The 144,179-nt window shown below is 43.6% G+C and overlaps 1 protein-coding gene across 1 annotated transcript; it reads left to right on the top strand.

The window, feature by feature from the left end:
* The first annotated feature begins 33,260 nt into the window (after positions 1-33,260).
* On the top strand, positions 33,261-104,182 carry LOC309360738 (heparan sulfate glucosamine 3-O-sulfotransferase 3A1-like). Its single transcript, XM_081895550.1, has 2 exons — positions 33,261-34,977; positions 101,177-104,182. Exons 1-2 carry the CDS (start codon positions 34,580-34,582, stop codon positions 101,793-101,795), a joined length of 1,017 nt encoding a protein of 338 aa, XP_081751676.1. The 5' UTR covers positions 33,261-34,579; the 3' UTR covers positions 101,796-104,182.
* The last annotated feature ends 39,997 nt before the right edge of the window (positions 104,183-144,179 follow it).

Genomic DNA, 144,179 nt, shown 5'->3' with positions numbered 1-144,179 from the left:
TACCACACATTTAAAGCACTATGATACCTCTTTAAACAGCCATGGCTTCCCCAAAAGAATTCTGGGAGCTGTAGGTTGTTAAGAGATCCCTATTCCCCTCCTGGTGGGACGCGGGTGGCGCTGTGGTATAAACCACAGAGCCTAGGGCTTGCCAGTCAGAAGGTTGGCGGTTCAAATCCCCACAACAGGGTGAGCTCCCATTGTTTGGTCCCAGCTCCTGCCAACTTAGCAGTTTGAAAGCACGTCAAAGTGCAAGTAGATAAATAGGTACCGCTCCAGCAGGAAGGTAAATGGCGTTTCCGTGCACTGCTCTGGTTCACCACTCATGCTTTCCACATGTCTCGGAAGCTCTTTGCAAACAAACGCCGGCTCCCTCGGCCTATAGAGCAAGATGAGCGCCGCAACCCCAGAGTCGTCCGTGACTGATCCTAACAGTCATGGGTACCTTTACTTTTTTATTCCCCTCCCAGAGCTACAATTCCAAGAGTGGTTTAAAAATAAATCCCTCTTGCCAGAGAACTCTGGGAGTTGTTGCTCTGTGAAGGAAACAGGACTCTCCTAACAACTCTCTGCACCCTTAACAAACTATAGCTCCCATAATTATTTGGGTGGGGAGCCATGACTGTTTAAAGCAGTATCACAGCGCTTTAAATGTATGATGTGGATATCACCTTGATTATAGTCCCACAGTTTATAGGCCTGGGCAGATCTCTTTCTTTTTTCCATTCCTCATGGAAACATCTCTTCATACTGTCTAGTCCATCATGAAAACCTAGCCATGTTCTGATCCTGCACAGGAAGAGCTAAAATAGCAGCAAGGATTTGCCCAAGAACAGCAAGCAAGTCTATGACTATGCTGAGACTTGAACCTGCAACCTTTAAAAATATTGATGTCGCTGGTGTGCTGCATTTGCATAGGGCAAGCCTTGCTTCAAGCTCCATTTCAGCCGCACGTCTGCCTTAATGCCAACCACCTTAATTGTTTGACTGCTAGAGTTTCAGCCTTTCTGCTCTAGTGCTAGACCTAAGAATCTGACTAGTTTATAATGGCTTTTAAAATACAGGAGGCTATAGTATTCACATCAGTTCATTTGTGCCTTCCCTCTCTAAAATTAATGATGCACATAGCACCACAAGTTGACAAAACAACTACAAGCAGGGGTGGAATTTTCCTGAAAGCTCAATGCTGTTGTTGTTGTTGTTTTAATTCCCATCTCACTCCTTGGTTTTGATGATCCTCTGCAAGTGATTTCCCTGCAGGGAAGGTGGTTGTGAAGGAAAAGCACAAGGCAGGATGGGATTCTCTGCTTACTAGCTGGTAAGTGGGGGATTCCACCCTGCATGTTGCCAATCCTTCACAAGCACCTTCCCTGAAAGAAAAAATCATTTTGGAGCAGCACTCTGCCCTCCCCCAGGATCAAATTTGCCACTTACCAGCTGTCGTGTGGAGGATTGCATCCTGTGGGGTGCTGTTTGAGGGGGTGGGACAGAAGCAGAGGCCCTGTTGAAAGGAGAGTTGAACAGGAAAGCCTGCATTCCACATCCAAGGGCATCCATCCCCCACAGACCTACCTTCTCCTGGGGAGACACAGGTAGGTCAAGTCAGGTAGGTCCCCTTTTTCATTTCACGGTTTTTCCTTCTTCCTTTCTGATGCCCCAGGCCCTGACAGCCCAAGATAGCTCTGAGCTATCCAACCCATCCAACCCAGGGATTTCTCAACCAGATCCCACTGAATCAACCCAATTTGGTTTAGGTCTTGTCCAAATCCAGTGCACAGCCCAATTATATGCATACGCACTCCAGACTTCCTAAAGTAACCAGCACCCAAACCAATATATACAACCATCTACATAACTGTATGGGACATGGGTGGTGCTATGGTGTAAACCACAGAGCCTAGGGCTTGCCGATCAGAAGGTCGGCGGTTAGAATCCCCATGACAGGGTGAGCTCCCGTTGCTCAGTCCCAGCTCCTGCCCACCTAGCATTTCGGAAGTGCATGTAGATAAATAGGTACCACTCCGGCGGAAAGGTAAACGGTGTTTCCATGTGGTTCGCCAGAAGTGGCTTAGTCATGCTGGCCACATGACCTGGAAGCTGTCTGCGGACAAACACCAGCTCCCTCAGCCTATAGAGCGAGATGAGCGCGCAACCCCAGAGTCGTCCGTGACAGGACCTAATGGTCAAGGGTACCTTTACCTTTATATAACTGTATAAAAAATATACGTTAATATATTTAATTAATAAATTAAAACTATGCTGCATAAAGATAGTATCGCATGATGTGTGACATAGGTATAATTACATATTTTTGTATATAGTTTATTCATATAGTGTGGCTTAGATGCAAGCAGGCAGTGACTTCAAGAGGCAGTCCGGATGTGGGCAATGGGCAGTCTGATTGGAAGTGCCAAATTCAATGTAATTTGATTCTTCCTCCATTCCTAACTCCGAATCCCCATTTACCGGTATGGCTGGACAATGAAGGATCTGGCTACTTCATGAATGCATCATGGTTCTTGCTCTGCCTGGGGAACAATCAGCTGGCCTGGCTGGCCTAAACAGTCCAAGGCCTCACAGGGACCAGAGGGGGAACCTCTCACTTCTGTTTTTCCCCCTAGGCTATAAACTGGGAGGCCTGTTCGGACCCCAGCCAGGGCTTTCTTCAGGCAAGCTGGGTAATTGGTTTGACAGCAGTCAGGCAGTTAGAAAGCTGGATTCTTGCCCCATGTAATAATTTAACAGAATTATATACTGCTTAATCATTAAAAAAAAAAAATCTAAGAGGTGCACATAAAACACTCATAAAAGCAACATAAATTTAATAGAATAATTTGAAATGGTTCATAATATACACATCATGCATGGGTGAAACATGTCAGGAAAAACCCAAGTGAATCAAAAAAATTCTCACTCCCATGCCAAACTCTGTGTGACTTGCAGACCATAAAGTTGGGGCCAAATTTAATCTACCTGCTGCCATGCTGCTCTGCTCTACACTGTGGGTACAAATAAGCAATCTTCGTGTGACTTTTCATATGATTGTGCCCGTATTCCTTTTGTGTGGAAACGTAATGCTGCGCATGTGGAGCTGTGCATTTTCATAAAACACTGCCAAAAAACAAGGACGATCTTGTCTGGTTGTGCCATTGGTTGCATGATTCTTTATATACGGTTTACCACTGTGCATGTGTACCCCAGTGAAGCACCCCACAAAAAGAACTTCTATGCAGTCATAGTAAAATCACATCCAGATTGCTTATTTTATTTTATTTTATTTATTTTATTTTATTATTATTTTATTATTATTTTATTTTATTTATTGTATTTATTTTATTTTATTTTATTATTTTGATGCTGTGTTTTATGAATGAGGGTGTGCAGATCAGTAACACAAACTGGAGGACAAGACATACACAAACTGAAGGAATAGGGAGAGTCTGTAAACTCGGAATTTATTTCAGGATTACTCTTAGAAATTTTAATTAAGTCAGAACACAGGAGGAGCAGAACCCAGAGATAGAATGGAAAGACAAAGAAATGGAACAGGGAAACCCAAGTTCAATTCTCCCACTGGAACCATTTTTTTCTGAGAAAATATCAAAATCTTTTCTTTACCTCATGCCACTCCCACTCCAATGTGCTGGAGTGATGCTATTTCCAGGGTACTGTGGAGGGTGCAAAATGGTGGCCATGCTGCCAACACAGTTGCTGCTGCTGTAAACTATTGGAGAATCTATATCCTCTCTGGAGAAATGTGTTCAACTGGTCCCCGCACCCCACCTAAATAGCTTAGGGAATTTTGAGAGACCATTTGCACCCAGCTCTAATTTTGAGGAACTAGGTTACAGTGGTAGGGCATCTCCTACCCTCCCACTGTTGCCAAAACCTCCCCTGTTCATTTCCTGCCTGCAGTTTACAACAATAGATTTACTGGTTACACAAGGCCAGGAACTCCACTGCACATTCTGGAGCACCATCTACTGGTGTGTGGGTTTACTTGCTTCTCATAGGTTGGGCTAGAGAGCATCCCTGTGACAGGTGGTGATACATAAACCACATGTTTATTATCTCTCCGGGGATGTATTCCAGCCAGATGTGTCTAGTGAGGTCTGCCCAATATTGGACTTCCGTGTCCCTGAAGAACATGATAGTCTGAAGGCAGGTCAAGGAAGCCAGATGCTAATCCATGGCAGAAGGTTTTGGGCTCTTCAGAGTTGTGTTATGATAATGGTTTTTATTTATTTTTAAAATACTTTAACACTCAAGCATGGTTGCAGAGTAAACCCATGCTTCTTTACTAAGAAGTAAGTCTTATTGTACTGGTATTCAGTGGAACTTACTTCCAAATAAGTACGCATAGCATCACACAGGCTAACTAATCATGATAGCTAAATAACCCAAAGAACTCTATAAACAGATGCAAACGAGAATGATGATCAACAGATGCAAGCACAGCCGTGCCAAATGTTCATTAATATCAAATTTGGGGAAGTCAAACTAGTGATTTTACTGGGTAGACTACCCCCCCATGAGAAGCAGCTTCTGTATGTGAATATTCACCTTCTCGAAACCCTCACTCTGGACCTGGTGCTATTGTTTCCCATCTAGATGATAGTTCCTTCTCCTTCTCAAGTTAGGCACATTGGTGATTCCATTATCAAGGATTATGGAGTGAATCAAGTTGTAGCATGATGGTGCTACTGTACATATATGTCAGGGATAACAAAACCATCAGATGTGGTGAGATGTTGATATCATTTAGGGTAAATGAGGACAATGGGAAGCAGTTTTTAAACCATTGAGGGCAAATAAGGGCAATTGGTAGCAAGACAATTTAAAGGAACAGAATGGGAACACACACACACACACACGGGGCAATTGGCAGTGAGGACAGTTTACACAAGGGGAAAGAGGGAAGCATTTTTTTTTTGTTCTGTGGAAAGCCTTTGCAAAAATGGTGCATAGTTCCTTTCAAGGCATTGTGAAACCACTGACATGAAAATGGGCTCTTGGGGGGAGAGGGATTTATTCCTGATTGGTAAAAGGTGTTTTTTTCTGTTTATAACCATATTGTTTACTTCAATCAGCCATGCTAGTCCCACTATTCTGCTGCTGAGCTATTCAAGCTCATTTCTGCTTGGGACTATGTGGGAGGGGGAGGCTGCCTTTATCCCTGCTTAGTGCTTAGTTCAACGAAGCATGGAGGTAGCTTTTTCATGCTGCCTCCTGCTTTCTAATTTTTTGAGGCTTGATTATGAACCGCAGTTGAAAAGGGGTGATGGCAAAGACAAGGGATCAACTCTGCTGAAGCAGGCATCCATTGCATCTGCAGTAGCTTCACTTTGGAACAACTTCCAGTCTCTGCAGAACAGACTTAGGCTGTCTTTAGGCAGAGCAACCCCACCACCTTCAGAAAGCAGGGGAAATTGAAGATGTCTCTAGGTCTTCAACACCTCTCATAGGATTCCCATGGACTGGTAGTCTGGAAGTTAGTTCTGCTATCACCTGAATATTTAAATCAGTTATTTATATATAAAAATTTGGATGGCATGATACATCCTGCAGCCCCCACCCCACTCACATTTATCCCCATGCATGACCCAGATTCTCTTAATGGCAGCTGCACTCACTTGTAATCCCCTTCCCTATACAACAGCTCTGCAGTGTAATCCCTTACAGCAATGCTTCCACCCAGATGCCCTGGCTTGTTATCCTTTTCTCTGCCCCAGGATGCTCCCTTCTTCTTCAAGTTCCCCTTTTGCAAGCCGGAGGAAGCCAATTTTGGTACTTCCCGTTGCAGACATGTGCAAAATCTTCAGTGAATATTCAACACCTTTGAGCTATCCTTTTTTAAAAAAAGAAGTCATCTAATAAATCTAACATGTACAGTGGTACCTCGGGTTAAGAACTTAATTCATTCTGGAGGTCTGTTCTTAACCTGAAACTGTTCTTAATCTGAAGCACCACTTTAGCTATTGGGGCCTCCCACTGCTGCCGCCACACGATTTCTGTTCTCATCCTGAAGCAAAGTTCTTAACCCGAGGTACTATTTCTGGGTTAGCAGAGTCTGTAACCTGAAGCATCTGTAACCCGGTACCACTGTAATGCAATCCTAGAGGTGGGGTGGGGAGCTCAGTCTGGTCTAGTTACATTTCCAAAAACAATATGCAAAGCAAAGCACAATAATCCTTTGAAATTTGCACTTTCGTGAATTTTGCAGTGCAGTTCTCCAACTGGAAAGTGATAGGAAAACATGTGTACTGGGGAAAGAAAGGCGAAAAACACATACATAAGGCACAACAACATACAAAATGGATTATATAAGGAGAAATCACAAAAAGGAGTGAATTAGGAGGAACGTACACTGCTAAAGCTGCTGGATCTTTGTGAGAACTTTTTTTAAGATTTAAAATTCTGCAAACTTCTGCACCTGTGTGGCAAATTGAAATTAAATCAGAAAAATGAGAAGCCAAGAGCAACCAATATCGGCACATTCATCCATCTCAATGCAATTTTAAACAAGTTTACTCAGAAGTAAACCTCCCTCAATTCAATAGGATTTACTGTTTGGTAAGCATGTATTGGAATGCAGCTATGCAGTGCAAGCTTATGCGTTTGGATTGGCAAATCATCACACTGCGTTCCATGAGGCTTTCTCCTTAGTAATGGTGTATATGCCTTACAGCACAATCCTATACACGTCTACTCAGAAGTAAATCCCAGGTAAGCAGGTATAGATAGGATTGTCATCTTAGCTGGCTTCATTGTGATGCAGCAATTGTTTTTGCCTGCATCCCTTTGATGCAAAACAGCTTGCAACATTCCTGTTCATATATTGTACTGATTGGCAGGAAGAAGTGCAACTTGCTTGCGCTTCCTGCAGCCTGCTGTGCGGTAACATGCAAAGCCTACAGAATAAGGCCCTTAACTCTATGCTCCTCAGGGGACTTATATATGCATTCCATTCTATAAGTGGAAAACAACATAAATCCCAAACCGAATATACTGCCTAGACAAGAAGTAAGGTGGATTGTAAAGATTTATGTTTTATTGCACAGATGTTGAGAGTGAGACACTAAATGGATGGGCAAAATGGAGCTGCTTTGCTGTATACATGTGTGAAAGCACAGCCTTTCAGGAAAAGTGAGAGGGGGTGTTCTGAGAGGTTCCCACAGAATGTGGAAGAAGAGAATGGGGGGGCTGTATAACATTTCCGCATGTTTTACATGGATATAGGATCTGACATATTAAAATGAAATGTTAATAAATTCTGAAAGGAAGAGTATAAAAATATGTCTTGTGATGCGTGATGGGCCCTGACAACTTGAAAGCTGATTCCATGTTTCCATTCTTGAAGTAGAAAGAGCATAAGAGAAAAACCACAGAGTCTGTCCTAGGAAGAGACAAAAGAGATGGGGAATGCATTCTCGGCTAATCATATCTTATTTATCAATAGAAAAGATATTCAGCATTTATTTCTGTTTCACTTTATAAAGTAATGTTCATTCTGTGATGCTGGCAACTATTGGAAGTGCTGTAGCAGGGATCATTCAGTTTCTAATTTAAGGGTTAATAATGTTAGCAGCAAGTCACCTAACCAAGGGTGGGTGAGGGAGGTGTTGCTTTGCAACCAGGCAGAGTGACATGATCTTTGCTGAGGTAGCGTGTGCCCTGATTGGCTGTGTAATTCTGAGGGAGTTATTTCCTGTGAGTCTTAGACTGAATGTCTCCTTGCTATGTACAAAATCTAGACTAAGAAAAACAAAACTCTCTGTTCCTTTCTCCTCAAAGTAGACACTGTTTTTATTCTGTTTCGGTCAGTAAATTGTTATCAGGATTCATTTTCTCTCTGAACTCCATCTGTGTTATTTGCTAACAGCCTCTTCCAGATGAAACATTTACTGACCAATCATCCCAATTTGTTTTGACAAAATTTGTGCAGGTATTTTATGGCATTGCTTATTATCCCGTACTTTCCACTGTTCTTTCCCATGAAAAAAAATCCACCACCCCCCTTAGGGGCAGGGAGGAGATTTGCTGCACAGATGCTCTGTTATTGCACAAAGGACATCTACTGCCATTTACCTAAATGTGTAAAGAGATCCATGCAAAACTGAAGCATGCTGGAAACACCCCATGATGCTACTTTTATAACAGTATTAATAACTATTCATCACAATAGACAAAACAGGCACAGGATTCAAAAAGCAAGCAAGTATGTACTCATAATACTATACCTAAAGCGGGGGGGGGGACTAATAATAATCTACTGTTCTACTACACTTGTTTTCTAGGCACTGTATGGAGAATACAGTGCAATGTTACTATTGAGCAGAAAGCAGATATGCTAATACTGGGTGTTTTACTCAGAAAAAAAACTATATTATAAATGTTCATTAATTTCATTGGGTCAACTCTGAGTAACATTTAGTTGACTACCAGCTACTACTTTTACTACTACCGATAGTAACAGCAACACTTAAAAATTATTCTATGGAAAGAATATAATAGACAGATCTCTGCTGGAGTAGTATACAACCTAACAGAAGATGCAAAAGGAAAAGGGGATGGGAAAGGATGAAGGAGAACAAGCAAATTCACAATTCAAATATGTTACATTCTGGTGGAAATGTCACTGATATGTAAATGAACAATGATGATGATGATGATAGTAATAATAATATATATATTTTCTTTATATCCCACCCTCCCGGGCCAAACCAGGCTCAGGGTGGCTAACATCAAAGTATATAATACATTAAAACATAAAGTCCAGTAATTGACTGAAATACAGATTAAAATCAGAATAAATCAGATGGCACCCACAGTTTATAACTATAACTATCAGGGTTATAGTTATACATTATTTCAGGTCTAGATTTTCACTGGCCAAATCGGTGGCATCCTTCTGTTTTCACTTCATGTTTGAACTGTGTTCAAATGGCGTCCTGATTTCGCAGAGTTCCCCAGGAGCACCTCCTTTCCATTTCCCCTGCACGTAATTTCCCAGAGTCCTAAAGTGCAGGTGCTCCACAGCCTCCACCTCGTAACTCCCCTCCCCTCCCTTCCACACACACATACAACATACTCCCGGCAGCACAAGGAGCTATTCTCAATGATGTGGCTTTAATAGAGCCGAGGCTCTAGGTGATGGAAACATGTAGGAAATGCTGTTGAGCTCAGGGACAGCTGGATAAACATGCAGGACTCTTGGGAAACAGGGTGGGTGGTAAGGGAAGAGGAGCAGAGAGGGGAAGAATTCCCTGGGGAACAAGGGGAGAGCTTTTTTTCCCCTGAATGATTCTTCAGCTTCCCCGACCCTCTTGGTGCTTTGTGGGCTTGTGAACACCGGGGCCTCCCAAAGCCCTGGGTGTTGGAGAAAAGCAGGATTTGCAAATCACTCTTAGAAAGGATGGAAAATATAAAGTGACTGTGTCCACCAGTCTTTGCTCATTAGAATAAAGGGACTCCTCAGCGGGTTGCTCTTTAATCTCATTTATCCTCATATTGTGAGCAAACCCGTCTGCTAATCCATCTGTCTGCCTCCCCATTTATCCCCATCGATGGCTGTCTCATGGAGGTATTTGTTAGGGGTGTGTACAGGCCCCAAGATTCAGCTTGTATCTGTATCTGTGCATTAAAAATGATCTGTGTTTTTTCCACTTCAACCGATGTTTCAGGTTCTGATGTGCTCTGTATAAAATGAAGCTCTGTGTGCCCCATTCATAGAATCATAGAATCATTCACTAGAATGGAGAAGCTAAAAACTATAACTTTGCCCTTTTTGACCAAAGTGGATAAAATTTAGAGGCCCAGGAGCCCCTCCAGAGGAGATTAAGCCTGCAAAATTGCAGGCAAAGAGGTCCAAAAGGGTTTTTGTGTGTGTGTGTGTTGGGGGGAAGCAAAAGGGATCCACTTTCCTCCACAATCATTTATTAGGAGAAAGGGGGGGGATTTTGTTGTTAATCTGTACCTTAAAATAATTAAGAGGTGGGTGAGTGGTGTGCATTCTTGCTTGTACATTAAAACAAAGAAGTCTGCTATGCACCAGTCTTTCCTTTGGAGAATTCCAGCAAAAACAGAAAGAGGACAGAAATTGCTGATGTTCACTTATTCGTCTTACTTTTGAAACAGAAATCAACCCAGTGAGTACAATTGGTAACTGCTGTTGTTGCTTTCAGTCTGCAAACAATATGTGATTGACTACACTACCTGCACGCGCGCACACACACACTTTGCATTGCGTTTGCTTTGCATTGAAATGAATGGGGTGGAATAACGTAATGACAATGAGTTGAATTCAACGCTGGGTTATTACAAATGTTCCATCTGTGCAAGCATTGCAGCTTGCCAGATTGAATGATCTCCTTCTCCTCCCCTTGCACACTGTTCTGGGGGTTCTCTTGATCTCTCTTGAGCCAATTTTGGAGAGACCACGGGGAGGGAAAAGAGGGCGGCAACCCTCCATTGTGCAAGAGGATGCCATTGAGCAGGGCTTACACTGATGGAGCTGATTAGGTGAATACTGCCCAAAGTAACTATGTAATTTACGTCCTTGATTATGTAAGTCACATACTTTCATCCCAGTGAACAGCAATATTGCTGACATAGTTTTGAGTGGAAGGGAAACTGTAGTGGAACAGAAACACTGCTGCTCAGTTGGTTAGAGGGTGGTGCTGAGAATGACAAGGTGGCAGGTTCAATCCCCATATGGGACAGCTGCATATTCCTGCATTGCAAGGGGTTGGACTAGATGATCCTCAGGGTCCCTTCCAACTCAACAATTCTATGAAATACAGGTCAGAATGGGAAATGATGTATTCTTCCATGCCTAGTCACAAGCCACACCTCTAAGCCAGGAGAGACAGTACCATGTCAGCTCACGTCCGAATGGACACTACTGCAATTGCAGTGAAGGCTGCAGAGATTGCTGCAAAACTCAGCATATAAAACCACCAGGATGCTGTCTGGGATAAAACGGGAATGGAATTATTCTGATGAATTATTGCCTAGATTCTCAAGAATGAATAAGTAACAACACAGTCCTATGCATTTCGGGGGTAAATCTCACTGTGTGCAAAAAGGGGCTTACTCCCAGGTAAGTGTGCAGAGTTTTCTGGCCTGAATGGCATCACAATACAGGAGAAAATGTCACCTTTAAACATGATGTGGCAGTTGTCATGTGTGTGAGAGAGATTATTGGTACTTTCCCTTAGGCTCAAGCTCCACTGAAAGCACTGCTAGTCCTTACGTCTCTTTCCTCCTCTCAGAAATAACTTTGCCCTCACAAATACCATAAGAAAATAATTTTATGTGCAAACAGCATCTCTCTTTCTCTCTCTCTCTCTCTCTCACACACACACCATTCAAGCCAGCTGCTGTCAGTGGCAACAGGACGTGGATAACATCAATTCTATTGACATTGCCCAGTTGAAACTCTGCATCCCAAGGGATGCCCAGTTTAACCGAGTGTGGTTATTAATATTGTATCATCAGCATCCAGATGGGGGGGAGAGAGAGAGAGAGAGAGAGAGGCAGTTTTCCTGTACTTCATTGAAGTCCTTCAGAGGTAAATTGTTTCAATTTTGTTCCTTTTGTTTCCTGTGGGGGAAGCAATGCATTAACTACAGTATGTTCTTCGGTTGGACAAATAAGTGTTTGTCCTTTGTGGGAGAATTTGGGGAACTGAGGGTGACGAGTGCATCTGCACCAGCTCAGAACATGCAAAAGAAGGGCCTGCCCTCAGAAGGGCACAATCCACTCTCTTGCAATAACGTACACAACTTTCCCAACATCACACTGATGTTCTGTCCATGACAGAAGATACACAATGCAAGAATTTGCTTTCGATTCTTGCAAATGTTCACCAGAAGTTGCATATAGCCCCAAGGCAATTAATTATTAAGAATATAAGAACAGCCATACTGGAGCAGCAAACGACTAATTTAGAAAAGCAGCCATCCTTAACTTGATGCCCTCCAAATGTTTTGGATTGCAACTCCCATTAGTCCCAGTCAGAAAGTCCAATGGCCTAGGATGATGGAGGCTGCAGTGGGGCTTGTAAAAACCAATGATTTGTCAGACGTTTACATTTTCTTGCAAAACTTCCCCCTACCCACCCACATAGGCAAAAATATTTTATTGCCCCATTTATACCAGTGTTTAGCCATAATGGCATCTCATCAGACTTGTAATAACATTTCTCATCCATACTATGCATTTTATTGGAGCTCCTGGTTATAGATGATGTGCTGTTCCTCCCTTTTTAAGCTCCCAGAGTGCAAGCCACAGGTTCTCTGTAGAAAGTATAGGTCAAGGGGTCCCCTACTCCATACAACTTTCCTGCTCCTTCTACTGCTACCAGATAGCTGTGTTTACCAGGAAAAGGCTACTGGATTTCTGGCTCAACATTGAGTTTACCTCATATAGGCAAACAAGCCTTGTCCTGATTATGTTTCAGCTTGTTGTCTCTGCTCCGCTATCATCTGTGCTTTAAATAATGGCTTGGGGGATGTGGGAATGTTCTATTTTTCTAGAAAAAGAGGTGCCACAACTCACCACAAACACCCCCCTTGTTCTCCTAGAATAGCACCCACCTGAAAGTTGCCAGAACTGAGTTCTGGTAAGTTCTGGCTGGGGGAAAAACCCTGCCAGCCACCACTATCCTAAACCACTTCAGGTATACCTGGTAAGCCTGAGCGAGACATGGAGAGGATTCATCTAACACCCTGCAGAATATAACAGTAGCAGCACTTTCTTTATACACTTTCCTATTCAGTATACGTGGTCTAACACTCTGCATTCTTAATCAGTAAATCCCACTGAGTTCAGTGATGCTTAGTTGATGATTGCAGCCTAAGGCTCACAGAGGACTGGTGCCAATCCAGGGGGGTTTAACCCCATGTTAAATCACAACCTGTTGCAGCTCATTTGGGCTCACAAACCACTTTCCATAAGCATCTTCATCGTCTTTGTTTAAGGGCCTTCAGCCAGCCCAGAACTGCCTCCAGACATTGGTCCAGCACCTGCAGAACTTCTGATTCTGCATCAGCCTTGTCCCGACGTGCTGTTTCAGCAAATCCATGGACCAGGCACTGGTGATCTTGCCACATCCAGTGCATACTTGCCTTGGTAGAAGTCTCAATGAGCACAGTGGGGCACCGCGTCCAAATAAAAAGGCATAGGATTTGCTTTCTGATTTGGTTTTGCTACAAGAGGACAAGAAGGACAGTGCTCTCAGCTAAGTGCCCAGATCTCAGCGGGGCACTGCGAAGCAGGTCTTTAAGTCATGTAAACAACATTGCACAACAAGTATCTGCAATAAAAGATGCCAATGCTGCAAGTGATTACAAAGAGAGAACCTCCCCTCCCAATTACAAATTGCAAATGGTAAACTAAGTGAATTAATCAGAGGGTTTGTACACACATTATGGTAAGAAATACAACACCCTACGGTAAGAAAATCATTGTACTGCACCCTGCGGTATCAATAAATGTGCCAAGAGTGTGTGATTAGCTTCCCCACATTCTTTATCCGCAGTGTGGTGTGTGTGTGTTCCCTTGGAGAGATCAGTTAGTGAAGAGTAATGGATCCGTGAGTGGTTGCTGCTTCCACCTGGGAGCCTTCAATTACATTGCAGACTCCAAAGAGAGCATCAGTGCAGCTGTGAGAACACTTTGCAGATGGGCAAGCTGAGGCCAAGTGAATGTCTGGATCATGAGATGAGCCAGTCAAAGACCTGGGCAGAAGGATGAAGATGAAATGGGGAAACGCTTGTCTAAAATAGAAATTAAACTAAATTGGTGGCTATGTTTTTTAAACATTTCAGCTCTTTTGCAAGATATTCAGATGTTCCATATTGCACGCCAATCATTAAATACTGTGGCACAGGATATTTTGGTTTGTTTTTGCAAACTGTCTCCCAAGAAACCCTGGTTTCTTTGCAAGCTCCCTTACTCACTCCATCCAGCAGCCTTCAGGTTTGGGGATGGTAGAGTGCCAAGACCTGCTTTTCTTTGCCAGTGCAAAATTAGGAGTGCATTTCAAGGTTCCTAGTCATGCATTAGCAGCTGTGTCTCTACCTGATTGGCAGCTGTGTCTCTACCTGCCCCACATCTGTGGGCATGGTTTGGGGAAACCAGCCTTACAGGCCAAATTTAAACCTCTGGCAGGCAAATTTGACATGCAGGTCAGAGATTCCTACCCCAAGCCTATATAGTCCACTATCTGTTCCTACACAGACAAAGCAGATACCTACAGGAAGTCCACAAGCAGTATTACAAGAATAACCATCCCTCATTTCCGCCCCCAACTGATATTCTGAATGATCTCACCTCATTGACTCACTGGATATATATATGGAGGGAGCATGTAATATCTCAGGCCACCTTGACTAGATAAGCCATAGATGTAGTGAGGATTCCAGCGCTCCAGGGTATCTCCCCTGCCCCAGTGCTTTGTGCTGGTGGGCTGTGAGAAGTAGGTAAGATATCTAGGTAGAGGCATCACTATAACCATGCCTTAGGGTTAACTCCATCTGCTTTGCTCATTCCCTACCCACCCTGAACTGTCTTGTATCAGCTCTGTCAATAATTAGCAGCTGTCAGACATTGGAATCCGGTCAAGGCAACCTTGCCTTCTATCAAGGTAACCAGATGGTAAAGGTAAGAGGCCTTTTCAAACCCAGGGGCCAGATTCCCTTCTGGGCAACCTTTCAAGCCACTCAGAGTGGCTGGGGCAACGCTGCCAGATGGGTGGGGTAGGATTAGCATTAGTCTTAGTATTTTAGTATTAGGGACACGGGTGGCACTGTGGGTTAAACCACAGAGCCTAGGACTTGCCGATCAGAAGGTCGGTGGTTTGAATCCCCACGATGGGGTGAGCTCCCGTTTTTGGTCCCTGCTCCTGCCAACCTAGCAGTTCGAAAGCACATCAAAGCACAAGTAGATAAATAGGTAACGCTCCGCCAGGAAGATAAACGGCATTTCCGTTCACTGCTCTGGTTCACCAGAAGCAGCTTGGTCATGCTGGCCACATGACCCGGAAGCTGTACGCAGGCTCCCTCGGCCAATAAAGCGAGAGTTGGTCACGACTGGACCTAATGGTCAGGGGTCCCTTTACCTATTTTAGTATTACATGCTAATGGTGGGCAGAGTCCTAGGCAAAAGTGGGTGGTGTAGCAGATGTCAAGATTACCTCTGTACATCCACAATTTGCTGGCACACCCCCCCTCCTCCATCCCTGCAAGCCAGATGCATACTGGGAACTCAAGGACATTTTTCAGCCTGCAGAAACCCTCACAGAAGATGCAAAGCAGAGCAAGGAAGGGGTGTGGCCTGTGTAGAGTTTTGGGGCCAGAGAGAGGGGCCAGGGCAGCCATATTCAGCCTGAGGTGCCCCACCCCTGTGCTACTGAGATCTCAGTCACAGGCTTCTCTCCCTCTTCTCCATTGTAAAGGGAAGAGAAAGGAGTACATGGCTGCTTGCAAATGGCTGAGCGGCGCCTTCCACTCTCACTTGCCCGAAACCTGCTTATGCTTTGAAGGGTGCCAGGAACACTGCGCAGCAGCCCAAATGTGTCGCAGCGGCAGCTGCTTCCTCCAGGTATCCTTCGGCTGCAGGGCGTTTGTTTGCTTTCTTTCGTCACCCTGAGAGCCGTGCGGCCTGAGCTGACGATAGCATTGAAAGGGACAGTGTGTGCTCCACAGAGCATGTCGCTATTGCAAATAGCACAAGCAAAACAGCAAACAGATGTCGTCCAAGGGAGTTCATAAATTTTTGATGGTGAGCCGTGAGCCATGCAGGGAAAGGAAGGGCCCCGCCATTGCCCACCAGAGATGCGCGCACTGGAGCTAATTGACTTGCTAGAAAATGTAACAGCATTACCGACAGTGGGAGCGAGCAGAGTTCATAACGCTGCAGTTAGTGAGTTCTAATCTGGGGTTTAAACAACATTAAGATGGGCAGAGGAAACGGAAGGGTAATTGCCCTGCCTTCCCTTATTTGTGGGAAGCATTTGTCTTGAAATGTTGACACTCAGCCTTTTCACATAGGTGCAGGGGGTGGGTGTTGCACATTGGCAAGATGCAATTGCCCATGTATTAAAATATATTTAAAAAATAAGACAGGATCTGTGATGGGGTAAGATTGTGCCTTAAGTTGCTGTAATGCAACTGAGTGCTATACACCTCCCTCACAGTAGCATCTCACCTCGTAGCAGAACGTCCTGTGATATAGCACATACACACAAGAAGGAATCATTCCATTCATATGTGTGATTCTTACTGTAAGAACTTCTGCGCTCTATCTCTGTCTCATATGTTAGGGAGATACTTTGAGTCAGTCACACCAGTCTCATCATAATGGAACAAGGGTGGGCATGCTTTAGGGAGATACTTAGGCTACAAGCAAATTCTTTTTCTCAAAGAATGTTGGGCACTGACATTTGTTAGGGGTTGCTGAGAATTATAACTCTGTGAGGGGTAAACTCCAGGAAAAGAACATGATTTGAATGTGCTTTAAATGTGTGGTGTGTACACAGCCTTAGAATCAGCCACAGTTCCAGAGAATAATACCTTGCCGCAGGAAGCTATGTAGGTTGACAGAAGCACCTCGGAAAGTGGATGCAGTTTACTGTGATTTCCCAATGAACTAGCTAAGGCTTTGCCACTAAATTCTCTTTCCAGTTTGCCCTAGATGTTCTGCAGTGTGAACATGCCAATCTTGCCAAAAGCCTCCGCTCCCTTCGATAGAATTATAGAGCGAAGTGGATGTGAGGTTTAATTCATCTGTGTTTGCTCACTGCTTGGCTTAAAGGAGCTTTTGTACATTAGCATATATACCCTCTAAGAATGGTGCAACTAATAATCCTGCTCTATTAGCACTGGATCATGTAGTGTAATACGGGCTGTTTGCAGAGATCCCAAGAGGCACTTGTTCCGCTTAAGGAGGAGGGAGCTCCACTCTCCCATCCATTAAGTGATTGGGCATTGCTGTATTTAAATGATTTTCTTTGGGGGCGGGGTTAAACTATTCTTAAATTCCAATTTAATAAGCTACATTTCTATCCTCAACCCCCATCCCTTTCTGTAGCTTGATTTTTCTTTTTTGGTGACAGACATCATTATCCTTCTGGTGGAGCCGATTAGCGGATTGCTATTGGGCTGCAATTTGAGTGTAATTAATTCTGCTTTGGGTCCCAGTTCAATAGCATGAAACAGCTCTCAGGTCCCTCTTTCAGGATTCCACAGAGCCTGTTGGCAGTGCAGCCTATAGCAAAATGCTGCAGGCAGCAGATGCCCTAACAACAGGCCTTGCTCCTATCCTTCCCCAGCCCCTTTGTTCAGGGTCACATTCTTTGCAGAAGGAAGGGCTCCAGTTTGCGAGGGATGCTGTCATGTATTTCTGCCTTCTTTCGTCAAAGATGTGCCTCACTGGATTTTGTGAGGTTTTATATCTCTTGCAAAAATCCATTTGTTTCATCACCATTCTCTCTAATAGAAAACTCAGGCGCTGAGTGTAAATGATTATGTAGCCAAAATAAGAGAGATATGCAGAGAAATAACAGGGTGGTGTCAGGATGCTCTGGAGAAACACCAAAGCCTATAGATCTACAAAACAACTGAAGTGGCACCCTTCCTTCTCAGAAAGCTGCCTGATGAGGACCGAGTATACCCAGGGCACATGGAATGCTGAGTGTCTATTCCAGGGGGTGGGAAAACAGGGTAGGGAGAATTGAATGGAACAGTGGAGGAGAAGGCACGGCAGATTGGCTGGAACAGGAGCACTTCACACTGCAACGTTTTCTTATGGCTCCCACTTGTTTCATTTCTGTATTGACTTTCATAGAATCCTAGGTAGCATACTTAGTTCACACATAGCCACTGGCGGAGGAAAAGGAGTGCGGGGGGAGCGCACCACCCTCGGCAGCATGATCCTGGTGGGGTGCCATTGCAGCTGCCCCCCCCCCCCCGCACTGGGTGCCATGCCCCCACAGGCAGTGCACCACAACCCCAGGACACACGTCATGCCCTCCTGCTGCTGGAGCATGAAACTCCGCCACTGCACATAGCCTTCCACTGACGAGACCTACTACTGACATCTTGTGTGATTTGGATCATGCATCTGATTGGGTGCATCCTAGCAAAACTAATATAGTATAGATGGGTGGTATTAAGATGCACATTCAAAGGCAGGTATCATGCATTTGTACTGTGCTTCTTTCAGTTGAATGGAAATCCAGATGTATATCTCAATGCACATCCTGCCCCAATTAGTCACCTTTCCAGAACTGTATGCAGCAGTCCACCATCCCATTCTCCAAGGCTAGCAGTCTAGGTCAGTAGAGCCAGATTCCCTACTTTCTTACTGACTTTCCCAACCTGGTACCTTGCAAATGTGGTTGTTGGACTCCAACTCCCATCAGCCCCCTTGGGCAATAGTCAGGGATGATGGGGGTTGTAATCCAATAACATCTGGAGGTCACCAGGAAGTGATAAGGAGGCTGGTTTAGGTTAATGGACCCCTATGCAATCACCGCAGGCTACTCAAGGCTTTTCATCTATGGTAACTTGTTCAGTCTCATAAGTCTTAAGTGGCACAGCATAAAACAGTCCTTGCACTGAAGCCACTTTAAATTGCATCCCATGATGGCATGGCTTTCTTTTTCTCCATGAAGTAGCTCCCCATACAGGAGTGTTTCGGAATACTTGGAAGAAAATGCCAGATTTTGAGATCACAAATGGGCAATCCTACGCACATCTGAATTGCATCAGTTAGAAGATTCCAGAATTCCAATAATTAAGTAAAGCTCTGACATGATAGGGAGTGAAACACAGATGCAAACAGCAGATTAGAGCCGCAAATTAATGTCTGCGTCATCCAGCCAAAAGACTGAAAGGGAGTTTACCAGCTCTTGCCAATACTAACCCTTTGATCAGCTACTGTGCCAGTCAAATAACACTCATAAAGACCAGACATGGTGGGGGGAGATGGGAGTAGGAGACGAAGAAGAACAGAGCAAAACATCTTCAGGGGGGGGGAGCCACAAAAAACCCTTCTTGTGGTAGCTTTGAATTCTTAAAACATGCTGGATCAGTGGGAATAGGGTTTGGTTTTTTTTTGTTTTTAGGTTTTTTTAAAAAAGACTGCTCCATTAAATGTGCCTACACAAGTAGAAAAAGCTTCATGGCTGAGGGAAGGGGCAGAGCCAGTGCATTAATTCCCACCCTCCCCCATTATATAGGGCCGCCATACGCCCAGATTTTCCTGGACATTGCCGAGATTTCAAAGGTGAAATTGATGACTGGGGGGATTTCCAAAAGTTGACGCTTTGTTTTGTACCTTAGGCAAGTTAATCAGAGAAAAAAGCTCAACAATTTTGATGGTTTCCTAGAGAAAGTTCAACAACTTTTGGGGTGTCCTGGTTTATACTTTTTGAAATATGGCAACCCTACATTATATGAGGATCCAGAATGCCCAAATAGGGCTTTACTTTGGAGTAAATGTGTTCCGAACTGGGCTGCTGCATCTTTGACTAGATGGTCTCCACCAACTGCTTTTCCTTCCAATGCTTCATCAGAAAGCATCAGTCTTAATCAGTCACAGGCAGCTGGACTCCCTGGCATTGTAATTCCTCCACACCACTGTAGTGTATGTGCAGCTTTGCATTTTGGGGAACTTTTAAATGGAGGTATCAGGGACTCTAGCTGCAGGGACCCTGTGCTGACAGCACTGGCAAAAGAAAAGAAAAGAAAAGGCGCAGGAATCTAGACGGCAGCTCATGTCAGTGGCAGTGGGCCCTGCTAGGCTCCTGCCATTTGCCCAAGGATGCCAAGTGGTGGCACTGAACATGTAGAAACTCCCTTGGTTTGATTCTGTGAGCTGACTTGGGCATGGCGCTTTTTCTCTGCCTCTCTTCTACCATCTGGGGAAGATAACGCTGACCAAAGGATTGCAGCAAACCAATGTATGTGGTGTGTTCTGAGCACTCTCTGAAGTGCTCTACAAATGCTGACTGTTATTTTTTATCATTCTTTCCTTATTGAAATCAGATATGTTAGCAAATGCTTTGAGAAGTTCACATCAGAGTCTTACGAGCATCCTTTGCACTCTAATGTCATTTGTTGAATATATGCTATCATGGTTACTTGTTTGTTATTTCATTTTTAAAGAACTCCTCTTTCTGTCGATGCCATCCCAAATTCACCAGCACTATGCTCTCAACTCAAAGGCTATTGAAATGACTTTTGGTGATTCATTAGACAGGAGCTGCCCTGAATGTGCCATTGGATTGAATCCTAAAAGCAAGAAAGCTTGGATGCCACTATTAAAGGAAAGGCTTGACCTAGAAATTAGTGGGCAGTTCCAAGGACATACCCAGCACCTTAACAAACAAACAAAAGCTGCCTCTGATTACACAAAAAGAAAGTGATTGCTTCAAGTTTGGGCATCGGTTTGTGTGTGCCTGTGTGTTTTACAAGTGGCACATCTGGCAAAGGATGAGAGGTCTCTCTGAACTGGCTCCGAACCCCGATTCTCAACCAGTGAGCTGTGGCTCATTGAAACACTGGCCATTGATTCTCATGCAAATGGAGGGACGACGTGAGCAGATGTGAAACATTTGGTTCTGTTCTTGTTGGCTTGTAAAGAAATAATGCAATTGGGTGGGGGGAGGAAGGTGGTGTGCACAAGGGGAGGGGTTTATGGGGGAGTATTGGAGAGTTCTAACAATGGCTTTCTCCCTTGGTGGCCCTCAACAATGAGGTCTATGTCAGCCTATGCCAAATTCTTAACACTAAGCAAGCGGGACCGGTAGCTGTAAGATCTAGGTACAGCACACGAATAAATATTATAAATACAGGGAAGTGTGGGAGCCGTGTCATGTCCAGAGGGGAATCATCAATCATTCCCTTCCTGTCCTGAGTTTATAAAGCAATTCCTAGCAGCACTTAAATGGTTTACTCAAGCAGCAGAGAAAAAGCTTACAACATGCTTCAAGTATGTTGCCTTTGCTATGGTGGAGATGTTGTAATTCTCATCTAGAGATTACAACACACACACACACAGCCTTTGCTCAAAAGAAGCACTGATGGTTCATGCACAAATTAAAATTATGCTTTACCCTGGTGGTCTTGTTCCAAAACCTTTGTTTCTATCTGTTAGCCCCATCTAGGGCAAAAGGGGCTAGAGGGTATCTGCCAGAGTTAGGCAGGAAATTTGTGGGACGACACAATTGCAGCTCTCCATTTCTAGCATAATATGTGGTGAAAGATGATGGAGACCCAGGAGCCAAATTTATCTACTGAACGTATGAATGCATAATGTATGCATTATGTAACAAAACGGCAACAATAAGCTCCATAAAATTAATGCTGTTTCCATAATGTGTGCTAAAGACCTTTAAGCACAACTCCAAATGTTTATTATGAAACTTTACATTCTAGAACCCCTTCAGAATCTTCAGTTAGCTGTAGCTTCTTCATCTTTCAGTACAGATCCGTGTGAACCATCGTGTATCCCAAAGAAGTGAATGACCTGTCGGAGTGGATTTTCATAAATGGTAAACTGCCACACTTTTTCTTCAGTGGGTAGCACAGATTGAGTGTGAACATAGATAAAAAAGCATTGAAACAAAGTTCTGAGCATAGAAGAACCCTTTGCCAAATTGGCCAGTTCTTTCCTTTCCCTACATAAAAGCCAAGAATCAAGAATGATAGAGCACTTCTTTTCTCTTTTGGCATAGCATCCCCAAATTTGATAAACAGCATCATCTCCAGTTATAAAAAAGAAAAGAAAAGAAGGATGCTGGCTTGGATCCAGACTTGCAGAGTTCTAATCATGATATCTCTAGATACAAGCCGTTATGTACCAGGGCTTGGAAAGATATTCTGGGTGAGGAACCTGTGGCCCTCCAGATGTTGTGTTGGACTCCAGCTCCAGTTAGTCCCAGCCAGTGTGGCCAATGGCCAGGAATTTGTAATTTGCAATGGGAGTTGTAATCCAACAATATTTGGAGGATATTAAAGAGCCCCTTTGGCCCCTAGGTATACACCAGAGTTTAGGACAATGAAACAAGCTGACATGCAAGTGGAGGAAAACCCCAGATGAATGGAATTTAATACTGGTGACTGCTCACTACTAAGCAGTGGCAGTGAAGGCAGAAAAAAGCATACTTTACTGCCCCCATTGCCTCCTCACTTTGCCATCCACCAGAGCTTTTCTGAGTAGTATGGATCCTTTTATGGGCTGGCCCAATGGAGGTGGTAAAACTGATGGGGGAAATGCAAGTTATGAGCTTCTTAATCTGAGATGGTAGGCTATGAGAATAAGTGTTTAGGAAGGGGAAAAAACCACACGTGACTTCAGAAGGGAAGATGGAAAAGCAAAGCAAATCTTGCGAAACAAAGGATTGGGAACAGCTGGGAAAATCATTTGCCACCCAGCCATTCAGATAAGTGCTTGCCCATGCATAGAGGCACATTATGATTATTGTGATTTTATTTCGTGAAGCATTAAAGGCCAGATTTTCAAAACATTCCTGTGTGCAATTGCCTGCACAAACCGACCAATTGAAGACAAAGTCATGGATGCTGCATATGCAAATCAGGCATGAAATTGCATCGATATTTTGTTGCCCTAAACTGTTGAACCACTGGCCCTAGGCATTTCTCCAGCCCCTGCAGAAGACCATTTAATCATGTGGCTAGGGTTGTTTTCATTATCACTTTAAAATGTGTTGGTTTTCTCTGTTTGCAACGACAGAGAAAACTCATTGCACTGTGGCAGAGGGGAGAGATTTGTAGATTTACAGAGAAATATCATAGACACTACTGATTTGGTACTGCTTGTGACTTCTGCCTTCTGCCAGCAGAAAAAAAATAGAGACTGGACCTCAGATGGCCACCACTGTTTTGAAAGATATAGAGCAGGTTAGAAAACAACAAAAAAAAAATATTGGCATCAGAAAAAAATAAGAAATCCTCCCTGCTGATTTTCTTGCTGAACTTACTTCAGCTTTGAGCAGAATGTATGAACACCCTTGTAAATAAGACCACAAAAGTTACTAGCCTGCAAAAATGTTTACCAGTCTGTAGGAGATTGAGAAAGGGATGGAACTTTCTACTCCCCTTGCCACTCCCCTACTGCATTTCTATGCTGCTATGCTGGGTGCCAATGAGGGATGGACACACTGTCTCTTCCCCACCAGCCTGCACATTCACTTTCATGGAATTCCATCCACTCAGCTGCACACAGTTGCTATCAGAGTAATGATTAAAATACAAGGCTTGCCTAGCTCCACACAGAGGCTGTTGCCTGCCACTCACTGACTGACTGACTGAAAATAAAAGTAGCCACAGGCATTAGCATGTAGGTTTCATTAGCCAGGGACATAGGAAGCTGACTTATACCAAGTCAGACCATTGGTTCATCTCACTTAGTATTGTTTACACTGGCTTAGCAGCATCTCTCCAGGGTTCCAGAGAGGAGGTTTGAATGTGAGACCTTCTGCATTGCAAGGCAAGCAAAAAGGCTGCTGATCAACCCAATACACATGAAATCAAGGTCAAATCATAGACAAAGAATTAGATAATCCATTCAGGGAATATTCATCCAGCTCTTACTGGCACAATAAGTGAAGATGACAAGGATTTGGACATTTTTTTTGCTCAGAATTGTTAAGTACTAGGAGTACCTCTGCTTCTGTGCAGGAATCAGTTTAAGATGGGGGAAGCTGAAACACGTGAAGTAGTTAAAAAGATGGAATGGCCTCTCTGTGCATTTACAAAGTGCATTCCCTTCACTATTGAGTAACTATAGCTAGCTCCCCATCCCAACACACACTGCAGATATCCGGCTTTTAGGCAAGTGTCTGTTCTGGGGGGCCTCTTTTTTTAAATTATTTAAAGTGTATTCATTTTTAAAGGAATAACAGGTTTGCTTCTGCCTGAAGATGTGTGCCAGGTGTCAAAGTCTGAAGGCTCCCTTTCAGATCAAGGAGCCAGTTTTGCTCAAATGGCACTATGTGTGCTTGTCATCCGTGCATGACAGATGCCCACTCACGGCATTTGCGGAGCACTTTTCTCACTGAATATTTGATGATGGTGGGAGATCTTTTGTCCCCCCTCAGTACTTTCCCAACACCCCTGGGGCCTGCTTAGGGTAACTTTCTGTCTCTGGCTCCTTAAGCGAAAGGTCATAGGACTGAGTAACACAATCTTAACTCCAAATGCTTAAAAACTGGAATCATGTTATAAAAGGAGCATGTAAAGCTCTTCCCAAGATGATTGCATCTTTGTGCAATTAGAGTGTGCACAGTTGTTGCCCATTTACCGAGTACAGTTAAAGCATCTTCCCTCAACATTGTGCAGTGGAAGAGGGAAGAAATTTGATTCTACTGACATTTAAATGAGAAATTGCCCAATTTGCATTTCTTAAATCAATATGTGAACCAAAACACAATTATCCATCAAAATCCTCACTTGTCTCAATTTTGGGATGCAGTTCTACAGCCAAATAATGTCTACAAAACTGTGTGTATTAGGGAAAGGTGTGCAGCATAGTGCAAATATAAAATGCCCAAATGCATTGTATTAGGGTCAAAACTGCATACAAAAATTTGTATATTAGGAGAAAAATGCACTAAAATGTTGCCAAATCTTCATGTGGATAACCTCAAACTGCTTGTATAGAATTATAATTTAAAACTTGCCACAACCTTTGCTTAGCAACCACTAGAATAGTGACCACTAGTAGCTAGTGAGGTTTTTCTGATGGGTTTGAACCCACATGTCTGATGCGAATGTACTAGGTCACTTTTTATTTCTTTCTCATGAGTGATACTCACATTCTTGGAATTGCAATGCCCTCATAATTATAATTAGGGCTGGGTGTTGTACTGACAGGCTGTTGGACTGGGAGAGATGCAACTTAGCATGTCAAGGTTTTCAAATGTGGTCTTTGGGTGACATTGGAAACATACAGGATATTGGTCTATAAATCTCCCTAGTTTATGTGTCAGAGGGAGTGATTTTCTTGCTGGGTGCATTAGTTTATTAGCCCCATAAATTCTTGGTGCTGACTCATTATGACAAATTGTGCGAGGAGATAGAAAAGTAATTGGCGAAAGTGTCCCAACAGAGGTGCTTAACGCTGGATGAAATGTGATCTAAACAAATGCCAAAGGGTGGCCCAGTGAGCCAGAATTATCTCAGGACACACCTTTAAAAAGGAGGGAGGGGTCATTTATACAAGAAGTCCAAGTGATACTCTTAAGATATTTCATGTGTAAAAGCAGCATACCATCAGGTAAAAACACTAAGCTCTGTGTCCACATTCTCACCCTCCAAAATTGGAAAGAAACATCTGAAGTGGGGAGCTTCCTGTACTTGCAGAGATACCCTGTGAGATTTAGAGCCTAGAGTCTAAGCCATCTGAATAGCTTCCATGAAAACAGGAGGCTCCTACTTCAGACGTTTGCCTCCCAACTTATGAATGGGAATAGATGAATCTGTCAATTTCACTTTTTCTCATTGTCTTATTTTTCCCATCCTAAATTCAGTTGTTCAGATTTCCTGATCAGTCTGCATTTTTTTAAAGAGTCTTTCTGAAAGTTCCTCAGGATTTAATGGGCATTTCTCATATTTTTGCAAGCAATTTTCCTTACCATAGCACATTTGATGGAGAAATTTAATAGTAGTGTTATGCTGATCATTCCATGCTGATCTACCCCCTTCCCTTTGATGTACATCATCCCATGATGGAGAGCATGGCTTACTGATTGGCCGAAATCTTGAAAAGAGCGTTCTTGTTAGGGAATGAGGATATAAAACAATGGAGCAAGTTTTCTGCTACCCAGGAGCTGTCCTTGGTTCTGTAGAGTCTGCTTCTGCCCCTACCTCCTGGCTAAGCTTACCTTGGTAGCTGGCCTTTGCAGAACTCTCCACTCTATGGACTGTGCTTCTGGACTGCAATTGCCCTATGTGAGGCTCTACTGAATAATTATGTGGACACTCAAATGGGCTGCATTGAACACAGGGTTGTATTCAACAATAGTTTTACTCAGAATGGACCCTCTGAAATTAATGGACAAAACTAATAGGCTCCATTAACTTCAGTGAGCCTTCTCTAAGTAGAACTTAGATCTAGACACATAAAAGAAACAACTCAGTTAAATGCATTGTAAACTTCATACAGGGAAATCCTGTTGGCAAAAGACAGGACTCCACAGTGGTCACAGTGTTATAACGCATATAAAGCATTTTATCTTCATGAATGTAGCTGAATCCTTAGTTGGATGTAACTTGTAGTATTTCCAACAATGTTGAATGAATCATTAGGTCACTCCTACAAAGAATCCATGAGGCAATACCATTGGGAATTCCCAAAATGAACATACAGTGATATTTTTGTTACTTTCAATCATTCTGACAATCCTTTGACCATATCTCTGTTTTCTTCCTTAGTAATGTATCATTCTTCACCAGGTCTATCCATCAGTGTCTAGCCTCAGATGAGGACCTTTTAAGTTGTATAGTCAAAACATTCCTCATCTGGCCATGAAGTTTTGGACTAAATAAGTTTTATTTAGGAATGTCATTTGTTTTTTTTAAAAAAATATTTATCAGTTATAGGCATATAACTCTGAACAGAGTGTAATGTACAGTGAGAAGGTACTGCCAGCCTTGCACTGCTGACAGTGAAATAAAAATCTTCTAACAGGTGCCCTTGCATTTCTCTGGCAAACAATAACACTTTGCATCTGATAGCCTCCCTGGGAAGGGAGCAGGGCAGCGCATCCCAACTGGCTGGCTGGCACCACTCAAAGAGCCATCTGGGAGGCAGCCACCACCTAACATGAATTAGTAAAAGATAGTAAGACAAGAAGACTGAATGGGAAGCAAAGTCTTTTGTGGATGGAGCTATTCCTTCTTAGCAAACCTTTACAGTACACATAAATTTTGTTCTGACATGATGAGCAGGAGTGGTTGGCTTGGAACTGAGAAAAAGCAAGGGACATGTGTTTCGATCCTAATGATTCCTTAATTTGTCAGATTCTGAGGAGTGAAAGGGAGCAGGGATATGTGGCCCACATTTCCATATTACAAGATAAACCACAAAGTATATTGTTCAAAAGGTTCGTCTCTTGAAGAGAAGAATGATCTGTGGTTTGTTTACATACAACGGATAACGTGAAGGCAGGAGGGAGAGGAAGAGATGGGAAGTAGAGGAAGAATCAGTGCTTGACTTATAGAAGGGATAATAGAGGGGCAGTCCCCTGACCTTGGGTAGGGGGCCCCTTAGCTACCATTTTTTTAAATCTTGAGGGAGGTCTGATTTGGCTAAATTGGGGGGCAAGAGGGGGAGCTAGTGGATTTTATTAAGCACCATGAAGGATAAACCTGGAGCAGAAGTGGAAAACCCTTTTAGCCCAGCAGGCCAGATTTTTATCTTCTCCACCTGACACCTCAATGCCCTCAAGAGTCTTCAGAAGCCTCTTTCAAAATACTATTTTGCACAGCACTTTGAAAGGACCTTCTGAGGACCTGACAACCAGCTGATCGCTGGTTTTCAGTAGCCCCTTTCAAAGTGCTATTTTGTGCAGTACTTTGAAAGGGTCTTCTGAAGGTCTGTCTATCAGCTGGATTTATTTATTTATTTTTTGTTAAAGCAAAACAATATAGGATTTTCTTTTTTAAAAAACAAAACTTATAAGAAGCTTTAAAAAATCCTCTGCTGCTATGTTTTAACAAGTAATCATAATAATATACCAGGGCTCTACAGAATTGACATTGTGCTTAAACTGAAGGAGAGAAGACCCTCAAATCATCCCAGTTGCTAAGCACCACCCCATTTTTGTAAACAGCAGTGTCCCATTGTGTCAGTTGCTCCTGCCTAGTTTACAGAGTTGTTGTATGACTACTTGGAGGAATTCATGGAGGATAAGTCTGTCAGTTGTGGCATTGGGTATCAGGGGCAATATGACTCTGAATCTTGGGAGTAGCAGCAGGGGAGGCTTGCAGGCTTTTCTTAGTTGTCTGGTTAGCCTTTGTGGAAAAGGATGTCAGACTGGATACCAGGGGGTAGGCAACCTAAGGCCCGGGGGCCAGATGTGGCCCAATTGCCTTCTCAATCTGGCCCACGGATGGTCTGGGAATCAGTGTTTTTTTACATGAGTAGAATGTGTCCTTTTATTTAAAATGCATCTCTGGGTTATTTGTGGGGCATAGGAATTCTTTCTCCCCCCCACAAAAAAAATAGTCCGGCCCACCATATGGTTTGAGGGACGGTGGACTGGCCCATGGCTGAAAAAGGTTGTTAACACCTGGGATAGACTAAGGAGACAAAACCTCTCCATACTTAGAATTTATAAGGCTGCATTTTAAAGTTTTAATATTGTATTTTAATCATGTTTTTTTCAGTTGTATTTCAATCAATTAAGTTGTATTTCAATCAACTTGTTTTTATTATTGGTTGTTAGCCGCCCTGAGCCCGGTCTTGGCTGGGGAGGGCGAGGTATAAATAAAAGTTATTATCATTTCTTTATTATCATAGAATAAAATTTATTTCTTATTATTATTATTATTATTATTATTATTATTATTATTATTATCTCTGTGTAACTTTTTGTTTCATCTGAATGACTTCACCTGTGCTCAGAATAGTGTACAAGCAACTTGGATGTATGCTTACTGTTGAATAAATGAATTGGAGTGGAACATATCCTGGGAAATGGGACCTCTCTTTTTTGCAAATTTGGACTAGGTGTTGGGGAAGAAACCATAAGAGGCTGAAGGAATCTCAAAAGAGTGAGAGTCAAGTAGTTGAATCCTGATTTACACAGCTTTCAGCTCCAGAGGCCTAGGTTTCCTGAAGCTGCTTCAGCCAGATCACCCAGGATGACACGAGTTAGATACCATTTCAGCACAATTCCCAGCCGACCCAACAACATTTGTCCACACACAATGGAAAGACCCTCCTCCCCAGAAAGGAAAGAAAAATCCTTGAACTTTCTGGTTGATTTCAAGGAGAGAATGCCCAGGAGATTACCCGGTTCAATAATGGATTTGGCTAAAACAGGAGCCTCCATTGACTCCTTTCCTCTGGGCTCTCAGATACTCTCATTGCCCTGGCTCCTCCCCATTTGCTGCTATTGTTCCTATTCATTCTAAATGATGAAGGGGCTTTTGTTGCTCAAACCCATATGGGGTCAGATCGCCCCTTGCTTATCAATCTGCCTCTCTCTTCTCTCCATAACCTCAGCTTACCCCTCTCCCCAGATGCAAACAATGCCATGTTTTCTTCTGGTGCAGTTTTCAGAGGGGGAGTTGTTGCCTTTGGCTTTTGACCTTGTAATCAGTTGTAAGGATGTGTTAGCCTCCGTGCCCTCTCTCCCAAACTCCCCATTTAACCTCTAGACCTGTCTAAGTGATGGGAGACTCCGAAACGCAAAACCAAAGAGCCTTCCAGTTTCCAGAGGAATGTGTATAAATGACCAGTCCATTTGCAATGTCTTTCATGCCTAAGGAAACAGCTCACTGGCTTAAATTGCATGGGAACACCAGCCCAACCCCATGCAGATCATGGTAGAGAAATAAAGATTGTAATAATTTTTAAATGTGAAGCAGTACACAGCCCCAAACCAAATAATGATTCAGGATGCCTCAATTTTGTCTCATTTTACATCCATGTTTTCATGAAGACAGGGGACTTGGCCTTTTCTAAATATTGGTGCCCATGTTAGGTGCCTACCACCAGTTTTTTCCACTGGGGAAAAAACACATACACTACAAATCATCTTGTAGGCATGCATTGTTCTACCTTGCTGATAGTGGATCAAACAGCCAGGGGTTCAAGAACAGGGCATGTGAATTCTGCATGGGGAAATCCCAAATTCTCAATGTACTCCCCGTCCCCATTTGCATATTAGAACACATGCTTCCAACCAAAGTATATGTGAGGCAATCAAATGGGGAGGGAGAGTATGTAGTGTTTGGTGGGATGAAGCTACCCAACTTTGTGTTTGAGTCTTGCCCTTATTGGCTGATGGAAGCTGCCTGAGATGGACAAAGTGGATAAAGTAGTAAATAAATAACTCCTTACAGGAGGGCATCACTCCAATGGGTTGTGGTAAGACCTCTACTTTTTTCTTTAAAAAAAAAAAAAAACAACCCCTCCATGAACCTTGCTGTGTTGGGTCATGCCCAGATAGGTCTCCAACATTTTATTTTTGAGCAAGGTGCTGGAGTTCCTGATAGCATCTTGACTGTCATATTTGCCTGGATATTGCAAAGCATCCACAGCCATTTTGATCTGCAAGGAGAATATTTAGATGCTAAGCTGGTGCTGACCAAACCCCTAGCTGCTGCTGATGATGATGATTTTTATTTATTTATACCCCACCCAGCTGGCTGGGTTTCCCCAGCCACTCTGGGTGGCTCTCAACCGAATATTAAAAACACAATACAGCATTAAACATTAAAAACTTCCCTAAACAGGGCTGTCTTCAGATGTCTTTTAAAAGTAAGATAGTTGCTTATTGACTTGACATCTGCTGGGAGGGCATTCCATAGGGTGGGTGCCATTACCAAGAAGGCCCTCTGCCTGGTTTCCTGTAACTTGGCTTCTCGCAGTGAGGGAACCGCCAGAAGGCCCTCGGAGCTGGACCTCAGTATCTGGGCTGAACAATGTGGGTGGAGACGCTCCTTCAGGTATACAGGACTGAGGTTCTTCTGCTAGGGTAGGGATGAAATTCAGACTGGTTTGAATGGACTGCCATTCCCCTCGAAAACAGAGGCCCATAGTCTGGGACTGCTTCTGGATCCAGCTTGGAAGCTGGAACCAATTTTAATGGCGCATACACCCAAGTAAGGGCATTTGTGTTGCAGCTTCACTGCCTCATTAGTGTGGGTACAATTGTAGGTTTGTGCATGTTCAGGTCTCCCACTGAAATCAGCTGGTTCACAGCAGTAGAAGATATTTCATTACTGGATACATTTTTCTAAGCCGTTGAAGTTCAGCATCAGAGCTAAATTCAAACAGCAAATAAACACAAGGAGATCTGAGTCAAATGTTTCGTGAGTACCGTTTGTCTTCAATTCTTAAAATCTATGGAAGCCATTTCAAGTGAAAAGGACTGCCCTGCAGGCTATGAAATAATGATGCCCTTACTATCAGGCGTTTTCGGCTGAAATGCAAGGAAATTACTATATGTTATTCATTCCTCAAGCAGAACAGTTTAAGTGATGAGAGGAATATAAAAAGAACAAAATATATATATATTCCTAGTATAGCCACGGTGATCTGTGTGTGGAAATAGGTGCCCTCAGATGTATAATTCTGCCAGATCTACATCAATTTATGCAAAAAGTTGCTGGGGGACACATTAATAGGTGATCTCCAGACTGATAAGCATTGAGCAACACTTGCAGAGGTTAGGAGGAAGGTGTGTGCCACACAGTGTGTTAGAATATCCAAGGAACGTGGGTGTTGTGCTTGAACAAGTGAAATCTATGAGTGAGTACAGTATCACCTTGGGACTTTTATCACTATAAAGGTGACTTTTTGCACTCATTTTGCTTTTCACCTTGCATCTTTTCCAGTGTGGTTCCTGCGACTTTAACAGCTGTGCCAAGATGGAAAAGCTTTCACAGTTAACTTTCCTGTACCTGTTGCACAACGGTTTAAAGGCACAGGATTCCTGCCAGGAAGCAAGATCAGAGAATCCTAAATTGCATTTCTCTGAATCTTCTAGGCCACCTGGTCTAGCTCCTTGCTTGATGCAGTAAATCCAGAGCTAGAACATTCCCCAAAGATGGTGGTCCAGCCTCTGTCTAGAGTTCTCCAAGATGGGAGATCCCATCACCTCCAAAGTAATTGATTCTATTTTCAAATGGCTCTTACCCTTAACGTGTTTTTCAGAACATTTCAATCAAAATCCGCCCTCCTGTAGCTTCAGCTCATGAGACCTTGTCTTGCCTTCTGGACCATCAGAGAACAAGTGTTTGCTCTCTCCCTTCGTGAGTATGTATGTGAAGTCTGCTGTAATGGGTGTCTCCTCTTCAGTCTTCTCCAGCTCTTTCAGCCTCTCTTAAGCCTCCCTCCCCCCAACCCTGCTGCCTATCTTCTTTGCCCTCCTTTGCTCCTGTTCATGTGCTTCTATAACCTTTTGAAAGTGTGGCTTCCTAGTTGGGAGTTGGGACAAAGCAAATAATGGCTCTCAGTTAGTGGATTAAGTCAGTTGTATAAAATTCTACAGCTCTGATTCCCAGTTAGCTTCATAGTTACAGCACCCATGTAGGAAGCAGTTAGTCTGCTGTTGGATATTCATGGGACAATTTGTTCAGGAGCTCCTACTCACCCTTCTTCTTTCTTGCTAATTTTATTTCCCACCTACCTATCTAACTTGATGGTTATTGGAGAGTGAAGAAAAATCCCCTTTTCCAAACAACTGTTGATAGTAAAGAATCTCTCCCTGTCTTTGTATCTGATTGCTGTAAAAAAACCAAAACTAGAATGTTAAAATGGTTAATGTTAAAATATTACAGCCCAATTCTCCAACACCATTTGCCTACACTTGGCCAGAGACTACTGGCAGTATGACCAAGTGAGCAGAGCACCAGACTGAATCCTAGGTTTACATTTCTTGCTTTGCCATGCAATCACTGAATGATTCTACACAAAACACTTCCTCCAATAGGTTCAGTTTCCCCCATCTGTATAACTGGGATAAACCTGCTATTTAGAGATGTTGCAAGGATGTGAGGGCGTATGGACTTTTTATACCTGTGGTCATAAAGTTTTACTCAGAGAGACTCACTTAAATTTGTCATGTTCATTAATTTCAGTGAGTTTTCTCTGAGCAAAGAGCACACTTAGCCTTTACCTAAGTGTTATGTAGTTGCATCCATGCATTACCACTTATTTCACAGCAGGACCAATAATGTCATCTCCTGATGGGCTATTTGCAAATACTCTGCATGGCAAATAAGCTTTTCTCAGGGAGAAACTCGCCATCTAATCTAAGGCTACATTAGCACGCATAGCTAAGGGTTACACTGACATTTTCTTTTTGAAATATTCCCAAATCCTTTTATCATGACCAACCTAAATGTTACAAAATATGTAGGGGGTAAGCTTTTGAGTCCACCAGAGCTCTTCTGTAGAGCACAGCGGGAGGTAGGGTGAAGGAAGGGAAGGCTTAGTACTGAAGTCAGAATATCTGCAGTGGTAAAAAAAAAAAAATGCCATATAGTCTTGTGTGGTTTTGCGGATCTGTCATGAAAGGTGTCTGCACTTGAGAATTTACCATTACACCACTGGATTTCATAAACCCAGAGAAATTGTTTCATAAACCCAGAGAAATGAGTGGATTTCACATCCGAGTAAATAGCATGAGCAGGATCAGGCTTCAGAAGTGCTTCTGAAGTTGGCAATAGTTATACCTCCCCAGCTCTGAATTTCGAAGGTGGTGGTTGGAGAAGTACTGTATCTCCCAAAAGTAACTCCCTCCCTATCCCAAGTGACTGCGCGGGGTGTGTCCCAACTACTTCTTTCTCCGCCTCCACTCAGAGTCCTCTATGAAAGGCATCTCCGCCCACTTTGCTTTTGCCAACGTTCCGTTGGCTCCTGGGCCCGTCGCTCAAGCTTCGGAGGTGCCTTTCGGAGAAGTTTTTGCTACAATCAAGAGCTCCACGTGTGGTAGCCGCTGGAGCAGCCGGGAAAAGGGAGCCCCGCAGGAAAGAAAGGTGACAGGCGGTTGGGAGGATTTTCGCCTACCCGTCCGCGCGAGGTGGGCGCTGCTGCTGGACAGCTAAGGAGCGCGCAAAATCCGAGCGAGGAGCGGCGGAAAAGCAACACCGCGCGCGGCAGCATCTGCGACCCGAGGTGGCTTGGGAAGAGTTGCAGGCTCAGGACTCGTTTGTTTCTTTTTCTGCTGCGCACAAAGCTCCAGCAGACCGGGGTGGGACTGGCTCCCCTTCTTTCCTCCATGAGCAGCAACGATCACCCGGGATCTCAGCCTGGGCGGCCGACAGACGCTGTGGCAGAGAGAGGAGAGCCCTCTCGGCGACAGATCCTCTCCTTGAAACCTTGAGCGCATCCTCCTCCAGCGGCTGCCTCCCGGATCTGGCAGCGCTTCCGATCTCCGCCTGGATGCGCCGCGCTCCCTCCGAGAGGCGCCTGGCAGTGTTTTCTCCGCGCTCAGGCGCGCTGCTCCTTGGCTGCGCTTTGACCGGAGATGCGCCAAACTCGCCTTCCAGCTGGAGTTGATGCTACCCGCCCCTTTCGCAGCGGCTGGGCTGCTGCGAGGCTCCCTCGAAGGCCTGGTTTAAGCCCAGGTGCCCAGACCCCAACCCCCGCCCGACTCCAACGCCTGGCCGCTGGGATGATGCGCCCGTGAAGCTCCGCGCACGGGGGAAAACCAGCTGCGCCTTCTGCCCTTGCTCCCCACCCCCTCCACCCAAACCCGTCAGCGGACCCCGATCCGAGCCGTCCATGATGGGGTTGCCCGCTCCCCGCCAGGCAGGGCTAAGGGGCTGAGAGTAGGGGGCGATGGCCCCGGCGCGGGGGGCCGCCTAGCATGGCCCGGGGAGGGGTGCCCCCCGCCTCAGCGCCTGGCCCAGAGCCCCTGCCCCGGCGCGCCCTGCGGAAGCTGCTGCTGGTCCTCGGCTCGCTCCTCATGTCTCTCTACGCCAGTTACTGCCTGGCCGGGGCTGCGCGCGTCCTCACCAGAGAGCCGGCCCCGATCCCGCTCGCGCCGGGCGACGAGGGCGCCGCCACGCCCCGCGATCCTTCGCTGCAGCCCCAGGCGGCGGGAGAGGGCACCAAGCGGCTGCCGCAGGCGGTGATCATCGGCGTGAAGAAGGGCGGCACGAGGGCGCTGCTTGAGTTCCTGCGGGTCCACCCGGACGTGAGGGCGGCGGGCGCCGAGCCGCACTTCTTCGATCGGAACTATGGCCGGGGGCTCGCCTGGTACAGGTATGGGTGAGGATGCGCTGCTCTTGAACGGTGGCTTGGCTCAGGAGAGGGACTGGGCGCCCTTCTCCTCCCCTTCCTTGTGTGAATCCGGATTCAGTCCTGCTCAGACTGCTTGCTACTCTTGAGAAATATTGTGTGGGCAATTAAGGGGATATGAACTTAGGGTTGCTGTCACTCAGTGCCATGCATCCAACTGTGTGCAACAGAAAGCCATGCATACTTACCTTGGGAATTCCTAACCCCTATGAACACTAATACTTTCTCCTGCGTAAACATGTATAGGTTTTGATTATTATTTGTGGCAATGCTGAGGGTCTTAAAACTATTATTTCTGCCTTGGAAGCACTGCTTTTTAATTTGAAGTGTATGGGACATGCTGTGGTTATTTAATGCTGAGGGAAATATCATTTGTACATATTCAGAAACACTGATTGATTTGCATATTCCAGGACTGGCCAGGTCATAGAGGGCCTTTGAACAATAGCGAGAGTATTCCTAAACTTGGTTGGGTTCCTCTTAAGGAAATGTGTGTGATGCTCTGCCCAGACCAGTCCCGAGTCGTCGTCCCCCCGCCCCCATCATGCTTTGCAACCTCTCCCTGAGACCTTGCTACTGTCCTAGGTCCATAAAATCTGCGAACATTCCTTACCACAACCACAGAAATCTATTGGCCTTTGCCCTGAGATTCTCCCACTAAGATTAAAGCCTTGTGTTTAAAACCCACTTCAGAGCTCCAATATCTCCTTCACAAAAGGCAAACTTTGATGCCCAAATCTTCCTCAAGCCTCTCATTTTTTGTTTTTTTGTTTTTAAAAAAGTCAAAGGCCTTGACACAATCTTTTTGTAAACCACTTTGAGGTTTTATTGCAATCAAGTGGTATATAAATCTTGTGGAATAAATAAAATAAATAAATCATTAACCAACCATGAGACCGTAACTCCTGTCCACAGCCTCCCCATTGACTTGTATTTATCTTCTCTGGTACCAAACCTATGAAGGTATCTCAGCCCTGCATCTTTAACTGTCTGACTTGAGTTGTTCTACCTCAACTGTCAAAGTTGCTTACAGCCCTGACTTTTTCACAAGGGTAACCACAGTGTTTTCACGACAAGGTATGGGTAAAGCAGCTTTCGCTAATTGGCCTTTTGATTAATAATGTGTTTGCATGCTTAAAGCTTGGTCTCCAGCCCTACACTTCATCTTCACACCTGTCCCACAAGCCCACCTTTAACCATCACTCTGAGCACAACCAATTGTACTCAGTATGGCGACTCCTTGTGTAAGGCGTTTTGCATCAGCCAGCTTTGAACCTCAGACGTCCCACAAATGTGCATCCCTAAGAGAGGAGTCCCACTCCCTATAACTCCATTTGCTCTTCCTACATGCAGTCCCATCTCCTTTTCATTTTATATTAGGAACCACTTTCTATCTTCACAACTTGATCTGCAGTGCATGTATCTGGAAGTGAAGCAAACTCTCTTGATTCTGATAAAGTTTTACCAAGTCAAGTGTGTTCAGAGTTTCAGCATTAAAAATCTCAGAAGTCGTCTTCAGGACATTGTTGCAGCCAGCTCCAGTCAGTCCTTCCTGATAAATATTGTGAATGCATCAAACTTTCTGTAAAGAAATCCTCAATTAATCGTCCTACATTCCATGAACCCACTTTCTCCCCCCTCTGAGCAATCAACTCTATTCGTTATATCTGACCTTTCCAGCCTCAGCCTTGAAAGTGACCTCACTCTGTATCTGTCTTGGACCCCCCTTCACCCTTATCTACAGGGTCAAAGAGGAGGTGTGCAAACATGATTGGCAAAACTCAATTAATCATGGGCTCGTTTGGGATTCGAGGGTGGGGTGAGGAGGTAGAAGAAAGGCAGCCCTTGGCAAAACTCTGATTTGCAGGAGTGATGCCATGAGTGCTTCAAAATTTGGAATGCACCACTTATAATGCAGAATAAAAAGTGGAACAGACTATTTGGAACTGAATGTGTGCTTCAGCCAACAGAGGTCTTCAGGTTTGAATTTCTGATGCGAGGAATGTAAAGCTCCCAATTTGCCACTTGTTCAAACAGTCTGAAAGGTGATGATTTCTGCAAAAGGACAGGTGGTTCCGTCTCTAGTTCCTTCCTCAGGATTTCTTTTACTACTAGCTGTTAAATTAAAACAAACTGTAAGAATAACAGCCCATCTACTTCCATTAAAAGGGATGTGCATTGCAAAACATGGGTAGGCTCTCATTTTTACAGACATGTATCTATCAAAATTAAAAATGTTTTTTTTAAGAATTTTAGAAATTAGTTGTCTGTTTTAAAGCTCTTAACAACATTCTTGCCAGTGGATTGTGGGAAATTAGTGCAATTAACCTCCTCTCTGTTCCTGTAAATATTTTTATCGTTTTATTTCTTCTGCCATTGACACATTTATGCAGTCATGAGGGATTTGTGCAACTGGAGTCTTTGATGGAGACTTTTTGATGCTGTTCAAAAGGTCCTTCTAAAAGCCGTGGGCCCAATCCAGAGGCAAAGTTAGGTGTGCTGGACACTACAGTCTTGTATGCATCTAGTCCATTCTGCTGCATTGCAGGAATCTCAACTAGATCATACATGACACTTGGTCATCCAACCTCTACTTGAAAACCCACAAGGAAGGAGAGTCCACCACCTCTTGTGAGTGTCTGTTCCACTGTTAACTGAGGTTTATTCCTTGGTAGGTGGGTGTTTTTGATATTAGAACTATATTCACACTTTCCCAACTTTGGGAGGTGGGAGATGGGTATGCCAGTTGTGTGAGGCCAAAAGTAGGTGTGGCTGTGGCACATTCTTGCATGCATAGACACACAGCCTGTCTCTCCTCAGCTGATCTGTGCAGATGAGCTGGGGGTATTGTCCCCTTTCATCTCTGCAAATGATTAAACTGATGGCCACAGAAGGGACAACTTGCATCCCCATCAGGGCCCCTGTACAGTGTCTCCATTTTTGCTTTCGCTGCTGCCAAAATCAGTGGGTTTAGGGGCCAAAATAAAATTGATTGGAGGGCTGCATCAGACCAGGACTTAGCCATCCCTGGGGTATAGGCTTGCATCCTCTCTCACTGAAACCAGCAAGGGTTAATACATTTTTGGTGTAGGAGAACAAAGGAAGCTGCCAATTCAAATGGTGAAGTCTTATTCCAAGTCAGACAATTGTTCTGTATAGCTCAATGCTGTCTACACTGGCTGGCAGTGACTCTCCCAGGTATGAGGCAGGAGCTCTCCCCAGCTTTTCCTGGAGTTGGCAGGGCTTGCACCTGTAGAATGACACATGTGTCACAGGCCACTACTGGGAAATGCTGTGACACTGCTAGTGAGGAGCTACACTGTCTCCATCCTTCTTGTGCCTTGTTGTGATCTGTAGAAAAAGTTGCTGAACTACAACACCCATAAACTGCATCCTGCATGGCCAATGGCAAAGGATGATGGGAGCTGTAGTGCAGCAACACCTGGAGAACCACAGGATTCCTGCACCTGGTATACTAGACAGACTGCGGGACTTGTGTTGGAAAGGGGTACACTTCTGCCACCCCCTTTTTTTTGAAGGGGAATGGTTGTGTGAATCAGGCATATGCAAGCAGAGGGAGTATGATTGACAAACACTTTATGTAAATGGCAGAAGGAACTTTACCCTTTAGCTTTGGGGCCATTTTTGCTTTGACCCCTTTCAGGGTGTGAGTAGAATTTCCTTTGTTTTCTTTCAGTGTCATCGCCATGTAGCCAAATCTGATTGTTAATGCATCATCATGGGCTCATCCACACAGGAGCTTGATGTGGGTTTGAAGCTACTTGCACAATAATTTTTTTGTGGGGTGGGGGAGGGTTACCACTATCCACAAAACATCCCTGTGAAGCCCATACTTTCCCCCCAATTTATCCCCCATGGATAAATCTGATAAAACCTCCAGCATGAAATTGCTTGTTCCCTGATGTGCATTGTGAGGTCAAAATGTGGAAGGGCTCTTTTTTAACATGTGGAGACATCTCATTGGGTGTTGTTTCCGCCAGTTGCTGCTGAGGATGTGGTTGTGGTACACACACACACAGCTGTTTTGTGTGAAATTGCTGTTGTGCAAAACAGCTGTATTAAAAATGAAACTGGCCCTTCAGGATATAAACAGGAGTTGGCAGGTACAGTAGGAAGGAAGGAAAGAAAAAGAAAACACTCGCTCTCCAAATCCCGCCACTCAAGAGCACTCTCTTCCCCCCCACCAGCCCATCTTGTCTCAGCTATGTATGCCGGTGTGTGAAATGCATTTACATTTAATTGTTGACTGCCCAGAGATTATTAGTTATTGGGTAGTATAAAAGCACTGTCAATAAATGAATGAATGAATGAATGTTACCAATCCATGCACTTGTGCTATTTTGCCTGATGGCTTGACCCTGCCAAGTAGCATTCAGCAGGATTCACTGCCCCTCTCGCACCCCACACCCCCAAACTGACTACTTTGACAAAGCAGCTACCTCCACTTGTGCCTCCTGATGGGCTTGTTTCATGAAACTTCAGTGGGTAGAGAGAAGGGAGATCACAGTTCTCTATCTCCACTTCCAGGATCCTATCCTGAAATAAGCTGAAGCCAGATCATAGTAGGGTTAGAGAAAGCAGCCCTATTGGTGTAGTGGTTAAGAGCAGTGGACTCATAATCTGGTGAACCAGGTTCACTTCCCTGCTCCTCCACATGCAGCTGCTGGGTGACCTTGGGCTAGTCACACTTCTCTGAAGTCTCTCAGCCCCACTCACCTCACAGAGTGTTTGTAGTGGGGGAGGAAGGGAAAGGAGATTGTTAGCCACTTTGAACTCCTTAGGGTAGGGATAAAGCGGGATATCAAATCCAAACTCTTCTTCTTCAAACTCTTAATATCCCTAGCAACAAATAAAAACACATATGGAAAAGTCACAGCCTTTTATCCATTTTATTTCTAAACTGCTTTGCATGGCAACTGGGATAGGGGAGATCCTGAAAGAGAAAGACTTTCATTTGGGATTGCCAAACAATCACCTCACCAGGGCTCTGTGCCTTAGATGGGCAGCTTGACAGAAACCAGAGTAGAAGAATATGTGGTTCCAGCTCCATGCTGGGACCACCCTCACCTGTCGCATGCATGCCTATCTTGGGCCCTGTCTGGAACAAGCTAGGTCAGCAGGATGCTATCATTGAGGAGGGAAAGGGGAGGCACAGAATATTTGCCAAGTGTTAGGCAGCAACTGGAGCACATCCAAAGCCCCTGAACATCAGCAGCTGTGCTTGTTAGGAGTGAGAGAGAAGAGGGAGTAGTTGCCACCTAAGTGCTCAGACAGTGTTTAGGTCTCAACCACTCCTCACCACCAATCATTATGGGAGGGGGATTCAGTGACTGAATTCTCATAGTTTTTCATTGCTGTTCATTTGGGCTGTGATCTTCTAAGGTAGATGTGCTCATGACTGTTTGGACAGCAGTGGTGGCAGCTGGAGGGGAGTGCCTGGCCTTTGTCAACAGGGCACTTAACCTGAATGTATTCACCTATAGTAAAGTATGAGTGAGAGAGGTATGGGAGACTGTCGCGGCAAATCATACTTGGCCCCAATGCTTTCTCTTCCTTTGCTCACCTGCTCTGCCCTTGCAACCCCAGTTGTTGGTGTGGAGCATAGTGTTTGCAGTTGGTATGGAGTCTGGTGATTGCAGTCTCCAGTTTGTGGCTGGAGTCCCAGGTTCTTAGAAAGGAAGTGCTAGCAGTGCATTAAGTCCCCATGTGTGTTGCAATGTCAGGCTGCTTGTGCAAGTCTCCCTTTTGTGGCAAGGTGCTCAGAACTACCCCTTGGGAAGTCTAGGTATGACACGAGGCCAGAGAAGTATCATCCCATGCATTTGCCTTATCCTCCTCTTAGGTTTACATACAGTCGTACCTCAAGTTAAGTACTTAATTCGTTCTGGAGGTCCATTCTTAACCTGAAACTGTTCTTAACCTGAAGCACCACTTTAGCTAATGGGGCCTCCCACTGCTGCTGCGCCACCGGAGCACAATTTCTGTTCTCATCTTGAAGCAAAATTCTTAACCTGAAGCACTATTTCTGGGTTAGCGGAGTCTGTAACCTGAAGCGTATGTAACCTGAAACGTATGTAACCTGAGGTACCACTGTACCAGTGGGTGATGTGCTGTGATTGAGTGCTGAGTTGCACCATGCTGGTGTGGACTCAATGGAAGTCAATGGAAGGACAATTTCCCGCACTGGATTTGAGGTGACATTAAAAACTGTGCCACAGATGGAGGTCCAACTGTGGATTGTAGGGATGTAGGATACAACACAAGTGTGGCCCTCCACTGCCCTGCCATGGCTGTGCCCCATTTCAGCCTTTCCTTCAGCATACTTGGTGTTCTGCTTGTGTAGTGGGGCTCTCAGTCAGTGGGTGTTTAGTGTATGATTGTATCCTAAGTTTCTTCCATCCTGTAGCTGAGGGCTGTGCAACACCTTGCAGGAATGTCTTCAGTTCAGACCTGACTCCCACCCTCCACTCCGCTTCATTTCCTTAAATAAGCCACTTTCACAATGGTAGAATTTTGAGAAATCTAATCAACTCCGGTTACAGGAGGTGCCTGTAAAGACAGCTTTAATCAAATCCAATCAAATATTTTTAAACAGAATGCATTCATCATTCATTGGGAAAGGGGACAAAAAAAGAGACCACAATGTGAAAATAAACATGAAAGCCAAAGGGCAATTGTCTTATTTGCAATTTGCATTGTTTAGATGGTTCTCCCACGTGCTCCTGTCATTTAAAGTTAATAAAGTTGTGTCCTCTGGCAAGTTAATATGAAAATAGCTTGTTGGCTCAGCAAGCAATTTGTCTTTGTTGCACGGCAGAAATGCTTTGTTTCCCGTCAAGTACACAGGAGTGGAACAAAGGGCTTTAAGGCTGGGATTGGTGCACACTTAGCAATGAAACATCCTTCCAAATGATCATCAGTAGGTCTTCCCTGTAAAGTCTAGGATCGGGTAAGACTTCAGTCAAAGGCTCACTTGCTAGGGAAATGAATGCAGAATGTGTACTTACTCTGAGTACACATGCTAATGATTGCACTGTACTCCTCGGATAACACCTATTTAGCGAGGTTTTATTCAGAGTACACCCACTGAAATGAATTAACATGACTAAGTTAGGTCCACTGATGTCAGTGGGTCTACTCTGGGTAAAATTGTGTTGACTCTCACCCCTTGTTCTGATCTGACCTCAATTATTCCTGTGGTTGAACCTGTTGCTTGATTGGTTTGAAAGAGTAAGGATAAAGGGAGAAGCAGAACAAGTTATATGCAGTGTCCTCTGATGTATGTCTGCTCAATAATACACCCTACTGCATTCAGTAGGGCTTGGAGTAAGTCTTGAGCTACAGCCAGAATGTCTAAGTCAGCAATCCTGTAGACACCTACCTGGGAGTGTCTACAGCAGTGGTTCTCAAAGGGTGTGGTGCAACACAATGATGTGGCAAGAGAGGATGGCAAGTGTAGTGGGAAGATTCAAGGACAATCATATATTTTGGGAATGATTCATGTTCTTATGTAGCTGCATTTCTGGGTGTCCCGTGATCATATTATAAAGTTGTTGTGTTTTATGTTATAAATCAAGCACTGCTAGGAGTTGCTTCGTATTGTTCTCCAATGTATTTCCTATCAATAAAAAAAATGGTGTGGTCTGAGCAAAGGTTTATTCTGAAGGTGTGGCCCAGAGAGAACCACTGGTCTATAGGATTACAGGCTTAGACATTCTGGTTGTAGGCCAGGAATGGGAACCTCCTTACCACTGGTTGTGCTCGCTGGGGCTGATGAGATCTGGTGTCCAACACTTTCTGGAGGGCCACAGGTTCTTCATCCCTGTTGTAAGTGAAGCATTGTTCTTGAAACAGGAGTCACATATTTAGATGCCAATTTATGCCCCTTTAACCCCATGAATTCTGTGGTATACCGACCAGATGCATTTCCCCCTGGATAATAAAGACTTTCTATTCCTGAAACCCAAAGCTGTCTGAGGAATGGTATTTTCTTAACTGTGCAGTTATCCAATTTTGCGTGCCTTGAAAGAGAATCAGAAAGGAAACATTAAAACTTCTGAGGTTTTTCACATTTATTTTTAAGCACATTTTTCTTGACTTTGAAAATAAACACCTGACTTTGGGGACAGTGTGTGGTCACAAAATCTGGCTGATACTCAAGGAAACTGTTTTATATTTAGTTGTGATCCTAAGGAGACTTGGACATAAATTCCAGTGCAATCAAGGAAATAGCTTTGGGAGGAAACTCTTTGCATATAGTTTCAGAAACTTTGTCTGAGTAAAGAATGCAGGATTGGATAAAGGAGCTGCCTCATCAGCGGTGGATTTAAGGGAGCATGACTGGTTCAGTCACACTGGGTATGGAGCCTTGGAGGTGCCACAACTGTGATGTAGAATGGAAGATAAGAGGTGGGGGGAGGGCACTGCATAAATTTGAGACCCCGAGTTGTGTCACTGGCCTCAAACATTGCAGTGCAATTATATTTTTTTTAAGTGGCCATAATAATTTTTACATAGGTACAATAGATATTGGAGACACTTTGATTTCTGCATGGTTTTATTTAATCTATCCTATAATTCATCACCACAACCACCTTTCACCATATTGTGGTGATTGGAGTGGCTTCAGAAAACAATACACTGCAATTAAAAGCTAAACCAATCCATCAAATTGAAACTGTGGCCACAGAGCTATTTGACACTTTAACAGATCGCTGATCTGCACTGAGACAGCTTTTGAAAAGTTGTAGTCCAACTCAAGTACATGTGAGTCTGCCCTAAATTGCCCTGATTTGCCTCATTACTCAAGGTACACAGAAAACAGAGGCACACTCATAGAGCTGGATTCAGCTAATGAGTCCTAATAGCAGAAGCCTGTGGAAGGTCTTCTGCTAGCGCAGTGGGACTTTTCACCCATGTGTGCTCCCCACATTGGCTTTGGAGTGGTCAGGGAACCCCAGAGCAGTGCATGAGAGGGGAGGAGAGATTGTTCCATCCAGCAAGCTGAAATGCAACAATCTCCTTAACACTACACTGAATTCCTCCCCATGCATTTATACATTAGGAATAAGATGTCAGAGTGAGATCAGTAAAAGGATGCCATACAGTGGTACCTCAGGATGTGAACGGGATCCATTCTGGAGCCCTGTTCACATCCCGAAGAGAATGTAAGACGCGACAGTGCGTCTGCGCGTGTGCGGGACGCGGTTTGCTGCTTCTGCGTGATGTCATTTTGACCATCTGCGCATGCGCAAGCAGCAAAACCCGGAAGTAATGCGCTCCGTTACTTCCGGGTCACCGCGAAGCGCAACCCAAAAGCGTTCAACCTGAAGTGTATTTATCCCGAGGTATGACTGTACTTGCCTTTGGGATTTAGGAAGTAAGAGGGGAAACCCACCAGTTCATGGTGACATTTTTTTAAAAAATAACTTTTAAAAAAAAGGATTTACTGTTTTCATCTCACTCCTTAGAGTGAATTGAAAATAGTGTTAGATTAACCTTGCATGGAAATATATGGAGGATGAACTGTTGATGGGCAAGTTCAGTAAGTACTCAATATAGTTGGTGACTATTCTTATATGAAAAAACCAAAGCCAACAAAGTTCTTGTTTGATTCCAGTTCATATTTTTATAGACCAAAGCAATTTGCAACCAATTTTCTCTGAAGTAGATACATCAGGACTACTTGGGAGTAAGATTTGAGGATCGCTGTTACAGCATATATTCCATGTCTCCTACAAAGCTGAAGATAAACAGTGCAATCCTATGCGTGTTTACTCAGGAGTAAGTTTCACTGTGTTCACGAGGCTTACTCTCTAGTATGAGTGTTTAGGATTGCAGGCTACCCAAAGCTTTTTTGTGGAGGGAAGAGCATTTTTCTGATAAAGCTATTGGCCAGTATAGAAATCCCATCCCTAATTAAGCTCCAAGCCATTAAAACTAGCAAATACAACATACGGATGTTTATGTTAAAATATCCTAGTGGAACACGGTGTTTGGAACATGCAATTAGAAGAGCACAGTGGCTTTAGCATCAGTCTCTCAAGTTGTTCTCTTGGGTTAGTTTCTATTTTTTACTTACATAAGAGGACAACAGTGACCTCTACAGTTGAAAAGAAAACATTAATGGACCTACTAGAACGGAAATATTTAGTAACGAAGCATATATTTAAAAAACGATGCATAGAAACAGAGTTTCATGTTGCTTTTCTAATGAGAAATCAAAAGTTTAGTAATATTGTGGACAGAAGCTGAGTAAGTCAATCTGATTAAGCTCTTTTATTTCTTAAAAAAACCCCCAACAAGACAGTGATTTTGAAGACTATAGGAAAGCAGAGTGTGCTCCTCTAGCTAATCCCCCTGTTAGCCAGTTAAATTCTTTCTGCTTGCTTATGGATCAGAATCGGAAATGAAACATGTCTGCAGTGCTGCATGTTGATTCAAGGGGAACGAAGTCTCTTCCCTGCTCCCACCCATACCTTCCCTTAAGAGCACATCTCTCCTATTGCAAAGGCAGATCACCCACTGCAGAGATCCTTATTTAACACAATAGCGGGGCTTTAAATTTGAAAGCTGTGACATCTCAATGGATGGATCCATGTGGGCTGAATATTTCGGGGGAAGCTGAGTGCCTGCAGCAGCTTTCTCTGCATTTCACGTCTGCAAGTTCCTAGGTTCACAAGGGAGAAATTGGGAAAGGAGTGAGTTGGGGGGGGGGAGCCAGTCACAATGGCCTCATTGATTTAAAAAATTGAGGAATCGTTGAACAAGTCTATTGAGCAGGCAGAGTTCAATAGCAGGTGAAGCTTCCCCCGCCTGCCCCCTTCCTTCAGTGTAATGTGACTTTATAAAGCCTGAGGGTGAAGGAAACCTTATGTAGGTTGTGTTAAAAATGTAGGGGAGTAAGTTACAAAGGATGGGGTGGGAGTGGGGGGAGAAAAGAAATCATTACTAAGGACGTTAGGGTGAAGGGTTGTTTTTGAGAGGTGCTATTTTTGCCTTCTGATCCTTTGTTTAGCCTGCCACAGATTCAGTTGCCCACTGGAATGCCATTATCCCGTCAGTCACTCCAAGATGGTCTATTTAGTATGTTTTAATCTTGCCTGCCTTTGTAAAGCTGCCACTGGATTTGCGAGAGGAAAAGAATGCCACTATCTTAGGCAGCGTTCTGCAAGGAGATGAAAGATGATTCAGTATACTTTTCTTTCAAGGATCTCTGTGTGTATGTGTGGGGGGTTAAGTACTGGCACTCCTTGATGCTTCAGATCTGGGAAGTTCTGTGTCTTCTAATTAATACTGTTTCTTTGCTTACACACATCTTCCCCCTCCCTCAAAAGGCAGCTACGAATGGTGGGAATCAAAGCAAAGGCCAAAGCTTGCACTTCCTTGAAAAGGGCTTGGAGAGAAGCCTGTTCCAGCAGCTGGAGGCAGCTGTGGAGCCCCTGCTTCCTGTACGGCTTCCCGTCCTCAGTGCCTCAAGCTCTTCCTCACATGAAAAAGTTGTGATGGAATTTGAGCCTTGGGGAGTGAGCACTTGGCTGCTGTTGTGGCCTGTCTACGCGTGAGATGGCTTAGCAAAATGCAGGGTCCAAAGGGCCAGAATGGGGTGCATCACAGCTCTGAAAGAAGCCGTAGTGCTTGGCATGCCATCCATCATTTGGAGAAGGGTTGGGTTGATTAATATGTACTGTATGCAGGTTACATTTAAGGTGACAGTAAGCACATTTAAGCTTTGAAGGGATTTGTCTGTAACATCTCTGTACTCCCCCATCACACTCAGCCTTCTTGATAGAAATCAGGAGCAGGAATTGGGCTTCTGTTCTTGATCTCTTGCTTCTCTTACCAAAGGCGGGGGGCTAATTTCCCAGTTGGAGGTGAAATTCAGCATTCAGACAGCTGTAGAATCTTCCACTCAGGCCAAAATCTTAGGAAGATAGGAAGCTGTTTGAAACAGAGTTAGATTGTTGACCCATCTAGCTCAGTATTTTATATACTGACTGGTAGCAGTTCTCTAAGATTTCCATCAGTAGTCTTTTCAGCCATATCTGGAGATGCCAGTTATTGCACTTGGGACCTAGTACATGCAAAGCAGCTTCTCTACCATGACAAGAAGGAAGTAGCTAGAGAGAATGAATCGTGGTTTCACTTGTCTTAATACTAATGCACAGGGCATAGAAGACAAGCAAGATGAAGTTGAGCATTTAATAAAGCATGGCAAATATGACCTAATAGGCATTACTGAAACCCTGGTGGGATGTGACTCATGACTGGAATGTAGAAATTGAGGGGTGTAAGCTATTCAAAAGGAATAGACCAAACAGGAAGGGACCACCAGCAGCATTATATGTAATAGAATGCCAAGAATGTAAGATCCAATAAATTACTCAATTGCCTTGCTGACAATTTCATTTCCTAGAAGGTGGTGTCTTCCAACTCTGCAGTTCTACGAAGAAAATAGGACTTACTGAATACATGTATCTAGGAGTTCACTTTCAGATATTTTCTTCTCCCTGCTGGGAGGGGAGAAAAGAATGGGGAGAGATAAAAGTTTGTTAGAAACATAGGAAGCTGTAATTGGTCCATCTAATTCAGTACTCTCTGTGCCAGGGGTAGCCAATGTGGTACCTCTAGATGTTGTGGACTACCACTCCCACCATTCCTGACCATTGGTCATGTTGGTTGAGAGTGATGGAGTAGTAAACCAAAATTTGGAAGCCTTCACATGTGGCAGAAGATCTGCACCTGTCTGCCCTTCATTAACATTGCTCTGTTAGGCTGCAATCCTAAACTCTCTCACCTGGGCATACTCAATGGGGTTCACTTCCAAATAGGCATGTACACATAGGTTTGCTTCATTAAGTCCAATGAATTTAATGGAACTTATCTCTGAGTAGACATGCCTAGGACTGCACTGTAAACTCAACTAGCAAACATTTTAAATATTTGGACTCCTCCGGAATAGTGTCATGGATTCCACTATTTTATCGTTTCCCCCCTTCTTCCAGGCTCCCCTTCTCATAAGCAGATGTGTCCTTTTTGCAGATGTGTGTTTACACATATGCATCCCTGAACTGGTATCAGTAGACTTGGTTTTATGTGCCAGTTATCTCTTTGAAAGGGCATCATAGATTATTGTTTCAGGGTGTGTTTGTAAGATGTTATTCTTCAGACAGATGGCAATCCCTGTGCCTGTAGTCTGGCTTCAGGCACAGAATCCTATAAAAGCAGCTGTCGGCTCCGTAATGAGCTTTTGAACTCTGACCTGTCATTCGGAGGGTTGGGGTTTTCACAGGCTGGCTGTTGGGAAGGCAGTGTCTCTTGAATCACACTGTACCCTGTGTCTGAAGCCACAAGGTGATTACCAGGAAATAATTCCATAATGGCTGCCTCATACATCTTTAATTAGTTTATGGCAAGAAAGAAAGAGAGCCCCAGACCAGCTGACTGTGACATCTGGGTGTGTGGGGTGTGTAAAGTGAAGAAGGTACAGTGAAATTGGTAGGGCATACAAAACTTGTTGTGTTCAGTTGCTGGGTGTTTCTTCACCTTTGGGTTTCAGGCAATGTGCTCATGCATATTAGACCTCTGGCAAGAAATCCTTTGCCTACACCTTCAAACATCTATCACTCAAACACACACCTTTTCCACTGTCCTCTGTGAATTGGAGTGTGTGCAGGACCTCTCAGAGGTTCAGAGATGTCTGGGCCACTTCCAGCTTTTGAGGCCGGTAGCCATAAAAAAAAACAAAAAAAACAACCCGAATGATTCTTGAAAACAATACAGTGGTTTGTTTATATAATCACCTGTCCTGAGAGAACCTGTGGTTTGTTTATATAATCACTTGTCCTGATCGGCCCTGAGGGTGTCTGGAGATGACTTCTCCACACAAATGCAAATGCATTAAAAATGAAGGCAAACCCACCATTCTCTTTTCATTCCCTAAGTTTGACTGCAAAGTTGCGTTTACAATGTGCTTGATATTACTCCATTGACACCACAATAATCCATATTCTGCTGTTTGTCTTCTTGTCAAGATGAGCTTGTATGGGTTTTGGGACTTTGTCATCTTGCCATAGCCTGTTCCAACTCACTAAACCCTATTGCCCTATCTGTTCCTAACACTTCCTCCTCGGAGTCCTCCCTCTGACCGCTCATCATCGTCCCACCACCGGTCCCCTGACTCTGAGTCGTCTTCCCATGGGATTCCCCAGCTGGTGGCTCCTACCACTCTTCTACATCCAGCCAGTCCATGACTACATCCATGTGTGGTTTTTAATTTTAATTTTTAAAAGGCCATTCATCAGAATTGGGATGCATGCAAAAGTTAACTTCTCTCTAAATACTTTCTCACTTCCATCCTTCTTATTATACAATGATGTCTTACAGTATAATCATAGTGGTAAACATGTCACCTCAGAGTTCAATAGAACTTACTCCACAGTAAGTATGTATAGGGGTTGCAATGTTAGTAATACACCATAACTTAACCTTTCCTAGAAAGTATCCAAACTTAGCCTAGAAAAACAGTGCAAAGAAAAAATTTTCTGTTCCAGAGTGTTCAGGTGTAGTGAAAAGGAATTGATCCGTTCCAGCCTGTGTTTTTCCTATGCTCTGTACTTGTATAAAATAGAAAAGTTAAATCATTGGAATTTATGAGGTTCAACTTCTCTAATTTAATATGTCTATTGATTTCTCCCGACCTCTTTCTTGAATTATAGCCCACCCTTTCCCAAACGCTCAAGTGGGTAACAATGTTGGAATCATCAAACCTTCTAGAATAATCACAACTATCCTTATCTTTCTCCCCACATCATAAAGTCCCCATTTATATGACTTCTCTGGACACTTAGCAGGTACTACTGTCAGTTTGTTCATTATTTATGGCTTCAATTTACATACCACCCATCATCATTTTCATCCTCTGAGCAGTAGAGGAAGTCTACAGCTGCCCCTTCTGGTAATCAAGAATCTTTCATTCCCTCCAGCCCTTCTGAAGGTGAAGTTCCTGGGTTTGACCAAGGTAGATCTCTCTCTTGCTCCATGCCTGCACACTAATAAAATTATTCCAAAGTTGCCTGCTTTTGAAGGCTGAGATAAAAGCTCATGGGATGAAAGTAGGATGAAGAATTTGAGTACTCTCAAGGGCTACCTCACCTTGAAGCAAGTTACTGCACTGCCTCCAGGCAGCAGATTCTAGAGAGTATATACCGTGTGTGCTATTTTATTGCCTCCAGCCTGCATCTCAGTGCTGACATGTTTGCTTTCAAAAAGGAGCTGAGGAGCGTTGTTGTTTTGACTGATTTGCTTCAGGCATGGAAATATGTAGGGCCAGGGCTGAGCCTTTCCCTTGGCATCTAATCTCACCACCAATCCTTTTGCCAGGCTATGTGCGCTTCAGGGCTCAAACTTCTCATCTCCAATCTGAAAGCAAAAACCCATACAAACACCATTAAAACAACCCAACCCACTAGGTTAAAAAAGGTGGTAATTAACTGCAAAATTTCAAATAGTGGACTATCATTTGCAGAATTCTTCACACAGGCACCTGTATATTTAGGCATAACCTTACTTTATTATCTCTAAGGGATATGTGGGGCTTCTGCAATCAATGTAGTTCTAAGCAAGTTCTCTTGCACTGTTATTTTTTTAGGGTAAACTGAAGGAGACTTGGGGTGATATGCTACTAAGTTTTACTCAGAGCAGACCTGTTGAAATTAGTGGACCTAACTAAGTCATGTTCTTTAATTTCAATGCATCTGAGTAAAACTTAGTTGAATACTCTCCCCCACGCAGCTGAGAATTGTGGGACATGCATAGAATTACCATTTTGACTGGAAACAAGGATAACAAATGACTGTAGGAATTTATGCCTTCTATCCTGATACGTGTGAATGTTCTTTCCTTGTCAAACAGACAGTGCTGCAGAGGTGGAGTCTGTCTGGGGAGTTTTTTTGAAGTGACCTAGACAGAGAGAGATCCAAGTGAGAGGGCTCCTTTCTCAGCCCCTTGGCAAGAAGCTATGGGTGGGTAGCTGGAGACTTAGCAGAAAAGGCCTTGCTGGTGGAGGTCATGAAGAGGTCCTTGGCCTGTTTTCTTCAAGGAACATAAGCATTAATCCCAGTATCCTAGCTCAGGTAATATTACACTTTCCCCCGTGAAACTGACCCTGCAGTTTCCATTAGCATTCTCCACCTCCCGCCACTATACCTTTGCCTGCTGTTTAACATTGTTCTGTGCAAGGTGCGGAGGGGAGGGAGAGTTCTGGGATTGAGCCCAGGAGTGGTTGAATTTCAGTGCTGAACTTTTGCCTATAAGCAGCAAAGTTCTTGGAGAGGAAAAAAGGTAGGCAAGGGAATCGGTGTGCATGGTGACTGCAAAGTGATAGCTTTGAAACAGTGGCATGGCTCCTTCCTCTCCTTCCTATCCTAGCCTTCCTATCATCACTACATAGTATCAAGCATATTCAGATGAGCTATGACATGCTTCCAATGAACGTGTGAGGGGGTAGCCAGAATGTGCTCAGTGTCCATGCATTTGGTGTTGGTATGAGAGGGGTCCTGTGCGCATGTGGATGGATGGGTATAGAACTTTTCAACAGAAGTAAGAAACCTGGCCAATCAGGGTTCCCCCTCCCATGGAATAGACCCATGCAAGCAGACCCTCTTGCACAATGCCACCAAATGTATGGTTAGTGGAGATGTTGGCATCAAAGAGGTACGGGTTATGGGTGTGATCTGCTCCCTCCATCAATGCACAACAACACTTGTTTGTACAGTCCTGTAAACAAGCAGGATCCTTACCTAGTGGTGTGGCTGTCATTGATCCAAGCTGCATTTGTGAAGGTAACTCTTCCACCATGGGCTTCATCGTGTAGCTCTGATCTGGAGAATATCTGGTGCTTTGCTCCTCTGTGCCTGAATTTAGGAGGTGTGATAGATTTCCAGTTCTGTTGCACTTCTGCAACTGATGTGTTGAATTAATGCGTTGGCTCATAATTGCTTGCATGGAGCACCAAGCTAGGTTTGCACAAGATGCAAAGATGTCTTCATGTTTACCTATAGAATAGATGACTGGTACTGGATCATCTATTTGTCCCAAGTATTTTTTATCCTGCTCTTTAGCTAAAAAAGGCTCCCAGAGTGGGTTTCAAATAACCAAAAAAGGGACAGCTTTTGCCCTCAGGCTTACAATCTGAAAAAACACAGCACTAAAGGAGAATTGATTGGGAAGGAGAAGAAAATAAGCAGACTCAAGTACAAGTTAAAGTATTTTAATGGCCAGAAGAGAAAGAGCCAGAAATGGCTAATCTGTCAGCAACACGAATGGGATGATTCTGCATCCCTTCTTTCCAGCAATCATGGTTGCTGCCAAGTGATGGTGGAAAAAGGAGCCTGACTTTTCAGCAGAGCTGATGGTAGACTAGAAAGTAGAATAGGTTTAGAAGGAGGAGTTGAGGTTAAAAGTTAAAGAAACACTTCTGTATGTACCCTCTTCAGGAGCCCTAACGGAAGGGGTGCTGTAGGGCTGAAGTTCAGGGCAGCCACAACCAGCAGTACTGCTGCCTGGGAAAACCATGAAGATTGCATTAGCACTGTTACACATATCTAAAAGTCAAATTACATGTTCATCATAGAGTCTGCCTTTGACTGCAAGTTCCCTTTTCATTAATTGCCAGTGTGGGACCACCAATCTGGATCAGGATAATTGGGGTGGGGGGGTTAAGAGGGGCTTTAATCATTTGTCCCACTGTGGCTCCAGTCTGGACTGGGGTGGTGGTACTCTCTCTCTCTCTCTCTCTCTCTCTCTCTGTGTGTGTGTGTGTGTGTGTGTGTTTGTGTATGCCACCTTGAGCTCCTTGGAGAAAATGGTGGGATAGAAATGCAGTAAATAAATCAAATAAATACATAAAGTAATAGCCTTGCATCATGACAAGTATGACTTCTGAGGAATTTGGAAATATAGAGAGGCATTCTGTAAGGGTAGTTTTCTTCACAAGTGGGGAAAATTTTCTCTCTGCAGAGTTCACTAAAACCCAAGCTTTTTTCTGAAAGAATGTAAGACTGGCTGACCTCTGTTGTCTGAGACTTGGCAATAAAAACCACAACATAATGTACCCACCATGAGCCAAGAGAAGCCAAGGAAACAGGGGGTTCCCCTCCTCCTTCTGAGAGCCTGTGTTGATCTTTGCTGCCATTCGCCTTAACCAATACTGAACACAGAAAGCTGAACCTTCAGCCACTTAGGTTGCTGGCATAATGACCTCCCCACAACACACACACACACACACACACACACACACTTCATACAGTGGTACCTTTGGGAAACGGGATGATGACTAAGCAATCTGGGACCAGGAAGAACACCAGTGTGCCCCTTGACAACCTCCAATGACGTTTGTCACTAGATGCCTCCCTTGCTCTCCTGGGCACTTAAGTAACTGCCCATTATCCCCCTTTAATCCTTACAATAACAGAGTCAGGATGTCAAGGGGTCTCTCTTGCACAGGCCATTCAGAGGAGTGGGGGTTGGTGTGGGAAACAATATTGGACAGGAGTGTTTCGAAAGCCCTGAGAAAGTGAGAGGTACAAGCTGTGCTGGAGTGAGGAATTAGGCAAATTAAGGACACAACACGGCTGCAGATTAAAAGAATCACTATGGAGCTCTGCACATGCTGGATTAGATTTGGATGGTTACATGGGTTAAGGATTAGTTCCTTGGTTTGTGGTGCTAAAATGGCAGATACTCTGCTCCCCCTCTCTCATCCGCCCCCTGCAGATTAATAATGTTTTTACCTCTAGTATCTGCTTGTGAGATTTTTATTGTTGTGCTGAAAAGTCAGCAGTTGGAGTCATGCCAGAGGCCTGCCTAACACCAGTATCTCTGGACTCTTCCTTACTGCAAGGGAAATGGCTAGTGGAATAGAAATCCTCATCCATTTAGATTTCATATCTGAATTCAGTTTCACACAAAGGTTTGCTTTGTATAGCCAAATGCATGATGGTGGCAAATTCAGTTAATTCTCAAACTCAGCACTAGAAAGAGCAAAGAGATATCAGAGCCAAAATGGGGGGGGGATAGATGAAACATTCTCCCCTTAAATACTCTTGATGCTAATTAATTTCCTTTGTCCTGTGTGCTGTTTTGTGTGCTGTGGGCATCTGCAGTGCAATTAGCTCCACAGTTGAGTTGTGAGAGACCCTTCATGCCCCATTTCCCTTCCATTGCTTTTCAACTCCATCCTCAGAAAAGGTATAGGACAAGAATAAGCTGGCTCCATTTCTGGAGGCAGGATGCCTCTGAATATCCATGGCTGAGAATCACAAGTGGGGGAAGGATCTTGGGTCCTGCTTGGAGACTTCCCATAAACATCTGGTTGGCCACTGTGAGTACAGGATGCTAAACCAGATTGATCTTTGGCCTGATCAAGCAGGTCTGTTCTTATGTACTTACATAGGCACTGCAGTTCAATTTCATTTTTTAGCTTCAGCCTCTAATTCAATTTCAGCCCTGTCTGTTGCTTTAAATTGTGATTTTGAATACAGTGGTACCTCGGTTTACGAACTTAATCCGTTCCGGAAGTCCATTCTTAAACCGCGCTTTCCCTAATGATGCCTCCTGCCACTGGTGCCCTTCCACCATTCAGATTCCATTCTTAGACTGAGGTAAAGTTCGCAAACCAGGACACTACTTCTGGTTTTGTGGAGTTCATAAACCAAATCATTCATAAACAGGACAGTTCTTAAACTGAGGTACGACTGTAGTTTGTTGTTGTCACTACCAAACAATTTCTGGTATGTGGTGATGAATAAATCAAGGTGTATATAATAATCATAAATAAGCTAAAGGTAAAGGGACCCCTGACCATTAGGTCCTGTCGTGACTGACTCTGGGGTTGTGGCGCTCATCTTGCTTTATTGGCTGAGGGAGCCGGCGTACAGCTTCCAGGTCATGTGGCCAGCATGAATAAGCCACTTCTGGCGAACCAGAGCAGCGCACGGAAATGCCATTGACCTTCCCGCCGGAGCGGTACCTATTTATCTACTTACACTTTGACATGCTTTCAAACTGCTAGGTTGGCAGAAGCAGGGACCGAGCAACGGGAACTCACCCCGTCACGGGGATTCAAACCGCCGACTTTCTGATCAGCCAGCCCTAGGCTCTGTGGTTTAGACCACAGTGCCACCTGCATCCCATAATCATAAATAGCAAGATATTAATTACTTCAGTTACACCATAAAGCAATGGTCCAGAAATCAGCTGCCATAGCAGGGCAAGAACTATTCCCAGCATGAGAGCATATGTTGTTTCCTTGTTCTGCATCTCTTACATCTGATCACATTGGTGGTTCGTTTGGAACATGTGATTGAAATACAGTGGAATCTCACTGAGATTCTCCATAGATCCAGTAAACAAAGGGAGCAGTGCAGTCCCAACATGGTGCTGTTCAGTTTTTGTTTGTCTCCGGCTCCCATCAGTCCCAGCCAGCAAGGCCGGTGGATAGAAACAATGGGAATTGGAGTCCTCCAGCAGTTGAGCAGCACCATTTTGGCTATGCCTCCTGCAGCATTGAGTCAAGCTTCAGGGTTGCTCTCCAAATCTATGCAGGAAGATCTGAGCAATTCCTGAGACTAGCTTTGGCCAGGTCCGGCTATGCGATAATGCCAGCTTCCCTGCAGAGTCCTCAGAGCAATGTTTGAGAATACAGCCGTGTGTTTTTGAAATAGTTCCTCCGGTGGCTGACTGCGAAAGGGATTCTACGATTTCCTGATTTATAGAATGTGTATGCTGACGACTTGGCCTATTATCAGGAGCCCGAAAGCCTCATTTGGCTTCTGGGTCCTACCTTCCAGTTGGATTTTTATGGTTCCTAATGGACTATGTATTGCACACACCTTTTTTTTTGTTTTGTTTTTGCAAGGTTTTACCAATGCGTTTATTTTCTCTCCCTCTCTCTCCATACCAGCAACCCAATATGCAGCCAAACAAGTCAGACAGGGATATGGAGGTTTGTGTTCAACATTCAGAGTATGTTAGTAGAACAGCCAGGCGTCGGGAAGCCCGACAGGTCCGGGTGCTGAGGCAACCCCCGGTGTCACACATGCTCATGTATTCTGAGCAGAAAGAATAGCTGGAAAACTTCAGCAGCTGGCTGGGGAGCTTCTCAAGGGGCCAAAGCTGGGAAAACATCTCACACTCTGACCTAAATACATGGTGCAAGCGTTTAATTGAGTCTGATAGGCTTGAATGCCCCTAGTCAGACACAGCCTTGCCATTTGCCAGAGCGACTCCGAGCGAGTTTTGTTGAATGAACTGGATGGGCTCACTCATCCCTGAGCATGCACTCCGCACACCCCCTCCTCCCACACCAAGTTAATATGCTTGCGCTGTTAAAGGGCCCTGAACGTTTTCATTTCAGGCTCACAGAGTGGCTTAAGAGGGCAGGCTTAACTGTTGCACTGCAGGACCCGGGACAAAGCTGTGTGCACACGCTATGTCCTTTGGTCGAGGTGATGCGCGCAGCTTCTCTCTTTCCGTGTGCTTTCTGCAGTCATCCGTTCATGGTGTCCTAATTGCAGATGATTAGGAGTCGTTTGGCAGGCTGACAACTGAACTTCCAGTTCCTTACTCTGATGTATGGATATTCCTGGTCTTGACTCACCCATCTGTGCAATGCTGACATTGAAGCTCCTTTAGTCTGAGATGGTTATGTATATTTAAACACACACAGGTTGCCACATCCAGCTCAAGGAGAAATTGGGAAGTGGAAGTGTGACTAATTTTTTTTTAAAAAAAAATCACCAGCTCTGGAATGTCTGTGTATGGCAGCAAGATCACTAGCAGATGGCTTCCTGCTGGTGTTGAAAGTGAAAGCTTTTTGGCCTAATTTTAACAGATTTAACCTGCCAACACTCTTGAAGCAGAGGAAAGACATCACCTTTCCCATTTGCCCTCAAAAGTTTTTCCGTGAATACTCATTTTCTGATTCTACAGTGTGTTTTTGTTTCTTATATATCGTGGTACGTTTAATTTCTCTGATTTTGAATACAGGTGGGGAGAGGAGAAGGGTCACAGCCTTAGAAAAAGCTCTAGGTAGCCATGGCTACCATTATTTCATGAAATGTAGTCTAATTTTTTTTCTAATATTTTATGAGATGGCTTTCTTAGAATCTCTGTACTTCTAAGGAGCACAGGTTTTTAGTCCTCAGGGCTGCTTAGAATGCTTTGAAAATTTGTGGCCAGCTAAAGACGTAAAAACCTGTAATGTAATTTGGAACAGGAATAATAATGATGATGATGATAATAGCAATAATAAACAAATATAAACAGTCTTTGAAATTCAAAAAAACAAAACATTGTCTCAGTTCTTTGTCCTGTCAGTTCTTTGTCCAGCTTCCCCACTTAGCTGTTTACTAAAGGTAAAGGTAAAGGTACCCCTGCCCGTACGGGCCAGTCTTGACAGACTCTGGGGTTGTGCGCCCATCTCACTCAAGAGGCCAGGGGCCAGCGCTGTCCGAAGACACTTCCGGGTCACGTGGCCAGTGTGATGAAGCTGCTCTGGCAAGCCAGAGCCGCACACGGAAACGCCGTTTACCTTCCCGCTGGTAAGCGGTCCCTATTTATCTACTTGCACCCGGAGGTGCTTTCGAACTGCTAGGTTGGCAGGCGCTGGGACCGAGCAGCAGGAGCGCACCCCGCCGCAGGGATTCGAACCGCCGACCTTTCGATCGGCAAGTCCTAGGCGCTGAGGCTTTAACCCACAATATACCCAATATTGCCTCCTGTGATAAGAATACATTATGAGATTGGTGTAATTTTGTCATTTTCCCCCTGCAGCCTAATTACTAGTAGAGCCGTGAAGTATTTTGCCAAGAACTGCAGGTGGGAGGGGGGGTCTGCCGCCACAGGACTCCCAGCAATAGATGTCAGCTGTGTACTGATGCCTTCTTTCCTTTGTCACTGGCTGGAGGAAGAAGCCCAAGGATATTCTAACAGGGAGACTAACCCAGATGCTCCTGGTGTTGGGAACAGGGGGTTCCTGAAGAGCCAGTGATGTGTGACTTGGCTGAGAGATGCCACTAGGGGAACACTGGCCCTCCAGCCCCCCCCATTGGGACTCCCCCCAAGCCACAACCCTCACCTGGAGTGCTTTTGCTTTATGTGTCTTTGTCCGGCCTTCTAAGCAAAGCAAGGGACACACACGTCTCTCCACTCACTTTAGCATCTGCCCCTGCCCACTTCTAGTAGGTGGCTCCCAGGGAATGTGGTCCTCAGGTTGAAAAAGATTTCCCATTCCTGCACCGGCCTATTCCTCTACACTTCCTGCCTGTTGTCCCCTCAGCTCCAATAACTCTCTGACTCCCTGGACATGAGTTGTCAAACCTTATCAGCACCCAGGTCTGAATTCCAGTCAAAGGAGAGAAGAGAAGAGAAGAGAAAGATGTGGAATAGAAGACAGGGTTGAAGAGCAACAACAAAATAAGAGCCTAGGGCACTAAATGTCTCTCTCTGAGCTGCTGGTAATTATGCTTATTCTTAGCATCTCTTTGAACACATTTTCTGAACTTTCAGCTGGATCTGGCATCTATTCATTTTTCTACCACAATCATCATAGGAGCCAATTTCTAGGGGCTGTGGGGACACAAAGTTGATGGGCATTCCCATTCATGGTGTGTGTGCACCGCATCATGTGATCGATTATGTGGGGCAGGGCTTACCTGGGCCCCCACAATATTTTATTCAAGTTGGCACACCTGGCAATCATGGACTATCAATGAAACCTACAGGCCAATTCACATGGTGTCGTGATGAAGTGGATGAGCTGGTACACAATAGCATTCGCATGTGATGGCTGACTCACAGTCACAGCTCTGGTGTTCTTAACCCACTTTCAGCAGTGTTGAAATGCATGACTAGAGTTGCAAGAATGATTCAGTGGTTCTTTCATTTCAGTTCAAGCTGTGTACCCATTGCATCAGTTTGGCTGTGCAAATTGGCCTCAACTGTTGGAATAGATCAGCCTTCCCCAGGGCTATATTTCTAGAAAAAAATGGTGCCAGAACTCACCATGAATGCCTCCCTTGCTCTCTTATAATGGCAACAGCACCCACCTGAGTTCTGGTGAGTTCTGGCTAAAAAAAAAGCCCTGGTCTTCCCCAACAAGGTGCCCTTCCGATATTTTGAACTACGGTGGTACCTCGGGTTACAGATGCTTCAGGTTACAGAAGCTTTAGGTTACAGACCCCACTAACCCAGAAATAGTACCTCGGGTTAAGAACTTTGATCAGGATGAAAACAGAAATTGTGCGGTGGCAGCGGGAGGCCCCATTAGCTAAAGTGGTACCTCAAGTTAAGAACAGTTTCAGGTTAAGAACGGACCTCTAGAACGAATTAAGTTATTAACCCGAGGTACCACTGTACTTGGGAAGAAGGGAGGAATAGAAATTTAAGGGGGAGATGAATAAAATAAATCAGCCCCCAACCAGCTGAACAACTCTAAAGTTTGCTGATAATCCATCTTCCTCTTAATTTTAATAAAAATTTAAAAAATGTTTCTTTATAAATGAAGAGGCTAAAGTAACTATGAACCTAAGGCGAATTTGTAGAAGCTGTGAGCTAAGCATAGGCCTTTTTTTTTTTTTTGCTCATTGATATTTTTTTCCTAGTGTTTTTCCATCAGTGCAAAATATTTAAACTCCCAGCCCATAAATCCAAGATCTTAGCCATCAGGGAGTTGTGGGGAAGGGGGTGGTGGAGGAAGTAGAAGTCAAAAGACAGAGAGCTCTGAGTACCTTAAAGGTCTCTGATCAGGATTGTGTTTCTCCATCTTTTGAATCTGCCTTTCACACTGGCCATTTTTATAGGGCCATTTAATCCCAGGATGTAAGAGAGATGACAGGAGGCATGGAGGGGCTGTAATATCTGGAGTCGGGTCAAGTTTCTCTCTTTCCCTCCTCCTGAGTCCTCCTGGGCCACTGGACTTGGTGACAGGATACACTGTGTCTAACAGAATACATTCAGCTGGCCTTAATGGACTAAGCTGTTTAAATCCTGCTGTGCTTTCTGGGGTAGATGCCCTGTGGCTTCCGCCATGGCTAATGCCGTGACATTTTATACCCTAGTTTAGGTCATGCTCATTGGAGGGAGATAGATTCATGCTTTCCCTTTGTTATGTCACTGTTCCCAAAACAATTTCTGGATCTTTCCCTTTCCCTTCCCTCCAGTATGTTTACTGTGAGCTGGTGCTAGGTCTGATGCTGGAGCCTGATTACATCTGATCCCATTTCTTATTGTATCTTTGTTTATCCAATACACACACACACACACACACACACACACACACACACACACACACAGGCTTTTGAGTGTGATTACTGCTGTGTGAACCACAGGATAGCTCCTAAAAAGAAGAAATTGCTGGACCTTGACACTTGAAATCTAGCTATTTCCCTCCCTTGGGTATTTGTACATTCCTAAACTCAGTTTTAAACAGTTTGGACAAGACCATGGGACAGCTATATCTATCTCTATTGCACTATGCTAAAATGTATTTCATCTTCTACAGAGTATTGTACACCCATTGGCTTAACCATGGTTTATTTTCCTTAGCAATGGCTTGTTTTTCTTGACCGTGCTTAAGCATTAGGCTTGAACGCCTTAACAATGTATAAGCATTAGCCATCAACTCAAATGTGAAATATACAGTCAAAGGGGGTTTAGAAAACGTGGTTTGTATTAGCCATGTTTAAACGTTGCAGTGAAACCTCTGAAGCTCGGCAAAATGTGGAAAGTTGTTCTGGGTAAGCACTGGATTGAAAACTTGCATGTGGATATTGCCCGTCCATAAAATATTGTTCTCAGTGTGATATGATTTGGAAAGCACATTCTGATGTGCATCCTGGTGTGTCTACAGCTGGGTCATAGCTTTGTTTGCCCTCACTTATGCCACTAATGGGCCAAATCTTTTTGGCTCTGTCTATGCTGTTATCAAATTTGGCATGTGATAACTGATTGGCTGGGCTCACACAGTAAATGAGCAAAAATTTGTCTTGTTACAATTGCAAAATAGCACCATCTGCAGCATATATTTGTGTGGTGGTGCTTGAGGAGAGAGTCAAAAATCTCCTAAGAAGTATAAAAAAGGAAAGCTGATCCCTCTGCTAACACATACAGTACATTCATCAAAATCAGACTTATATTTCTCCCCTATAACTGAAATGATGAGAAGATAAAGAGATGGGTATTTGTTCTTTTTTTATTCAGTCAAACAGAAGTGACATTCTTGCCCGATGGGGATTCGTGGACATTATTTAAATCAACAAAATTTAGATAACAGAAAGACTCTAAGCCAGGAAAATTGGTCAAGGTGCTTCTAGAGAAGGTGCATGTGCAATTAGTGCTCCTTATGCACCCATGTTTCTGCATGATGACGTTGGCATAAAAATACTAGCCTGTATTTCCTTACCCCCAGATATATCCTTATTTCCAGATATACCCTTTCCAGAGAAAATCTGATTAGTAAATAAAATAAAATAAATAAAAACCACACGCCACCCTATTGCCAATGTCCAATTTACAATATTTTGGTGACCTGGTTGCAAATTAAGACCCTATCTGGAATCCTCTTCAGTACTATAGCCCAATGAAAAGCCAGATATTGAAGCCACCTTGTCTTTGAATTACATTAACTATGAATCCTACACAAATCAGTGTAGAATGTCAATTAGTGTTGAAAGTAAACATGGTTCTAATCTTGGATGTGCAGATAATATTAGAAAAGAATCTAAAGAAATGGTGGGAGGGAATTGCAGCCTCCATCTGCTACTTCAGTACGTTCTTTGAGCACATTTGCTCAGACACAGTTGCAGGCTTCTTGGTCTTGACACTCAGCTGTGAATTAGAAGAAAAATGATTTTATATTAGCCAGAGCACATTAAATGAACCTCATGCCTACTTAATCCCTCCCATCATGACAAAAGCTTGCCCATTCAATCCCAGCTCAGACATGAATTACATTGGTAGCTGTAGGCAACACACACACACACACACACACACACACACCTTAGCCTTGCCTTCAGCCTCTCTCTCGGCCTCAACCTTAGAGAAAAACAGTGGTCTGCCTTACAAGGTTGTTGTAAGGATTACAGTGCTACCTCAGGTTACAGACGCTTCAAGTTACATACGCTTCGGTTTACAGACTCTGCTAACCCAGAAATAGTACCTCGGGTTAAGAACTTTGCTTCAGGATGAGAACAGAAATTGTGCGGCGGCAGCGGGAAGCCCCATTACCTAAAGTGGTACCTCAGGTTAAGAACAGTTTCAAGTTAAGAACGGACCTCCAGAACGAATTAAGTTCTTAACCCGAGGTACCACTGTACTGAGAAAATGGGGGGGGGGGTATTTAGGAAACTTAAAAATGCCAAGCATTTTACCACAGTTTGCTGAGCTGATGGCATGCCAAAGAATGTAGACAACTAAAAAAAGTGCACGTGAGATGGAAAAGTTTGGGGAGGAGGGAGGGTAGGTAGAAAAAGGAAGGGACTGAAAAGCAGGATCTGGGAGAAGGGGCTGGGGAAGGAGGTTTGAGGGAAAGGGTTTGAGATGATAATAGGTTAGAGAGGGCCTGGGGTGACATGCTATGTCCTTTTAAAATGTGGGTTTGGGGGGCATTATTAGGTTGTTGTTTTTATTTTGATTATGTATTTTGTGGTTTTATATTTTGATTTTATTCTGTGGACCACCCTGAGACCTCTGGGTATAGGGTGGTAAATAAATTCAATCAATCAGATAAACAATAAAATATTTTATAGTGCTTATGGGCAAGAAGTGCAGTATGAATCGAGGGAGGTGGGAGTGCTAGGGAATCTGTTGGAGAGACAGGATGATGAGGTGGAGTTGAGCAAACAACCAATGCTACATACAGGAGTTAAAGAAAAAGAAGAGTCAAGGAGAAAGCAGCACCTCACTCAGAATCCAGGATGTCAGCAGCTGTGTATTCTTTGGCAGGAAGGCTTGGAGGGTTGGGAACTGTGGTCCAGAGAGCCAACCAGACATTAATACATGAAGTCAGTGGGCATTTCAGCACTTACACCATTCATAGCTGTATACTTGCTGGGGGTGTTTTTTTCCAGATTTATTTTTTCATGTTTCCACATGATGATGTTGTTTTTATTCAGATAATATTCTGGAGTAACATACTCAAAACACTGTTTGTTTCTTCCACCACAACCCCCTTGACTTTTGTGAAAGATCTGGAATGGGTCGTCAATATTTCCACTTGTGTGGCAAGTGTTCAAGCATCATCTTGGGGTTGGTGGGCGTGATTTGGGAGGCATCTGTTTTGCACCCACTTCCCTCTGCCTGCTGTGAGCTGTCCATTTGTGAGCTCAGTGCAGAGGAGAGATAATGGCAGATATAGACTACTGTGCTGAGGTAAAGTACTGCCCATGACAGCAGTCATCAGCTGCAGACAAGCTTTCGTCACAATAGCCAGGTTTGCCATGGCTCAGACAGACACATAGCTCCTCTTCTCATTTTGCAGTATACTAGGTGTTAAATACATGCACCAAAAAGCAGTGAAAAGGCTATCCCTGTGAACATGCTCATAACCCCAATACTTACTAGCTGGAGTGTACCTGGAGCGGCTATAGCCAGAGAACTCAATTTAGGCACAACCTGACATTGGTGCAGATCGGAAAACCCCACATTTACACTCTAAAAACAGCAACAAGTGACCAAAGGTGCAGACAATCAGCTCCAAATTCACTCTTGAAAACGACGTATCAAACAGTCAATGAACCACTGTAAATGGTCAGTGTGGAAAGGCCTCATACCTTTTTTAAGAAACAGACTTCTGTCGATTGTGGTTTCTACACTGTCATTTTGGTATTGTAACTTGGCGGCTATAAAGGGGGAAATGAGGGCCCAGAAGTGAGGAGTAGAGACCTAATGTCACATCAATTTGAGTTAACAACAAATCCATGTATTCATGTTTTATTCCACTCTTCCAACTCAGGGATCACACAATGAAACCTCTCTCACCAGCTCCAAAATCCAGGAAAACCTTTCACAGTGCCTACATGCCCCCTGGTTAGGGGTGGGGGAGAAATTTATTTCAATTTGCATTTAAAGGCAAATGTACTTTACATTAAACAACATTCCACACACTTCAAATGTAACCACCAGTTTCCATTCACATGTTCTTTCTCAGTTCACTAGAGCTCAGATTCACTGAAAGTATAGCACACAACATACTAAAAGTGTGAGTCACTTTCTTTGACATTTTGATTTATATAGTTTTTTAAGTCTTTCAGTGTCAACACCAGGGGTGCCAACTTGAATAAAATATTGTGGGGGCCCAGGTAAGCCCCACCCCACGTAATCAATCACATGACACAGTACATGCACACCATTTAAATGGGAATGCTCATTAACTTTGAGGAGGCCCCTCAATATTTTATTGTGGGGGCCAAAACCTCCACGACCCCTAAGAGTTGACTCCTTTGTCAACATCCCAATAGAAATGGACATAGGGTTGAATCTAGTAGGCCTTTAACACACTGTTAAAGACAACATATATCAGAAATGGGAACTATTTGCATATATAATTTGTCCATTAGAAGTAATTCTCATGCTTTGCCAAACTGCCGCTTCATAGGTAGTAGCTGGGTGGCCTGTCTGTCCTGCAGCCAGCTGAAATTTGGCTGCTGTTAACAAAAGGCCTATTAATTCATATCATGAGCTTGAAATATTCTCTATTTATAAGTGACCCAACAAAACCATAAGTGGATTCAAGGGGATTGTATGCCTTTTAACAGACTTTATCTAAGGATCCTTGCCTGGTATTGGATTACCTTTGAGCATGACCACCAAATATGCTGCTCTTCCAACATCAGGAGGCAGCCTTCAAAGTTTTCCTTGTGGTGAGAGTATACTAGAGACAAGACCTTTTTTTGCAACATCTGTTTATTTACAAATAGGCTGCACATGAGGAACCAGAAAAACTATCCAGGGAGACGAGTCCCATATTCAAGGAGCATCAGTTCTCCTCAAAGAGAAACACATACCCTTGAATTCCTATAGCAAATTCCTAAATTTGCAAAGACTCAAATTTCTGTTTCATTTGCTGGCCGCTTTGCATTGCCAAACTGTATGCATCTATCCAAGCAAATTTGGTGACAGCTAGGTAGTAGCAACCAGCCATCAAGGCCATTGTGCAAGCAGAATGCTTAGCTATTGGTGCCCTTTACTGAAGCATCTTTAACTAAAGCCTACAGATGGTTATCTTTTATTTCATTTATTGCATGTATATACACCTTTTCTTCCAAAGAGCTCAAGGCGGTGTACATGGTTCTCCTTCTCCACCATCCACCCTCACAACTACCCTGTGAGGTAGGTTAGGCTGAGAGTGAGTGCCTGGCCCAAGGTCACCAAGTGAACTTCATGGCTGAGTAGGGATTTGAACTCTGGTCTCCCAGGTTCAACACTCTAACCATTACACCACACTGGCTCTTCATCAAGATGATGCCTCACAATAGCATTTCTGCTTGGCTGATCCGGAACACAGTTGCGGGTATTTCCAGTGCCTCACAAGCAACCTCTGTCAACTTGTTTCATATCTGTGGAAAGGAGATTTACCTGGCTTCAATTTCAGGTGGCCAACACTTGGGGCTGATTCACACTTACCATTCTGCCGCCCCGCTCTTTCTATGCACAGGCCTGCACTTTAACACTCTATGTTGGAGTGTGGTTTTCTTTGCCTCAAACTTTCACCACAAAAACCGGCTCTTTAAAGCTGAATTGGAGCAAACATCAGTTTGGGTTTTCCGTAGATTGACATTTGCTCCAATTGAGCCTTAAAGAGCAGATTTTCACGGGGAAAGCTCTTGAGCAATGAAAAGGGCACTCAGACACAGAGCTTTAAATCATGGGCCATGCCTGGAAAGAGCAGAGGAAAGGCATGTGTGGATAAACCCTTAGTGTTACTGTTCTGTGTTCTCTCTTATACCTTGTAGATAATTACCTGAGTCAGCAATATCCATCTTGATTCCTTTGTATGTGTTATTTAGATTAGTGTGCCAATTTCCCTATTCTGGCCCAGGCATTCGTTCTGGTTTTATAACCCATCCCCAGACCCCATTTCTCTATGCATCGTGCACTGTTAATGTCAGTGAGCTACGCTCCTGGTTGATATTCCCTCAAGGTAGTGAGGATGATGCCCCCTGCCCCCAGGAAAACCTGTGGGCAAAAGTAGATAAGGCTAGCTTTTAAAATTTTGCATTAAATATGTCTCTTCTTCATTTTGATGGGAGAAAGCTTCTGCACCCATGTGGATTCCCCTTGCTGGTTTCATTGCTATTTCTGGGTTACCCAGGCAATTCACTCATTACACAGAAAGCTGATCCATATTGAGCTGGTTAGTTACATACACTCTGAACTTTTTCATTTAAATATATTACAGAGATATCAGCAGGAGCCAGGGACACTTTGCTGTCAAATGTCAGCCTTGCTATGACTCTATCTTTCCAAACTGAGTAAATTCTTCACCCCCGCGGTGCAAGCTTTAATTTCTCATTATTATTGCTTTAATAAGACCAATACTTACTGTATGTTGCTCATTTGCAACTAAAACTGGAAGCATTAGAGCAGTAACTGCCAATTACCTCCTGAGCAGTACAGCATGCAAATACTTCCATTAGTCTCTCTGAAGCAGAGGCATGGATCAGTGGCGCACATGGACAATAATAGAAAAGTACAGCAGGGGTGGACAACTTTTCCAGCCTTTGGGCTGATGACTGCCATTTGAGGAGTGGGGGTAGTCAAATACATAGCATAGCAAAAATGGATGACTGCATAACTTTACAGCAGCAATATTGTTCTACGAGTAACCCACCTGTCCTGTCACATTCAAGCCACATGTTGGCACATTCAGGGTAACATATGGCCAGGTGACAAGATTCACCTGATTCCGAGACAAGATTAGACTTGTAGCTGTATCTTTGCGAAAAGTACAATCTGTTTTGCAGCCGCTCTGAATTCAATTCATTATTCAAGACATAATTAGATTGGTTAAAAAAGAACTTCAGTTTCCCCCCATTCACTATAATGGAGAAATCTAAAGACACTCCCCTTTTCACACAAATGGATGAAATTTGCAGGCATAGCAACTACTGAATTCAGCCTTCCAATTTGTAGCTCTATTCAGAAGTTTTAATGTTGGGCACCTTTACATTTTGGGGTTTTTTTGGAAAACAAAGGACAAGTCTATACCCCTTGTTTTCTTGCAGAATTGTCACAGGCACGAACACCGTTCCTGAGGGAATGAAGCCTGCCAACATTCAGGATGGTTGTTGTAGTGGTTCTCTTGTAAGCGTAGACTTTCCTATTGGGGGCTGGATAGGTACAATAGGAACCACAGTGGATGGAACTGGTAGAAAGAGCATGGATCCCCAGGGAAAAATGGGATGGGAGAAATGTTATACCCCAGAAAGGACCCTGTTTCCCCATGGATTTTTGGAGCTACAGGGGAGAGGCTAGCATAGGAAGATGCATATATCCACTAAACTAAAATGTCCCGAACACTGCAACTTTTCTTCATTATATCTCCTTGATCATTTCAGTTGTCCTTTTCTTAACCTTTTCCAACTCTACAGTTTTCTCTTTTATATGAGGCGACCAGAACTGTACACAGTGTTCCAAATATGGTCATACCATAGGTTCGTATAACAGCATTATGAAATCGGCAGCCTTCAATTTCAATTCCTTTCCTAATGATCCCTAACATGGAAGTTGGCTTTTTCACAGCCACCGCATACTGGGTCATTAGATTGTTCTATTGAAATAGTGCACACCTGCTGGGGTGAGTAAATCCTACTCTATTTGTAGATACACTGCCCTAAATAAGTTAGTGTGGCTTAGTTAAATAGACCCCAAGATGGTAAGTAAGCCTCTTAATTCCAGTGACTGCTCGCTGATTGAACAAAAGCAGAGGGTAGTCAGAAAAATGAGCTCTGTTGTTTCATTGGTCCTGTGGGGGAGAAAATGAACACTGGGCCTGATAATATCTAGAGTCATGCAGTGAAAGGAAAAGTGAGGTTGCTTTACAGGGGCTGATCACTAGGTGCTTGAAATGATTTAACATGCATCAAGAACAGCCAGGAATGGTTTAATGTGCATAGTGACAGGAAGACTTTTTTATTTTTTATTTTTTTATTTTTTATTTTTTATTTTTTATTTTTTATTTTTTATTTTTTATTTTTTATTTTTATTTTTTTGTTTTGTTTTGTTTTGTTTTGTTTTGTTTTGTTTTGCTTTGCTTTGTATATTTATTTATTTATTTAAAATTCAGACAAGCCCACTTGGTTTTCTCATTTCATTACGATAGTGATCAGCCATTTAGTTCCAACAGTTCTCCTCTTAGGGTAGGCTACAGCTGTTATGACACACACTGTGAATTGCAATGGTTGTCTAATTGGCCCTTCCATCCATCTCTGCTTGTTGAGGCGAGAATTGATGTTGGCCAGCAGGTTAGATGTTAGGGAGGTTAGGTGAAGTTGCATCAAGCTTTTGAGGGCATTTCCGTGTCACTTTCCTTACTGCAAAAAAAAAAAAAACTGTTTATGGAAGGTAAGGCCCAAGAGCAGCAAGTAAACTTTAATTGTGCCTCCTGAATTTGCTGGGATGTGATTGAATCTCATTCGAAACACAGAACAGTCTAGAAACATCTACGGCAGAGGTTTTCAACCTTTTTGAGTCCACGGCTCCCTTGACCAACTACCTTCTTTCTGTGGCACCCCTGTGGGGCCCAGTTATGTCACCCTTTGCCTGCAGAGCTGGCAGCCCCTCATCCTTCTTTTGAAAACCCTCTCTTGTGGAGTGTTCCCTTAGCCTCCTCTCCCCTCTCCTTGGGAGTCCTCCAGGCAGCCACTGCTGATGCCCCTGATCTCTGAGCTTCTCCCCCCCACCAACGCCTTGCCCCAAAGAGAGGTGCCTCCTCTCATCGCCCCACAGGGGCCTGTAACTTGTCTGTCCATTCCCAACAGCAAGGGCTGGGATACTGGATGGCTAGGCTTCCTTACCTGCTTGCTTGCTTGCTTACTCCAAGGCTGCCTCAGCTCCTGGCAACCAGTACCCCCTGACCAGCCCAGAGGCACCACTCACATGTGGAGCTTGTAGCCAGGGCTGCTGCAACAGACAGCTGTGCAAGACTTTGGGAGGCAGAGATACAAGAGGGCATCAGAGGAGGAAGGAAAGGAAAGAAACAGAAGCTGCCCGCAGCAATCCTATCATTCAAGGCACCCCAGGGTGCCATGGCACACTGGTTGAAAACCACAATCTACCGTGTCAAAATAGAGTGAGAGCTGGGTAACTGACTAACAACCGTGCATTTATTGAATGAGGAAAACGGTTGTGTGTGAAGTCCAGGCCCCTATGCCCAAAAGGAATAGGTGATAGTATCAGTCAGAATGCAAGAGTTAATCCCCCCTAGATTGCACCCTTTTGAAACTCAACAATCCTAAAACGAGGATAGATTCCCAGTCTGTAAATGGTGAAGGAACAGACAAGACTTGTCCGATGTGCCCTGCTCAGATAACAAGAAGGTGCTGGGAGAACATCTATTGTGAGAAGCGTTCCCTTAAGGGCAACTCCTCCCATGACAGCTTGGTGTCTGTGTTTGTTATGCACGTCCCTTTCTTACGGCCTTCATTACTTGCCTGCTATCTCATGTCATTAAGATATCAAGTTCATTTAGGTACATCCACATTGGCAGTTTAATTATGTCTGAGTATCAGTCCGTATTTTATTCATGGGCTAACACAGGGTGGTTGTCAGACATGGGGCCCAGGAGATAAAGGCAGAGGAGCTGAAGAATGCTAATGTCCTGCTGGATCCTGCTTGACAAACACACACATACTGGTTATTATCCAGCTGATTATTTCGTTCATTCATTAACACCACATACATCAGCTCTCTTCGCCATGGATTATTGTGTACATTCATCTTTCCGTAAACAATTACCTGACAAGGTTGGGACAGGAGGGGCAGGGAAGGAGAATTCCCAGATGGGATTTTCCTGGTTTGGGTCAGCAGTGAAGTGCTGAGCATAGAATACCCTGTTGACACGATCACTTCATTAATCAAATTAGGGCCAATAGTGCATCACATGTGCTTAATGTTCCTAAACAATACTAGACCAGGTTTTATTGTGCTCTGCTGGTGGCTTGGCTGCAATACGGGCCTGTTTGCAGCTTGTTGACATGTGAAGCAAACAGGGAAATCTCAATAGTAACCTCCAAAAAGCATTTCCTTTGGGCCAGCAATGGGGAACCTGTGACAACCAGATGTTGTTGGACTACAAGTCTCAGTGGCCACAGTGGCCAGCATGGCCAAGGGTGATGATTCCAACAATTCCCACAGATTCCCCTTCCTTGCTTTTAGGGGCATCCTCCCCATTTCCTTTTCTGAGAGAATTCTGCGTGAGCAGTGATAGTTTGCTTATCCTCAGCCACCTACTTTTCTTGAAACCTTCAGCTCTTTCAGGAGGCTGTTTATCCATAAATGCAGAGAGAACTGCATTTAGACCTTTGCCATGCCATCCATAAACATAGGGTTCCCAATTTTTCTGAATTTCCCGGTGGGTAATGGAAGGATGGGATTCCATCCCAGCCTGCACTTGGCTTCCTTTCCAGTGATATCCCAGAATGCCGGGTGTGGTATCTTGTTATTGAGGAAAGGGGGAATGTCATGATCTTTAACCTTTTACCTTGGGGTGACTGAGCCATATATAAGACTAATCACACAGGTGGTCATAAATTCAGCCCTGATTTTTGTCATATATGAAAGTTGCCAGAATGCCAAATGGTGACCCCGGACAAGATCTATCTCCATTATTTACTGTTTCTCATTAGCCATTGACATGCTTAGTGCCCGCCCCCTTAAAAAAGAATATCTGAGTACTTTATGTTAATCTTAGCCCACAGGATTCACTTTATGTATCTAAAACATTCTGGAAAAAAGATTTGTGCCTGTCCATCCTTACCCCCCCCCCCCCCAAGGTTAGACAGAGGAGCATTTATTGATATGAAAATGGAACATTCAGAGAAAAGATTATTTGGTGTGGCAAGGAAACTCTGAACCTTTGACCTTTTAATATGTGGTTGTAATCCATTAAATGAGTTGGGAACTGATGAGACCTAAGCAAAAATTACTCCTTTTCTCCTCCACTTTTTCCTTTCCTTGAATCATATTTGTGAGCTACCGCTGGAGTGTCTTCCGATTCCCTCTTTTATTTTTTTTGGATGCCTTTGCCTTCTTTGACTCAAGGGAGCCCTTTCCTTCCCATAAAAATTATATTTAACAAATAGAGGAGGAGAGAGCTATTGAAGAATGGATTCTGGAGTGAGTGTTGTGCTCCATATATTTCAGATTGCAGCCCAAGGTCAGCAGCTCTAGTACAGATAAAGATTTTTGTTTGGCCTTGCAGGGGCAGGAAATATACAGCAATCTATAAAGAAGTCATACCTCAGAATAATTTAAGAAATGTTTATTCTCCGAGGGGATCCCTCATATGCTGTAAAACTGTCTTTTGATGAGACCAAGGATAGAGATGACAAAGATCTGTCAGAAAACCATGATGTGTATATGTGTGTTTCCTTAGCTGAAAATGGTACATTTGTTTTGTGGGTCTGAGTAGCTTGACTTGAGAGAGCTATAGAGAGGATAAGCAAAGTACTGTGTGGAATGGGACTATGTGGGATGGGACTGTCATTTCCATTCCATGCTATGGGAAGACATAGCAAGCTTAAACCTACCCAGCCAAGTTTCTGTGTACAGTGGTACCTCTGGTTAAGTACTTAATTCGTTCTAGAGGTCCGTTCTTAACCTGAAACTGTTCTTAACCTGAAGCACCACTTTAGCTAATGGGGCCTCCTGCTGCTGCCGCCGCACCGCCACTGCACCATTTCTGTTCTCATCCTCAAACAAAGTTCTTAACCTGAAGCACTATTTCTGGGTTAGCGGAGTCTGTAACCTCAAGCGTATGGAACCTGAAGCGTATGTAACCCGAGGTACCACTTTACTGCAGAATATAAGAGCAAAGTGTACTGCAACACTCTGCTTTTAATTTATTGAAAGCACTAACACAATCAGCATTCAACCACTGAAGCATTATTACAAAGTACAGTTTGTTTGTGTGTAGATAAGGATTTACTTTGGGTCCACCAATGGATGCTTTTGCTGCTGAATATTTTTTACTTGAAATCAGTTATTCAAAATATGGAAAACGAGAGTCCAAAGGCAACTTAAGATGCCCGAAGGAAGGACCACTGGTTTTTTTGTGGTTTTTTTTGAGTGCCTGGGACCCTCCCTCCAAAACACAGTACTCTTTGAACAGCGTTGTATAGTATTCTCCCCCAAATCACTATTCAAAATCCATGCTTAGATCCTTCTGTGAGAGGCTGAAAAGTTCTCTTGAAGCCTGCTGCTGCTTGAGATCAGCCTTGAATTTTTCCTCTGCATAAGATATCTTCAAGTTCCAGGAAGGCCCCAGTTGTCTTTAGCACCCAGAGGAAAAATCGAAGGGAAGGCTTCAATTACTAGTATGAAAAATGAGTTGCCTAAGAGGGGGCCCTTCCACCAGCCAGTGGTGCTTGTTTTTAAAACTGAATTATAGAGACGGTTCCATTTCCCCCCTCCTTCCTTCCAGAGACAAATGCATTAATTTTTCTCAAAACAGACAAGAGGGAAGCAGAGGGAAAATAAGATAATAAGAGTTTCTGTGGTGATTTATATGCCTTTGTGAAAAATAAGGCGGACTGGGACAGCCAGCATACCGCGGGTTGGCTGAGGGGGAGCAAATACAAAGCATGAAAAGCTCCCAAGAGCCCAAATAGCATTGTATTGCCGACTGATTTGAAGGAATATATATATATATATATATATATACACACATGTGTGCATAAAATATATGAATGCACTTGTGGGTGAACGACGTGCTACCCTTGCCACAGGGATGGCGTTAGAAGCAGACTGGATGGCCACTCCTCCAACTTGGGGGTGATCTACATCTGATCCATTTGGGGGGAGATTTTCTTGTTAACATCTGCCGTGAAAAGGAATGTGCTAAGGGGTGCTGAGAGATGCTTTGCTTCCCACAGCCTGCACACATGTTTTCAGAAGAAGACACATGCTTTGGTCCACTGGGACCTCTGGTAAAGCAGATTTACCAAGGTTTTTTTTGAGCCAACAGCAAAACATGTTTCCAGTGGGGAGAGTGGAATGAGTACACTCACCTCCAGTGGAGATCCCTCTGTCAACACCTGGGTAGCTCAGTTGATTAGAGTGTGGTTCTGATAATGCCAAGGTTGCAGGTTCGATCTCTGTATGGGACAGTTGCCTATTCCTGCATTGCAGGAGGTTGGACGAGATGATCCTCAAGGTCCCTTCCAATTCTACAATTCTATGTTTCTAACTCTATCATGCCCCTCCCTAATCCATACCCCGCATGCCTTCCTTCAGCACTTTTTTTTTTGAGAATCATTTTTTATTAACCGACCAATCACATCAAATCAAACCAAATTACATAAATTCCAAATTACACAGCCGAATTTTAATTTTTTGTTGGGGGTACCCATATTTCAAGTTCTGAAGGGGATCCAATCAACTTCTTGCTTCTTACTGTACTTACCTTATGATGTTCACAGTACTATCCAGTCCTTTCTCCTTGTTTTTCCACATCTCTTGTTGTTATTTTCATATATTTTTCCTTTCTCTTTGTGACCTCTGATAGTCTCCACAAGCTGGTTAGACAGTTTGTAATCCTGCGTGGATATTATTATTTTTCATCCAGTAGCCATATTCAGACATTTTCCATGTAACATCACTTCCATACATCAAAACAGTCTTAGCGTCATTAATCTTCACCTATCTGCCTCCTTTCTCAAAACCTCTGAGGATATTCACCAGGAATGCAGTCTGAAACAAGTCCGTCTTCCTTCAGCACTTTTGTCTGGCTGGAACATGGCATCAAGCTGTGATAATCCCCTTTGCTTGCCTGGATGAAAATAGGTGCGTATGGAAACCTCTGGCTGGAATGTTTGCTATGTACAAAGAGACACATGTGTTGCCTCGCCCATCCTTTACTTCTGTGGAATCTGGCCTCTCTGGCTAAAGAACATTTCCCTAATCCTGGAGTGAATAGATTCCTGCTGGATGAGACCAAAGGTCCATGTAGTCCCACAGTGGCCAAGAAGATGCCATTAGGGAGCCCACAAGCAGGAAGGCAGCAAGTCATCACCAGGAACACAATTTTCCTATCCTCTAGTTGTTCATAGATCGATCCTCCAAGTATTTGTCTATTCCCCTTTTAAAGCTGCCCTAGCTGGTGCCCATTGAGGACGCAGGTAGCGTTGTGGTCTAAACCACAGAGCCTAGGGCTTGCCGATCAGAAGGCCGGCGGTTTGAATCCATGCGACGGGGTGAGCTCCCATTGCTCGATCCCTGCTCCTGCCAACCCAGCAGTCCAAAAGCAAGTCAAAGTGCAAGTAGATAAATAGTTACCGCTCTGGCAGAAAGGTAAATGGTGTTTCTGTGCACTGCTCTGGTTCGCCAGAAGCGGCTTAGTCATGCTGGCCACATGACCCGGAAGCTATACACTGGCTCCCTCGGCCAATAAAGCAAGATGAGTGTCGCAACCCCAGAGTCAGCCACGACTGGACCTAATGGTCAGGGGTCCCTTTACCTTAGCTGGTGCCCATCACTGTATGCTGTTTGTCTGTCATGAATCTAGTAAGGTTCCCATACATTCGGAGGAAATCCAGCAAATGTCTGGGAAAATCCGGACATGTCAGCAGTGTTGTTTTTCCTCAACAGCTCAACAACTTTGCCCATAAAAGCTGGCAACCCTAACAGCCTGTTAATTTCATGACTGACCCTGAGTTCTAGTATTTTGAGTATTATTATTATGAGAGAGGGGTAAAAACTTCTATTTTTGTATGCCATGCATAACTTTATAACTCTTTTCTCCTCACCACCACCAAACCCATCATATATTGGTTTTCTCTAAATTAAGAAGCTGCCGTAGTCTCAAAAGAGCTCTAACTCCTTAGTCCCTTTGCTTGTCCTAGCTTTGCGGAATCCTGTTTTGGGAAAAACAAAGGGCGGGGGAGCAAAACCAGACCTGTCTGCAAGCATTCCTAATGCAGCAGCGCTATCGATTTATAGAAAAAGCCACAACAATGCCAGCAGCCCCAGACTTGCTGAATTTGACTTGTTCCATTCATTTAATTTTAACTATTGAAAAATTAATGCAGCACATTAAATTTAATGATCGCTAATTAGTTTAGCTAGTAAACATATTTAAATAGCCATGCTAAAATAATCACATTAACTTCGCAGATAAACAAAAGGGCAGTTTCCCTCCAGAGAGAATTACAAATAAGTCTAAGAGACCTTGGCAAGTTCACGTGATGGGAAGAACTTGAGGAAAGCAGAGCGAACTTATGGGAAAGTGTGCACAGCGCATAGTGTGTGTTTAGGCTCAGAGACTGAATCCCACTTTAGGCCATGGGACTTGCTGCATGACCATTTTCACGTATGACATTAGCCATGAAGAATTCCAGCATTCTATTTTTTAGCTATCTGTGGATGTTGTTAGTGTAATCAGCTGCAGAAAGTCTATCAAATTTACATTCTAACTAAATGTAAAAAATAAAATAAAATGATGGGGTCACATTCATGAGCTTCAGATTTTGTTGATTTGGGGGTTTTGTGTCTTTATTTTATTGCCATTTTCTCAGGCATGTTTAATGCATTTTGTGAAGTATAAATGCATATTGTACTGGTATATGCATTTTACTGTTATAAGCCGCTTTGAGTTTCTTCTTGGAAAAAGGAAACAGATGAACAGATGAAAAAAGCAGATGGGCATAATTGAAACCTAATGAGATCCACCCCCCCCCCCCAGAGCAATGGTTTTTCAAAAGCAGAAAAAGCTGTACTTTAAAGAAATTAAGTAATAAAATTGATATTTATGTTTTAGAGCAAATGTGATAGTAGATTATAAGATGCGCACACTGGAACATCTTCCCACAATATGTTGACCTGATGGGCCACAATTCATGATTTTAGATGAAACTGTTGGAAAAAAACCAGCAAGCTACAAGGCAACAGATTTTTTTTTTAAAAAAACAACAAAACAAAATACAGTCAGAGGGAGGAGGCAGAGAGCCTGGCTTAATATTGATAGCCTACCACCCAAAGCGCTAAGAGATGGCAGGTTTGTGTATTATCATTAATCTTTGCAAACTGTTCCAAGTCTAATTTCATTTGGTCCTTTCTTCCTTCCCCTTCCCTCATCAACCCTGCATGGCGAATGCTGCTGCCAGAACAGTTAACCTAAACAGTTAGTCAAATGCTGACTCATCGAGCTGGCGAACAGGGAAGTGTCTGATTGAGGCAGGCAACTTCCTCAGTGGACATAATTGAAGCCTAAGGAGATTTCTCTCCCCCCCCCCCCAAACAAACAGATTCATGGTTTTTCAAAAGTAGAAATTTGCATATTAATAAGAGGCTGTTCAGACTGATTGGCTTAATGTGTTTGGGGTAAGTATAATTAAATGTCAAGGGAGATATATTATGAAGTAATGAAGCTGGAGGTAATTCATCAGAAATTGAGCTGAGAGAAAGGCATTTCAAATAATAAACACTGTTTTAACCTTCCTTTTAAAAGGTAATTTGCTTAGTCTGTACTAAGACACACCATTTTTTTTTATTACAGAGGCAAATAAACAATGATGTTCTTTGTTCATTTTTAATCTCCAAGAAGGTGTTTTTTTGTGTTGTTTTTTTTAAGTATATATCTTTCTAGTTTTGGTCCATCTGCTCAAGAATCAAAGAGAGGCAATTATGCTTTAGAGCATTTAATTCCATTATTGCTGCCTCCTGTTGCCCTTTAGAAGTAGTTTAGAACCCAAATAACACTGAGGTTGAATGAAACTTCCAAATGGGTGTTTATTATGGGATTGATACTGCTCATGCATGCAAGGGCCTCTTGCACCTCCTTTGAACGTTCAATGTCCATGGAATGTTCTCCTTCAACTTCTGTTGCCCCACATTGTCTCCTTCCTCAATCCAGAGATCCCCAATGTTTTGAAATTCCAAATATGAGAGTTACATCAATTGCACGCTCTCTCTCTCTCTCTCTCTCTCTCTCACACACACACACACACACACACACATGCTGAGCCACCCGGTAACAAAGCAAATGGTGGGAAGCTATGCTCATAAGGTGACTCTTTATGTTTATATATGCTCTTCCTCACCCCTCAATTCACCAGGAATCATGTAGGCTGATCTATAAGCACAGGAGCCAGCAGAAAGCTCTCTGTTTTTGCATCTGTCCTCACTCACCCACCCCAAAATAGAAGCAACTGCATAGACAGTTTCCGGATATGTTTGGGAAAAAGAACATTGCCATGTGTCAGTTCTAATTAAGAAGTGCCAGAGTTAAAGGGAAATGAGCACAACTTGGATTAATCTAAACAGGTCCATCAGGAAAATTGCTTCTAATTTGGGAGTTGTGGCCATGATGCTAGGCAAACCCAGAGTGGCTGGCTTGCTTCATTGTCTAGAATTGGCAATGCTGTTAAACACTAGCAAAGTATTCTCATCTTGCCCTTGAGTCAGGCGCCTGTGGCTTAAGTGTTGAAGTCAACCAAAGTTGAATTTTTCAGAGGATGCTTACATGCTATTTGAACTGGGCTCAGGTGAGTGCTCTCCTGGACCCATGTCCAGACTGCCCTCATCCTATTTCACTTTGTCTGTGATCTCTGACCGCAGTGAATCATAGCTTGAACACACCAGATGCCATTCCAAAGGCCTGTTCAGCACACCAAAATTCACTAAGAAAGTTCACACGACAAAAGAAAAAACTCATGCGAATCAGGCCACCTTGTCCTTTGGAGACCAGGCCTGGTAGGCCAAATGCATAACTGAGGCCTGATTGATGGCAAAGGAGCAGGTGAGCGTGCTCTTCTGCACTTCCTGTTAAATTGTGTGGATAAAGGAATGTATGGCGGTGTGCTCATATTTTGTGTAGCTTCAACTCTGCGATTGTGATGATGCTAAGCCCAACAGAGGAGGAGGATCTGAAGATATTCCCCACCATCCACCTTAAGTCCCCAAGGCAGGTTACAGCCATTTAAAATACAGGTATTTTTTTTTAAAAAAAAACTTAAAAGCTTACAATTAAAAAGCACAATTGCAAAAAAAACAACCCAGGGTGGGTCCTAAAAATATATCGTATTTTTGACTCTATAGGACACATCGGACCATAGGACACACTGGACCATAGGAGGGGGAGAACAGGGGGAAAACATTCTTCCCCTCTCTGCTCAGCACCCCTTCAGCAAAGCGGCAGGAGAAATGGAGCCCCTTCCATTTCTCCTCCCGCTTCGCTGAGCACGTGGGGAGCTCTCCCTTTGCGCTTTGGAGGCTTCGTGTTGCTATCGCTGAAGCCAAGGAGCCTGCATTCGCTCCATAGGACGCACACACATTTCCCCTTCATTTTTGGAGAGGAAAAAGTGTGTCCTATAGAGCGAAAAATACGGTACATCTCAGGTGTGAAAGGCCCAGGTGAAGAGGTTTTTGACGTTTGCCAAAAATTGTATAATGAAGTTGCCATGCACCTCTGTGGGGAGGGACTGCCACAGCATAGGCTCACATCGGCAAGGGAGGTGGCACAACTCCCTTTACTTTTTGAGTCTAAGGCCTGTGTGAAATTCTTGCAGGAAACTGAGGGAGAAGCCAGACTCAGCAGTGCCAGGTTTGTAGGTCAGACCAAAGGGTCATCTCCAAGGGGTGGATAAATCAAGACTTCCAGCAAGCCAGAGGAATGTGAGTTTCTGCCAGCCTAAATGCATGGTGGCAACTGCAGAAATGCAGAGGGGGGGGACAGACTAAGGAGCTGACGAGCCGTGCATTCAGGTTGTATAAACTGTAATGATTTCCTTGTTAAAACAAAGGAAAAAATCAATGAGGTGCACAGCTAATGGCATCAAAGGGTTCCTTCTTGTCGATAACACTTAAGGAACTGACTGTCCGCAGGAGGTTTGGAGATGAGCTTCTCGGAATAACCTCCATCCGGGATGCTCAAAGGCAGGAGTCCATGAACACAGCAGGACTCTGCATCCTCCTTCTCCTGCAGGCAGTGTTAATTCCCTAATTATAAGGCCAAAGAAGAGAGAGATTATGGTGAACTTTCTTAGGCCTGGAGCTCTTGTATTACCTGACATAAAAAAACAACAACCAGGCTCTTTTTGCATCAATAATTAATCAGAGCAATTAGGAGAGGGATTGTACTCTACAATTAGCTGTGATCAGTGTTGATTCCCCACTTTTGCCCTGAAGGCCAGCTGGTCCCCTGGAGTTCAAGCTCAGTGCCTCAAAAATGCCAATTGGCAACAATTCAGGAGCTGAGAACTGTCAGGTCTGATAAGAAGCAGGAAATAGCAAGGGAACATAACCCTCTTGTTCTTCCCTGGAAAGCTCACCCAGCGTCAGTAGCCCTCAGCATGCATAGACGGTGTACTTTTGATCTTTGCCATCTGTGCTGAAATACACGCAGGTTGGCATTGTTAGTGTTAACCCCACTGGGGGGGGGGATGTTCTGGATTTATGGTGGCGGGTACAGATTACTCATTAATTAATTACACTAGTATCCCATCTTTTCTCCAAGGAGCTCAAGGTGGCACACATAGTTCTCCTCCCCTTTTTATCCTCACAACAACCTGTTAAGGTAGGTTGGGCTGAGTGACTGGCTGGATCAGGGCCACCCAGCAAGCTTCATGGCTGAGTGGGGATTTGAACCCTGGTCTCCCAGATCATAGCCTGACACTTTAACTACTACGCCACACTGGCATGTTTGCTTCACTCTTAATGTTTGGTTACAAACTGAGCATCATTTCCCCGCAGAAGTTCTCTGGTGTCAGATTCTGCCTTATTTTATAAGAAAGGTGGCGATTTAAGCATGCATATTCTGTTCACAGCGTTATATGTAGCCACAATGTTTTCCGTACCCCAAAACCAAAGTCTTGTAGGAAGTATCCCTAATGATGTAACCTATTTCTTCAGATGTAGCAGCTTTGACAGCCTGCCAGAAAGATGTGGCATATATAATTTCCTTTGACTTCTTCCTTCAGCTTTTGGAGCAAACTGTGAACATGTTGACTACTTCTGCTTATGTGTCACTAAATCCTATACTTTCAAGATGAGATGAAGCTCTCCTAGATTTGATGTGTGATAAGATATAGTATCACATATAATATCAGTCTCTAATGTCTAAGACCTGCAGTTCTGTGGACTGCACCCATCTAAAGAATGGGCACTTGATGTTACTGACCCTTTTGACAAGGTGACTTTAAAACAGTGCAATGACTGGCAGCCTCAGCTGTAGAGAAGCTACTGCAAGACCCAGGTTTGGGAGCTGTAGTTTGGAAATGTGCCCACAGCAGACCCATTTTGGACAATACTTTAGAAAGCAACTCTGAAGGACAGAAAGTTGCAACTGTGGAAGTGAAGGGCCCAAAGTTGCTCTTGTTATCAACCAAACACTGATGATTTCATACATATATGCAAATTGTCTTTCACGCACATTAGTTGTTGTACTCCATGCAAACCTTAGTCAGTGATGCTCCATTGTGCACTCATCAGGGTTCATTGTAGGACCATGGAGCTGAAAGTGGCCATTTGGGCACAGCTGACAGAAGGAAGGAGGAAATGCTTTTCATGGGGGAAAATGTGTCCAATGTACCTGCAGTCTAATTTAGGGCAGAACTGAGAGTGCAGGAATATGCACCTAATGAAAAACTGGCCCCAGTACTGCTGCAATGGAAAAAAAACTGTGTGGCTAGGGTTAAGGGGTTAAAAGAGCCATAAAGGGAGTCACTGCAGCTTGCCTGAGCATAATATTGTAACAGCAAGATGTATAATCATTGGTGTCAGGGTGGTTGGGGTAAGATTCATTTTCCTGATAATTCAAGGCATGATTGGAAGCTAATTTTGAAACCTTATTAAACCAGAGGATGCTGGCTATTGCAAGAAGCTAAACAATATGCTATTAACAGACCAAAGCAATTGGGCTTCCAGTTCTGCCCTTGGGTGATGACTCTCTTATAGCCTTTTCCATTCTAAATAAAGTTTTCCTGTGATTGAATTACAGGAAATACACTGGTGGGGCAGCTCTCCCCGGTGGATTGCAGTTGTTCAGCTATCTGCCTGTTGGGCATAAGTCGTGGAGGTGTGCTCAGTGCAATGAGCTCCTGGCTCTCAGGAAACAAGTTAGCTCCCTTGAGGCTAAGGTGGCTGACCTGGATGTGCTGGGGGAGGCAGGAAGGTCTGTAGATGAGACTGCCAGAAACATAATAGGGACACCCCATGCCTGGACTAGTAGCTCCTCTGCTGTCACAGAGTTGAGGGTTTTGGGGAAGGAAAGTGTCATTCTGAGAAAGAGGGAAATGATCCTTAGAGGAGACCCATACTTTAGTGTGAACTAATATTCTTTCATGCTGAGTACATGCCTCTGAGAGTAGGCAGAAAGAGCAATGCTTGTAGTGGGTGTTTCATTGGGAATACAGAGTTTATGATAGGTGGATTGACCTCATGGGGAGCTACCTGTCTGATGTGAAGGTTGCAACTCATCCCACAGTGTGGATGCCTTTACATGGAAGACATTGTGACAGCCCTGGATCTTGCCGGTTTCATATTCCTACATCAGCTAAAAAAATATCAGCACCCCAAGAATCTCAGTGTCCCCAATTGGTGCACCGGACGGTTTGACTTCCACTCCAAAATGAAAGCCTAAACCCAGTTGTAGCCAACATGGTGCCCACTAAATGTTGTTGGGCATCAGCTCCCATCAGCCCCAGAAAGCATGGAAATGGACCAGGATGATGGAAGCTGGTGTCCTCAACATCTGGAGGGCATGAGGTTGGCTAAGCTCATGGACCCTATTGGAGAGGTGCTGGACTTTGTTTGCACCTTACAGTTCTTTATCTGCTGTGAAAATCCTGCTCCTTCTGCATTTATCCATTAGAGAGGTCACCTATTGGATTGATAGCAGCTGGTTAGGGGTCACAGTAACACAGGTAAACTCAAACACCTCAAGAACAAATGGGCACAAATGGGCAAATGGAAAAATCTTAATTTTTTAAAGTGTTGGATTTCCTAATAGCCTCATTGCCTAAAGGGGAAATACCATTGTACTTAGTATACAAGTGAACATTCTAGCTCTCGAAATAGAGTGTTTCAAAGATAGGAATCAATGGACCCTTGAGGTCTCTGGTTCTATTCAGGCTCTTAAAACTTTGCTCATGGGATGTAGTTAGTCATTCTCCCCCATCATTCCCATTGCTGTTCTTCAACTGTATGCACATCATCTCAGGCCCTAACAGAGGTCCCAGGGTAGATTTGTTTTGCCTCTTACTTGAAATCCTCAAGAACAGTCCTGCATTTATAACACTGCTCCCTGGCTTGATGAAAAATAGCAACCACCCTCCCTATCTTCTAGGAATGAATGTCAGAAACAGAGGCATGACAATTGTTTGTCAGTGCACACAGAGCAATAACATAACCCTATGCACACTTACTTCCAAGTAAGTATTGTTGTGTTCAGTGTGGCTTAGTCCAAGTAAGTGTGCATAGGGTTGCAGTCAAAAAATTTTATGCTCAGCATGCTTTTAAGAGCAGAACCCCTTAAGAGAACTGATATGTTAACCAAAAGAAGTCATGAGAAGTCAGTGGGATATGTGTGGATTTTCTAGTACTACAGGATCCATAGCCCACTAGCTGAGAGGTGGAGCAATACTTTTTTGTAAAGCAACTTTAATGTTGTGAACCACCCTAAGATCTACAGATGAAGAGCAGTATACAAATGTAATAAATAAACTTAGAAGCAAAAGTCATCAAAGGTGATTTGCCATTATCTAGGGACGCAGGTGGCGCTGTGGGTTAAAGCCTCAGCGCCTAGGACTTGCCGATCGAAAGGTCGGCGGTTCGAATCCCTGCGGTGGGGTGCGCTCCCGCAGCTTGGTCCTAGCGCCTGCCAACCTAGCAGTTCGAAAGCACCTCCAGGTGCAAGTAGATAAATAGGGACCGCTTACCAGCGGGAAGGTAAACGGCGTTTCCATGTGCGGCTCTGGCTCGCCAGAGCAGCGATGTCATGCTGGCCACGTGACCCGGAAGTGTCTCCGGACAGCGCTGGCCCCTGGCCTCTTAAGTGAGATGGGCGCACAACCCCAGAGTCTGTCAAGACTGGCCCGTACGGGCAGGGGTACCTTTACCTTTACCTTTATGATAAACCAGACTTGAACTTAACTATCCTTTACAATACACTTTCAAGTTACAGGAACAAGCTGACTGAGTGAAGGTTCAGCTTGGTTGTTGGAAAAGTTGCACCAAATTAATTCACATTCAGTCATTTTATTTCACTGAGTGAAGGCAGAACTAGATATTACACATAAACACATGTGAAAACAACTCTGGCAGGTACTTCTCTTAGGGCGGATATAGAGAACATTTGGCTCTTCAGATGTTGCTGATCTACAACTCTCACCAGTTCTAGCAAGATTGACCAATGGCCAAGGATGGTGTGAATTGTAGTTCAGCAACATGTGGAGGGCCGAAGGTTACTCACACCTGTCTTGAGAAAAAGCAGCTTTGGAAGAGAGTGGTGCAGAAGCAGCACAAGTAGGTGTCTAACCCTTCCTCTGCTTGCCACTGTTCTGCTGAAGCTCCTCTCCCAGCTCCTTCCCCACACTCAGAGTTCCAGGTAGATATTTGCATTAGTGTTTAGAATCATGTGAAAGCCATACAGGGAGGGTTAAGCAGCCAGGGAGAGCTAGAGGGGAAGGGATAAGTTTCCTCTTTCCCAGTGACTTGGCTTTCCAAAGCACCTTCTCCCAAAGCTGCAAATCAAGAGGGAATCAGGTTGTTTTTTTTGCTATGTGTGTTGGCTTGAAACATGTCATTTTGCCTTGAAATAAGGGTGTCTGAGAAGGAGTCACATCATAAACCTGATATATGGGAGTGCTAGGTTCTGTTTCCACACTTGGTAATTACTTACGCGAAAGAAAAGTTAGCAAGTTGCTTTCATAGGAGAGCAGAATTATTTGACCTCCCAAGTGCTGGTTCCTTCCTAAAGGGTTTTTTCTGGAGATACCTGCAATTAAACCAATTACCACTTGCGTATAACAGTGCAATCCTGGGCACATCTACTCAGTGAGCATCAGCAAGCTTGTGAATTCAGTTTGGCAATGATATAGGGTGGGGGGTGGGGAGAATCTGGTCCAGCTGATGTGCAAACCGTCTATCACACAAGTGCATTTTGTGCATCAGCTCAGCTTGTTAGGAGCCTTTGCATCCCAGCAGAGAGGCAGCCATCTCCAATAAATGCTGGCATTATGTAATTATTTTGCAAGCCTGACTCTGCCACATCGAGCGCTGCTGATCAAAGATGTGTGGCAGCTCACAGTGCCTTTTGAGTTCCTTTTCAGGCTGTCTGCTTAGCTTTGTCTGCATCCTACTCTGTTATTTAAAAAAGAGCTTAGAATAAGCATCGGGTTACTTATCAGTGAGGTAAAAGGAGAGGCAGGAATGCAGAACAGAAAGAGAGCTTCTCTGATAAGATGTAGCTTGACAGATATAGCATGGAAACAGATGCCACAGGCTGCAGATGTAATGAGATACATAAATACCGAGGCCTACTTGAATAAATGGAGGCATCATCTTCCATAAAGATGTCTGCTGGCGCTCCCAGACATCACTACCTGTGTATTTCAGCACCAGAAGTCAGGTAGGTTTGATTTCAGAAGCAGAAAAAATATGTTTTACTTGGGGATTTTGATCAGCAGATTTTATTTTCCAGCACACAGAGTGGCATCTCACCTTTTAACAAGCTTTCTGAGATGCCAAGAAACAACAGTGTCTCTGTGACTGAACAACTATGTTGCACAATAAAGCTAGTTTGCAGGGTTTCTGCCTGTACAACACCTTGCTAAATGCTTGTGTTCACTCCAGCTTAAGTGATAATTTAGTCTAGAAGGCCCAGGAAGACAAAAGCATTATTCTATCCTCATCGTTTCCTTAATAAAAGAATGGTCTGTAACTATGTGGCTCAAATAGCTGTGCTCCTGGTGATGGGTACTAAGACTGGAACTGACATCTCTTCATTCTCATTCCAGTTTTGCTAAGGGCAATTTCAAAGACACTGTGAAGTGGGGTGAAGGTACCAGTTGGGGTTGATGAAGAGTCAGGCTTCCTGCCAATAAGCAATGCATGGCAAGGCAGATGCACTTTCCAAGTTCTTACATCACAATGTTTACTCAGAAGCAAGTGTCATTGAGTTTGGTGCGGCTTGCTCTCAGGTAAGTGTGCTCAGTGGCGTATCAGCGAGGCACAGGGGCAGTTGCCCCAGACACGAAATTGTTAGGGACGCAACATTTCAACACCCAGTGCTGCCTCAATACAGCTCTGTCTCTGGGCTGCATTGAAAAAGGCCTGTCCATGTGGACCAGGAAGTGACCTCTTTTGACGAGGCCTCTTCTTTTCTCATCTCTTTGGCTGCCATTTCCTGGGTGACGTGGATGCCATTAGGCAGTTAAATATGTATGTATATATGTGCCCCTCCATGCAACACTGGGCACTGGCAACCCACGCTACGCCACTGTGTGGGGATAGGACTGTAGTTCTAATTTTGTATTGTCTCAGGCTACTGTTTAGCTAATATGATTGTCGTAAGTTGTAACCACTTCCCTTTATGTATATCTGCACATGAACATTTCTTGAGTTTCCTGATTTATGCATTGTCAGCGTACCAACAGCAGCTTTGAAAAGTAAGTTTAGTATGAGAATTGCAAGACCGTATCACTTCTCTTCCCACCCATCGTCCCAAAGCAGGCTGCCCATCTCAGCTACACCCTGGAATGCTAACAATAGGGAAGGAATAAGTGTAGGCTCTTCTGCATGTGTGCCATGCAAATCATTGGCATCAGGTGTTTGAAATGAGCACACCTGAAACTCAAATAAAAACCTGAGCAGACACACCCTTACTGTCATATAGCCTTTCTGTATTGTTGGTCACCCTCAGCGCATATTTTTTCATACTTGTATTGAAATTCACATCCCGCTCTTCCAGACAACATGCCAAATCAAGTCCGTTTACAGTACATTAAAATATTTTGATATAAGCATGGGTCATAGTGCATCTTATATCATCACTGGCTATAAAATAGGCATTTTCTGCTATTGCCCTGTGTTGCAGAATGCCCTTCCTTTCCCCTGCCATATATGCAGAAGCAATCACCAGTGGCTTCAGATGTAAAGATGAATTGATTTGCCCAGCCTTTCCATGACCAATAAGATCAGACCCTGTTTTATGTGTTTGACTCCCCTAACGCCTGTTTTCAATGATTTTATATTGCTGCTTTATTGGTGTTAAGCTGCATTTTAAAATAATGCTGAGTTTTTTTAGAATACTGCACACACCCTGGAATTTTTTGAAGTCTTAAGTGGTTTGTAAATGTTATTAAATAAATAAATGTCTTACTATTTGGACATTAAGTGGAATTAAATGGTATAGCATCATGTATGTGGGAGGCAGGGAAGCAATTTTAATGAACATTCCTCCACACAATGGAGACCTCAGAGGAAAACAGCAAGTTAAATAGGCAGAACCATTCTCCACAGCATGGTAGTTTTCTATGGACAGTGAGTTTCATTTCCAGGAGACCATTCAGATATTTGATTCCTCTCATCAGACTAAAAACTGGTAAAGTCCCCAAATGGCTTAATTTTCTTGCTTGAACAAACTAGCATTTAAGAGATATATTCTGTAAGATACTCAGTGTATCACATAGCAAGGGGTGATTTGTTATGTCATAAGTGCAGAACTAAATACTGAGCTGGCTACAAAAAGACTGTGATTCACAATACAATCAAGGCTGGTTACCCACAGCAACATTTCTTTCTTTTTCGTAAACCCAATGAGCAGTCAATTCATGTTAATCATGTAATTTCTATTTTGGTGGGTTTATTTTCTGACAGCAAGTATTGTTAAAGTGAAGTGAGGGCTTGATCTTGACTCAGATGAGCATAAGCTCAAAACCTTGTTAGAAAGAAGCCTTCTCATTTTGGAAAGCACATTGCTTTCTGACGTGTCAGGGATGAATTTGATTCTTTGCTGAAATTCTCTAATTTTTATTCCAACACAAACAATTGTACATTCCTCTGTCTTGAAATTTGTTCTTTCAAAATGTTGATATTTGCCATGTCCTGACTCCTGACTCTTCAAATGGAAGTTTCTGCTAATGTTACATAGTTTTTTCTCTCCCTCTCTCACAACATGCACACACACACACACACACACACACACACCAATATTAGCAGAGGTGGAAGAAAACCTTGAACTAGCTTCCTCCTAAACTTTGTATTCTTAGTTTCTGCCCTATTAATGCTGTAATCCTGTACAAGCATGTAATATGCATGTATAAAATTGCACTGTAAGGCACAGAGCCCATGCATACCTAAAGGACTTAGCTATAAACCAGGGAGTCCTTGGTCACTGGATGGCTTCTAGATTCTTGACTGTCAGGGATCCCACACAGTAGGTGGAAATGCACATAGAGACAAAATTGCACCCTTCATGGATCCTTGCAAACTACAGTCTTCATGTCCCGTCCTAATTTGTCTAATGTACAGGGTTGATGTAAAGCAAGGGTGGGCAACCTTTGGGTCTGCAGATGTTCTTGGACCACTGCTCAAATAATCACTGATCATTGATTGACCAGGGTATCAGAGTTCAACAACATCTGGTTGTTGGTGCAGGTTGGCTTTTCCTATTGTAAGGATTACTGAGAAAACACACATGGCACATCTCTAAAGTGCTGTGTGAAGTCTAACAAGGGTTGTTAAGTCAACATGCACTTTGAGTGGGTTCTTTGAATAGTTTGAGCCCTCCCTATCCCCATAAAAATTTCCACATATGTGTTGTTGTCAATCAGTGCCTCTCTCCATTCAGTGAAGAACCGGGCATGGATACAATACTAGTATATGTCAGTTACTGGAGCCACATTCAGTATGCAAACACCAGGACTTGTTTGCAAGCTGAAATGTAAATTCAAGTCCTGTTTGCACTTTAGCCAGGGCGGTGAATAATGCTGTTAAAGAAGTCCTATTGAAGAGCTACCAGCAAGTGAGAGATCTGGATCCATTACAAAGTCACACAACATGTGCAACCTCCCCTACTGAAAAACCACAGGCATCCCACACAGTTGCGGGCAAGCCTAAAGAAACAGCAGCATTCATTACCAGCAGCTTATTTCACGAAATGGAAAAACACCGTAGTGTCTGTGTGCACCAGCAAAGAAGTCTGCACAGAGCTTGAAAGGGAGTCTGCCACAGACTCAGAACAAACCATTTTAGGTCATCTCCTTTGTGGTGAAAGTTGGGCAACTATGGATGAAAGCACTTTCACCTCATACCCCCGTGGCAAGATCAAGCTTGCCCTTCTTTTAGCCCCACCAAGTTATTGTATATTTCCCATGAGGCGATGAGGGAGATGCAATCATGCTTGATGTGTGTATTAACCAGTGATGTGGGTAAAAAAAATCCAAAGCGGGAAAAAATTCAAGTGTCCCCCCCCCCCAACAGAAAATTTTCTGTTTCATTAGGAACAATGAATGGATGCCCACTGTAGATTCCTATTAGGCAAGTGTGCCATTAAAAAAAAACCTACGCAAATGACCCTAATTTGCAAAGGAACTTTTTTCCAATTCAGACATTTCCAGAAAACTATAGTTCATTCCTACAACCAGTCAACACACCAAACTGACCTTCTGATGGCAGCTTAACCACAAAAGCTCACCATCTCAAACCAGATTTTTCCCCGTTTCTGTAGGGTTGTGAATTAGAATTCAATACTGATTCATTTACTGTAGGCTTCATGAGAGGGCACAGCCCACTGGGATGCTCTGAAGTGTCTGCTCCCCAAGAGGTTCTTCAGCAGCTCCCATTCATTTCAGTGGGCTTGCACAGGAGAATTTCCCAATGGATTGCTTCCATCATTAATGGCCGTGGTCACTTCTGTCAGGATACCAGACTAGCTTCAGTGGAACTTCAAAGCAAGAATATAAAAACACAAAGAATCTTTCTAAATGGGTCAGATGTCCTGCTTGGGGTACTTCTGGCTTTCTCAACTGTTTGTTGGGTCAGACACACACTGTGCATTTTGAGATTCATCATAGCATAAGAACATAAGAAAAGCTCTGCTGGATCAGACCAAAGGCCTATCTGGTCAACATTCTGCTCTCTCACAATAGCTAGCCAGATGCTGATGGGAAACCTTCAAGCAGCACTTGAGTGCCACAGGGCTCTCCCTACTTCTGAGCCCTAGCACAGGGTGCCACAGGGTTCTCCCTACTTCAGAGTCATAGCAAATGCCCCTTTTGCTTTTGGCCAGCCAGAAACTGCCCAAGCTTATGCTGTTTGTTTTATGAAATGCAGTGATTCCTGCTGTGCATAGCCCACTGTCCCCATAGAGTTTTCAAACAGTAAGCCACTATGTAATTTAATATCGAAGGTGAAAAGGCTGCATAACTTATTCAACAGAAGAAGATTTTCACATCCCTTCAGATTAATCCCAAACCTTACACAGCCAAAACCATTTTTTCTGTCCATAGTTTGTTTGTTTGAGTGGGGAGGTGGATCAGATTCAAGTTTATGCTGGAAACAAGACCATGCCCTTCAAAAAGAGAATATTAGCTTATTTTTCTAGGCTCTGAATAACCTCCATAGTGTGTACTGCACTTTCTTCTCAGTGCTACCGTCATAAGACAAAGTAGCTATAAGAAATGGCTTTATGCTGAGTCGGTAAACTAAGGAGGTTTTTCAATTCCAAAGACTTCCTCCTGCATCAGACTATTGGTCCATTTTCCCTTTTGCAATTTGATCAGTAATTGGGAGATTTTCCCTGATCCCGCCACCTGAGATCCTTTGGTCCAGGGATGAGGGGTGACCTGTGGCCTTCTAGATGTTGCTGGGGCTCCCACTCTCATCAGCCCCAGCCAACATGGTCAACAGTCAGGGATGATGAGAGCTGTAGCCCAACAACATATGGAAGGTTTCAGGTTTCCCATTCCTGCTTTAACCAGTCATGCTGCATCTGCAATCTTATAGTTATGGGTCATACGCTGTACTAGTGAGTTATATATATTTATATATAGCCATGTGTGTGCTGTGCTTTCCTTCTGCTGTTTACGTGTCTTGGGTGGAACTATGATTGGCTTCGAGGGTCTATTGAGAGGAAAGTGTGGCCACTTGCAACCAAGTGAAGCTGCCCGGGTGCCAGGATGGCACCTGATGTTTCCACCATCTGGAGGTGCATGCCTGGGGGTCCTTGGGTCTTGTCTGTTTCCACACACTAGCAAAACATTCTGCAGAATTCTATCTGTGATATTTTAACTTCACAATCAGAATGAAAAAAGTTGCATTGAAAGATACGACTTTCAAGCCATTTGACCCCCCAAATGGCAAGTAGACATTCTGCTTTGGTGCCCGTAACCCTGATTTAAGGAGCCATTTGGTGCCTGGTTAAATAGATCTGAGTTTCTAACGTTGCTCCCAGGCAGTGAGTGGTCTGTCAGTTTAACATTGTAAAGCTCCTGTCTTCCCCCCCTTCCCCCATCCTTGCCTTGAATCATACCTCCAAGTACAGCAATAGCGCCTTGGCACTTCTGCATGTTGCTTGAAATGTAAACAAAACACCAAGTGAACAAATGCCGGAGGCAGCAAACGCTGTGAAGTAACAGCAAAAGGTGTCAAGATGCCATGATCCCATGGTGGATTGATGCTTTTATCAGAATTTCCTTCTCTCCCCCCCCCCTGCCCCCAGCTCTCTTTCTTTCAAAGCATTGCATGTTGTTGACTCACAGTGCCAGTGGGGAGGTGTTTTGTTTTATCTCCTCCTGCCCACATATGCAAAACCCTGATAACTCTGCATTACAAGCAGCTTTCATTTTTAACCGGCACTGTCATCTGAGCAGCAAAGCATCTCTCGAGAAGCAACACACAACTAAATCATGTTGGATGGCCCCTGTCTTTTTCCAGAGATGAACTCATTGATATGTGAGATTTATGTTGTGCACTTCCCCACTGCTACAAGAGAGAGTAGAGTTGAAGGAGTGTGGGAGGGGGAGGTCAATGAGGCTCTAGTCCGGTGGCAACCAGCGTCATGACCAATGTGCTACAAGTAGGGACATCAGGGAATTTCCAATGAAAGCAGAGATAAGAGCAGAAATGACCAGTGTTCATGTATTCATCCCATGTCCAGAATGGAAATTGATCCTGTGAATATGACCGGTATTTGCAATTGTTGCTTTCAGCCCGCAAATGATACGTAATTGATAATGTTTCCCCATTATTTTGTTGTGTTTCTTTCATGCTAAAATGAATGGGGCAGAATAATGTAATGAAAATATAATGTTCATAGTTAAATTCTGTAATTATGATAGTGAGACAAATAACTTAGTTTTTGGTGGAAGATGAACTGCAGCAGAATGGAAACATTGTTGCATGAGACAAATGAATGTATTTTGATCTGAGATAAGGGAGAGGTATGGATAGCCAAGACCATAGACCTGTCTTCTTCTGTTCAGGCATGTCATTCATTTCAAGTGGATGGTCATCCACCCACCCTTCAAAATAGACCAGCCTACTTACCGAGAAATAAATGTGCCATTATCAGAAAGCAGTAGCAATGTGGCAGTGGTAAAGGTAGTTCCTTGTAGTTTGTTTGGAATGAAACAAACGATGAGCCTAGGTTGGCATATAAGGCTAAGCCAAACCACCATAGTATAGTGGCAACAGGACCAGGGAAGGAACAAGGCACCAGCACATTGCTTATTCACTTTAAGCTATCATTTGGCTCAGTGTTTCATGTGAATCAGGCCAGTGTGAGTGTTTAAAGTTTCTGAGTAACCCAGAGGTAAAGCAATGAGAAAGTAGAGCACATAAGAAAAAAATAAAATCATACAAAAATAGCACTGTCAGGGGCACACTACTAACACTTTGATCTAGAGGATGGGTCCTTGAACTTTAAAAGTCTTTAGAATTATTGAAAACATACCTTAATGGTGAGATACATGTTGGGTGCAAATGTCAGCCAACGCTCCAATGGCCTCTGAAGGACAAGTCATTCAGGGAGGTTGTACTTTGGACCACCATATTGCAATTCTCCCCCAAACCACCCACCCCTGTAGGGTTCCAAAGAATGATATAGCAGAATGGACTTGAATAGCAAATTAGATAAAGGTGATGGTGGGAGGGGAATGGCAGTGAGAAACATCTAAACATCTAACCTTCAAGCAATTCCTAAATTGAATATAGGCACTTCCAGACTGCTGGTATTTCAGGTGGGATTCAGTCATATACATGCAGGTCTCGCTTACTGAACACAGTGCATTCCCAGGAAATAATTCATGAGGCTAGTGTTTGCATTATGAGCTGATGATTTCCATTATTTCCTTTGTGAACATGTCTTATCCACGATCTCTCTCCCCACACCCACAATGGTTTCTTTCGACCAGCAAAAGAGAGTCAAAGGGAAAACAGATTTGTTCAATCTCTCCTGCTTTCTTAATTGTCCAATCTCTCCCCCTTCCCTCTCTTTGCACTTTCTGCCCTAAATGTTTGCCATTGACCAGCAAAATACAATAAATTAGGAGGTGGGCAAATTCCATCTGTTTGGATATCTGAATTTGAGGAATGTGTAGAGATGTTTGCGCATAATTCTTTATTTTCAGATAAGTGAATTTTCGCATGGTGGGAAGTGTGGGAACTGGCACATTCAGGTTGGGCAATTATAGTTTTTTGAGTAGTTTGGCATAAGAAACCCAATTCTTAAAACATTGGACTTTTTGTGGTGGATAAAGTGATGAGGAAACGCCCTGGAAAGTGTGGGATGATACTTGTTTTGATGCCACGTCATCTCACCTCCTGGCAAACAAATGAGGATGAATGCTCATCAAATAGCCAACATTGTCTAATCTCCCTGCAAACAAATCCAGATGAATGCTCAGTAAACAGGTTTTCTAGAAGTCCCCTCTGTGCCTGTGCCTTTCATCATGAAACTGCTTTTGCAGTGGAGCATGCCGACTGGTGTTGGCGAAAGCCCATCTGTACAAATCCATAAACATTGCCTCCTTCAGCCAGCAGGACAATGGAAATGCATGTCTGAGCGCACACTACATCGTGCCTGTGGACCACGTTTTGCTCCTGCGATAAGACTTTGCACAGCCTCTGGGACTTGGAGGCTCATGTGGGGAGGTGTGTGAATAAGTCACTCAATGGGGCTGGGCCTTGTACCAGGCTTGCTTTTGTACAAATATTTCCTCCCCTCCTGCAGCTTTGGCATCTCTTTCTTTTGCATTGGTTTCTCCGGCAGTTATTTAATGCAGCCTTTGGGGGCCATGGTCAGGTCAATGGTAACAATGCCAAAGATAAGGATAAACGATTGTGTCAGTGTGTGTGAGCACTCAGGGATGGCTCTGCCGTAAGGCCCCGTGCTCCGTAATGTGCCACTCTTTGTTCATTGCACCCAAGGGCATCTGCATGGAAACTGTATCCGTACTGCTTACAAGCTTGCCCGCTGCTGCTCTTTTCTTCTTCACTTGGCATCCTGAGCCTATATAATTCAAGACACAATTGCCCATTCAGCAATTGCCACCAAGCATTGCAAAGCGAGAAACAGAATGCTGGAGGGGAATGAAGGAGGCCGTGTAGAGAGGAACTATCACACCGTGAACAGCAAAACCTGTTCAATGGTCATTCTTCTCTCCCATCGCACCCCAGAAGAAAGATAATCAGAGCAACAGTCATCCGGCCCCATTCCGTTCTTATCCTGAAACTGTTCTTAACCTGAGGCACCACTTTAGCAAATGGGGCCTCCTGCTGCCACCATGCAATTTCTGTTCTCATCCTGAAGCAAAGTTCTTAACTGGGGGTTCTATTTCTGGGTTAGTGGAGTCTGTAACCTGAAGCGTCTGTAACCCAAGGTACCACTGTATGGGCATGTTGGCAGCCAAAACTGCTTGGGGGAGAGGACAGGGGTGGATCTAGCCAGGGATATACATGGTGAGTAGAGAACTCTTGAGGTCTGCAGGGCAATCCTGGATGGATGGTAGGGGTGGTGTTGCTTCCAGAAGTGGCTTTCCAGATGGTGTGGCGCCATTAATCCAGCTTCCCAACAGATCAGTCACTGTTGCTTACTGGTAATGGGAAAGCTGATGGGGAGCAAACACATTGGTGGAGCCAATCCAATTCTTGGGCTGGAGCATTTAGCTTCCCCACCACTTTGTCCCTCTCCTTCCTGGTAAGCAACAGTGACACACCCGCCAGAAAGCTAGCATAGAAACACTGCCCCACCTGGCACAGATTCACTTCGCTCTCAAAGAGGTTGGGCTGAAGAACAGACATGCATTCTGTCTCTGAAAAGTAGTGGCAGAGAGCAGTTCACAGGCACAAACTCTCAAGCTTGCCAGTAGTGGGAAGGAAATGGAAGGGAAGTGCATAGCAAGCATTTAAGCTCCATTCAGCCTGACACTTAAAAGGCACAGAATTTGTTTTGGTAGAGGCACACCCTCAGGCATAGTCTCTGAGATGCATAGCAGAACTGTGAACACATCAGGAACACATGCATGTCCCAAAGGGGAAATGTGCAACTTCTCTCCTTCCCTGAAACCCATAACCGTGGAATGAGAATAATCACTGATGCATCCTGTATACTGGGCCTCGGCCCAGTATACCTGAAGGAGCGTCTCCACCCCCATCGTTCTGCCCGGACACTGAGGTCCAACGCCAAGGTTCCCTCATTGCGAGAAGCAAAGCTATAGGGAACCAGGCAGAGGGCCTTCTCGGTAGTGGCGCCCGCCCTGTGGAATGCCCTCCCAGCAGATGTCAAAGCAATAAACAACCATCTAACATTTAGAAGACATCTGAAGGGAAGTTTTCAATGTGTGACATTTTAATGTATTTTTCATTTTTCATTTTTGTTGGAAGCCGCCCAGAGTGGGTTCAAATAAATTATTATTATTATTATTATTATTATTATTATTATTATTATTATTATTATTATTATTTATTTTAACTATAACATGCTTTGGATAAAGGTGACCAAGGCTGAGTGCTTCTCATAGGGGTGGCCAGCACCCTGGGGCAAGGGTGCGCTACTGTCACCCTGCCAGTGTAAACACACTGGCAGGAGCATGGGATTGGCTCCACTGGTGCATCCACACAGGACCAACTTTGCCACCACCCTGTCCCACTTCCACACCATCTCATTAAGTGGCAGCAGCACCTCTGCCAGGACACTGCCCAATCCTGCAGGTTGGTCCTGCACAGAGATACTTCTGTTTGCTCCAGTCCAACATCAAAACATTAATGAGCGCATCAAACGTTTGGAACCAGATTGGTAGCATTCTCAATGAAAAAGTAGGCATGTAATAAACTTATTCAGCAAACCAGTTAAATTTGTTGTTGTTGTTTAGTCGTTTAGTCGTGTCCGACTCTTCGTGACCCCATGGACCAGAGAACGCCAGGCACCTCTGTCCTCCACTGCCTCCCGCAGTTTGGTCAAACTCATGCTGGTAACCTCGAAAACACTATCCAACCATCTCATCCTCTGCCGTCCCCTTCTCCTTGTGCCCTCCATCTTTCCCAACATCAGGGTCTTCTCCAGGGAGTCTTCTCTTCTCATGAGGTGGCCAAAGTACTGGAGCCTCAGCTTCACAATCTGTCCTTCCAGTGAGCACTCAGGGTTGATTTCCTTCAGTATGGAGAGGTTTGATCTTCTTGCAGTCCATGGGACTCTCAAGAGTCTCCTCCAGCACCATAATTCAAAAGCATCAATTCTTCGGCAATCAGCCTTCTTTATGGTCCAGCTCTCACTTCCATACATCACTACTGGGAAAACCATAGCTTTAACTATACGAACCTTTGTTGGCAAGGTGATGTCTCTACTTCTCAAGATGCTGTCTAGGCCTGTCATTGCCCTTCTCCCAAGAAGCAGGCGTCTTTTAATTTCGTGGCTGCTGTCACCATCTGCAGTGATCATTGAGCCCAAGAAAGTAAAATCTCTCACTACCTCTATTTCTTCCCCTTCTATTTGCCAGGAGGTGATGGGACCAGTGGCCATGATCTTCGTTTTTTTGATGTTGAGCTTCAGACCATATTTTGCGCTCTCCTCTTTCACCCTCATTAAAAGGTTCTTTAATTCCTCCTCACTTTCTGCCATCAAGGTTGTGTCATCTGCATATCTGAGGTTGTTGATATTTCTTCCGGCAATCTTAATTCCAGCTAGGGATTCATCCAGCCCATCCTTTCGCATGATGAATTCTGCATATAAGTTAAATAAGCAGGGAGAATTTAACCAGTTAAATAGGACAATGTAAATCAGATGATGCTGTAGTTGAAATGTTCAGGGTCAGTTATTTTTCCACACTGCCTAAATACTGTATTTTTCGCTCTATAAGATGCACCAGACCACAAGACACACCTAGTTTTTGGAGGAGGAAAACAAGAAAAAAAAAATTCTGAATCTCAGAAGGCAGAACAGCAAGAGGGATCACTGCACAGTGAAAGCAGCAATCCCTCTTGCTGTTCTGGCTTCTGGGATAGCTGTGCAGCCTGCATTCGCACACACATTTCCCCTTACTTTTTAGGAGGGAAAAAGTGAGTCTTATAGAGCAAAAAAATACGGTAATTTGAGAATAGTCCAAGTTTTGGTTAGTCAGTATTCGTCAAATGCTATTGCTCCTATGACGACTGCTGGTGGTCAGATGCAATGCCTGAACTGAGGGATATTTAATAGACATGGTGCTTAGTTCCCAAATTCTTGGTTCTGTTGTTCCCAAGCTTCCATTGAAGCATTAGCTTTAGGCCTTCAGTAGCATACTTGAAGCATGGCTGACCTATCAGCTGCATGGGTAGAACTGAGTCAGTGCTAGACTGTGAATTTAGACTACCCATATAAAAAGTACTCTGTTTCAGAGAAGGCATCCTCTTCCATTAAATAATTAAATAGACACACACCCCCATCCTACTAAATTTAAAATAACACAGTCCATTTATTCTGGCAAAAAATCATTTGGAAATTATGTTAGCCAAAATATTTCTGTGGCTCTGATCTTTTTCAAGTGGCTCCTTCTCAATAAAATCCAGATGCCACCCATCCATAAGGCCCTACAGGCTGCTGTTTATGTCCATGAAAGATGCCTTTGTCATTCATTAATCTCTCCAAAGCTGTGGCAGGACATGCCTAGTGGCTCCCAACAACATGCAATCCGTGGCTTCAGCCTGCCAAGTGTTGACACAAGCAGACAAAGATAGCATTCATCTCCCAGTTCTGAAGAAGACTAATGTGCTACAAAGATGCCACCTAAAAGTTTGAGTTCCCCAGTAAATCAAGATATGAGCAATCAACCTTCTGTGTTTGCTTTGTTAGGGTAGCATTTCGGTGGCTCCTCTCAATCTTAAGAATGGGTAATTAATGTTGGACTTGGCAATATCTGGCCCTATTGTGAATCATCTGGGAAAATCTTTGTTTGCTTTTATGGGACTGGGTTTTGGCTGACCCTTTCTGTAAGCAACCTTTTTAAAAGAGGAAGCTCACAAAAGTCTGTCTTTAAAGTTAGATGATCCTACAGTGCTCTGTTGCCATCTAACAGTTATTAAGCTCTTTCAGGTGTTTGAAAACAGTAAAGAACTGTGGCTTCTGGTGCACATTCAGACGCAGTACCTAGGAAGACTCCAGTGAAGGCTTTGTCTATGTAATCACACATTGGCCTGATGTGGTTATAAGTCCACCGAACAGCTTAATTTCAATTTTGCTGGACCACAATCATAAATTCATCCAGTCCCATTTTTAAAACAATGCATGAATAAATTGTATTTAAATTAAATGCATTTTGTATGCACTTTTTTGTACACAAAACACCTATTTTTCAATAAGGTTTCACACTGCACTGCAAAATTCAGATAAGTGCATAATCCAACTGGGAATTTTGTTGTGAGCTGTAAGCAAATACAGAAGTGTCATACCAGGTCAGTGTGCTGCAGAAAGCAGACCAAATGCATTCCTCCCTCATTCCTAAATGTGGTTTTAAAATGTGACAATTACTCAGAGGGAGAAGTGTGATGATTTGCCACATTTATGTAATCTAAATGTATCAAAATAAGAATTATTTTCACAACCATACCTTTTGTAATGAAACACGCACAGAGTCAGACTGCCTATTCTTGCTTCCTGGATACTTATTTAGTAGTAGGTTACAATCTAGCAGTCGTTGCTCTTGCATCACGTTGGGCTATCTTTTTAAAGGGAGATGAGAGTCGCATGATAGAAACATCCCATGATGTTCTCTCTAATTTATTTTGACCCAGTGTCATCTCAGTTTTGCAAGTCATCTTGATTACATTCTCCAACTGAACATCACAACTTTAGACTTTTGAATTAATGTTGTAATTATTCTTACCCAAACCCTCACAACAGTTTCCCTTTAGGATTTACATATTAGTCTCTCTCTCTTTTTGGTTCATATCAGTTTCACATGTGTTTATTTGTAAGTCTATTCCATCCTGCTTCCACATTAATCTTCTGTTTCTTAAAAATGCACATGGAGGACATAAATATGCATTTCTGGAAGTATTCCCCCCCCCCAAAAAAAAATGCCTTTCTAAATTTCTCTCAAAGTATGCATTTCTTCTCTCTCTCTCTCTCTTAAAAAAAGCTTATCATAAAATATTCATCTTTATACTACATTGGATCATTTTTAAAGCCAAAAACTGCAATGCAAAACCCACAGAAGTACAAAATCCAAAGGATAACTGTGTTGTGATCTCCGCATTAGTCTGGGAGATGCAGTTCCTATCAGACATCACAAAGAACAAATTCCTCTAGCAACCCTAGTTTTCTTCAGGCAGATGATTCCTTGTTGAATTGCTTTTGTTGCTAGGATTCCCATCTTCCCACTCACATTCAGCTTAAAGCACCAGTTGTTTTGCCTTCCCTTGATGACGTCGTTTTGAATGTTTGAAAACTCAAAACATTCTCCCCCCCCCCAAAAAAACCCACATGTTATCATCAGTTTGGTGAAATATATAGGGTTGCATCCAGTGTTGCTGTTCTACTTCCACAATGGCACTTCCTCCTTCTCTCCCCTGCAACCCTCTGAGCATCCTCAAATTCTCTTCCAAAAGGCTGGGGGATATTCTGGGAGGGGTGAGATAAGGGAAGGGAGAGGAATTGGAAGCCCCATTCCATAAGTGGAAGATCACTCATGTAGCATTGGATACTCATAATGTTGAGTTTGGACTGAGAAACCCATATTCAGATGCCCATTCAGCTTTGAAGGTCACTTGACTCTAACTAACCACACATGAGAATAAAATGGTAAGATGAACAGGACTGCTTTGGGGTAGAGTGTAAAAGGTAAAGGTACCCCTGCCCTTACGGGCCAGTCTTGCCAGACTCTGGGGTTTTGCGCCCATCTCACTCAAGAGGCCAGGGGCCAGCGCTGTCCGAAGACACTTCCGGGTCACGTGGCCAGCGTGACATCGCTGCTCTGGCGAGCCAGAGCTGCACACGGAAACGCCGTTTACCTTCCCGCTAGAAAGCAGTCCCTATTTATCTACTTGCACCCAGAGGTGCTTTCGAACTGCTAGGTTGGCAGGCGCTGGGACCGAGCAACGGGAGCGCACCCCGCCGCGGGGATTCGAACCGCCGACCTTTCGATCGGCAAGCCCTAGGCGCTGAGGCTTTTACCCACAGCGCCACCCGCATCCCTTGGGGTAGAGTGAGAGGTGACTAAAAACAAAAACAAAAAAACTCCTAATGGTTTTTCAGATGCAACATACAGAAAAGAAACTTCCTTCCCCCTCCCCCTCCCCAAGAGAGTACAACACAACATGCAAGGATGAGTGGAATGTATAAACATGCCATTACACAAACTAGATACAAGTAGAAGAGAAGAAGAAGAGTTTAGATTTGATATCCCACTTTATCACTACTCTAAGGAGTCTCAAAGTGGCTAACATTCTCCTTTCCCTTCCTCCCACACAACAAACACTCTGTGAGGTGAGTGAGGCTGAGAGACTTCAGAGAAGTGTGACTAGCCCAAGGTCACCCAGCAGCTGCAAGTGGAGGAGCGGAGATGCGAACCAAGTTCACCAGATTACGCATCTACCCCTCTTAACGAAGCTGGAGGTGTAACAGTGACTAGCTAAATGCCTCTAGGATGTCCAAAGGCAATAACCATCCCAGTCAGATGTGCGGGTTATGAATACAACAACAACAACAACAACCCCTATTTGTTCACACCACGCACCTGGGATTCAGAGCTATACAACTTGAGAACACAGAGGAATTAGTTATCATCGCTAATAGCTTGTCTATAGACCTCTCCTCCATTAATTCGCCTAATATTTTTAGAAGTCATCTAAGCTAGTTCCCAGGGCAGGAATGGGGAACCTGTGACCCTTCAGACATTGTTGGACTCCAACTCCCATCAGTGTCAGCCAACATAATGATTATGCAGTGTCTGAAATTGTACATCTTTTTTTTCTAAACTGAATCTGCTGCCTGGCAATTTTAACTGAATAATTCCTAAGTAATAATTTTATGAGTAAGAAAAATAGCTACCACTTCCTTAGCAATTTGTAATAAAGGAAACCATTCCTATTTGCATCTGTGGGAATTATATCATAGCTAAATTACACTGTTTGGGTAGGATAGACTACTTACTGATATGTTTGTGGCGCAATGCACATGTAATAGCTACACTGTGCACATAACTGGAGATTTACTTATTGTGTCAGATTTAGCTTATGAAAATGGATGGTATGGTTCCATGGCAATTGAGCCTTGGTGTAGATAGTAAAGCATTCAAACAAATGAAAAATGTGTTATGAGTGCTATGGGTAAGTGCAATCTACGTGCATGTATTTTGTTTGTGCCAGCTGGTCTTCATTGCAAGAGACCTCAACCAAACTTGCTGTTGAAGCCTAATTCTCCAAAAGTAATTTTGATCTCTCCTCTTTTCTGCATTAGGGATTTGATGCCAAGAACTCTCGATGGGCAGATAACCATGGAGAAAACTCCCAGCTACTTTGTCACCAAGGAAGCCCCGGCTCGCATCTCTGCCATGTCGAAGGGCACCAAGCTCATTGTGGTGGTGAGAGACCCAGTCACCAGAGCCATATCTGACTACACGCAAACTCTGTCCAAGAAGCCTGACATCCCCACCTTTGAGAGCCTGACCTTCAAAAACAGGACTACGGGCCTCATTGATACCTCCTGGAGTGCCATCCAGATTGGCATTTACGCCAAGCACCTGGAAAACTGGCTCCTGTACTTCCCCATTGGGCAGATCCTCTTTGTCAGTGGGGAGAGGCTAATCAGTGATCCAGCTGGTGAGTTAGGCCGAGTCCAGGACTTTCTGGGCCTCAAGAGGATCATCACGGACAAACACTTCTACTTCAACAAAACCAAGGGTTTCCCATGCCTGAAAAAGGCTGAAGGCAGCAGCAAGCCCCACTGCTTGGGCAAAACCAAGGGGCGGACCCACCCCAACATAGACCAGGAAGTGGTCCAGAGGCTGCGGGAATTCTACAGGCCCTTCAACATGAAGTTCTACCAGATGACTGGACATGACTTTGGCTGGGATTGAGGCTGGGGAAAATAATAATTTAAACAAATAAAAAGGAAAAATATATTTTTGTACATATCAAAAGAGAGGGGAAATTAATATTTGTGCTAATGTCTGGTGGTTCCAATTAATATTTTCATTTTGATGCACATATCATGGTTTTCTGTTTTTCTTGTTTTGTTAGTCAGGATTTATAGTATTCACTTCCACAAGGCTGTCCATTGAGATCTGGCCACTGCGTCCAGTATGGGTCTGCCTCTTTCCAATTTTCCATTTGACATCTTTGAGGTTTATATGAAGTAATTTGGCACTATTTGTCTATTAATTCTGGGTTCTGTGCCCAGATTTTTTACAAAATGGCATTAGTCGGTCACGTTGGTGACCAAAATAATCAGGTTTGGAAGATATTTTCCTAGTTCTACTGCTCTGGCATGACATGCTGTATGAGACTCAAATGTCAGCCTTATAAAATGATATGTCAAAAGAGTCTGGGGTGGGATCCATTTTTATTTCACTTTTCTAATTTGAGAGAGAGTTTCATGATGTGAATTCAGTAAACAGCTTGAGAGGGGACTGTTTGATTTACAAAATTCTGCCCTCCTTTCTTCCGCAGCTGACTTCATAATCACACTACAGCATCTACTCCTGGCATGTACCCTGATAGTGCCCAGCACAACCAGGAAGAGAAGGGTTCTCTCTAGCCCAAATACAGCATTATCATTTCCCAAGATGTAACAACGGTTCTCTGTTTCATCTACTGAAGCTAAAGCACACCCTTGGGAATGGGTCATTAGGCATTTACTGAAGAGTGGTGTGAGGCCTTGTCCAAACATATGACTCCAAACCTAGATGTTTTCTCAGAGAAGATCCAATATCCAAACTAATTAAGATGAAGTATCTTCATTATAGTTTGAAAGGCTTTTCAAAGCCTTATCCCTCTACCCCCAACGAACCCACCTGTTGTCTCCGTAAAACCTTGTATTAGCTCAGATTTCTCTACCCAGAGCCCAGTGACAGCTGGGCTGAGTGGAAGAGTCAACAGTAGGAAGAGAGAAAACTAAGTCATTTTCTCTGTCATCTCCCCCACTTAAGCACAAGGGGTCATGAGGTTACCACTCACTACCTTCAGCCAACCCACTCGGCCTCCTGTCTCTGCTCAGAATGGCTCATCTCTAGCCTTAAGCCCTTTGCTGGCAGTGTCTTGTGCCATAAAACATCTGGGTAAACATTCAATAATCGCCCAAACAAAGAAGGGAAAGTAGTTAATTGGTCACTTGAGAATGCAACATACGACAATGCTGGCTTGCTCCCGCTCACAGCAGTTCTTCTGTCTGAGAGTCTTCTGAGAACTTGATTCATCCCAAAAACAGTGATCAGCCATTGGGAAAAAGTACTCTGTCTGGGGACTCTAAAAGGGAGGGGACCATCAGCACTAGCTGTGTTATTATACTGCCATGTGCCCTGAAATGGAGACTGGTTTACAATACACTTGGTACAGGGGGTACCAAGTAATACTATGGCCCTCTTTTGACCTGGTTCATCTCCCACATCCAAAACTACAGCATTGAATCATTTCCTATTATTGAAAAACAACAACATAGAGATATTTCAATAAACTTGAAAGCCTAAGCTAACAGTTATTGGTATTGGTGACAATTTAGGCCCATTGTTCCTGATAAGTATTTTCAGCCGTCCATGAATCTGGGAGGGTGACAACTTGATCCTAATCAGGTGGCACAGCTTTGCAATGTATGAGAAACATCTCTATATCCTAACTATATGCCAGTGTCATGGTTTGTAATTGGCCTGGCACAACTGATGCTCACGGGGACCTGGCAGAACAATATGAGGACTAGGCTGAAATTAGAACTGGAGACCTGGGGTAATTATAGTTTGGTCTCTGTTAATATTTGTTAACACTGCAGGTCTCAAACTGCCATCCCTCAGGTATCATACATTGGTGTTTCTGTCACATTTCCAGTTCTATGGGCCAAACTAGAATTGACCTTGGCTGACACATTTCTTTTCATGTGTCTGCCCTGTTTAAATACAAAGCGAAGGATGAAAGTCTTCTTTTAACGGTAAAAGAACACATGGGAAAAGAACAGCCAGCCCTCCCACCACCGATACCTTCTTTTCCCTCTTTCCATTGCTCCAATCAGTGTTCTCCACTCCCATCTCCCATCCACTAGAGCAGCCAGCTACAGGGCATCAAGGCGCAGAACGGAAAAGGATTAGGTAGCCCTTTCGCACGTACTCCTTTTACCCAGCACACCCATTTCACGTGTGAACAGGGTGATCACTTAAATGTCCCATCGCAGCTAGTTTGGCCCTAAGTTGTCCTTGTCAGATTTTTTTAAGCATCCCCCCCAAAAAATCAAACTGATATAGAGCATGTCATACACATTATGTACAGTGGTACCTCAGGTTAAGTACTTAATTCGTTCCAGAGGTCTGTTCTTAACCTGAAACTGTTCTTAACTTGAAGCACCACTTTAGCTAATGGGGCCTCCTGCTACCGCCGCGCCGCCGGAGCACAATTTCTGTTCTTACCCTGAAGCAAAGTTCTTAACCTGAAGCACTATTTCTGGGTTAGCGGAATCTGTAACCTGAAGCGTATGTAACCCGAGGTACCACTGTACCTCTTTTTCATGCTATATCCTAGCAAAAAGAATTGGGTTTTGTAGCTAAATGAAAGCTCTCTTCAATGTCAGCAGTGAACACATGACCAGAGGATATGTGGATGAGTTGTTTCACGCACCATTTCTTCAATCCAAACATTTTAGAACTCTGCGAAATCAGGATTCTAAAACAGGTTTGGAGCCTCAATGAATGCAAAAGACTCCATGCTTCAGACAGTTGGAAGGCAACAAAAATGGTGACAAAGCAGGGCAGATCTAACGTGCTCATTGTGTTTGCTCCTGCCACACATTTACTGATGCCTGAAGAGGGTTGAAGGATTTGAAATCTCTCTCAAACAGGAAGTAAGACACTGTTTCTTTTTAGATGCCGAGGTAGATCAGTTCCATAACGACCTAATTACTGGGGATGGCTGAGTTTGTTTCTTGTAGAATTCTCTTGGGTTTCAGTTAGGGTTTCCAGGTTAAAACGTGACCTCTTTTGATTGGGACACCTTGGAACAGCAATCTCTACACATACATGGAGCTAACATGTTCTCAAGTGAGAGATGACCACATTGCCATTTTACAGAATTGTGATATACAAATAGGTGAGCAGCAAAAGGACCAGAGAGGTTGTCCTGTTTGTTTATTTGTGGGGTCATCTTCGTGTAGAATAATTGCAGCTTCCATTCATTTCCAGACAGCTTACAGCCAAGTACCAGCTTGTAGTTTGCATATCACTTTGTGGCTGTTTTCTCTGTTAATACAAGGCTGAATTAGGGCCTTGGTGCATATGGGCTTCACTGTGTCCCTGTGGAGTGATGTTTCATAATAACTAACCCCAATCAGTTTTGTACTGAGAAGCGCACACTGTAACACTTCTATGCAGACAGTCTGAAGGATGCAGCTTGTCAATATTTCTCCAAAGGGTTGTTTCTTGCCGGCATATATTCAATGAACTAAAAAACTATGTACAAAACGAAATTAAATTCCAGATTGTAAAGGAGCCTGTTGAGCGAGTCTTTTACCTCTTAGCACACCTGGTGTAATAAATGCAAATGGATATGGCATTAATTTATATTTTGTGGAATCTATGACTCCTACTCAAGAGCATACTTTCTGAAGTTATTTATTTTAAATAGTTATTACTTTATCTCTCCTTTTCTATCCAGTATATAAGGTATACCATATAAGGCCTGCCAAGAAAGATACCCATGTCTTTTTTATTAACAGAAAAGAATTCTTCTTTCCTTTGTACATACTATTTTATGTTATTTCTTTGCGTTGTAATCCTCTCATTTCCTCACTTTGATGCTATTTCTGTATGAGCTGAAATACTTTTTAATTTAATTTAAGGCTGAAAAAGCACATGTTTTAATAAACCTTACGGGTATTGAGAGGCACTGTGCTGTCTTTTTTGGCTTTGACACAAAGCGTGGGGGAGAGAGAAGATGTGAACCTGGGCTATTTCGTAGTCATCACAGTTTTAATAAAAATTCTCTGATGTCTGATTTTTATATACATAGTAAATATGAAGACCCATTTAAATAGAGAGAGGCAAAGCTGCAGCCTCAGAATGCTGCAAACTGGCATCACTTTACTTGTGTGATGAGCAGAACCATGGTGTTGATGCTGAAAGCAGATGCCAGTGAGGGCTTAGCCCTGCCTTGCCCAACCTAATGATCTCCAGATGTTTGACTCCCATCAATCTCAGCCAACATGGCCATATTTTCAGAAGTTATGGGAGGTGCAATCCAGCAACATCGTGAGGGCACCAAGTTAGGGAAGCTTGGCTTAGCCGAAGTCATAGAAGAAAGAGATACCAAACAACCATTTTTTAACAGTCCAACCAGCAAAAATAGATTGCAAAATGTGTGAAATGTCAGTAGCATCTTGTTTCCAGATGCTATCAGGCTTCACCCATTCCTGACCAGATCCTGTTAAACACATTGGTTCCACTTCCACCCCCGTTTGTTTGTTTAGAATTCTTATATATACCATTTAAAATCATGCATATTGATGTATACTTTCCATAAAAGGATGTGTAAAAAAACCAAAACAAAAATCATATGAAACGTACATAAAAATTAACAACTATTTCACTCCATTTAAAAGGAGTACAAGAAATGTCCAGGCAGGAGAAAACAGAATAAACATTGTTGTGATACCTATCACTTCATTCTTCTGCATTATTTACACATTCATTCATTTCTTCACAAAGCATTTATAGACCACTTCATTGTTTAAAAATCTCTAAGCTGTGTACACCATGAGCAAAACACCCCCAATGTCAATTAAAACAAAAATACAACCAATAAGTAGGTTGTAAAGACCAATCTTCTAGGGCAAAAGAGAAAATGTGCTACAGAAAGTCAGAAAGAGGTGGACCTCATGAATAGTGTTAGTGAAGTTGTGCATTTTCAAGGGCTGCCCGGTTCTTCAAAGGGTGTTGATGCTGGCATGTCCACAAACCCAGTGGTTAATGAAGCAGGAATCTAGTGGAACAGAGGAAGCTGCCTTAAATAAATCTGTCTAGTGGTCGGTTTCAATTAATACTGACTCCTCCAGGTATGGGGAACTTGTGGCTCTCCAGCGGTGGTTGGACTACCAACTCCCATCATCCTCAATCTTTGGCCATGGTGGCTGAGGCTAATGGAATTTGGAGTCCCAGAACATCTGTTACCCACCCCAAACCATAGCTGTCAAGTGTCCCTTATTTGAAGGGACAGTCCCTTATTCCAGCGCCATGTCCCGCTGCTGTCCCTTATTGATTGATGTCCCTTAAATGTCCCTTAAATGATATCCCTTAAATTTCAAAGGAAGCAGCTCCTCTCCCTCCCTCCCTGCCGGCCAGGAGGGAGGAGGGAGGCTCCAACTGTGTTGCTTGGCTGTGTTGCTCACCCAATAAGAAGTCTAAGAACGACTGGGGGGGGTGGAGCTTGCATGCCTTGTGTGTGGCTAGTTAATGCAAGCTGAGGGGTTTTTTGAATGCTGGACGCCATTTTGTTGCACGTGCTGCTGCAAACGTTGCAGTGCAAAGCCAGGCCGGGGAGCCATCTTAAGTTGAGGCTGCATAGGCCTTGTGGTGCATGTGATTCAGATTCTATTCAGTTGAACCTCTGGTTACAAAGTTGGTTGGACAGTGTTCTCGAAGCTACCAGCATGAGTTTGACCAGATTGCAGGAGGACAGGAAGACTGGAGTGCCTGGAACAGGTGAGGCTGCAGGTCCCTTGTTTTGGCTGCTGGTCACTTATTTTCAAGGCTGCTGGTCCCTTATTTTCAAATCTGTAAGTTGACAGCTATGCCCCAAACTCTCTGCACTGACTGGCAGCAGTTCTGCAAGGTAGGGATTTCCCTAGGTCTACCTAGAGATGCTGGGGATTGACTGGGGAGCATCTGCATGCAAAGTATGCGCTCTACAACTGCCCTGAGGAAGCAGATGGTCACACTTCACTTCGGAAATGTTTCAGCAAAAAGCATATTCAGTGGTTTGGCAATCAAATATCAAATTTTCAGTGTGGTGAGGTAAAACGAGATTTCTATTTATTTTTTTACTTGCACAGATTAAATCCCAAGAAAATACACTCCTGTACCTCAGAACATTCTATTAAATTCCTGCCGTTTCATATAAATCTTTATCCTTGGACAGAAAAACATCCTATTACTTTTCCTGAGCTTCTGCATTTTGTCTTTTAATTATTGCTATTGAGAGTTCATAATGTAGGCTCAGCATTCCTCCCAGGTAATATTTATCTAGATTTGGACTGAAGGACTTGAGCTTATAATGCAAACATAAGAAATCCTCATTAAGGCTTTGGGGAGGAAGGGACTTGACTGGATATAGTACAACCTGGGGGGGGGGAGTTTTAGTAAGGAAGATTTTTCTCTCTCTCCTCTCTTTTTCAACATCCTCCATTTTCAGAACTGGCCCCAGACATTTTGCTGCCTGAGGCAGAACAGCAAATAGCATCCCTTCTCCTAAAGCATGACTCTTCATACCCAAGAAAGACCTGGGGGTTTTTGATACCTGAGAAAGAAAAATCCCATGAGTGCCTCTGCCTGGGAGAAAATGACAACAACAAAACAACAGAAAATGTAACCTTTTGCTGCCCTCTGATGACACTCAAAATCATTGGTCTGAGGTGGTCACTCGGTCTAATGGTAGGTCCATCCGTGGCCATTTTATGTATGGTTATATTAATACAAAAATGATGGCCTTCTTAGACTTTAGCAATGCCATTCTTAAAGTTATTATGCCACCAGTGTTTGTGAACTCAGGTTCTTCTCTGGACTTAAGCAAATCATTGTTTCTCAGCATAAGTTCCTTATGGCAAATTGAGGACAAGAGTGTACTAACATTTCCCCCATGATTTATAGTTTTTCTTCCTCCTGGCTGAGATTGCTTCTGATCTTTCCTTCTGAGCTTCCCTTCAGTGTGTGTGTGAGAGGGGGGATTTTTCTCGGAGATCCCATATCAAAGGGTTGTTGTTTATCACTCTACATTGCCCCTTCCCCCAACAGGAGAATTTCTAGAGGCAATTTTTGCCCAGCAGAAAGAGAAGAACAGATTACTGGAGCAGCAGACCAAGAAATACAACAACCACATACCCCCTACCTCCCAGCCACCAAGTAGGACAGCAGAGCCTTTGAGATTAGAAGCTAGGGTGGTACAGATGGAGGCACCCTGTGTGCAAGTGTTATATGGGTCCTGGCCATACACCACTGCCCAGGTCTCATGCCTCCCTTGCCCTGAAGTATTGCAATAGGCATCCTCACTTTGTTCCTCCTTGAAGGTCTGGGTGCAGCACAACAGTGCATCTCTATGACTTGGCTGAAGCATCAGGAAACCTTCAGGCTGTGGTTTCTTGTAATGAAACCCTCTGAGCAATTCACATTTTTCAGCATCATTCAGCAATGTTATGTTTTAGATGAGATGTAGTGACTCCCCTGCCTTTCTTGTTAAAAGAGGGGAAGATATGCAGGAACCCCCAAACTGCCTCACGAAGATCCCAAGCCTTATAATCTTCGAATTACCAACCTACCTTTTTTATTTGCTTCCAATTTGCTATCATAAACCCCATCTATTTCCCTTGGCAGCTCCCTCGCCACATAAAAATGCAGCACAGTGATGATGCCTGTGGCTTATGGATCCAAAGCCAGGATCTTAAAGGAGAAAAATGATGGGAGCACATTAAAGATTCTCTTTCTGAGAAAAAGGCTGCAAACTATGTTTGATGAGGTAGGTAAAATTAGTTGGAGGATCTACCCAGTACAAAGAGTTCCTCTCTATGTGCTTTGCAGCACTCTTAAGGATTATCTGTCAGCAAACCACAGGGGCTTCAGACCCAAACATTTGAGCTTAGGAAGGGGATCCTTTTTTTGTGTGTGGCACAGATTGGTGAGGCACCAGTTCATAGCTGTCAACTTACAGATTTGAAAATAAGGGACCAGCAGCCTTGAAAATAAGGGATCAGCAGCCAAAATAAGGGATATTCCCAGCACAGGTATGTTCAACTTCTGAGCCCCTCTGAGCCAAAGGTAGAAAGCCCAGCCAGCAGCCAAACGAAGCCTCAAGCGGTGGTTCCCACAGCACAGCAACCAGGTAAAGGGGATGCAGCAAGGAAAACCACTGTCACCTCTCCGCTGGGAAGTGCTGAGCAAAGGCGAGTCCCCAGGCAACGTGGCCGATTTGATCGGCACAAGACATGCAAGCTCCACCCCCCCAGTTGTTCTTAGACTCCTTATTGGGTGAGCAACGCAGCCAAGCAACACAGTTGGAGCCTCCCTTCTCCCCGGCCGGCAGGGAGGGAGGGAGAGGAGCTGCTTCCTTTGAAACTCGGGAAATTTAAGGGACATCATCAATAAGGGACAGCAGCGGGACACGGCGCTCGGATAAGGGACTTTCCTGCCAAATAAGGGACGGTTGACAGCTATACACCAGTTGGAGTCACTTTATGCTATGTCACATACCAAAGCCTTGATGCCTCACATTACATTAAATTCGGGTGGTCCTAATTTATAGAAGACTGTACTTTGCTTCAAGAGTGGGCATTTTATGACCTTATGAATGTTGTTGGTCCACAATTCACATTATCCCTGACCATTCCTAGTTATGTGAATTGCTAACTGCAGCGTGTGGATTCATCCAGTTTGGGACCATGGCAGGAGCTAAGGGTTAAAGCAATCTTTCGCCTGCTACAGTCCCCCCGTGGCCTCTGTTTTTTTCTTTGTTAAAATCACAGAATTGTCAGTTGCATGAATAACATCACATTCAGTTTGGCCCTTAAGTTGTATTCCCTTTGAAGACTGCATAGTGCATTATCAAGAAGGTCCAGGATTAGGGGGAAAAGAAGGGACAAAGTAGTCAGCCCAAGAGTGAGGGATAAACTGATCTCTAATATCTGCTTCTGCTGGATGTTGTGTTTATCAAACAGTTGATAAAAGGATGATTCAGGCATTTGAAAACATACATAAAGAACTCCCCAGCCTCACAGATCCAACATAAACTAAACAGCACCCTGTATTCTTCCAGTACTGCCATTTCCTCCAGTGAATTATAGCCATGGGAAACAGAGCTACATGTTGACTTCCAATTATTTTAGTCGGTGGCAAGCCAGCAATAAGAACATATAAGCACTGTTGGATCAGACCAAAGGCCTGCCTAGTCCAGTATTCTTTTTCCCATAGTGGCCAATCAGATGCCTATGGGAAGCCCACAAGCAGGAGATGAGGGCTGTTCTTCCCCAGAGACTAGTATTCTGAGGTATGGAGTATCTTATTCTGGAGGCAGCATCATGACCAATAACCACTGATACCCATACCCTCCAGTCATTTTCTAATCTGCTTGTAATGCCATCTAAGTTGGTGGGCCATCACCCTATCTTGTGGTAGAGAATTTTATAGTTTTAACTACGCACTGAGTGAGAAAGTACTTCCTTCTCCTGTCATGTTCAGCTGCCAACGTCTGCAGAGTTTGGTTTCTTGGCATAACCGCTGTGGGGGGAAATCACCTTTGTAGTGTGCCAACAGCCAAATCCAATGCATGCCAGGAGATGTGCACGAGTGACAAGCCAAAGACTGAAGCAGCTGGAGCCAACCTGGGCAAGATATTTTTTTCCCCTATGGCCACAACATACTGAAGTGATCGTGAGAGGAACAGGGCACAGCGGAGCCAAGGGAGTTGCTCACATACCAGGACGCATGAATCATGCGGCTTTTGCCGTGTAGGTCTGGCTCACACAACTTGCAACTTGCCAAGCTGAACATCGACCACCAGGCAAGGGACCCAATAAGCCTGTTTTGAATTGCTGATTGGGACTTCTCGGACACGTGGCAGCCCCACTTTACAAGGCTGATGGGCTGTGTTTGGACTGATGAGGCATCAGTTTTGCAGGCCTAATTCAGGTTGGCTTTGATAATGCCCTCGAAGGAGCTGTCTACGCTTTTGTCCCTGTTGGCAAAGTCAGCCTGACCTCCATCACAACTGGATGCGGGAAACCATTATGGCGCAAGTCCCATAGACTGCAAAATGAGCAGAGCATGAGAAGATGCTAATAGTTTATTACAGTTGTGAACATGGGAAGGAAAGGGGATGGGGTTGAGATGACGTTCAAAACACAAATACAATAGTCCTTGTGTGAAGTGGAAAAAGCAGGCTAGAACATACAGTCCAGAGATGAATATTCCATCGGCACTTAAGTATAGCATTGGCACTGAATATTAAAACAATGAATAATAAAAACAGGCAGCTATCAAGACTGTGCATCACGTGTAAACTTCTGTGAAACATCCAGCAGAGTACGAAAGAGTTGATCCTTCAACCTCACCCATACTTGCTCCTTTCAAATATGCATTACATTACAGTTTCAAACCACTAGCAAGGTAAGGTGTTGAGGGAAGGAAACAGGATCCAAACTCATGTGGGAAATGGCCACCACTTAAAAAGCTCCATTGCTAACTAATTTGCCGCATCTGACCTCAAGCATGGTTCAAACACAATATCACAGTAGCGAGGACAAGAAGGTGGAGTCGCCGTCCCACAACTGAACAACGCATGTGCATGCAGAGCATACAAAGCTGTGGGAGGGAGTATAAAGACCTCCATTGTCCCTTTCAAGCCACTTTGATGCACAATCAGGAAACCCCCTCAGAAAAAAAAATGGGTTATGGTATCTGCCACTCCCCAACTCCCTCTGGTGACATGGAGAGACATTCTCCAGGCTCTTTGGTCTCTGTGTTTAGACTCACTTCACCCTGAAATGTGCCGACATGGAACAGCAATGTCAGGAGGCCATGAATAAAAGCTTTCATCGGCTGTCACTTCCCATTACAGCAGGCATGACATGGAAATGCACTCGCAGTGGCCTTGGTGGTTTGGGAATTCTGTCAGGGCCTTGCAAAGGGGACTTTTCCATTGCCTACCAAGAAACAAAGTAATTGGCTGTCATTTTTCCTTATGCTCCATTGATCCTTTCGAATTTTAACCAATCATCTTGGCTCATGGGAAGTCAAGCTTTCTGTCTTGAACTAACTCGGCCTCCTTCCTCTGTCCTGCTGCACAGAGGGTTTTTCTGAAGAGACGGGTGGAGGCATTCACAAACCTCAAGCAGTCGTTTCTGGAGTAGACCTACTGATTCCAATCCCAGTAGGCTCCATACAGCCTCCTTGGCTGAGCTTTGGAAGCTTTTGCAAAAAGAGCTTCCAGAAGAGATACCAAGCGCTAAGGTCCAGTCTGATTGGAATGAGCAAGAACAATCTCCTGGTACTTGCTGTCAGAGTAGCAGTTTGACCCTTTATCCCAAGAGCGCTCTGCTCTAATTTTTTTCAGCATACCAGCTGTCCACCTGGATGCCAGCACCAACCCACTAAAAGCTCTCTTCTTTACGGCTTTATGGACTTTGGAAGTTTCAGAGTGTACATTACATGGTTGGCTACGTTTTATTTTATTTTTCTGCCCTGCTTCAAATGCCTTGGTTTCTTACTTGAAAAAACAAAAACCCTCCACAAATAAAAGAGTTTTTAAGTGTTTCTTCTTTTTTAAAAAAAGAATCAATTCAACAACAAAAATACAAGTATAATGAGTTTTGCTTTATGTACTATATACGTCATTCATGGACATCATTTCTCCATTTTTCAAGGGCAGCTTTTCTATTTTGTAAAGGTAAAGGTAAAGGGACCCCTGACCATTAGGTCCAGTCGTGGCCGACTCTAGGGTTGCAGTGCTCCTCTCGCTTCATTGGCCGAGGGAGCCAGCATACAGCTTCCGGGTCATGTGGCCAGCATGACTAAGCCGCTTCTGGAGAACCAGTGCAATGCATAGGCTCTGTGGTTTAACAAAGTCATAATTGAGCTGCGTATGCATAGCATATATCAAAGAGCTGGGGGACAACCCTGAGTGAATTTTTACGATTGAAATAAATAACTAAATACTGTGAATTCACAACCACCTGTCCCACAATGTAAGTAATCAACTCACACTTTGGAGGACCTCAAAAACTCAACATCATAATCATTCCAAAATGTAAGTTGTCCCCACAAAACCAGAGTTACAAACATAGTTATATCTGTGGAATTGAATATATATTATATAGTCAAATAAGAGAGTTGCAGGCAAAGAGCTTCATGGGGCACCTTGAGTTCAATATAGCAGCAGTAACACAAAATATCAGTGTATTGCTAGTTATTACTGTGTAGAAGAGGGAGGTTTTGACCCTTCTCTTTGGGAACACTGACCTCCTTTTCATCCAGCAACCCTGAGGTTAAAGCTTGCAATAATCAGTTTGTTGTAGAGAGCCAGTGAGGGAGCGGGTGGCACTGTGGTCTAAACCACTAAGCCTCTTGGGCTTGCTGATCAGAAGGCTGGCAGTTTGAATCCACATGACGTGGTGAGCTCCCGTTGCTCTGTTCCAGCTCCTGCCAACCTAGCAGTTGGAAAGCACATCAGTGCAAGTAGATAAATAGGTACCGCTGCAGTGGGAAGGTAAACAGCATTTCCATGCGCTCTGGTTTCCATCACGGTGTTCCGTTACCCAGAAAGCTGTCTGTGACCCAGAAAGCTGTCTGTGGACAAATGCCAGCTCCCTCAGCCTGAAAGCGAGATGAGCGCCGCAACACCATAGTCACCTTTGACTGGACCTAACTGTCCAGGGGTCCTTTACCTTTTACCTATAGAGAGCCAGGTTGGTGTAGCAGTGGTTAGTGTGTCAGACTCGCAGCTGGGCAACCAAGTTTCAGATTCCCACTCAGCCATAAAGCTCATGGGGTCACCTTGGGGAGACACTGTCTCTCCTCAGGCTGTTTTGAGGATGAAATGGGAAGAGGGAGAGCCACAGACACTACCATGATCTCCTTGGAGGGAAGGCGATTTCTAGATGCAGGAGTAATAGTCATTTTAAAAACCTTTAAGCAAAAAAGGTCATCATGGGAGGTCTCATTTTCTAACCTGAAAAGGTTTCATCCTCATTACAGGTCTTTAAAAGGAATAGCAATTGAATTGCAAGGTAATTTATGGAAAATATATTAGACAACTGCATTGTGAATATGCAGCATGAGGGAGCCTGTGTCTGTGAGACAAGTGTTTCTAACCCACAAGATATTTGAAATCTGGATGCTGTATTGCTATTTTACATCATAAATAAAAGAGACACCTTTTGTGTTCTTATTCTGCTCTTACAAGAGCAAACAATGAGCAACTCCTCAGAACACATCAGCCAAGGGCTTCACCACTTGCCTCACTGGATCCCTCCACAGCAAAATGCACCTCACTAATGAGGCTGAGAAAAGAAGAAAGGGAATAAACCATGTTGGCTGTAAGTGTTCAGCTCCAAAGTTCACAGGCCTCTCCTGGGGAATCCAAATGCTTCAGTCTTGTATATTTGTGGTGGGCTCTGGGTGCTTAGATCACTTGCTAAAATATCAGAGGATGATTCCGTCTTTGAACAAATGCCTATGTTTGTAGTAGTAAACCAGCATCACTGCAACTAATCAAATGAAAGCAGAGTTGTTGTTGTTGTTTCCCCCCTAAGATAGTATTCTTAGACATCTGTGTCTTCTTGGATCAAAAGCTGCTGCTCTGGAAGTACATGGGTTCTGGGTGAATACATAAGAACAGGCTGTAGGTAACAGTAAACAAACTGGCATTAGGCAAAGCAAAAAGCAAGGCAACAGCAATGGAGTAATGAAAATGAAAAGGTGTATCCACGTTCTATGCAAGAAGCACCATTGTTGTATGTACATCAGTTTCCCACAGCAAACACAAAAAGACTGGACAATATACTCATGTCCTAGCCAATCAGGGGTTCCGGCTTTATACACTGCTTTATAAATAAATGGGTAAGTAGTATGTGAAGTCATCTACCCTTCTCCTCCTCCTCTTCCTCCTCTTCCTCTTCTTCTTCTTCTTCCCAGATAAATTGGGAAGATATATGGGGACATATATCTGTGTATATGGAGGAGAGACAGCATGTCAGAATTTGGCCAGACCCTTAAGTTTGTTAAACTCCCCTTGTGCATACAGTAATTTGGCTCTGCTGAAAATTAGCCATTTTGCTTTCAGGACTGCTGAGAGAGGCAGACAAATTTGCACACATACCCACAGCCCATAAGCCAAAATCCACCACAGCCATTGTCTTTGCAGACTTGGATGTCTCCTTCTATAATCTGTTTCAAAGGATAGTATTCCATAGAAGTGTCCTGATAAGCCATGAGCACACATTATTATGATCATCTGCCCATTGATCAAAGGCTTAAAGTACACATGGTTGGGCTTCTTACAACTAGATGATCCCAGATACTTATGAAGGTTGCAAAAGATAGAGGTCTGCAGCCTTTATCTTCATAAGTTCAGAATGAGCCAGATCTCTGTCTATTATCTATAACATACCAGCTGCTTCTCTGTAGCTACTCTTTTGTTCTTGCGAATAAAAACCTCAAATATGTAAACTAATCATCTCTGTGCAGATGGGTATCAGAGATGTGGAAAAGTTCTTGTCCTCCATTTGTTGCGTGAGATGACCAACATTGCTTTTTTCTGTTTCTGAATGACAGGGATTCTGGGGTTTTTGTAGTGCTTCAAGAAGAACTACTGAAGACCCAAAACCTTTCTATCTATCAAGAGGCTAGCAAGTTAGCAACACCAGAGTGCTAAGGGGGAAATTGTTTTGGTTATTGTGCAAAACTATTTATCTGGACAAGTCCTAAGGATAACCACTGCAGAATGATGTCGGAGAAATCCTGCTATAGTTGCATAAAGTGGTGAACACTGAACTCTGCAGGAGTTTATGTCACCTGATTTCAATTCCCCATTCCACTGAAGACACTCGCAAGGACAAGATGTAAGCCTGACGCATCAGACCCAGAATGTTACACATATGTTCACTCTTAAAAGAGTTTTGTGACTTGCCAGAATTGCTGGGTTGGATGTGGTATGTAGAATTCAGCAGGGGTGGAACCCAAACAATTTTGAAGGGTAGGTTTTCTCAAGGCCCTATCTTTTCAATAGTTTGCAAACTTGGCAACCAATGAGCTAAATTGGCTGTTCCCCTGTAGCAGCTGGACAATCAATGGAGCACTCTGCCAGAACTCTCCTTTAAATAATTGGAAGATCAGCATCTCATACTCTTTCCTCCTTGGAGGTTTGCTGTTGTCTTTTGCAAGACCAGAGACCAGCCGGAAGGATGCAGGGTCTTTCCAGACAATCCATTCTCATGCAGCTCATGGGTGACTGCTTCTCATTTGCTGCATGGAAACATACACGTCACTCATTTCTTGTATGAGAAAAATAAGTGCTTTTGTTTCAGGACTACCATGTTTTTCTATCTCTAAAGCCATAGTCTATTCTTTCTGGCAGATGGGAACTATGGTACTCCCCCCCCCCAACAAACCCAATATGATTTAGTGCAGGGATGAAGAATCTGTGGCTCTACAGATGTCATCAGATGACTCCCATACTATTGACTATCCTGGCTGGAGCTGATAAGAGTCAGAGTCCAATAACATACAGTATTGAAGGCCGCAAGTTTCCAGTCCCTGATGTTATCTATAGTTCTTTCTCAAAGACCCTTAGCGCATAGTATCTATGGCATTCCTGATGATGAAAGTAACTTCACCACATTCTCTAGGCCCATCGTACCATTGCGTGATCCTTGTACAGAACATGCAAAGAAAGTGAAACTGAGTAGTCTAAACAAAAAGTGTGTATAATGCCATTGGCAATTTCTGTCCCTCCTTCTCCCTCCCTCCCTCTCTCTCTTTCACATGCAAACACAAAATCTGCTAACCTGGACAATAGCCAGTCTGAGGCAGAAGTGACTGTGTCCATTCAGCTGGCTTTGTGTCTTCCATTAAGTTTGAGATTCTTGAAAGGTTACCCTCATGGAATGGAAGCTGTGACTCTTGCCAGGTTATGGTGTTTAAATGACCTGCTGGGAAGGTGTGCCATCCTTTGAGAAAGACCCACCTGAATCCAAACAGCCCTGGCTCACATGGTTAGGCTAGTTAAATATTATCCCAGCTATAGGAGAGTTATTCATAAAAAAGTATTTCCTACATAGAAGTTTAAGGGTCTCTGTAGTGGCCGTTTAACTGAGCTTTCTGCTGAGTTGAAAATGACAAGAATTTACTTCAGATTTTACAATGCAAATAGTCTCCATATATCAGACTATCTTTAAAAGTATGCAATGCACAGCAGTCTTCTGTCCCCTTTAAGGCTGGTTGGGGGAACCTGTGGTCCTCCAGATGTTGAGGACCATTGGTCCTGCTGGCTGAGGCTGATGGAATTTGTCCTCTAACAACATCTGGAGGACCACATAAGTTTGCTGTCACTGCTATAAGGAAAGCTACCCTCCTACATCCTGTGACATATACTGTTCAGGTCATATTACTACTGCCTTTGCATCAAGATTTGCAAACCTAACCTCCAAAGGTCAAAACTTGAATAGGATAACCAGCACACTCTGAATCTATCACCAGAATAAGACCTCAGATAAGCCCAAAGCTGTGGTATTTGAATGAGACAATGTCATATTCTACCCCACTCAACCTGGATCAAAGGTCTCTTTTGACTTTAAATCAGAGGAGGAGAGGATTTGTTGTTTGTCCTGGGCTGGCAAATCTGGCTTCAAACAAATAATTTTCTAACCTCCAAACTGCTTTCCTTTCTACACAGCATTCTGCTTACATCCCTTTGAGTGACCCTAACAGTTCCACAGGTTCCACATGCTTTCGTTAGCGGTGGGGGGGGGGCACAAACTCTTTTCCATGCTCTCGATCAGTCCACATTTCTGTTGCTCAGCTGGACTTAATTCTCATTTACTGGTGGACCTGATTCTGCCCCCTTGTCTTTATTTTTCAGACCTTCCCTTGCTGTGTTGCTAAGCAGTCTGAGGAAGATGCAAGACAACTGCCCACCACAGGCTCCCGCTCGCTCCTCTCTGCTTCATTTTGCCTGCAGGCACAATCCCTTGCTCTGTTAGGCTCTTGCGTTTCGCAAGCTCCTTTGCAGATGCTGTTTGTCAAAAGGTTCATTTAGAGGCAGCCTAGCTTTGATTCAGTTGTTTATACACACAGTCTCTTATTTCGGTGTACTTCCTGGCCAATATGTCTGCCTCTGTTTACCTAGCAAGATGCTGCCATGGATTTCACTCAGGGCTCACCTCTGCCTAACGCTTTCATCTCTATTTACACATAAAGTCATGATTACAAAGTCAGAAATGGGGCTTGCCCGATGTTATCTTGAAGTTATAACAGCAGATACCGAACACTGATGAAAGGGAACATGACAAAGTCACTGCTTGGTGCTCAAAGGAGGGCTAGTCAATCAATTCTATTTGAAATAGATGCCCCTAAGAACTCTCTTTTTGATTGAAATGGGCATTGGAGGTTGTCTTTTTCTTTTTTTGAGGCCCATGTTTTCTCATCCTTTTCTATCCCTTTGAAAGAGAAAATGTGAGATGCTTAGGGTGGAAAAGAAAAGAATGGGAGCTCCCCAGGGTATTAAAAAATAAAAACGAATAATGCAGTAATGCCAAATATCGTGAGTTATGTAAGTGAGAAAGAAGGTGGGGGACAACAGATTGGGATATGTCTTTTGATATCAAGACCTACACTTCAGGAGATGTCAAGTTCTTCCTTTGCCATACAGTAACAAGAATTATGAATTATGAAGAGATATTTACGTATTTACTAAGCTTAGATGTATTATAACACAAGTGTTGAATAGCATTATCATATTTTATCAAAATTGAATTCTACATATTGAGTGTTACGCAACTAAATCATAATCTGGGTGGACCCATTGAAATCAATGTGCTTAAATTCATTAAGTCCATTGATTTAAATGGATCTGCTCTGAGAATGGTAATGTCGGATTATTCACTGTATATATTCACTGTAATGCAACATTCTCCTTGGAAGAAAATTAGCAGTGCAATCCTATGCATGTCTCTCTAAAAGTAAATCCCATCGAGTTCAGTGGTGCTGACTCCCAGGAGTTAGGATTGGAGCCTAAATAAATTTTATTTATTGAGCTGTTTTTAAAAAAAAAAAATCACATGCTGCTCTGCAATGTTTCTGTTTCCAAGGTAGTGGATACATCATAATAATTAGATTTTTTTAAAAAAAGGCAGAACAACAGATAAAACATTAAAACAGTGGAGCCAATAAAAGCATTAATGCACAACAGCAGCTGCAGAGAAAGCCCATGCAAACAGTAATTTAAAAGACCTGGGGAAAGGCCCCCAGCACATGCATTTTTGTATGTACTATTTGGTTGTAGAACTGTGTCACAAAATTCAGAGAAGTGTGCATTTCGGAGGATAATTGGGTTTCAGTTTACGTATTGATTTGAAAATTGTGAATTAGGTGATTTATTATTAAAATGTAAATGCAATCACCCACCATCACCATTCCTACTGAGGTATTGTGCAGAATCCAGACAGTGTCTCCCATGCTTGCACAACCTTTGCCTTTTCCATAGTATTAAAACTACCGTATTTTTCACTCTATAAGATGCACCAGACCACAAGACACACCTAGTTTATGGAGGAGGAAAACAAGAAAAAAAAATCTGAATCTCAGAAGCCAGAACAGCAAGAGGGATCGCTGTGCAGTGAAAGCAGCAATCCCTCTTGCTGTTCTGGCTTCTGGGATAGCTGTGCAGCCTGCATTTGCTCCATAAGACACACACACATTTCCACTTACTTTTTAGGAGGGAAAAGTGAGTCTTATAGAGCAAAAAATATGGTACTTTTTCCCCAGGTCCAAGCTAGGTGTGGTATTAAAATAGTGAATGTATTTAATGCACTGGAGGAGGAAGGGATCGGTGTCAGGACTATAGAATATGGCAAGGGGGCTTAAATGCCTTCTCCATCCCTGGTCGCAATGGAAATTGTCTCTTGAAGCTGCTATTAGCCCAGGAGGGAAGGTTCCATTGTCCTCCCTTTCTCCTGCAGCTGTTATTTAAAGAGGCTAGATGTGTTAAATGTAATGTCATGGCTATTTTAGCTCTCAACAGCAAAAAAAAAAAAAATGTTTGGATACATTTGAATGCCACTTTTTGTCTCATGGTCCCTTCCAGATCTTTAATTCGATGATGATGATGATTTGAAAATGTTCCACAGGATAGCAGTCCTTACAGCAGACATGGATATTTGTGGCCTCAGTGTGGGGTTCAGGAGCTCCTAGCCAGCCCTACTGAAATTCCTCAGGTGTCTGTAATGGCCCAGATCATGCAAGATACAAGAGGACTTATTCATTGGAAGGGCAATCTCTATTCATTGAGTCCGATCATATGAAAACACTCCAGACATCATTCCCTCCGTCAGTTTAAATTAACCATTTTATTCAATTGATGGGGGTTTTTTGTTTTTTAAAAAGTGAAAAATATTTAACACATTAGAAAACCACTTACAGTTATAGGGGGAGGTAGAGTGCTAATTAGCAGGTGACAAATATAAATGAGAAAAACCATTAAACATAACCATGTGAGAAATGTTCCTTTTCACAGTTTAGAACAGGGAGAAGAATTACATACAAGATCTTTTACAACTTTCTCTCAGGGCTCTTCCTGCCCCCCCCCCCCGCCTTCCCAGTACTGAGGTCTAAATTGAAAATAACATGGGTCAAAGAAATCAAGTGAATTTGCATATTTGATTTTCACATGGCTACCTTCATTTGCATAACCCTTGCTTGAAGATGATGAATGGTAGACTGTGCCTCTGGGGCATCTTGTCTGGTGTTAGATGATCAGTCACCTGTGAATGATGTCTTTTCAGACGTACTGAATGTTCAGTCATGGAAAGTCTTCACTCAGAAGCATACACTACTGATAAGAAAAAAAGAGGGAAAGTTGGTATGGATTGGGGTTTAATAGATTGTACGTCACATGAAGCACCTGATATTCAAATAGGATGCTCAGAATAACTGGCGTTGCCTAATACAGTGGTACCTCAGGTTACATATGCTTCAGGTTACAGACGCTTCAGATTACAGACTCTGTTAACCCAGAAATAGTACCTTGGGTTAAGAACTTTGCTTCAGGATGAGAACAGAAATCTCATGGCAGCAGCACGGGGGCAGCAGGAGGACCCATTAGCTAAAGTGGTATCTCAGGTTAAGAACAGTTTCAGGTTAAGAACGGACCTCCAGAACGAATTAAGTTCTTAACCTGAGGTACCACTGTAACTGGATCAGTCCACACAATCCATTCTAAATGCATGTGGTGCTCTCCTAGTATCCTGAAGGACTGACCTGACTGAGGGTAGGCGAGGTAGAGACAACAATTGGGTGGCTGGCAGGGAGTGATTTCCACAACAGACACATTTCTCCACCACTGTGATCACACTAGCCACTTCCAAGGAGCAGAGGCTGAATGCATGGAGATCCTGGTTTACAGGATGTCCTGTAAATAGGACATTTGTTCTAGGGATTAGAGTAAAAGGTAAGGGCAAAGGGACCTCTGACCATTAGGTCCAGTCGTGGCCGACTCTGGGATTGCGGCTCTCATCTGGCTTTATTGGCCGAGGGAGCCAGCATACAGCTTCCGTGGCCCGCATAACTAAGCCGCTTCTGGCAAACCAGAGCAGCGCACGGAAACGCCGTTTACCTTCCCGCCGGAGCGGTACCTATTTCTCTACTGGCACTTTGACGTGCTTTGGAACTGCTAGGCTGGCAGGAGCAGGGACCAAGGAATGGGAGCTCACCCCGTCACGGGGATTCGAACCACCGACCTTTTGATCGGCAAGTCCTAGGCTCTGTGGTTTAACCCACAGCGCCACCCGCATCCCTAAAGATTAGAGTAACCTTCCCCAAATTGGTGCCTACAACTTTCATCATCCTTACCATTGGCCATGATGCCTAGGGCTGACTGGAGCTAGAGTCCTACAACATCTACACAGGGCACCAGCTTGGGGGGAAGGATGCAATCTGATCTTCAAGGTATCTCTGCACCAAAAGGTGAAAGTACATTACAGGGCTTGGGTGCCAGAATCATTCTGCTTCGTTTCGTTTTTGTTGTGCAATTCCTACTGTAGCATCTGGCACGGGCTACTTTGGTAACAGACGGCTAATGTAAAAGAACATTTGTTCAGAACCAATGTCAGCATCTCTGTGTTGTTTTAGCCTATCCTGACTGCCTCTCTATTGGGTTATAGAGCAACCACAGAGTGGTATATGGCAGTTTATTTTAATAACACATAAAACCAAACACACAATCCCTAGTGAAAAGCAATCAGAGCACTCACCATTCAGCTGGAAACATGATCTTTCCGTTAGGTTGCTACCAAGTGCTGGTGAAAGTGGACATCCTCGGAATGAACTTCCCTGAAAACTCATTGGATCCCAGCTAATAAGTTCCTAATGTTAGTTTGTGGGACTGGAGACGTTTATCATATGACGACTCAGCTGCTCCTTCAACTTACCATCTCGGCCTCAACTCCAGTTCCCCCACATGCCCTTGGTTTGAAATCAAGCCCTTTCCCATCAACCATAGGATTTCCCTAGGGCTCTTCCATGCCTTGCTTAAATCTTTCTAACTGATGGCAATTTTGACCTGCAGGAGAACAGGAAGTGCCCTCCAAATTCCTTTTTGGCCCTTGTACAATCTATTAAGGTGCTTAAGCTGCTCTTTTACTCATAAAACATTTTTTTTAGTCAAATGCAAACTTTGGAACTGGGGGCGGGGGGAAATCCCAACATGATTAATTATCCTGAAATTGGCCATTTATAGCATGAACTCCATAAAATGGAATGCATGATTTAAGGCACTCTCCAAGAATGTCCTGTTTTTCATTCCTTTGCAATCAGAAGCTAAATCTTTGCCGTTCTCTCCCATGAACGAGATGGAAATGGTTTAATATTCTGCCTTGCTTTAAATTATACACATCACATTTATAATGGGACGTAGTCCATTTTGTTGCCAAAGCCTGCTCAGTTGGATCATCTATTAAAGTGTATTTATTTTTATGACAAACAAGAAAAATGACAAAATAGCTACTGAGCTCTTGTTAATGAAGACCAAATGTGTCCCTGGGCACCATTCATATTACCCTCATTTGTACAGTAGCTAAGATAACTTCCGCCTTCTCAGAAGTAGCCCAATACCTATGATGGCCTAAGAAAAAGAACTGGATTTTATAAATGAACACATGAAGTTGCCTCATATTGAGTCAGACCAATGGTCCATCTAGCCAGGGAACCAGGGTGAGAAATTGATGGCCTCTAGCTGTTATTGGACTCCAACTCCCATCAGCCCCAGCCAGTATGACCAGCTCCCATCCTCTCTGAGAAGTGGCCAAGCGTACTTGGGTAGAGTGCCAGACTAAGACCTGGATTCAAATTAGGGTTGCCATATTTCAAAAAGTGAAAATCCCAACAGAAAGGTCATTCATCTTTTTTTGCAAGATCTCAAAAAAATGAAATTTTTGACAATGCCTGTATGGGTTGCCATACATCCAGATTTTCACAGAGGTTAAAGTGATTAACACTGGGATACTGTTTTTGATGGCCTCTCAGCCTAACCTACCTCACAGGGTTGTTGTGAGGATAAAATGGGGGATGAGGAGAACCATCTATACACCTTGTACACCAATCTGGTCTGATACATTGTGCTTGCAAATGGAGTAGATATGAGAGCCAGAATCTTGGTTCAGATCATCATTATCCTGCTATACACAGGCTGCTGGAGAAGCCTGTGTAATAATTGCATCATGAAATAAGCTAATAATTGTGTCTGGTTGAACATTTTTCCTTTGGATTTCACAGGTGAAGGCCTATTTGTTAAGTAAAATGTGAGGGTGAAACCGAGGAAGGCACTAAGCGCTTCAAATGGCTCATTAGTTACTTCAGTTTCTCATCAGACCATGGCTGTATGCAAACCTAGAACCCTCAGTGAGTCATGTACCTGGCAAGAAGAAGCAGTCTGTGTTTCATCAGAGGGTAGGCTGGCCTGGGTTTATAGTATAGAGGACTGGACTCTTGCATCTTTGATAGTTGTGAAGAGAGGATTTTAGCAGGTGTACCTTCTCGTACAAGATATGCCTACTGACACATCTATTAAAAGTGCCGGGGGGCTCTCCTCTTTTTTACCTGCTCACTCTATCAGGAGGCAGAGATTTCAGTAAAAGAAGATTTATGGTAAAGTTGAGGAAGGACCATAGCTCAGTGGTAGGGCATCTACATGCAGATGGTCCCAGGTTCATCACCAGGTAAGGCTAGAGTGGTTGTTCATCTCTTCCTCCTTTATTGCTCAAAGAAAACCCCCAAAACACCCCAACATTAGATTTAGGACTATTTTAATTCCAAAACCAAGGCATGGTTTCCTAAATTCTGCAATACATTGGGAAGAAGGAAATAGAACAGAAGTCCCTATAGTCAATCAATCTCTTTCTTTAAAAGATCATTACTTGGATTCCATATTCAAGGACAGTTTCCTTCCTATTTTCCCTTAATGTTCCATTATCTGAGAACTAAGAAAAGATGCAGCTTAATAGAATCCAGACAGGCCTACAGAGCTATAAATTCTTCACGGGCTGGTGACATGCCCAAGTTATAGTCAACTTGGATTAAACCATTTTGTATATCCTCTTTCTTAAAGGCATTACAGCATATACCAGCAATTTGAAAGACAGAATATCTGGATGAAAGCACATAGCACTGATTTGTCCTTGGTCAAGTGATAAACAAATTATTTGCCCTCCAGCACTTACTGAGGGAGAGATGGAAAGGCAGGCATAAGTGAAATTTGTAAGAATGCGTGTTTCCCCCTAAAGGGATGATGGGCTAGAATAACAGAAATTAGTTGGTTCCAATGAAAAGAAAGCTTATGGAACAAAAACTGCTTATTGCCAGCATTCCATCCTTGACTGTATCAGGGGACATGCCAAACATGTGCAGATCTCAGTAGCACAGGAATTCTGTTGAGCTGGATGAGGCCCCCATGAAGAATCAGATATCCTGCTCCTATAGACTAATGTACCCAGTTGGCTTCCAAGCTATTGACTGGCTTGGCTGACTCTCCTGCCTTTCATCTGTTTGATCTGTGCAGTCAATGTATTTCCCATGTGGCAACTGATCCTAAAGGCCCTCCTCCCAGCAGGTAACTGAGCCCAGTTTTTGCTCAGTTTAATGAGGAATTGTGGGTAGTGAAGCTGCAGAGAAGGTGACTAGAGGCAGGAAAACTCACATCATCTGAGCACAGCTTAGAGTGCATTTGAAAGCCTATGCTTTGGCATTGACTACAGCAAGGCTATTGTTCCTTGCCATCACTGTTGTGGCTGCCCAATAGAGCTGCTTCATTTGGTGACAAGAAGAAGAGGAAGAAGAGTTTGGATTTGATATCCCGCCTTTCACTCCCTTTAAGGAGTCTCAAAGCGGCTAACATTCTCCTTTCCCTTCCTCCCCCACAACAAACACTCTGTGAGGTGAGTGGGGCTGAGAGACTTCATAGAAGTGTGACTGGCCCAAGGTCACCCAGCAGCTGCATGTGGAGGAGCGGAGACGCGAACCCGGTTCCCCAGATTATGAGTCCACCGCTCTTAACCACTACACCACACTGGCATCTTGGTGACAAGCATCTTGCATTGTGGTCTCCCCAATGAGGCAGGTGACCCCTTAGGAGCCTACTGTGACCAACTTGCAATGTACTTTGCAGCAAAACTCATCCATGTCTGACCTCACTTAAATGCTGCTGTTAGAACAGGTCTTGTGTGTGGAGCTGTTGCATGTCCTGTTACATTGGATCAGTGAGTGTTGATTTCACCTATGGATGTCAACATATAGACCTCCCCCTTGCTCATGTTATCCTTGCCCATTGTTACAAGCTAGGAGAAGCTGGGTCTGTCATTGATAGCAAATATGCCTTGCTGTCTAAGGGTATTGTGCCCTTAGTATGAAAACAGGTGGCATATCCACAGTCACTTCTTTCAATACATAGCTGAAGTATGGTGATTCTGGATTGCCATCAGAAATCTGATCTACAATCTTTAAAATGCTTTTAGGTGAGTCAGTAGCACAGATATCATTGGAAATTACACTAAGTCAAATGGAACAGTGTTCTGTTTGATGGGACTAGATTTGCAACTAGATTTGCTTTTTGGAGAACTATGCAATACCATAACAGTCTCATCTTTTTATAACTCTATTGTTCTATCCAAGCACATTCCAAAAGTGCTGTAAAGGAGTTGCATGTGTATCCAGAATTTGCTCCCAGATCCTCCAAGTGCTTCTATTTTCCAGGGACAGTCCTGAATTTACAGAAGCCATCCTGGTTTGTGATTTGATCCTGGAATGTTCCGCTTTCCCTTAGGACATCCGTATTTTATTGGAGAAATGATGGAGGGCATGTGCTTCATGGTACACTGGAATTTGCCTTATACTGAGTCAGACTTTTAGTCTACCTAGTTCAGGGGTGTCTCTGCTAACTGGCATAGTTTCTCCAGTGTTTCAGACAGGAGGTACCAGGGGTCAAATATTGGACCTTCTGCATGTATTCTGCCATTGAGATGCAGCCCTTCTCTGCTCTTTGAAAGGACAGTGTTGCCAGCAGTCACATTTACCATAAATAGATGTACCATGGGAAATACATATATATTCACACACATGTATCTGCCATGGATACAGGCCTGAATCATAACACTGAACCAAATATTGACATGCGAGAATTAAAGAGGAGCTGTTAGAGCAGCGTTGCCTCACATGGTCCCCTCGCAATTTTTTGAACTACAGCTCCCATCAGCCATAGCACAAATTGCTGGGGATTTCACTTGGTAGGACTGAGCCCTGGTTGCCCTAATGGACTGCTGGTACTGAGAGAATATGAAATGCAGGTGACTGGGAAATGTACACCTAGACACAGAGCGCATTTGAGAAGTTTGTTTTCTTTTCTGTGCAGGTTTCCACCTCCACCCCCTTTTAACCAGTGAAATCAATGACTTACAAAAATGCTTACACATAGCATTTCCAGTTGTGAGTACAAAGTAAAAAAGTTATACACAAAAGAAAAATCATGTGTGAGATAGTTTTACCACTTGTAGAAGTGCCATATCACACACCAGGTATTCCTAGGCTGATGCTTTTCACAATTAAATAATTTTTAAAGATATGTGTTGTGGGTTTTAGCATTCAGGGGAGGTGGGTAAGGAGAGACTACAGTAACTAGGAACCTTTTAAGTTTTTTTAAAATATAAAAATATATAGAGAGAAACACTATCTACCATGAAAGTCATAGGTGAGGAATCCAATTCATTAGAATCCAAAGCCATTGGGAGTGGTCATTAGGAGAGTTTGGGTGAGGTGTCCTTAGTATTCTGATGGTACCCAGCTCAATTTCTCTGTAACATCTGAATCAGGAAGGGTCATGAAACTCCTGGACCAGTTTCTGGACTTTGTGGTGGGTTGGACAAGGGCCAATAAACTGACTCTGAATCCTGGCAAGATGGATGCCTGTAAGAAACCTGCAAGCAGGACCCAAGCACAGGAGCAGTCCCTCACTGCAGTTTCCAACAACTGGTATTAAGAAGCATTATTGCCTTCTGTTTCCTACTTGTGGTTTTCTCATAGGGATCTGGTTTATCACTGTGTGAAACAGGATGCGGACTAGAGAGGCCTTTGGTCCAGTAGGGCTCTTCTTATGATCTTAAGTTTCTTAGGACAGGAGCCTAAGTGTCCTTTAAAGGAAACTTTGGAAAATTAGATTATGGAACAGGCATTAATCAACCCCCAATTCCCTAATCTCAAGAGCTGGGCTGTAAGTAGATTCCACCTTTAGCTTCATCTTCATGATGAATACCAATAGGTTCAAGCCTAAATCAGGATCTGGAGCTAGGTGTGTTGTAATCTAGAGTTGAGAAGAGGTGGTCGTGTTAAATTTGGAGGCAAATAATAAAGGCTAATAATAAAGGAGAGTCAACTGATCACACACACACTACACAGTGATGAGATGGGGATATCTCATCTCTTGGAATAGTCATAAACAGGATGGAGGCACCAAGAAAATATTGATAGCCGTGACAGAAGCAGCTCCTAATCTGTTTTGTGAAGTTCCATCCTCCCTCTCCTCCCTTTCCTATGTATCACAGCAAGAGCGATCACAGAAACCATCCCTTCAAAGTTAGCATAATGGTTCAACAGGAAGCTAAATTCTAAACAGAGCTTGGGAATTATGAATTGACAGAAAGTATAAAATAATCCCCAGCCATGTCATGCGAGCTACTTCTCAGTTATTTAGGCTTGATTTACTTCCAAATGCAGCAAAGAATCTGCAGCGTTGACTTTTTCCAGTGTCTTAGTCCGTCCCCCATCCATTCCTTTGAAAGCACCCCCTCCCCAATGAGCTGCTGCGATTGTTCCTTCTCCAAGTATAGATGTGCTTAATTTACCCTAATACCTGACACACAAAGCTTCCATTATATTACTGTCTGAGCTCTTGGATTTCATGCAAAAAAGACAGGCAATCTATCCTCTTGCCATACTGTAATTCTCTCTCAGCGCAGGAGACGTAATGAGATTGACAGACGGTGGTTTCCAGTGCATAGCCAGGTGGTGACTGTCCTGGGCTGCATGGCTCTTTGCATGCTAGGAATGGGCAGAGGAGATCTAAGGAAACCTAAGGACCAGCAATAGATGAAACTTCTGTTCCAAAAGACAGTGAGCCCAATTCTATTCTTGGACCAAACTTCAGTGGTTAGAACTGCTTCATGGCTGCTTTGTATTATCCTGTTTGAGAATTGCTTAACGAAGAACCAAGAAGCAAAAGAAGAGAGCCTGGACTGGAATCAGCTTCTCTCCATCCAGACTAGAACGAGCTGCTGCTGGAGAGCATCAGTGCCACACGTCCCTGCGGCAAAGCATGCTATGACTCATGCACGTGCTCTTAGCCTTGTGGCACCAGCTCTTGGAATTCTCTTTGGCTTCAGACACATCATTTAAAGCACACTGGAAGCACACGACTTCCCTGAGAACAAGTGGTTTGTCCAAGGGTGCTGAAAATCACAGCTCTGTAATGAGCAAGCTACAGTTCCCAGGATTTGGGGGGAAGTCGTGTGCTTTCAATGTGCTTTCAGTGTTTAGTGTGCACACAGCCACTGGAAGTGAAGCATGCTCTAAAACTGTTGTTTTTGACATTTGCTGGAAATTTTTCTACCAAGCTTTCTCAGATTAGTTTATTTTATTTTTGCCATTTTTAATTGCCGCTTTTCATGTTTTAATACTGTTTTATGATCTGCTTTATGCTTTATATCCTGTTTTTGCATACCATACGGGCATTTACAAAATATAGAGCAGTTTATAAATCCTGAAATACAATTTATAAATCTTGTTGATCTTCTGAACTACAGTGGTACCTCAGGCTAAGAGCTTAATTTGTTCCGGAGGTCCATTCTTAACCTGAAACTGTTCTTAACCTGAGGTATCACTTTAGCTAATGGGGCCTCCCGCTGCCACCGCACGATTTCTGTTCTCATCCTGAATCAAAGTTCTTAACCCGAGGTACTATTTCTGGGTTAGTGGAATCTGTAACCTGAAGCATCTGTAACCTGAGATACCACTGTACTTTAGACCACTTCATCTTAACCAAAGAACACAATAGCACAAAAGAGGCTTTTTATATGCCTAGACCACTGTGAGTACATGTGGCAGGGCGATGGCAGTGGGTGTCATTTTCTGTTTTGTGCCAAGTACAAAATATCTTGGGCCAGCACTGATCCTTTCTTTGTTTTAATTTTTAAGCATATTAGTGGGCAAAGACTATGCTCCTTGAAGTTATTTGGCCTGCGCCAGTATCTCAGATAGGCTAGATCAATTCTGGCTGCTAGCGATGTGAGGCCCAACTCAGCTCCAAGTTAGACTGCTAGGGTCCTGCAGGGAAGCCCCAAAATCTGCCTCATAAATTTATTTTGTAGGACCTCTATTTCAGTTTTAACACCAATTCCCCATATCTCAGCCCCGTAGACCATTTGGGTGATGATTTTATTTTATTTATTATTTTATTTTATTTTTTTTATTTTTATTAAAGATTTTCTTGGTTTACAAAAGTATAGAGACAAAGATTTTAATAGCTGGGTTGATTAACTGAAAATTTGGAATGATGGCAAGTTGCAGGTAGCGGTGGAAAGAGAAGTGAATTGTTAATTGTGCACTTTACAACTGAAGTTACACGAATGACAGCCTAAACACACACACAGAGAGAGAGAGACACACACACAGACACACTAAGGCCATTAAATCCACAGTCGCAATTACTTCCATATACCTGGGTGTGTTCATACAAGGTGGAGGTGGACTGTGGCTGTCAAAGTCATCCAGAGTGGTTGGGGGATAAAGCCTCATGCTCAGGAAGCAGGAGTGCTCATATCTCTGATTGCCAAGAGACAGGAATAAGTGACAGGTGATTGATCCTTTCACGAATGCAATTTTGCTTTTCACAGTCCGCTTTCCAGCACATCTAGTGTCATGTTCACACAGGGCAAGAAACTGGGCTAGAGAGGCAGACCATTTGTCTTGCCCATTACAAGGGTTACGGTCTCCATTTCTTGGCTGCTGCCACTTTGTTCCCTAGCAAACCTATAGGTTTCTTTTTCCGCTCTGATATCTGAAAATTTAAATTAATGAGAAGTGTCAACAAAGTGCTATTGTATATGTTAATAAAGCCATTAGCACCAGGACGCGTGCCATAGAACCGACCAAGTCTCCAGTGTTTACTAATATGATTGTCAAAGCAGAGGAACATTACTTCTTAATGACATTTCATAGCATGGCACTGGAAGTGATACCCCGGGACATGATAATCAGAAAGCCATTTAGTCACAAAATGAGGCACAGTATAAAAGCCGGTTCATGAAAGACACCCATTTTGTCAGAATTAAAATGTTCCTGTTTGCCTCGCGAGTCGTAAATGCAATTGGGAGGGAGAAATATGTTGTGAAATATTTATTGGAAGCAGCCCATTTCAGGTAAATGGAGCTTCAAAACGAAATGTTGATAAAGGTTATTATTATATTCATTACATCTTTGCATGTGATACGTTTATGGAGCAATTGAGACAGATGATATGCTTAATAAACCAAGAGGGTTTTAGAATGTGCTTTCCAAGTTACATGTCAAAAGTGGTACAAGCTACCTATTATCACCATCCCAGAAACAATATATATTCTTGCATTGCTTTTGGCCTTTCTGAATGAGAATAGCTACAAGAGATGAACAAAACGGAATTGAGTTTTATATAGCACTATTCTGACTGGCGGTAATTTGGCAGTGTTTCACAAAGCAATGATTCAGGGACCATGCTTCTGAAGGAAAAGTGGTAGTAAAGGTAGCCACTGCGTCCTCATTTACTCCCAGCCCTGGGCATTTGGAGTCAATGAGAAATCCATCACTGATTTCAGCACCAATTCTACTTTATAGCATTAGAACTAAGTACACAACATAAGGAATTGGGCCAGCTCATAAGAAGAGCCAGCAGCCCATTTAGTCTAGCATCATGTTCTCACAGTGATGAACCAGATGCCTAGGGGAAGCCTGCCATCAAGGCCCTAGAACAAGAGCCCTCTCTCCTCCTGAGGTTTCCAGCAGCTGGTATGCAGAAGCCTAGTGATAGAAGCCTGAGATAGAGCGGAGCCATTGTGACTGGTAGGCTTTACCTCTTTGATTGCCTTGACCTCCATGAATATATCTAAGCCTCTTTTAAAGCCATCCAAGTTGGTGGCCATCGCTGCCTCCTGTGGGAGAAAATTTCATAGTTTCACTAAGCACTATACTTTCTTTTCTCTGCTCTGAATCCTGCAGCATTCAGCTGCATTGGATGTTCCTGAGTTTTAGGAAGAGAGGGAAACCCTTCTCTGTCTACTCTCCATCTCCTGTATAATTTTACACACAATCTGCTCTCGCTTGCCTTTGCTGCAACCTTTCCTCACAGGAGAGTTGCTCCATCTCATCGATCACTTGTTTGTCCTTTTCTAAACATTAGGGGGACGTGGGTGGCACTGTGGGTTAAACCACAGAGCCTAGGACTTGCCGATCAGAAGGTCGGCGGTTTGAATCCCCATGACGGGGTGAGCTCCTGTTGTTCAGTCCCAGCTCCTGCCAACCTAGCAGTTCGAAAGCTCGTCAAAGTGCAAGTAGATAAATAGGTACCACTCTGGCGGGAAGGTAAACGGCGTTTCCGTGCGCTGCTCTGGTTTGCCAGAAGCGGCTTAGTCATGCTGGCCACATGACCTCGAAGCTGTACGCCGGCTCCCTCGGCCAATAAAGCGAGATGAGCACCGCAACCCCAGAGTCGGCCACGACTGGACCTAATGGTCAGGGGTCCCTTTACCTTTAAACATTTTCCAACCCACTATATCATAGCTGTCAACTTTTCCCTTCTCTTGCGAGGAATCCTATTTGGAATAAGGGAATTTCCCTTTAAAAAGGGGGAAACATTGACAGCTATGCACCATATGCTTTTTGAGGCAAGGAAGCCAGAACTGCTTATTGTATTCCAAATGCAGTAATAGCATGGATTTGAATAATGGCATTATTATATTGGCAGTTTTATTTTCAATACCTTAATAATCCCAAGCAGTGAATTTTCACAGCAGCTGCACATTGGGGTGACATCTTCATTGAGCTGTCCACTGACTAAACCCAAAGAGTGCTCACCAATGGTTCCTTGTGTTCCTGGAAAAAATTGACGAGTGGGGTGCCACAGGGTTCTGTCCTATGGCCTGGTGCTGGTCTACATTTTTATAAATGACTTGGACAAAGGAATAGATTTTGCAGATGATGCTAAACAGGGAGGAATAGCTAATACATTAGAAGATAGAATCAGATGACCTCAACAGATTGGAGAACTGGGCCCAAACTAACAAAATGAATTTCAGTAGGGAGAAATGTAAGGTTCTACACTTAGGTGGGAATAATCAGATCCACAAATACAGGATGGGGGAGGGACACCTAGCTTGACAGCATGTGAAAAGGATCCAGGGGTCTTAATTGACCACAAGCTTAACACGAGTCAACATTTTGATGCAGCAGCAGCAAAACAAAAACAAACCCTAATGCAATTCTAGGCTGCATCAACTTTGTATATTGTATGTCTATTCTTTTCTCACTTTGAGACATATAGTGAAAAGTAGCACATACTTTTAATAAACAAATAAATTAGATTACACTGATTAGTAATAAGTATGTATAACCTTGTTGTTGTTTAGTCGTTTAGTCATGTCCGACTCTTTGTGACCCATGGACCAGAGCACGCCAGGCACTCCTGTCTCCCGCAGTTTGGTCAAACTCATGCTGGTACCTTCGAGAACACTGTCCAACCATCTCATCCTCTGTCTTCCCCTTCTCCTTGTGCCCTCCATCTTTCCCAACATCAGGGTCTTTTCCAGGGAGTCTTCTCTTCTCATGAGGTGGCCAAAGTATTGGAGCCTCAGCTTCACGATCTGTCCTTCCAGTGAGCACTACTCCTATAACCTACTCTGCACTTAATATTTCAATCCCAGAGTGGGGGGGGGGGGGTGTTGGACAATGAAACAAATATTACAAATGTGCACAAAAAGATAATATACAAAAAATGCAGAATCCATAAAAACAAGCCAAATAAATAATGAACACCTTTGCCCAAGAGCCCCACTTGTTAATTTTATTTTATTTTATTTTCAAACACAAACTGCCTAGTATAGATAATGGGACGTTTGGCTGGTGTGCCATGTCCGGAAAAAGCAAGCGCCAAACATGCAGGCATGTGCAAGTGTTTAACAGCTAATGAGCTGCTGGCTTTGGAGCCAAAAGGTGAAGCCAACCCAGAAATGTGTTGGCTACCATCCATTCTGGCAGCTAATTTTGCCAGAGGGCCACTTTGACAAGCAAATGGAGAAGGTGGCCCCCTTTCCAAACCCCCAAAATGGCAACCTCACAGTTTCCACTCTCACAGATGCTGTTCCTCCTCTGTGCCCTTCGCTCTGAGCTGGTGATTAAGAGGCCAGATGGCATCACCCAAAGAGCTGGATTTGGCCCATGGCTACCAATTAATGACATCTAATGAATATTAACATTTCCCCAAACTGCAAGCTTCAGAGAAGACGTAATAGTAACTTCTAGCCTGTGTGCTACCTCTTAGTACACTTTGTCTTCGGTTTCACGGCTACACTTCACTGGCTTACTGCTGAGTCTATAGTCTCCCTTGTGTCTATTCTCATGGATAGAGTGTTTTCAAATAAAATAGAGATGCAACCAGTAAAGCTGCCCTCCAGAGGTTTTAGGCTACAGCACCTAACATCCCATTGGCCCAGAGGATGTTTATCAGCCCAAGGGCCTCATGGCGAGTAAGTGAATGAGGCCAGAGGGAAAAGTGGGTGGAGCAAAGCTCAACAACTTTGAGGACAAATGCCCCAAAAGTTTCCGCTGCCACCAATCATCTGGATTTTCACTTCTAGAGATATGGCAAAGTCTTACCTTTGGGTTCAGAAAAATAGGGGTCGTCTCATACATGGGGTCATCTTATACACAGAAAAATATTATCAACCAAGAATGTTGAATTTCCCTCCAAAGTAGTATTTATACCAAATACTTTACTTCAAAATTTTGTAAACGTCAGACATTGCATGGACATATGCTTCAAAGAGGCATTATCATGATTACATCTCCAGTGAAATGTTGTTTGTCAAAAGATAAACAACCTTGACAAAAACAGCTTCAATGAGAACATCCACTAGAGATGCTTAAACTTTTAAATGAAATTTCTTGTGTCTCCATTCATCACACTTGCACACATATATGTTTAAATGATAATACGGGGGGAGGGTGTCTGACAGGGGGTAATGAGGTGCCAGTATTCATATAGTGCTGTGGGCTCCAGCACAAAATGGCTGCTATGGGCAGCAAACAAAGAAGGGCTTGTACTCCGTTCCATTGAGCTCTCTCTCTCTCTCTCTCTCTCTCTCTCTCTCACACACACACACACACACACACACACAGAGAGAGAGAGAGAGAGAGAGAGAGAGAGGGAGCCCTGGATGAAAACACTTTTAACATTTTCATGCAACCTCTCCCCCCCACCCCTCTCCAAAGGTTACAACCCCAAAGGAAAATGCAGCAAAATAAAATAAAGAATAATAATGTCTGTCTTTACACCATAGCCTGCTTCCAAGAGCAGAAAAATTTATCCCCATCACACCGCTCTAATTAAATACTTTAATTAGATTGATACCAGGGAAGATCATTCAGATTTAAAATGTCAGTTTTCCGCATTACATAATGCTTCAATAATTTCCACAGGTTCAAATAAACCCTTCCTCCCTGAAAAAAAAAAAAGGCATTTTTGCTTGCCTTGTGAAATGGCCCAAAAAGTGCCTACCCAGAATGATTTAATGCACATTATTCTGTGCCTTCCCCCTCCAAAGAAAGTCTGGAATTCATTTCCAGCAGCTGGCAAGAAGTTGTTTTCCCTGCTAGGTTGGTACAAACAGGATTTGTTGGCTTGTTCATCCCTGGGTTTTGGTGACCAACTGTGAAGGCTTGGAAAGCAATTTACAGATTACAAAAAGAAACCCAAAGAATTATGCAGCCAGTCCATAAATATACCCCTTCAGCATATTTCAGCCCTGGTCTTTTCCAGATGGAAGGGTTGGACTAATATTTACCTGTTCGTTAGATGACATCTTCTGCCTCTACTCTAGATAAGTGAAGTGCCAGCTAAATAAAGGAGGTGCAGATTCAGATTAGGGTCATTTGGGTTTACTTTGGAGATGGTAAACCAAGAGGAACAGCCTGCCTGATCATAAGTAAATACATTTAATATTTCCCCTGCTCGTGGAAAAATACCAGTTGCCAAAGAACAGACCAGCAGAACCAAGCAAAATATAGACACACAAGGCCTGTGTGTTGCACAGAGAAGCCAACCCTCAAAGTGCTCCACTTCCACGAGTGGTTTCATGTTGTGAATTCCCTGCCATGGCAAAGGGAGCAAATCCAATGCAAGCCAGCATGGTGTAGTGGTTAAGAGCAGTAGACTCGTAATCTGGGGAACTGGGTTCGCGTCTCCGCTCCTCCACATGCAGCTGCTGGGTGGCCTTGGGCCAGTCACACTTCTTTGAAGTCTCTCAGCCCCACTCACCTCACAGAGTGTTTGTTGTGGGGGAGGAAGGGAAAGGAGAATGTTAGCCGCTTTGAGACTCCTTCAGGTAGTGATAAAGCGGGATATCAAATCCAAACTCCTCCTCTTCTTCTTCAAGTCAGGGGGACAACATTTGAGCTAACCTTCAAATGCCTTGCTGCATGCTCAGAATTCTCCCAGTGATCTTGAGCAAGCCCAAAATACATGCTCCACTGTAGAAACCATTTAAAACAAAGCAAAACACTTCACCATATAGGATTGCAAACTAGGCATCACCATTTCATGGCAGGGGTAACCAATGTGGTGCCGTCACGCTAATGCATCCCCTCCAACATTTCTCCAGTGAAAATAGGGACATCCTATTCAACAGCAATAGTAGCAGTAATAATTTATACCCCTCCCATCTGACTGTGTTGCCCCAGTCACTCTGGGCAGCTTCCAACATATATACAGTAAAAACATAATAAAACATCAAACATTAAAAAAAAACCTTCCCAACAGAGGGCAATACTTCAACTGATGCTATTGTGTGAGTGGCAATTTCAGATCAGTGAAAATCCCAGGGGTATTGACACTGATATGAAATGAAATATTTGTCATTAGGATCAGTCATGAGAGCTGCCATGTTTCCCTACCCTCACCCTCCCTGACTTTCCAAACCAGCTTTCTCAAGCCTTGGCAAGGGCAAACTGCTTTCCTGTTGTTCCCGAGGTCTGTTTGCAAAGGCCCTGGGTCGATCAGATCCAACAGCTTGATGAGGAACAGCTTGTAGGCACTTCGGCAAAGCGCTGCAGGCTGCATCTAACACTTGAGCGTCTTTCCTTAAACATTCAGTTTTGTTTTAATCAAGCGTCAGGTTTCAAAGTGAGTGAGCAGCCTATTTTGCTGTGCTAACTAACCATCAAATTCTCCCCTTCTGCATCTGCATTCCATTATTAGAGAATGTAAATCTGTTTATAAGGCTTTTAACCTCCTAAAGCAAACACTCCTTGGAAATTATGCTGCTGCAGGGACCATATTAGCGACACAGCCTTCCAACTCCCAACCCAAAGACAAGCAATGTAAAAAGATGATGGGAAGGAAGCCAACATTATAGCAAGACATCTCAACCAAGCAGAGGCTGCACCCTTTGACCCTCACGGCCCCCCTAAACCCATGTGGTGATGAACATTTATTCTTATGATCTCTCTTCCTATCTAATTAAACATTTTCTTTCTGGATTTCTTTTTTAAAACTTGAGCTGCTTTCATTCCATTCCAAGGGTAGCACCCCCTGAGAGGTCACCTCCTGGGTGCAACGTGCCAATGGAGGCAAGGCCCACTGTGATTCTTACTTTTCTCCAGTGGCTTATATTCCCACCATGCAAAAACCAGAGAGTTCTCTACACATATATACCTGCACAGATCTCTCCATCCCCCGTCCAAGAAAGCAAGAGGACAAGGACATCTTCCAGTCAGGCAAAGCGCTTGGAAAAAGCCACAGAGCAGAGGCCATGATGGGGTATGAGTTCCATGGAGACCCACCAGAGGATCTAAGCAATTGAATTGAGGCATAAGAGATCACACAGTCTTTAAGGTACTTTGGGTCCAAGTTGTGTGTTAACCTGACCCAAAAGCAAATTGAAAAACTACAGTATCTCTGATGCTGGTGTGCTATAGTTTGTAGCAGAGTAGATGCAAAAACCCCCCCCCCCAACCCATTCTCAAAGCCAAGAATACTCTTTTTCAGTTTCCCACAAGTGGTGGTGGACTCTCCTTCCCTGGAAGTTTTTAAGCAGAGGTTGGGTGGTCATTTGTCTTGAATACTTTAGTTGAGATTCCTGCATTGCAGGGGGTTAATGATCCCAGGGATGCCTTCCAACTGTACAGTTCTTTGATTCTATGTTTTACCTTCTGTTGCTCAGTTTGAAGGGGGAGTGGTTTCATTTTTATTATTTATTTATGTATTATCATTAACTTTGTTGTTGCTATTAATAATGTTGTTGTTGTTACTGTCATACCTTATGATATGTTGTACATCACCTTGAAGGGGCAGATGTGCTTTAACGGGCAGTATATATTCAGCTCATATAAATAATGTAGTGGTTAACTCCTCCAGCAATAATGTCTGAGCATCCTGAGTTGTTCCACTTTAATGTTTAGAACATGCTGCACTCCCCCACCCCTCCAACAATGTAGCAAACGTCATCCTTGACTTAAGGAGAAGTAACGAACCGCCACAGAGCTATTCCCTGAAACACCTTGTTAAATGAACCTAATTACCGGTAGTGTGGTTGTTGTCTGTTACCTAAAAGCACGGTGAGGAAGTCACCTGAATCTTTGAGTGGACACAAGCTAAGGGCTTCTTTGCACTGACCAACTCCTACCTTTAAGCAGTTGTTGACCCACTTCAGCCATGCATATGGGCCTAGCCAGGATTTATTTTTTTGGAGGGGGGACAGGCAGGATTTATTGGGGGAGTATAACCGAGTTGTCTGCGATGCAATTGGTCACTTAAAAAGTAAAGGTAAAGGACCCCTGACAATTAAGTCCAGTCGCAGACGACTTTGGGGTTGCAGCACTCATCTCGCTTTACTGGCCGAGGGAGCCGGTGTTTGTCTGCAGACAGTTTTTCTGGGTCATGTGGCCAGCATGACTAAGCCGCTTCTGGCGAAACCAGAGCAGCGCACGGAAACACTGTTTACCTTCCCGCCGGAGTGGTACCTATTTATCTACTTGCATTTTGATGTGCTTTCGAACTGCTAGGTTGGCAGGAGCAGGGACCAAGCAACGGGAGCTCACCCCATCACGGGGATTCGAACCGCCAACCTTTTGATCGGCAAGCCCAAGGCTCAGTGGTTTAGACCACAGCACCACCCGTGTCTCTTTTTGTTGCTTCCTTTAGTTGCTTCTAATTTCTTCCGTTATGATGGATTAGTCATGTGGGTGTCTTCAAACAATCAGTGATCACATACTGAAGAGGATGATAATCGTGGCTCAATGTAGCAAATCATATTTGGTTATATGATGGCATCAGCAAGGGTAAGCAAAGTCAGCTACAGAAGAAGAAAAGGTAAGTGAAAATAGTGTCCCAAAGAATGCAAAAAAATATTGTCAATGTTTAAACAAAACAAAAAACAAAAAATGCTATGAAAATGTTTGAGGTAACTTATAGCAGTTTCAGCTTAGTGAAGTTTCTTTCTCTTCCTTCAATTCATTTGCTGGAAGGGACCGAACATTTCCCAAAATCTTTCTGAATTATAAGTCACATAAGAGCCAACAGGATTCTTGTCAGTGATCTTTTTTTAAAACAAAAAACAGTATGTAACTCCATTCCAAACTGCCCCAAGTACCTTCGTACTAGCTTTCGACTTAACTGTACTTTATCCTTCTTGGGATTCTGTGATTTTATAGCTATGGAACAAGCCAGAAACCATTTCGAAAGCTTTTAAAAGGTCTTTTTAAAGAGGCCAAACCAATTTATCCTGCTGACTGCCTGAAGGCAAGCAAGGAAGCCTGCATGCTATGTATGGAGAGAGGCAAGAGAGCCTTCATTAGCATTGGGTTTTGGCATGCAGGTCACTTTAGCCTACTAAGAAAGCCCAGTCGAAACCGCGTTCAAAGCTATTGGCACCATGGAAGAACTGGGTAGCCAAGTCTGAGTGAAATAAAATTGTTTAAAACAACATCAATAGTGCACATATGACCTGGTGATTTTTTTAAAATGTACCTTTCTTTCAGCACGTCTTTTTCTTTCTTCCAAGGCCTCGTGAATTCTTAGCTGAGCAGTTCTGGAACATTATGACACTGCCTATTCCATCCATGGGAAATGTTCTGGGGAAATTCATTGTTCTTGTTTAGAGCCAGAGCATTAGTTTTTCTTTGAACGATTCAGTAATACTGAACCATTCGGAGACGAATATAAAATGTTTCCACATGTTCAAGCGGATGTGTTTCTCGATGGCACTAAATGCTCAGCATAACTTGTCGCTTCCTCTGTAGGAAACCAAGGGCACTTTTATGGAGGGTTTTAAAAAAATCTGTTGATGGAATGACTGGAATACCTATGTCTTGGAGCAGCAAGGTAGTTAAAGTTTAACTGTGGTGTTCTAGGTGTCTCTGGCCAAGTCATCACTCACACACAGCAGGTGCCAATGTGCCTTTCTCTCCCTCGTTCCTTCTGTTGATTGACAGCCTCTTTTTAGCCATGGTGGATTTTAATTTCCACACCCATGTCCTGTTCAGTCATTGGAATGGTGGGCTCTTTCAGTCACCCACTTCTCCTAGATGCTATAGCACCATGCAGAACTTAAAGCAGTACCTTGTGCAGCCTTTCTCAAAATTTGCCTTCCATATAGCTCGGACTACGGCTCCCATCAATCCCAAGCAACACACTAGTGCAGCAATACTGGGCACATTAGTGGACATGCTCACAGCATTGCCTAAGACTTTGCTGAGGCCCCATTTCACCACTCACCATAAGCGGTCCATGCTGTTTGCTGCCATTTTCAAATAAGCAGGGAAAGAGGAGTGCTTACATTGAGGTGCTATGATCAGTCCAGAGATTAGGTGGGTAGCAACTGGAAAGGCAGCCTTTTCATTGGTGGCACCCTATTTGTGGAATCCCCTCCCTACCTGACAAATTGCAGAGGTACTTGCGTTAGAATTGTTTAGATGCCAGTCAAGGCAGTTATGCTCACAGGATGCCCTTTTAAAAAGATCTCTCAAGAGCAGAATGCACAGCAAGGGTTTATATACATGTGGGCACACTCATAAATATCCAGGTCAGACTTTGGTGTCAGGGCAAGAAGAATGTGAGTCTTGCTTTACTCTCCTGCTTCTGCCTCCTCCTCATGCTGCTATACACAGTCTTGCCTTACTCCCTGGTCTTCAGAGGAGGCTCTGACAGCAGGGCCAGAACCAGGCATTCCAGACAACTGGAATGAACATTGTTACTAGTGCTACTGATGTGCAAGCATCATTGGATTAGGGCCATTGCACTGAAATGCGGAAATTGACTCCACCTAACAATGGAAATCACTACAGAAGTTCAGCTTTGCAGAACATCTTACTGAATTCCCTAATTTTGAACCAAACGAAGGAAGCACCTGAACATTTTTTCCAGGGGTGACAGTGGTTTAAGCATATTTCTGTGTTCACTCAGAAAGGTGTTCCTTTTCCAGAAACACTAGCCTTTTCTATAGCAGCAGCTACTCTACATATCTGCTCAGAAGCAAGTCCCATTTAGTTCAGCATGACTTACCCCCAGGTAAATGGGTTGCAGCCTTGATTATTTAGCTTTACTTTGTGTTTGAAATAAATCTGCTTCTCCAATAGCTACCTACATTGTGTCAATGGAATAGATTGAATAAGATGCAGATTTAAAGATCAAGTAGGATTAGAGTGCTTAACCGTAGACCTTTCTGAAACACTTTTTCTGATTTTTCTGGAAGTGCACTGCATTTACAGCAAACACAGCATTAGACACGTGGACATGTATGTGCAAGTATGATTCTTCTTCTTGCCCGAGTAGTTTGCTAAGCCCAAGTAGTTTGCTAAGGATCACTAGCAAGCAGCTGACCCTTTAGGCTTTCTCCTCTTAGTCAAACATTAATCCTCAGGAAGTGCCCAATAGCTCACTGGTAATTACTTATGCAAACTTCCGCTCCAACATGTGTGAGGTGAAGATTGTCTGCCCCCCTTCTCTGACATGCACCAATAAAGTTTTATTTAAGGTAGGATAACATTGGCTTTATGTGTACAGAGATGACTTCCACCTGATTAAACAATAAGGAAACATCATCCATGGATGGATGACTCTACCCCAAAAAATGTCCATTGTTTATCCTTATTTCCAAGTCTATGAAACACAGAGGAATTGTCTCCAAGTACATGGAGCACAAGCAAAGCTGAGAATGGGAAACAGCCTGTAACAACCATCTGAGTACTCTTGCAATGCTCTGTATACCATTTTTTCTCAGGACATTTCCATGTTCACCACACAAAAACCAAGTCACAAACCCAGCAAGAGAGCATGCAACCCATTTCCACCTCCAGTAAATAATTTAGTTAAAGGCCTAAGCAAATGGATGTGTTTTTACGTGGTGCTAAAGAAACTGCTGCTGAGTTATTATTTCCATCAAATGTCATTGGTGACATGTCCAGGGTGGACAAAGGCAACTTACAATTAACTTCTGGAATTCAGTACTACAAGATGAAGTTTTTGGCTCAATGACGCTTAGTTCTATGGTTTCAAAATGGTTTTTAACAGATTTGAAGATTATGTATTTCTTAATAATAATAATAATAATAATAATAATAATAATAATAATAATTTATTATTTATACCCTGCCCATCTGGCTGGGTTTCCCCAGCCACTCTGGGCGGCTTCCAACAGAATATTAAAATACAATAGTCTATTAAACATTAAACGCTTCCCTAAACAGGGCTGCCTTCAGATGTCTTCTAAAAGTCTGGTAGTTGTTTTTCTCTTTGACATCTGGTAGGAGGGCATTCCACAGGGTGGGTGCCCCTACCGAGAAGGCCCTCTGCCTGGTTCCCTGTAACTTGGCTTCTCGCAGCCAGGGAACCGCCAGAAGGCCCTTGGCACTGGACCTCAGTGTCCAGGCAGAACGATTGGGGTGGAGACACTCCTTCAGGTATACTGGATCGAGGCCATTTAGGGCTTTAAAGGTCAGCACCAACACTTGGAATTGTGCTCAAAAATGTACTAGAAGCCAATGTAGGTCTTTCAAAACTGGTGTTATATGGTCTCGGCGGCTGCTCCCAGTCACCTGTCTAGCTGCTGCATTCTGGATTAGTTGTAGTTCAAAGGTCACCTTCAAAGGTAGCCCAACATAGAGCACATTGCAGTAGTCCAAGCGAGAGATAACTAGAGCATGCACCACTCTGGCGAGACAGTCTGCGGGCAGGTAGGGTCTCAGCCTGCGTACTAGATGGAGCTGATAAACAGCTGCCCTGGACCCAGAATTGACCTGCACCTCCATTGACAACTGTGAGTCCAAAATGACTCCCAGGTTGCAAACCTGGTTCTTCTGGGGCACAGTTACCCCATTCAGAGTCCTTCACACCTATCCGCCTCCTGTCCCCCCAAAACAGTACTTCTGTCTTGTCAGGATTCAACCTCAGTCCATTAGCCGCCATCCATCCTCCAACCACCTCCAGACACTCACACAGGACCTTCACCGCCTTCACTGGTT

The sequence above is a fragment of the Podarcis melisellensis genome (assembly GCF_964234715.1).
Source record: "Podarcis melisellensis genome assembly, chromosome: 2".
Classification (NCBI taxonomy): domain Eukaryota; kingdom Metazoa; phylum Chordata; class Lepidosauria; order Squamata; family Lacertidae; genus Podarcis; species Podarcis melisellensis.
The sequence above is the reverse complement of the archived record's forward strand: the minus strand, read 5'-3'. Positions and strand labels throughout refer to the sequence as shown.

What these genes read in the sequence shown, in the direction of transcription:
- LOC309360738 (XM_081895550.1), top strand. Translation starts at nt 34,580, where the DNA reads ATGGCCCGGGGAGGGGTGCCCCCCGCCTCAGCGCCTGGCCCAGAGCCC. An exon ending in CGGGGGCTCGCCTGGTACAG is followed by an intron (nt 34,978 to 101,176) that starts GTATGGGTGAGG and finishes TTTCTGCATTAG; the next exon opens with GGATTTGATGCCAAGAACTC.